Source organism: Pleurodeles waltl, chromosome 4_1, assembly GCF_031143425.1.
Source record: "Pleurodeles waltl isolate 20211129_DDA chromosome 4_1, aPleWal1.hap1.20221129, whole genome shotgun sequence".
NCBI lineage: Eukaryota > Metazoa > Chordata > Amphibia > Caudata > Salamandridae > Pleurodeles > Pleurodeles waltl.
The window spans coordinates 544,850,356-544,994,534 of record NC_090442.1 but is presented as its reverse complement, the minus strand read 5'-3'; the positions used below and the strand labels follow the sequence as shown (position 1 = coordinate 544,994,534).

Sequence of the window (144,179 nt, the reverse complement as noted above, 5' to 3'; positions counted from 1 at the left end):
TTACTTGGTGTGTTGTTACAAATACTTTAAACATTGCCTTTGAGATAAGCCTGACTGTTTGTGCTGAGCTACCAAGGGGGTGAGCAGAGTTGTCTTAGGAGTGCAACTCCCTTTCCCTGACTAGAGTGAGGGTCCCTGCTTGAACGGAGTGCAAACTGGCTGCTTATGCTTTTGATGTCCCATTTCAGAAGAAACCCTATGAGATTAGGAAATTAATTTCCTGTTAAACAGACCACATTAAATACTGTAAAAAGTGTCCCTGCCACAAAAGATATATTAGTAGTACAATCTTTCAAATAAAAAACATATCCTAGAACATCTGCAGTCCATTGGAAATAATGATGTGAAATACCCAGATGCACGACATTCACGAAAAACACAAGCGAGATTGAACAGTAATGAAATACTATGGTCTGGACAAGGTTGAGAAACATCAGAGAGTGGGTGACCAGAGCTTAAGGTTACATAGATTGGAATCCGAATATATCGTTAACCTAGAAACTATAGAAACAGGTCTCATCATGATTGACGAATTGGCAGTACACCTAGATGTTTAATAAAAAATAAAAAAATCTGGATTTTAATCAGTGCTTCCTTTCTGAATAGTCTCTGAGTCACTGATGATGAGAAATGTTTTTTGTTGAAACAAATCTGTTCTTTTTTATTAAATAAATTACCAAACAATAAAATATAAAAAATGAAGAAAAAAATATATATACTTACAAAAAACATTATAACATTTTAGAAACAAATAAAATTATAAACAAATAATAAAAAAAAAATATATAAACAAATATTAATAATAAATATATTAGCCAATAATGGGAAAGGTATTGAAGTCTGAGAATAATTGATATACTATTCTGACTCTAGTTAATGCAACAGTCGTGAAAATGTTGACTTTGTAGGGGTTAAGTTTATTATTCCCACTGTAAACAGTGCAATAGTAGGGAAAGTGATAGACTGTGGAGGGGTAATATTTACTATTCCCACTCCAGTATGCACAACCGAAGGGGAAACATTGGACTCAGGAGGGGTGAGATTTACTAGTCCCACTCCAGTCTGTGCAATAGTAGGGAAAGCATGGGCTTCATAATGGTAAGATTTACTATTCCTACTTCAGTCTGTGAAACAGAAGGGAAGGGTTTGGACTTCAGAGGGGTATGATTTACTAGTCCCACTCCAGTCTATGAAACAGTAGGCAAAGGGTTGGACTTCAGAGAAGTTTAATTTACTATTCCTACTCCAATCTAAACAACAGTAGGGAAAGCATTAGATTTTGGAAAGGTTACATTTACTATTTACACTTTAGTCAGTGCAACAATAGGGAAAGTATTGGACTTCGGAGGGGTAAGATTTACTATTCCCACTCCAGTCTGTGCAAGAATAGGGAAAGCTAAGATTCCAGAAGGGTTACATTTATTATTACTGCTCTAGTCTGTGCAACAATAGGGAAAGTGTTAGACTTGGGAGGGATAAGATATACTTTTCCCACAACAGTTTGTGCAACAGTATGGAAAGCACTGGACTCTGGAAGGGTAAGATTTACTATTCCCACTCTAAGCTGTGAAACAGTAGGGATATCATTGGCCTTCAAAGAGGTTACATTTACCATTTGCACTCCAGTTTGTGCAACATTAGAGAAATCGTTGGACTTCCGAGGGGTTTCTTAGTTTTCGTTTTCCGTTAATTCACACATGCCATACAAACCAAGCAGCCTGCACCTAAAATATAAGTATAATATGTGAATATTACGTAATTTACGTAATCATTAATCAATTCAATAATTAATTATATATTAATAATTACTATTATTTATCACCTAATTAACTTCCCTCTCTACACCCCTACAAATTTAGCAACTCACAACTGAAATATAACTAAAGTAAATCAGTATTGCTTTGAGTAAATTATTATTCAATTAAATAATTTAATATTATTCAATTAAATAATTAATAATAACTTAATAATTGATTATTACTTAATTAACTACCCACTCTACACCCCTACAATCCCAGCAGTCTGCACCTGAAATATTACTAAAATATATGATTATTATACAATTCACATAATTAATTGTCTTAAAAATTAAATAATCAATAATTAATTATTACTTAATTAACTTCCCAACCTATCCCCTTACAAACCTAGCAACTAGCTACAATACTATAAATTACTATTCGCAATTAAATTAAAAATTTAAATGACAAACCATATTAAAAAATAATATTTACACAAACAATAGTAACGCAGATTAATAGATGAACAAATGCACACTAAAGTACTCAAAAAACATTATTTTTTATGACCATATTATTGAAAACAGTATTAACAACAATGATATTCTTAAAAACATTACTACTTACCTGAAAGAAAATGATATTCTTGACAACGGTGTTTCTGTGTCACAATATTTTTGTGTCACAATATTTTTAATTTCTATCTCCTGAAATTTACAACTTGATATGTTTTCCAAACACCATAATATGGGTTGCTTCATCATTGGACATCTTATTCTACCTAGGTCAGATAGTACTACCGAGGCAAACTCGACCATAATAAGTGAGGGAGTTTTTGAGATACATTAATCACTTGGAAAAGGAAGGGATCCAGTTCATGTTAGAAATGCCTTAAAGGAAACCACAGGCAAATCCTTCATTGGTTGTACCTTAGGTGTGGTTAAAAAAGATCAAAAGATAGATGTTTTAAGGTACAATGGCTTCACCATCATTAAAATGTGCTAGCATGTTTCTGTCCACACAAGTAATATGTAGCTGGTCAGGGACATTCCTCAGTGTTATCAAGGGATATAATCACAGGCAAGACAGGACTTTATTACTCTCCCTGGTCACCTTATAACCTAGGGAAAACCACAAACATTATTGCTGGTACCAGTCATCATGCTCTATTGGTAGCTATCTGGGATGTAAAGAATGTGTTTAGTCAGCACACGTAATGAGGTGGTGCCACTACAAATCACACAATCACACAACATGCATTTCTTGTAATAAATCATTATAAGTTCATGCATGCAATCACACATTGCTTACCCTGTTTGAATGTTTAATCCAATCTTCCCTCCTCTATTCATAGGTCTAACCTGAGTCTAAAGTATTATGGACCATTTATCATAACTAGTATCATAAATCCAGACGTTTTTAGATTGAGGCTACCTTTATCTTGGACAAAAGGCAAGAAAATACCTTTCTTAGAGGGAAATTACAATCCTTTATTGATTGGCAAGGATATAGTCTTTATGATCTTTCTTGGGAATCTGATGAATCTATACATTCCCATTGTCTAAATAAATAATTGTAATAGAAACCCTAGTAAATCTGGAGCTCATAAGAGAAGGCAGAGTTTTACCTTGAGACAGAGTTTGGCATTTCCAAACCTATTGAAGGTGCCATTGTTTTGTTTTTTGCATTGTGTTGCCTTATAGTGTATTTCTGGTTTAGGGCTGTGTGGCTTTCCGCTGTGTATGCCCTGGGTGAGTTTGCTTCCTGGCTGCAGTATTTCAGTAAAATCGTACTCCATAAGGTTGTTTTTGCTGCAGCATCTTTGTAATGCTGCAGGCAGGAAAGATTAGGGCTTAATTGTTTAAGATCTGATCTTACAAATATCTGGTTTTTGAACTTCCCAAAGTAAAATGGTGGTTTATCATTTCTTGTTTCTTTTCACAGGTGTACTTCCAATGTTGGGTTATGCAAAGACCAGACTACTCCCAACTCTTCCAGCAATTATGCTTGTTTACCTGTTGTTTGGTCATTTGACTCTCTAGTTTTCCCTCCTACCGTGCTTATTCCTTCAATTTTCTTTCCTTTGCTCATCCTATTGATTGTCCTGACTTGGTGGAATTTTTTTTACTACAATCTAGTTTTTTTTGTTTTTTCCTTCCACCAGACTTCACTTATAGTTGCATCCCTTGAATTTCCTTGACAAGTCTGAAGTCAGTGGTTGCCTCGGGATGGCGGAAGCAGTGAGAACCCACAGTCACACACTACCACACCACAACACATCACAAAAACAACACATCCTCACCAACTGTAATCACTTGGCAGGGGCACACAGGGGACACTACCCAGGGACACATAACACAGCCTTCACAATGTCACACCAACACGCAAAACACACATACAAATACACAATCAAACTACTTATCGATAGGCCTACAAAGACTTCCGTGTCCAATATTTCATACACATAATGCTCACACACTCAATGCACACAAAGCCACACAACACACCAACAAACACATTAGCACACCAACAACACACAATACCAACACAACTAATCCCTTCAACACACAAATGTCCATGATACAACACATACCCAACCACATACATACGCACAAATAGTGTCAGCCAGGAACAACACCATACTAGGAAAAGAAATGCATGACAAAGATGTAACCAGGAAACCAACCACTGGTTGGTTCAAGTAACTATTTAAAAAGAAAAATATATCCACAACAAAGGTCATAGACCAGTCCACAATGCAGACATGCTGCATGCACACAGTGCACAGATGTGTGCCCCAAATGTAACTCCTGACTGTCATGTAACCTCCACAGTAAGAGGCATCAATGGGGCAGGCAGGCACCTCAGGGGTCATCTGGGGGAAGGTGGGAGGGGGTTGGGTTTTGCAGGGGGCCTTTGAGATCAGACTTGGCGGGGGGGGTTGGGCCTGGATGTGGGTTTAGGTTAGGGCTGGCTTTTAGGTGAAGGGGTGGACTTCTTGGTGGCGGGCATGGGAACTTGCAGGGGGGCTGGCTTTGGGGTGGAAAGGCCAGACTTGGGGAGAGAAGCAACACGTTTAGGGGTATTACGCGGGGTGGGAGAGGAGTAGGGAAAAGGGCAAACTCTGAAAGGAAAGCTTTCTTAGACACACGGGAATGCTCATAGCAAAAGGGTTTGGGTCTGCTGGGAAAGGGAGTGGTTCTAAGAGGTGCTGGTGTGGACGTCTTGGGTGCATGTTTGTGCAAGGTATGCTTGTGGGTGGTGGTTGTTTATTGGGAGGGGATGTGTGGGTGTTTATGTGTCTTGGGAGGAGAGAGGGAGGAGGTGCTGGGAGATGCTGTGGTGGGTGGGTGAGTGTCTGTTGCGTGGTGACTGCAGGTATGGTAGATGTGGTGCATGTAGGCATATCTATGGTCATGGTGTCTGCAGATGTGGTGACTGGGATGGATGTCTGATGGTCTGCTGTTGTGCTGTCTGTGAATGTTGGTGTGGTATCTGCAGGTGTGTCAGGTGTTGTGTCTATGATGCTACGGGTGGTTGGGGTGTCAGGGAAGGTTGTGACTGCTGATATGTGTGCAGGTGTATGTTGCTTGTGTGCATGCCGGATGTGTTTCTTTTGGTGCTTGTATTTGTCTGAGGTACCCTTGGATGTTGAGGTGGATGCTTGCTTGTCTGATGGTGTGCTTTGGCCGGGTCAGGAAAGAGGGGTTTGGGATTGGGAAGAGGAAGGTAGTGGGGGGGATGAAAGACAAAAGGTGACTGGCTGCCATCAGTATGGAGGCCAGAGCCTGAAAGGATATCTGTAGGCCAGGCAGTGCACCGTGAATGCCACCAAGGAACACATTACTGGGTTGTATCTGAGTTGCCAGTCCCTGGATGGCATTCACAATGGTCGACTGGCCCACAGAGATCGACCTCAGGAGGTCAATAGCCTCCTTACTGAGGGCAGCAGGGCTGACAGGGGCAAGGTCAGAGGTGCCTGTGGCAAAGGAAATGCCCACCCTCTTGGGAGAGGGGGCAGGGCCAACTGGGTGGGGAGCTACAGGGAGGGTAGCGGTAGTAAGGGGGGTGGCAGACAGAGTTGGTGCTGAGGTGGTCCCAGATGGGTCCACCACTGCCAGGGAGTGTCCACTGGAAAAGGATTCCAGTGATTAAGACGTGGATCCTGTCTCACCCGTGGCACTTCCCTCGCCCTCTGGGCCACTGGGTGTCTCGGTGTTGGTGGTTTCAGCACTCCGAGTCCCGCTGCCAGCAGCTTTCCAGCTCGGCTGTGCTCAGTCTCCTTCACCTGATGCACAGGTCAGTATCAATTTATTGTTCAGTTGATTAAAACCATTACAAAAAAGCACAGTGGATAATATTTGTATTAAAATTTGGTAACATTTAAAAAGAAAGGAAGGAAGAAAGGGAAAAGGAAAACAAAAAACCTGTTAAGAATGAATTAGTATTGCTCTCCGTTTTCAGCAAGAGGCGCTTAGGTTTCCTTTGGCCCCACATTCACCATGCTGACCACCCCCACTGACTGAGCTAGCAGCCACCTGAGAATTGCCACGTATTTTGCACATCTAGCCAAGGCCCAAGCAGCCAAATGTGAAAAACAGAGACTAGGTGTCTCCATGCAAGTCTCCACCCCCAGAGCCAAAGCTACTGGAATTTTTAACTGTCTCCTGTCGGCTGCTAATATAGAACAGCAGCACAGAAGGTGTAGCCAACTTTCATGATGGTAGGAGCAGAGGCTCTTTAGTATCTATGTGCAAGACAGGAAGGATTAAAGTCCTTGATTGGCAGGGCTAATGTTCACTTATACAAAATCTGGTGCCGTGTTCCTGCGTTTATTGCTTCTTGAAGGAATGGTTGAGGGGCTCTGATCAAATAAGAATCATTTAATGTTGGCACTCTTGATGGTGATTTGGCTGACAGTAGATTGTGCTCCCTTGAGATTTCCTTCGCTCTTCTGTTGATTGATTTTTTTCCAAGCACTGAATGTCAAAGTGTCTGCCAGCTAAGTGGAGTCACCCGTTTCAAAGGTCTTCAGTGCTTTATTTAGCTGCGTGAACCACTGGTTGCCAGGAGTTTCAAAAATAGTTCTCAAGTGGTGTTTTAATGTGAGTGAATTGGCCTTCCTGAGCCTGATGTAATATTTCAGGATGGCAGCTTGACAATCTATCTGCTGTGACACTAGTCACATTTACAATCTGAGCCTGGAGCGACAGGTGTACTTCGGTTGTTAGAAGATTTTTAAATATGCTCTAAAGTGAGTTTGTTCTGTGATGGGTTCTAAAGATCCTGGAAATGCCAGGTAACCGTATTGCAGAGCTGGAAGTAGAGTCGCCTTTATTACCCTGAGTATTGGGGCTGCCGAAGCGCTTCTTAGTTGGTTACTCATTTGGAAGGTTCCATATGAGATGGCAGCAGCTTTTTGTCTGATCGCTCTTTTCTGTATCCCTTCCACATTATTTTCTGTGAACCACACCCCGAGGTAATTATGTTCCCTGGCTGTGCTAATCAGCTTTTTGTCTGATCGCGCTTTTCTGTATCCCTGCCACATTATTTTCTGTGAACCACACCCGAGGTAATTATATTCCTTGGCTGAGCTAATGGTCTTGCTTCCCAGCTGCCAGGTTATGGTCCTTTTATTCTTGTACCTTCCAAATATGAGGACTTTTTTTTTCCCCTGGTTATCTTGAAGATGATTAGCTATGTTGAAAGTGTTCAGGGTGTTCAGGCCTCGCTGTAGGCCAATTTGTGTGCAGTTCTTTATCACAATGTCATTGGCATATTGGATGAGTCAGAGTTTTGTGGGGCCATTCTTTGGTAGAACCAGGCTGCTAGCCTTCAGATATTTCTCTAAGTCTATGGTGTACAACTTAAACAGCAGTGGGGCCAAAATGCAGCCCTGCTTAAGGCCTCTGTTTTCTGTGATAATGTTCCTGGGCCTGTTAAAACACAGACCCAAGTGTTAATGTACAGTGAGGGGATGGCTCTTAGGAGTTGTGTGGGAATGTCCCATGCTGACAGCTTCCTCCATTGGGTTTCACGGTCTACCCTGTCAAAGGCCACACTATAATCAACGAAGCAGCAGAATAGTGGCCAGTGATTGGTGTTAGCTGCTTAATGCTGCAAGTATGAAAGTGCCACGATATTGTCCACTGTTGAGACCCCGGGTCTGAAGCCAGATTGGAAGAACGGCTGCATTTGACACTCCTGAACCTAGGCTTCCAGTTGGCCCAACAACAGTTGAGTGTAAATTTTTGCCTCTACGTCCAGGGGAGCTATTAGTCGGTAGTTTGAAGCTCCTGACCGGTCCCCCTTTTTGTAGATTGGGAAGAGTATAGACCCTCTCCCGGAGTCCGGGACAGTGGTGCAATTGGCTGATCTACTTCGCTCTCTAGGTGTTCTTAAACCATTGAGGGGGGGTCTTGCACTGTGAGGGGGGATGGATGATGAATCTTGTCAAGCCTGTTGGTGGCTGAATCTGGTTCTGATTCAGAGTTTGTGTACAAGAGTTTAACGTGAGAGACCCATGCAGTCTCTGCTACACCATTCTCCCTTGACTTGTGGACGTTCCTTAGCTTTGTTTACATGTTCTCAGAAACGGGCATGATTTGGGTCCTTTAGGGGCTGGAATATGGTTTCCTATTCTTTACGGTCTTTCGCCACCTTGCGTTCCCATATTTGTTTCTTGATTTTTGTTATCTGAGCCACTGTGTCATGTGTGGGCTTGTGTTTATGCATAAGTAGGACTCTACTAAGTGCCCGCCTTGTCTTGAGAAAATTTTTGTTCAGTTGTAATGACATACTTCTCCGGGCGATGTGAGTAAGCACCTGTTGGCTTACCATGCAGTAGAATGATTAGGTCATCCACTGACTTCGCCCACCATTCGAGGTTCTGGTTAGGCTCCCGCGGCTGAGTTTTTAACCATAAGGCTATTTTAGATGAATGCTGTGGTCTCCATTTAATTTTTCTCGCCAAGTGTACCTTCTCTGTGCCCATTGAGACCCCTACCATGGTGTACTGCTCTGCTGCCTGAGCTTGTAGGTCAGTGATGCATTTCAGAGGATTATGATTGCTCTCTACCCTCTCAGTGACTTCAAAGTGGCTAAGTCTCTGTGTGAGCTTTTCTGAGAGGTACACGTAATCAATAGTTGAGCCTCCCTTAAAGGCTGGGGGGAAGGGGCAACCTTTCAGATTTTTCATGTACTCCTGTCGGGTTGAAGATAATCTGAAAGTTGTAAGAAACTTTTGTAGTAGTTGACGGACTCTGTCCTGGGGGTAGTCCTATGGTTGTGCATCTAGCCTGCTTACGTTAAAGTCTCTCAGCATGACTATTTTGTGACCAGGGTGACTGAAGATGACACTTTCCAGGTTCTCCAGAGGTTAGAGGATTGTCTCTACCTTTGATTTCCTTGGAGCGTTTATGTAGCAGTTAATTAGTATGATATCAATGTCCACATCGCTAATGGTGATTACTTTCGGCCGTTTTGCTGTTGATGGTCAGCTCTGTGCTTGATGAAGGTGGATAAGCCACCAGAGGGCCGCCCAAAAATACTTGGGTGAGTGGCTGGCTGGAAGATCTTGTAATAGCCTGGCAAGTGAGATGCAGCACATTCCCAAGTTTCTTGCATACAGATGATGTCATTAGAGTTTAAATAGGACATTGCCTCGCTGGATCTGCTGATGCTCCTGAGGCCTGCCACATTCCATTGCAAAATTAATGGGAATTTGGATGAGCACAAAAGGTTGTGCTCTGCGCTCCACTTAGTGATAGGATCTATAATTTGGTTCTACCAAGTACCTCTGCTTGCTTTGTGGGAATGATTGTGTGACCGTGTGGACCTCTCTTCCGTTTTGTGGGCAGATTATGTTATAGTCGGCGGGGCCTCTGTTGTAGGGGTCCAGAGATTCCTCCCCCCACATGAGCCTCTTAAGACAGTTTTTGACCTGTCTCTAGGGACAGTGTTTAAAAGGATAAACGGGTATTTGTCAGGCAGGGGGATGTATAGTTCAGTGCCCCGGTCTGTAAAGGTTTCTCTTGTTTTCCAAACTGCAGCCCTCTGTGCTGTGCTTTTATAGTTTTTTTTGTAACCTCTCTTCTTGCATTTAGGAAGGGTGGCTCAAACCTGACCCAGTCCATGTCTTTCAAGGTGATGTGCCGAGAACTGGCACCAGAGTGAATAAACGCAATAGGTTCCTTCTGATTAAAATGTCTGTAAGTCCTTTTGAGGTGTAGTGAGGGATGAAAATGAGTTCCAGAGAGTCCTGTTCTACTGGTTCTGATGTATCGTGTCGAGCTGGCAGCGGGCCCAGTCTGACCCCCTGCTGAATACTTGACACTCTAGCCAAATGAGAGGCATTGGTGCCAGTAGGGGCATGATGAGTTATGTTTGCCACTAAATAGTGGGCCAGCTCTGTGCTGCTTGCATAGCTGGTTGTTTCCGCTGACTCTATGAGCTGTGGTTGTTGTGCACTCCTTGTGCCAGTTTGCGGATCGTGATAATTTTCCTGAGTGCTCTGTGAGCTAGTGTACATTCCAGCTAGACATTGCTGGAGCAGGCTGTTGTCATACTTACTGGGATTGTTTTTGGACAAGCCCTTACATCTTGGATTCTGTGATCGAGAGAGTTTTTCTGAGCCCCCTGGCTCCTTGGTATATCTGCTGGACCTCTTTTTACGTTATCTGGTGGTGGACTTGGCCCAGTGGCTTCTGCTGCGTCATGGTTCCTAGGAGGAACTGACTTTGTCGCTGCTGGTTGTTCTTGCAGTTGAGTCGGTTGTGATGACCTGAGTATGCCAAATGTTGGTGTTTGTGCTTTGAATGTGGTTTCCCCTTCCCTACGTAAGGAGGCTGGCAGCAATTCTGCTGCTTGTTCTTGTTGCAGGGCTTTTTGTGTTGTGCGTGCCTGAAAAATTGGAAACAGCTTTGCTGTGCCATTGACTTCCGGCACTTAGGGGCGGTATTTGTTTTGTGCCTTTTGTCCAATCTCATTTGGCTTCGTTGTTTCTGGGCTTGCTTTTTAAGTTTCTTCTTCACTCTCCTTGTAAGGCCAATAGTTAAAACTTGAGTGGACTTTGAGGGGAAGTTGCATGATAGTGTTGAGTCACCATGATAAGTGGTGACAACTTCAACATTTGTTTCCGGTTTTTCATACTTGCATACTTGCAGGGCTTTATATCCCTACTTGGGGAAGGAGGGTACCTGAGGTTGAGCTATTTGCACCAGGAGATGTTTGGGAAGGGCTACCTGGAGTTGCCGTTGATTCTGCCGTATGTGGACCTTGGCCTTGGGCTGGTTGGACTGGTTGGCACATTTAGGGGGAGATGTTGCCTCTGTGGTTTGTTTCTTCTTGTTGTCGCCTTCACTACTCCGACTAGATCACTCAGTATATTGGGTAGGGAGCTTAGCTTGTCGATGATTGGGAAGCAGGAACATTGAGCTCCCTTCTTTGTTGCTGTGAAGTGCTCCATGTCCGTTCACCTTTGCTCTAATATCGAGTAGGTGTGTAGCCAGGGACTGAAACAAATCAAGTTGCAGCTCCATCTTGTTTGACTGCCAGAGAAGCACCCTACCATAGTGTCCTACAAGGCTCTGATTGACACAATCTCTTGTGCATCTGTGGGGCATCCAGAAGTTGATTCACCCCATTCCCTCCCGAGTGCATCTTTGCTGCTGTAGTGCGGCTAAGTGTTCTGTCAATCTGCTCCTCAATGTTGTTGAGGAACTGTTCAGACAGTGCCCCGAGCTCCTGGTCTGTGAGACTCACCCTGTCCTGGTTGGCGGTCAAGGCTTTTGTTTCTTCCTCGAGTATATGAGCTGTCTCTAAGGAGTTAGATGCTGCCACTGACTTCTCTTGTACTGGAGACCACTCAAGTTCGCAGACTACTTTGGCGATGGTCGTCATCTTGTCCATTTGATATCCAACCCCCAAATTGGGGGTGGTGCAGGCCACGGGTGGATTTAAACACTGCGCAGCTTTGTCTTAAGTTATAGTGAAATCTCTTCTCAGAGGTGGTGACGATACAGTTCCTGCTTGACAGGGAGAATCGCAGAAGGTGTGGGGCTCGTGATGACCAACGTGGGGCATGAGACTGATCTATGCACATTCAGCCCCCCTGTAAGTGTCTCTGCTGAGGCAGTGCCGCATGTGGGACTCAGCCCCAAGTTGTTTGGTTGGATGACTGATACCTTTGTTGCGTGTGGCCCTTAAAGAGCTTTACCCCACTCTGGACTCTCTGCTGCTGGTTTGCAGAGGAATAGTGTTATGGAGTCTTCTTCTTCAGGTCAGACCTGTCTTACTATGTGGTCTGGGGGGTCTCTGCTGCTTCCGTCAAGCGCCGTAGCAGCCAGTAGGGGTGAGGTGGTTCCCTCGTGCGTTTGGGTTGCGGGGTTGAGCGGTCTCCCATATCTTGCCGGCACCTATTATACTTTCTTTTTGGCATTGCCAGCTGGGACTGCGAGGGCCAGCAAGGGAGCTTGGTGCGTCTCTTCTATCACACTGTGAGCGTCTAAGTTGCGCCTCTGCACCTGCTGCTCCTGTTGTTCCCGTCTGGTCTGTAGTTTGTGCTCTGGGTGTCGGGTTCTAGGCTCTGTCTCCAGCCAATTCAGAGCACCACCACACCTCCAGGCCAGCTGGCCTACAGCTTGCGCTGATAGAATGGTGAAGGAGCACGTGGCCAAGCATGGCCTGGAGTGTGGATGTGTTGTTATTGAAATTCGGGACATCTGGAAGTCTGGCAGGCTAGAGGTGTGGCAGTCCTTAGGAGTGTTGGCGTGTTGAGGACTGGTTGAGGGATGGGTCGTGGGCTCAGGTGCCTCTTGCATAGGCACGTCTTTGTACTGGAGCTGGGGCTAGGGCTGCGCTGCCTCACCTCTCCCTGATGTCCCTCTTTGGTTGGGAGGGGCACGAGAACGCAACTTGTACTGAGTTCTGATGGGGGTGCATCACCTCACCTCCCTCGGGGGCCCCTGGTGACCAGGAGGGGCATGACCACACAGTTTGTGCTGAGTTCTGATGGATGTGCTGAGGTCGATGGGTGGTTGGTGGACATCGGCTTGGGAGCTTGTAATCTTAGGATTGTTGGATTAATGCAACTTATCTGCGTTTGGGTGAGATCTTGGAAGGGTCTTGATCGTTTAGTCAACTTAGTGCGGCTGGGTGTGTGAGAGAAGCAAGTGTAGGGCCTCAGACCACAGACCATGGGCTGCAGATCACAGGCTGGTGGGGGCCAGTGTGACTTATTTGCTCCCCTTCAGCCCCTGCTTCTGTCCTGCTGCTCCCTGTTCCTCCCAGGCTCTGTGAGCCACTGTGTGCATCTGCTTGCCCCCCGGGGCCTGTGCTCGCCCAGCCGGAGTCCCCTAACTGGACTCTCTTCTGCTGTCCCACCCGTGACCACCTGCAACCCCCTTGGCCACCTGCCCCACTCACCGCTCACTGTGTCTATGTTTGTGGCTCCCGAGGCCACTGTTGACTTGCAGCAGCGGAGCAGCTGGGGTAGCAACCCCTAGTGACCTGCAGCTCTGTGACTATCACGGCTTTCTTGAGGAGGCCACTCAGGAGGCCACGTGGAGTGCGTGACTCATGTGCGAAGGTGACGAGGGCAGTAGCCGTGAAGTTGATGGTCCAGCTAGGAGAGGGAGAGGAGCAGTGGGAATCATAGGAGTGGGGAGATGACAGAGTCTGGGAGGGACACAAGACTGTGCCCAGGAAACTGTGCCCCCAAAACTCTGGGCACGGCCCGTTGCCGCCATGTACATTCAGCCGCTGTGGACAGGCTGGTCGGACCGGGTCCCAGCTTCCATGGAATCTTCGGCACCTTAAGCGCCCTGTCGACCCATCGTCCTGTCGTACTCAGCATGCGCCTCCACAGAAGATGCACAGAAAGAGAGTGAGAGAGAGGGTCATCACATTCTTAAGACACACATACAACAGTAACAACACATCTATGTCAAATAAATCTCAGGTTAGAAACCATTCAGAGCCTACGTCATGTCACAACAAGGTACTTTCAATATTCTCATATAACCACAGTCTTACCCACAACATAAGCCAACCACCTGACCACTACATCACCATCCCATCAATTCAGCTGTAACTCGGAAGCATCATGCACAAGATGGATTGGCTACATCTAAATTCTATCCCCATACAGATCATCACTGTCCACCATCAAATCAGTCTAAGCAAATGCAATTAAGTGACAACACAATATCATGCCTCCCCCAACTCCACACCTGCCCAATCCATCACCAGTAGTCATGTTCCATGTAAGTAAACTCATCTCATTTCAAATATGACACAGCATGTTGCTTTCCAATCACATGCCTAACTTATCATTCTGTACACAACATAAACAGTGGCAAACACCTCAGATGAAAACACGACAAATGCCATACCCTTTCAGTATGCATCACAAAATGACAGCGCATGTCATTGAAACGTCTATCTAAATGCTAGGAAAATATTTATTAGGAGTATCTGGAACCACTTATCTAATTCACTGACACATAGACAACAATTCTGTGTACTGTAATAGGAGCCTACTTAGCACACAGGATACACCCACAGACAACCACAGGGAGCATAGTAACACCTCCAATACAATGGTCACCAAACAATGTGCATGAAGGGCTCATAGCCTTCCACCATACATGCTGAATGGAAACCTTTACATGACAACATCTGAACACCTACATCACTAACAACTGTCCAGGTAAGTCAGGCAAAGAAGAGGTTTCAACATCAAATCAGGCATGACATATCAATTGACACATTATGTAGGCAGAAAATAGCATATGTTGCACTCATATAGGTATGGTATTCCCCTATGTAGCATGGACAGTATACATGGGCTAAGAGATCAGCAGCCTAGCCACGTACCTTCTCAACACCAAATACATTAGGATAAAAGGTATTTGTACACATGTCAATGTAATGTCATGAAATGTCAATGTATTATTGTCACCATGAATATGACATTGTAGGATGTCCACTCGGATCAAACTTCTCATTTCCCAGTGTATGAATCTGACATGACAATGGGGACACCTCCTCAAACCTCATAAGGAGTGTAGTAAGTTGCCCATACCAAAAGCATGATTGAGATGACAGCCGCACATGAAGTGTCCAACTATTTCAGGACACAGGATGACTTGGGCCTGTTACTCATCTGTCAGACCCAGTGTTGCACATAGAGCAGATTAAGTAGAATAGGAGTGGTCAGAGACCAAAGAGCTGTACTACTTTTCCTTTGGGTCAATGGACTTGGGAACACTAGGTGGGAAGGATGACACTGCAGATTACAAATCTGTATGGCTGAGTAGAGTCACATATATGACACAATCACATGTGCATCTCCACATGCAGTCATACTATTTGGAAGACAAAGGTGATTAACATGTTCCCATGCACAATACAATGGCCACATCTGTATTAGTATGTTGGCAACTATAGTACCATGTCTTCCTAGTAGTCACCATACCTGTTGCACTTACTACATCATCACAGCTGCAATACTTAAACATCATACACTAAACTTTCAGAGGCAAGTATATGGGCTCTGTCAGTACTTACCCCCTTGTGGCTGCTGTGCTTCCCTCAAACGCTCAGCCACCTCAGGGTAGGCCACCACCAAAATGCAGGCCATTAGGAGGGTCAAGGTCTGACAAGCACCCCTCCCTTGTTTGGAGGACATCTCCAGCTGGGCCTCTGCAGTCTTCCAGACCCAGAATCTCAGGTCCTCCCACCAATTCCTACAGTGGGTGCTCCACCAGCTGTGGACCCCTAGGGTCTGCATTTGCTTGGCGATGGCATGCCAAATTCCTCTCTTCTTCTGATGGGCATTTACCTGCATGGATGACACAGACAAAAGGAAAAAATGATGTCCACATGCACCATACCAATAGTAGTGCACAGTACACTTCAATGACAGCAAGTAGGGAAACATTCCCATCCTCTCAACTCACACTCATTTACAAATTTTCATCTGCATGCATCAACATCTTCAATACTTTACATTTCAGGTACACCATCATACACCACACCTATCTCACATTGTTATTGCATTGGACTCACCTGCTCCTCTGGTGCACCATATAGCTGGTCATACAGGGATAGGACCTCCTCCACTAGCTTATCCTGCTCTTCAGGGGTGAAGGCTGGGGCCCTATCACCTGTAGGACGTGGCATGATACCTCCCAGAGGCAGTACACAGAAGCTCAGGCAGTGGAGGTCTTGCTGGCAGCAGTGTCAGGAGTCAAGTGAGCAATACTGCAGAAGATGGCGGTCACGTCCTCCACGTACATGACTGTCACCGCCGGCGAACATCGCCATTGGCCCTAGTTCGCCAAAGGCAGCAGTGTTTTCCAATGGCAATTTCCACCGCTGTTGTGATCGCCTACCGCCATGACGACTTCCACCGGAGGACTTAGGTCACTTCCATATGTCCAGTACAGTAGATCAGACGGCTACCATTGTAAGCACATTTCATGTATGGAAGAGTTTCACAATCTGCATCATTAACTATAACCCCATATCGTAAAGTACAACTGTAAGTACTGCCTTCATGTTTAGTTTTCAATTTGTGCATCCGTGCAATCAATCAAGGATTTATAGAGCGCACTAATCACCTGTTAGGGTCTCAAGGCGCTGGGGGGGGCTACTGGTCATACAGCCATGTCTTGAGGCGTTTCCTGAATGTCAAGAGGTCTTGGGTCTGGTGAAGGTGGAGCGGTAGGGAGTTCCAGGTCTTGGCGGCTAGGTGAGAGAAGGATCTTCCTCCGGCGGTGGTGTGGCGGATGCGGGGGATGGAGGCGAGGGCGAGGCTGGCGGAGCGAAGATTGCGGGTGGGGTTGTGGAAGGTGAGTCTGTCGTTGAGGTAGGCTGGGCCTGTGTCATGGAGGGCCTTGTGTGCGTGGATGAGGAGTTTGAAGGTGATCCTCTTTGATACTGGTAGCCAGTGAAGGTCTCTGAGGTGGGAGGAAATGTGGTCGTGGCGTGGGATGTCCAGAATGAGGCGTTCTGGATTCTTTGCAGCTTTGTTAGGAGTTTGGTTGTTATTCCTGCATATAGGGCGTTTCCGTAGTCCAAACGGCTGCTGACCAGGGCGTGGGTGACAGTTTTCCTGGTTTCGACTGGAATCCACTTGAAGATTTTGCAGAGCATGCGGAGAGTGTTGTAGCAGGAAGAGGAGATGGCATTGACCTGCTGAGTCATGCTGAGTGTGGAGTCCAAGATGAAGCCTAGGTTGCATGCGTGGGTGGTGGGTGAGGGCGCGATTCCTAGGGAGGTGGGCCATCAGGAGTCATTCCAAGTTGAGGGGTTGGTGCCAAAGATGAGGATTTCTGTCTTGTCTGTGTGTAACTTGAGGTGGCTTGATTCCATCCAGCTGGCGATGGCGTGAAGTCCGTTGTGGAGGTTTTTCTTTGCAGTTGTAGGGTCTTTCGTGAGGGAGAGGATGAGCTGAGTGTCGTCTGCGTAGGAAACTATGTTGATGTGGTGGGTTTGTGCGATGTTGGCGCGGGGGGGCATGTAAACTTTGAAGAGCGTGGGGCTGAGCGAAGATCTTTGGGGAACGCCACAGATGATTCTGGAGGCTTCTGACAGGAACGGTGGGAGGCGGACTCTCTGGGTTCTGCCTGAGAGAAATGACAATATCCAGTCGAGTGCCTTGTCGCGGATTCCAGCGTTGTGGAGGCGTGTGCGGAGAGTGTGATGACATACAGTGTCGAAAGCTGCAGAGAGGTCCAGGAGGATGAGTGCTGCTGTTTCTCCTTCGTTGAGCATGGTCCTAATGTCGTCTGTGGCAGCAATGAGTGCAGTCTCGCAGTAAATGCTGTGTTACTGGAGGACATGTGGTGATAGCAATGTACACCTACTCGGATGTTCCTATGTGCTTTGAAAATGTAGATAATGTGCAACAATATGTTAAGACATGTCAAATCAGTGGGTCTTACAACCATGTACAGTAACAGCTGAATCTGTATGTGTAGTTCATTAGTTATTTGGGGGAATGTCCACCAAGGAGGGTGTCATCAGGTTCATACCTTTGTGCTGTTCTGTAGATATCAGAGTTTGTAACCGACCTCAACAGCAGATATGTGTGAGTTATTTATCTGACTTTATAAGATGTCTGCATGATGCATATTACATACTATGTTTAAATTTTTTCACATAGTTATCCTTCCCTGAGGAGAGGACGACAACCACCAGTGTACCGTCCACTAGTAGACCTGAACACCATGAAGGAGAGACATTGTATCCAGACATATCGATTGAATTGTCATACTATCACTGATCTTTGTGATAAAATGGAGCCAGATCCTATGCCTGCCATTCGCAACCCCTATAGCATACCTCCCATCGTTCAAGTCTTGAAAGTGCTACACTTCCTGGCCACTGGGTCCTTTCAGAATACAGTGGCCCTAACTGCTGGAATCTCTCAGCCCAAGTTCAGTCTGGTTTTGAGGGATGTACTGTGTGCATTATTGAAACACCTGGACAGCTACATCAGGTTTCCCCAACATGTGGATTTGGCCTATGTGAAGGTGGACTTTTATGCTATGGGACACATTCCACATGTGGTTGGAGCCATAGAGGGCACCCATGTAGCCTTGGTTCCCCCAGTGCCAATGAACAATGACCCTCGGGTAGGTCGCTTCCCCGCCGCTGCCGCTCCACCTGCCCAGGCCCCTGCCACTGGTTTGTAGGTCCTAGGTTTTTCCTTTGCGCTCTGCCTCTGATTTCTCCATTTCTCTTCTGTTGTGCTTCTGTATTTCCCATATCTCTCCTGTTGTCTTCTGATTTCTCCATTTTCTCTCCTGTTGTCTTCTGATTTCTCCATTTTCTCTCCTGTTGTCTTCTGATTTCTCCATTTCCCTCCTGTTCCGCGTACCCACTCTCCCCCCTCCCGCTCTCCCGCCTCCCGCTTTCCTGCTTTCCCGCTGCTGCCTCCCGTGCGGCCCCGCCCCCCCGCTCCCATTCGTTGCCCTCCCTCCCACCTCCTGCCTCCCAGCTGACTCCTCCTCCCCCCTTCCCTCTTATGGCGGCCGCTGCGCAGCAGGGACAGCGACCCTTAACCCTCGGGTAGGTCGCTTCCCTGCCGCTGCTGCTCCACCTGCCCAGGCCCCTGCCACTGGTTTGTAGGTCCTAGGTTTTTCCTTTGCGCTCTGCCTCTGATTTCTCCATTTCTCTCCTGTTGTGCTTCTGTATTTCCCATATCTCTCCTGTTGTCTTCTGATTTCTCCATTTCTCTCCTGTTGTGCTTCTGTATTTCCCATATCTCTCCTGTTGTCTTCTGATTTCTCCATTTTCTCTCCTGTTGTCTTCTGATTTCTCCATTTCCCTCCTGTTCCGCTTTCCCGCTCTCCCCCCTCCAGCTCTCCCGCCTCCCGCTTTCCCGCCGCTGCCTCCCGTGCAGCCCCGCCCCCCCTGCTCCCATTCGTTGCCCTCCCTCCCGCCTCCCAGCTGACCCCTCCTCCCCCCCTTCTCTCTTATGGCGGCCGCTGCACGGCAGAGACAGCGACCCTTGACCCTCGGGTAGGTCGCTGCCCCGCCGCTGCAGCACCACCTGCCCAGGCCCCTGCCACTGGTTTGTAGGTCCTAGGTTTTTCCTTTGCGCGCTGCCTCTGATTTCTCCATTTCTCTCCTGTTGTGCTTCTGTATTTCCCATATCTCTCCTGTTGTCTTCTGATTTCTCCATTTTCTCTCCTGTTGTCTTCTGATTTCTCCATTTCCCTCCTGTTCCACTTTCCCGCTCTCCCCCCTCCCGCTCTCCCGCCTCCCGCTTTCCCGCTTTCCCGCCGCTGCCTCCCGTGCGGCCCCACCCCCCCTGCTCCCATTTGTTGCCCTCCCTCCCGCCTCCTGCCTCCCAGATGACCCCTCCTCCCCCCCCTTCCTTCTTATGGTGGCCGCTGCACGGCCGCGCTGCTGGCGCGCCAAAGGCAAGCCCGTCTGCACCCGTCCACGCCTGGACCGCGCCCAGCACCAGAACCCCTGGCCCCCACCGCATTCAAAACCCCCGTCTTAGATACGACGCCGCCTCCCTCAACGCACTCAACCCCGGACGAACAGCCACATGCTACCAAGCCAGCCCTAAACGAACTCATGGACCCTTCGCCTGTCAAGCCTGCAAGTATACCTTCCACCGTGCCTGGAGACCTTCCACCGGCCCTCACACCAACAACCATCTCAAGTGCATCCTCCTCAACACACGCTCCGTCCACAAGCATGCCATCAAATTTTGGGACCACCTGGACACAACAGCACCTGACGTCGCTTTCATCACAGAGACCTGGATGAACGCCTCCTCGGCTCCTGACATCGCCTTAGCCCTCCCCGACGGCTACAAGATCGCCCGAAAGGACTGCGTCAACCAAATCGGGGGAGGAATCGCCATCATCTACAAGAACTCCATCAACATCACGACCACCACCGAAGACATCCCCCTCGCCGACGAACACATACACTTCCAGATCCACACCGACCACAGAACCACCCTCAGAGGAACTCTTGTCTACAGGCCCCCGGGCCCACGCGCCCGATTCAGTGAAACCATCACTGACTTCATCAGCCCGCACGCCCTAGCCTCACCAGACTACATCCTCCTCGGGGACCTGAACTTCCACCTGGAGAAAAACAATGACAACAACACCGCCACCCTGCTCGACAACCTCGCCAACCTCGGACTCAAGCAACTGGTGAACACCCCCACCCACACCGCTGGCCACACGCTCGACCCCATCTTTTCCGCCAGCAACCACATATCCTTCAGCCACTCCTCTGAACTACACGGGACCGACCACAGATGCGTCCACTTCACCTTCGAACGGGAGACCCACCACCATCGCACACAACAAATCCCCCGCAGACCCTGGAGCAAAATCTCCACAGAGCAGCTCCTCTCAACTCTGAACCAAAACCCACCAGCCATCACCACTGATGCCAACAACGCAGCCCTCAGCCTCACACAATGGATCTCCAACTGTGCCGAAAACCTCGCCCCACTTAAAAGCCACCCAAGAGGGACCAACATCAGGAAACCCCCATGGTTCACGGACGCCCTCAAGGAATCCAAGAAATCCTGCCGTACCCTCGAAAAAACCTGGCGCAGAGATCACACCGCAGAAAACATGTCAGCCCTCAAGATCGCCACCCGTGAACACAACCAGCTGATCCGCTCTACCAAAAGGGCATCATTCAAAGAGAGACTTGACAACAACACCCACAACAGCAAAGAACTCTTCAACATCGTCAAAGAGCTCTCCAACCCCAGCGCCAGCTCCAACACCATCACGCCCTCACAGGAATTCTGCAACTTCCTCGCTACTTTCTTCCATCGAAAGATCGCTGACCTACACGACAGCTTCGGACCCCAGACCCTGCCGCCCACCACTGAACCAACAGCCCCCGCCACTACCCTCAACGCCTGGACCCCATCAGCTCCAAAGAGACCAGAATCACCATGAACACCATCCACTTCGGCTCCCCCTCGGACCCGTGCCCCCATCACATCTTCAACAAAGCCAACTCCATCATCGCCCCCTATCTCCAGAGCATCATCAACAGCTCGTTCACATCTGCCACCTTCCCTGAGAGCTGGAAACACGCGGAGGTCAGCGCTCTCCTGAAAAAACCCACGGCTGACCCCAACGACCTGAAGAACTTCCGCCCCATCTCTCTTCTCCCCTTCCCGGCCAAGGTCATCGAGAAGTCCGTCAACAAGCAACTGACCAACTTTCTTGAAGCTAACAAACTGCTCGACCCTTCCCAATCAGGTTTTCGAGCCAACCACAGCACGGAAACCGCCCTCATCGCAGTCACCGACGACATCAGAACCCTGATGGACAATGGAGAAACAACCGCCCTCATCCTCCTGGACCTCTCGGCTGCCTTCAACACCGTGTGCCATCGCACCCTAATAACCCACCTCCCTCCACTGGAATCCTAGGACAGGCCCTGGACTGGATCATCTCGTTCCTCTCGGACCGAACCCAAAGAGTCTACCTCCCGCCCTTCCGCTCAGAACCCACTGAGATCATCTGCGGCGTACCGCAAGGCTCATCGCTCAGCCCAACCCTCTTCAATATATACATGAGCCCCCTCGCCGACATCGCTCACAAACACAACATCAACATCATCTCCTATGCCGACGACACCCAGCTTATACTCTCCGTCACCAAAGACCCAACCACCGCCAAAACTAACCTACAGGAAGGAATGAAAGACGTCACGGAATGGATGAAGCTCACCCGCCTGAAGCTGAACTCAGACAAGACGGAGGTCCTCATCCTCGGACACTTCCCGTCTGCCTGGGACGACGCCTGGTGGCCCACGGCTCTGGGCACCGCACCAACCCCAACAGACCACGCATGCAACCTCAGATTCATCCTGGACACCCTCCTCACCATGACCAAGCAAGTCAACGCCGTCTCGTCTTCTTGCTTCCACACCCTTCGCATGCTCAAAAAAATCTGCCGATGGATCCCCGCCGATACTAGAAAAACAGTTACCCACGCCCTAGTCACATGCCGCCTGGACTACGGAAACACCCTATACGCAGGAACCACCGCAAAGCTACAGAAACATCTTCAACGCATACAGAACGTGTCCGCATGCCTCATCCTCGACATACCGCGCCACAGCCACATATCCGCCCACCTGAAACACCTGCACTGGCTGCCCGTCACAAAAGGATCACCTTCAGGCTCCTCACCCACGCACACAAAGCCCTCCACAACAAGGGCCCCGAATACCTCAACGGACGCCTCGCTTTCTACACGCCCAGCCGTCAGCTTCGCTCAGCCAGCCTCACCCTCGTCCCACGTATCCGCAGAACCACCGTTGGAGGTAAATCATTCTCCTACCTGGCAGCCAAAACATGGAACTCCCTCCCCGACCACCTAAGAACCACCCAGGACCATCTCGCCTTCAGGAAGCGCCTCAAGACATGGCTTTTTGAGCAGCAGTAACCCTCCCCCCCCTAGTGCCTCGAGACCCTTGCGGGTGAGTAGCGCGCTCTATAAATGCATTTTTTGATTGAGTGATCGACTTTTATGCTATGGGACACATTCCACATGTTGTTGGAGCCATAGAGGGCACCCATGTAGCCTTGGTTCCCCCAGTGCCAATGAACAGGGGCATAGGAACAGGAAAAACTACTACTTCATAAACGTTTAGGTGGTGTGTCTGGCAGATCAGTACATTTCACAAGTCAGTGCTAAATATCCAGGATCAGTCCATGATTTCTTCATCATGTGGAACAGCAATGTCCCACTGTTGATGACACGACTCCACACAGAGAGAGCCTGGCTGGTTGGTAAGTTACAACTGTTTGCAATGTATGACTCCTGCATCACAAAGTAGCATGTCTCACATATATGTGTGTGTTGTTCTACCAATTTTTTCACAGGTGGCTCAGACTATCCAAACCGTCCTTGGTTGTTGACACCAGTGAGATACCCAACCGTGCATGGGGAAGTTCACTACAATGAGGCCCATGGGAGGACGCTGTATGTCGTTGAGCTGACTTTTGGGTTCCTGAAGGCAAGATTTAGGTGCTTAGACAGATCACGAGAAGCCCTCCTCTACTCACCCAACAAGGTATGTCAAATAATAGAATAAGCCTGCTGCATGCTCCACAATCTTGCCCTGAGACGACAGATACCATTTATACCAGATGAGAGGGAGCCAGCAGAACCTGCAGGTGGAAATGTAGATTTGCCAAGTGAAGAAAAACCAGAGGAAGATGAAGCAGGAGATACTAGGGTAGATCTCATCAACCAGTACTTCAACTGAATAAAAGCTGCATGAAGTCGACGTAATGTTGTGGCTCCAATTTTCAACCTGAAGTAGATGGATAGCATGTCACCTCCTTTCTTGCATCATCTGTGGAGTTGTAGATGGCCCCAATGGTTATGAATGAGTTGTGAATGCAAACTGAAAATATTTATTGTGTACAGAACAGAGTGGTCTACAGTATCATGTATTGTTAAAGCAGATGCAAAGTTACACTTGTGGACATGACTTCTCTGATTTGAGGAGTATATTATGCTATGTCCCATCCCTCTTCTCTTACAATCACAGATTTGCCTAGATCCTGTTTGGCTCATCAACCTTGGCATACGCCAGACAGTGTCAGAAGCAGATGGGAATTGCAGACAGACATGAGAAGTGGACATGGCTGATATCAGGTACTATGCGTCTTGATTATGTGGAGTGTGACTAACATTGCTAGACTGTTAGGACACTGGGGTGGAAAAGTGTTTTTCCATCAATGTCACTTGTAGGGTATAGGAGGTTGTCAAATGCTGTCATTTGTGTCTGGCTCGTGTGTTTATATAGGACCATGACCTCTCCCATCACAATGGTAACAGTTGTATGTATTCTACCTTGAATGTAGCTGTCAGTGTGTTCCTACTTTGCAGACCAATGTGCATGTCACTGTGGATTGACATAGGTGAGTGACACACCTACAGGTAGGTGACCAATGTGAGGGAGATTTTCCAGGAATAGGTACATCAGTGCTGATCTCTGTCTTTACTATAGGATATGTATATTTGGAAGGTATGGTATGGGCATGTGATAAGGCTTTACCAGGTGATACAAAGAACTAATCTGTGTGTCTTCTACCTTGTTGGTAGAGTTATATGACCCTAACTTCTGTATTGTATAGTTTAGCATTGTGTTACACCTTAGCAGACATTCTGATGCTGCTCTCAGTCATGATCTTTGTGCTGTTAGCATATCTATCACTGATTGTGTGTTTTTTGTACTTTACTGCCTATTTGGAATCTGTCCTGTTACAGTCCTATTGTAATGAGTCTCCTGATGATGGAGTCCACGTATGAGGTCCGTAACATTGGGCATACAATACAGAGGGACATGATCAGACCAGAGTTGGCATGCATAACTATTGTACATGGATGATAAATGAGACATACACAGGACCTTTGTTTAAGTGTGATTTATTGTGGAAATACAAAAAACATATGTGACTATTAATGTAAAACACACAGTAAAATATAGTGATAGGTTTAGTCATGGTGGATGACATCAGGGTAGCTGCTACACCATTTGTGAATACAGGTCCAATGTCTTTGCACCATAAGAGAATGGAGATTGGTAACAGAACAGTCAACAGGTCAACAGGGTGTATCTGTGGCACACAAGGGGAACAGTTCAGGAGAGGTTTACTGTCTAGCAGTGGGTTTTGTCTTGGCATCTGCTCCTGCTGGATATCTGGGTGGGCATCCACATTTGGGGGGGGGGTTCTTCAGCTACAGCTGGTGAGGTGTCTGAGGCATGTCCTTCCCCTGGCAGGGCCTCCATTCCACTAGAAGCTGCAGATGTAGAAGGGCCTGATGTTTCCTTGCTAGTGGAATGGGCCAGATGTTGGGTACAAAACCTACTCAGTTTGGTTTTCATGTCTCTCAGCACCCTGCAATGGAAGCCAATTGGACATTGTGTGCCTGCCACTGCTGCATTACTTCCTGGTGGTTGTCCCTCTGCAGCTTTTGAATTTTCTCCAACATGGTGAAAACTTGGCCCATCAAGCCTTGGGAACTTTGGTAGACTCCCAAGATTTGGGACATGGTTTCCTGGTCACAGTATCCCTTTGAGACCCCATCCTCTGGCCCACGGCATCCCTCCCACACACCCTGCCCCCACATGCCTGTGCCCCTGGCACAGTGTGCCCACTCCAAGTGGTGGCAGGTCCATCATTGTCAGGGGTGGCAAGGTGAGACTCTTGTCCCTGTACTGTGGGGCACACAATGGATGTGACAGTCCTTGGGACACAGGTTAGGGGGAAATGGTTGCCTGTGATGTTGATGCAACAGGGCTGGGAGGAGTTGATGTGGGCAGCGTGAGGCTGACAGTTGTTGGCTGACCACGTGTCTGAGATGGGCCTGGCTCTTCGTCAGTGTCCAGACATCCAGGGGTATTGTCCTCACTGAGGCCTTCCTCCAGAGGGGTAGTGACAGTCTCTGATATCCTCTCCATTGTGCCAATGGCATGGTTACCTGTGGGGGGCGTGGAGCACAGAGTTTAGTTTACAGTGGGTGTATTGTAGAGGTTGTGTGAGATGCAGTGTCTTAACATGATCCCAGGCAATCACATTGACAGCTGCTGCACTATGAAACTTGGTACAACATGAAACTCTGTAACTTCAATTCCATACACCATGTTTTATACTGGTAAACTATGATGGTAGTGATTGTACTGCTGATGGCATCTGGTATTGTCTTATAATTGACATGGCTCTTCTCCTCTATTACCTAGTGAACTGTCTGGCATGATAGCTGGCACAAATGAGAGCTGTACAATGCACATTGGTATCCTTCTAGGAATACAGTATATGTGTTAACAATGGACATTGACCTGTATCTGGATGTACTGTATGTGCATCCTCTCAGCCATCTGACTTTCGAAACCAGGTGAGTATATTTCTAGCTTGGGATCTTTGATCTGTGGCCATTATATATGGACACTCAACTATAGCTGTGTTCTGCTTGGGATGTTAATGTGAGTGAGCCATTGTATTGCTGTCATTGCCATGAACTGTTCCACACTAGAACAATCAAGATGAGTTACATTGGATATTGGTTTAACATGCATGACAAGTAAGATTTGGGGCAGTGTACTGGTGTTGTAAATGTTGGGATATTGCATTCTGGGAGTTGTAGAGCTATGTTTTGTACTTCATGTGCCATTTCCAAGGGCTGTGGGGCTAGATGAGTTTAGTGGGCATACACCATGCCAGGGAAGGGTGTAAGGTGATTAGGAGAGGGTTGAGGTGGGTGGTGTGTAAACTGTGGTGGGTATAGGTGGTGTGGGAGCATGCAAGACAAGACAATTGTGTGACATGAATGTTATAGGTATTTACGAGACTCCACTCCCCCAGGTATTCCTGTCAGGCCCTCAGGATGCAAGATGTTCAAGACCTTCTCCTCCCTAGATGTGAACGTAGGGGGAGGAGGTGGGGGCCCACCGCCAGTCTTCAGTATGGCTAGCTGGTGCCTGGATGGCATGGAACGTACCTTCCCCCTGAGGTAATTTTACCTCTTCCTGATGTCCTCCCTTGTGCATGGATAACTGCCTACAGAATTGACTCTGTCAACTACTCTTTGCCACAACTCCATTTTCCTGGCAATAGGTGTTTCTTAGACCTGTGCTCTGAACAAGTGTGGCTCTTCCCTTATAATTTCATCCACCATGACCCTCAACTCCTCAACAATGAAATGTGGGTGTTTTTGTGGGGACATGGTAGTGGTTGTGAAGTCGGTGTGGTTGTGTTCAAAGTGAATGGATGCAGAGTTAGGTAAATGGTGAGGTATAGGTGCTGTGATGTGAATGGGTGATGGGTGGTGTGGATAGTGTGTGGTACTAATGTGTGTGTTGTGTATGTTGTGCAGGTGGGTGATGTGTGCATAGTTGTAGGAAAGTACCATCTTGCCTGGCATGTTACCCCCATATTTCACTGTATATATGTTGTTTTAGTCTATGTGTCACTGGGACCCTGCCAGGCAGGGCCCCAGTGCTCATAAGTATGTGCCCTGTATGTGTTCCCTGTGTGATGACTAACTGTCTCACTGAGGCTCTGCTAACCAGAACCTCAGTGGTTATGCTCTCTCTGCTTTCCAAATTGTCACTAACAGGCTAGTGACCAATTTCACCAATTCACATTGGCATACTGAAACACCCTTATAATTCCCTAGTATATGGTATTGAGGGACCCAGGGTATTGGGGTTCCAGAAGATCCCTATGGGCTGCAGCATTTCTTTTGCCACCCATAGGGAGATCTGACAAATCTTACACAGGCCTGCCAATGCAGCCTGAGTGAAATAACGTCCACGTTATTTCACAGCCATTTACCACTGCACTTAAGTAACTTATAAGTCACGTATATGTCTAACCTTCACCTGCTGAAGGTTGGGTGCAAAGTTACTTAGTGTGTGGGCACCCTGGCACTAGCCAAGGTGCCCCCACATCGTTCAGGGCAAATTCCCCCGACTTTGTGAGTGCGGGGACACCATTACACGTGTGCACTATACATAGGTCACTACCTATGTATAGCGTCACAATGGTAACTCCGAACATGGCCATGTAACATGTCTAAGATCATGGAATTCCATGATCCCCCGGGTCTCTAGCACAGAACCTGGGTACTGCCAAACTGCCTTTCCGGGGTCTCCACTGCAGCTGCTGCTGCTGCCAACCCCTCAGACAGGTTTCTTCCCTCCTGGGGTCCAGGCAGCCCTGGCCCAGGAAGGCAGAACAAAGGATTTCCTCTGAGAGAGGGTGTGACACCCTCTCCCTTTGGAAATAGGTGTGATGGCTGGGGAGGAGTAGCCTCCCCCAGCCTCTGGAAATGCTTTGATGGGCACAGATGCTGCCCATCTCTGCATAAGCCAGTCTACACCGGTTTAGGGATCCCCCAGCCCTGCTCTGGCGCAAAACTGGACAAAGGAAAGGGGAGTGACCACTCCCCTGACCTGCACCTCCCAGGGGAGGTGCCCAGAGCTCCTCCAGTGTGCCCCAGACCACTGCCATCTTGGAAACAGAGGTGTTGCTGACACACTGGACTGTTCTGAGTGGCCAGTGCCAGCAGGTGACGTCAGAGACTCCTTCTGATAGGCTCTTACCTCTCTTAGTAGCCAATCCTCCTTCCTAGGTAGCCAAACCTCCTTTTTTGGCTATTTAGGGTCTCTGCTTTGGGGAATTCTTCAGATAATGAATGCAAGAGCTCACCAGAGTTCCTCTGCATCTCCCTCTTCACCTTCTGCCAAAGGATCGACTGCTGACTGCTCAGGACGCCTGCAAAACTTCAACAAAGTAGCCAGACGATTACTAGCAACCTTGTATCGCTTCATCCTGCCGGCTTTCTCGACTGTTTCCAGGTGGTGCATGCTCTGGGGGTAGCCTGCCTCCTTCTTGCACCAGGAGCTCTGAAGAAATCTCCCGTGGGTCGACGGAATCTTCCCCCTGCAACCGCAGGCAACAAAAGACTGCATCACCAGTCCTCTGGGTCCCCTCTCAGCACGACGAGCGTGGTCCCTGGAACTCAGCAACTCTGTCCAAGTGACTCTCACAGTCCAGTGACTCTTCAGTCCAAGTTTGGTGGAGGTAAGTCCTTGCCTCCCCACGCTAGACTGCATTGCTGGGTACCGCGTGATTTGCAGCTGCTCCGGCTCCTGTGCACTCTTCCAGGATTTCCTTCATGCACAGCCAAGCCTGGGTCCCCGACACTCTAACCTGCAGTGCACAACCTTCTGAGTTGTCCTCTGGCATTGTGGGACTCCCTTTTGTGACTTCGGGTGGACTCCGGTTCACTCCTCTTCTAAGTGCCTGTTCCGGTACTTCTGTGGGTGCTGCCTGCTTCTGTGAGGGCTCCCTGACTTGCTGGGTACCCCTTCTGTCTCCTCATCCAAGTGGCAACATCCTGGTTCCTCCTGGGCCACAGCAGCATCTAAAAACCCTAATCGTGATCCTTGCAGCTAGCAAGGCTTGTTTGCTATCTTTCTGCGTGGGAACACCTCTGCAAGCTTCTTCACGATGTGGGACATCCATCTTCCAAAGGGGAAGTTCCTAGTCCTCTTCGTTCTTGCAAAACACCAAGCTTCTTCCATCTGGTGTCAGCTTCCTTGCACCCTCAGCTGGCATTTCCTGGGCTCCTGCCCACTCTCGACACTGTCGCGACTCTTGGACTTGGCCCCCTTGTCTTACAGGTACTCAGGTCCGGAAATCCACTGTTGTTGCATTGCTGGTGTTGGTTTTCCTTGCAGAATCCCCCATCACGACTTCTGTGCTTTCTGGGGGTTGTAGGTGCACTTTATACCTACCTTTCAGGGTCTTGGGGTGGGCTATTTTTCTAACCCTCAATGTTTTCTTACAGTCCCAGCGACCCTCTACAAGCTCACATAGGTTTGGGGTCCATTCGTGGTTCGCATTCCACTTTTGGAGTATATGGTTTGTGTTGCCCCTATACCTATGTGCTCCTATTTCAATCTATTGTAACTTTACACTGCTTGCATTACTTCATTTTGCTATTACTTGCATAATTTTGGTTATGGTACATATACCTTGTGTATTTTTGGCATCCTCATACTGAGGGTACTCACTGAGATACTTTTGGCATATTGTCATAAAAATAAAGTACCTTTGTTTTTAGTATATCTGTGTATTGTGTTTTCTCATGATATTGTTCATATGACACCAGTGGTATAGTAGGAGCTTTGCATGTCTCCTAGTTCAGCCTAAGCTGCTCTGTTATAGCTACCTTCTATCAGCCTAAGCTGCTAGAAACACCTCTTCTATACTAATAAGGGATAACTGGACCTGGCACAAGGTGTAAGTACCTCTGGTACCCACTACAAGCCAGGCCAGCCTCCTACAATAGTGAAGTGTAAATGGGTACCTATTCTTGCTAAATTGAACTCTCTGGGATGTTGGTTGTCTGTGGTTGTGAGTGGTGTTTTGATTGCAAAGGATTGTGGGTTGTGTTAGGGTGTGTTATATAGTGCAGTGAGTAGGTGTATCGGGTGTATGGATGTGTATCAGGTGTGGGGTATTCAAACTATCCAATGTGGTGTGGTGTTCTGACAGAAGTGAGTTGAGACCGCCACGGTTCGCACTGCCAATGGTTTTCGGCCACAGAAGAACCAATGTTGTGATTTGTGGATAGTAATCTGTTGGGAGGTTTTTTGGTGGGCTGGCGGTGCTGGTAGTGGGACCGCCTCTTTTCTGTCCTCCAGTGACCAGGCGGTTTCAGAAATGTGGCTGTTTTTTGGCAGACTTCACAGTGTGACTCCTAATACAGCAATCGGATTGCCGCCAACATGGTGGTCTTTTGGAAGCCGCCATCGCTACAGTCCTGCTAAAAGACCACCAAACTCATAATGAGGCTCTTAATGTTTTGTGTTTGAGATACCATCTCTCATGCCATATTTATTACACATTCCATTATTTGCACTAGTGGTGCAAATTCATTCAGATTCTCTTTACATATTGTGCATGAATTTACATTCAAGGTGATAGAATTTGAGAGTGCTATACATCGGAATCACCTAACCAACATTGTTGGAGTCATGTTTGACCACCTTGTGGGCCCTTTTGATCACTCGCTAATTGATTTGGAACCCACCTTAGTTCTACAAAGTGCCCTGGGGTTATAACTGGCATGTGCTCCCACTTTGCACGCCCCCGGAGCACTTTGATATTAAAGAAAGGGCCACAGGTGCTTTTGTGGCCCTTCCTGTAATACATATAGTGCCGGCACTATCACCAGAGGGTGTTCCCTCATTTGCATGGCGGCATGGCCACATGCAAATGAGGAAATCCCTTTGCCCCTGTGCCATATTATAGATGCAGGCACAGAGCAAAGAAGCGGTTAGGAGGCGCATTGACAGTGTGCCACCTAAAAGGTGGCGCACTGCCCATCCTCTCCCTGATGGCAGCCCTCTGGAGGAGGGAAAGGGAATCCTGTGGACCCCCCAGACATCCCCTTGCAGGAGGGTAAAATCACTCATTGTAACTGCCCGCAAGGGAATTTCTAATCCCCCTTAAAAGTGCAGGTGGGTTGCCTCCTGCACAGTGAAACATGGAGCAGCTGCTTCAAGGTCGCTTCGTTTTTCACTCGAATGCGCTACCCCCGGGGCAGCATGAGTTTGTGGCTGTCCTGCGGGCAGCACATTTAATGTAATAGGGCACACTTTCTCTGTTTGTACCCGGGGTCCTGTTTTAAGTTGCGCCATGGCGCAATCAGCAAAGTATGGCCTATGTGTAATAGGCCTCAAGATGTAATCTTTACAAGACAAACTCACCTGCTCCTTCACAGTAAAAGAAGCCAGGGTTGGCATGATAGCTAAGCCCTTAACCAACTATGCCAGTGCCAACCCAAAGAGGGATCCCCCGCCAGCGTCTGGGAGATGGGTCTGGGAAATCTGGGCATGCCTTGACCCCCTGGCACAAGCACCAATTCCCAACAATCCCAGGGCAGCTCCCTAGATAACTGTGGATGTCAAAGGACAAAAGCTGTAGTGCACATCCCTGGCCTTGCCCTACAGATTTTAGTACCACTGCCGAGACTTAAGCTAAGGTTTAAAGCCAAATGTATCCAGAATTTGTCAGCATTTGTTCTTGATCCCAAAGTGTCTATCTGCTTTGCGGCTAAACATGACTGCCCACGCAACTAAATATAACAAGAAGGAAAGCATAAACCTAAAAAAGGAGAAGCTGTAGAAAACAAACCACACAGGGAACAATCATATGCATATCATCTTCCTTCATTAAAATTATGGACAGGAGTGTGGGAAAAAGAAGCTTGAGTCCGGGTGCAGCAGGGGCTCTTTGACAGGTGGCAAAGGCACAGCAAACCTGGAAGTGATGTGGGGTCAGGAGGACTCCTGTTTAAGTGCCCCTTTTGGTGCCCCTGCTGCCCATCCAGGCGACCTCTGCACAGCAGCCATTCAGCGTGACCGCTCTGTTCCAGTATCCCCAGAAAGCATGCAGATTTTAAATAGAAATACCAGGGTGGCGAATGCTGTTGGTAAACCCCTCCCACTGGCTAGGTACAGGCCCCACGTATGGTCGAGGGTCCACTATTGTGTTTAAAAGAGCTCTCTCGACCAGTTTACGTTCTGTAACTCTGCATTTGTCTCTTATGAATCACTCAGCAACAAACTTGAGACTGTAAAACTACTGAGAGTGGGACAACAGGTGGGAGCTCTCACCTGTCCTCACTATTCATCTGCTCAACCAATTCTTCTTTGATGCCGCGTTGTTAAAGGAATAAAATGCAAACGAAAGGCAAAATCTTGCAAGAACATGAGACGTGGCATTACATCACAGCGCCAGGAGTGGTACAGATAAGGGATCAGGTGTTCCCCCAACAAAAGCATGCTCTGGCACCTGTATTCCTCCCCTCTAGAATGTGGTGTGGCTTTTTACTACGGATTTACCTAGACCACCTAGACCCCTTGTCCACCTGGTTTCATGTAGCACTGATGAAATAAGTAGAGCGTACGGGGCCTTTGCATAAGAGATGGCATTCTATGCATTTTAAAATTATGCTTGTGCATATCTGGCAATACCGAATTAGGCAACACTTGCACATTATTTAGATGTTATTACGCATGATGAAGCTACATTGGACATATGTATTTAAAAATGAGCCAATGAGTCAATGAGTTTATGGCAATAAGTGCCATAAAATGCTTTGGGGCTGGCATTTGGAGCTGTGCCTAATCAACCGATGTCTGGGCCTTGAAATTTGATTCTGTGCCTCGGCATATAATTTGTGCCTTGGTAACAGATGTTTTCTGCTAACCATATGATGGTTGTTACCACTCATATAGTAACTAAGCCGCTGCGATTATGCCGGTGGTGCAGCTATGAAATGATGGGCGCACGGTCATTACAGACAGAGCAGTTTTGTCATCCTATGACAGATTCAGCTTCATGCACCCACATGACAATCTGATATGCCCAATTACAGCTTGACTCTCAGGAGCAGATTAAACTGCCAAATTTGCATGTTAAGGGGCAGATTTAAGGAAAGTGGCGCTGCACTGAGTGCAGCGCTACTTTCCTTGCGCCCCTTAGCGTCCCCATTCCGCCACCATGTGTGCACCTTATTTAAAATACGGCACACCATGGCACAGGGTAGGGGGCAATAGCATAATTTGTTACGCTATTGATGTACTCTGCAGGAGTAGAACCAAAAGTCTGGCGCTACTACTGCCGAGTGCATAAGGGCCCATTGTAAATAATGGTATGCCCCCTTTTAATGTGGCTCTGAGCAGGTGTTAAAAGTGCTGAAAAAATTGCGCAAGGAAATCCTTTAGATTTCCTTATGCAATATTTTTGCCCTCCCCCAACGGGGAAACGCCCCCTTACATATATTATGCCTGGTGCAGGCATAACGTGGTGCAAGGATTTGCAAAGTGGCGCAAAGCATGCATTGTGCCACTATGAAAATATGGTGTGGGGAAAATGCCACATTAGCGCTGCCTTAGCATCAATAAAATGGCACTATGGCGGTGCTAAGGGGGCTCTAGGGGCTCTTAAGTATGCCACTAAATGCAGAGACCAAGCCATAAACTAAAATGCACAAATCATTGATTCAAAGGCACAGACATAGTCGGCATAGGCACAGATGCAGACTAAAATGCAATAGAGACATTTGTGAGACCAGGCATGACTTTTAATGCCCATGAACAATCACTCGAGGCCAAGGCATGGTTTCAACTATCCAGGTGTAATCCATAAAACAGACGCAATCTCAAATGCCCAATTAGACAAGCACGTATTAAGTATTAAGTGACCAAAGCACGTATTAAGTATTAAGTGACCAAATTCAGCACAGTATCAAATCAAAAGCAGGGTATTAATTGGTTACATACAGCCTCAAATGCCCAGGCACACCCATCATATGTCCAGGCACAATCACTAATACGCAGGCACAGCATTAAATTAATTCTAAACATACCATCAAATAACTGTGACACGTTAAGCTCCCTGCACAGCCATGATATCTTAAGAGAAAACCTAAATAATGACCAGATACAGCTGCCTAAAATGACATAATACAGTTATTGTGTGCCCAGGCATAACCACCATATTTGCAGGAACTAAGTGGATGTATCATTCTTTCCAGTAGCAATTGCTAAATTGCAATTTTTTGTGAATCGCAATTAAGTAATCGCAATTGGAATGTATGAAACTCCAGGAGTTTCATACAGCGATTCGCAAGGGCTTGCAAATAGACCTACCTCATTAATAATCATGAGGTAGGTCGCAATTTGCAACCCATTGCGAATGGCTACAATCACTGGGATGGTGGCCTGCTGGGCTCAGCAGACCACCATGTCTCTGATTGCTTTTAAATAAAGGTTTTTCAGAGCAGGCAGTGGTCCCACGGACCACAGCCTCCTCAGAAAATATTAAAATAAAAGTTTCCATTTTTATTTTTGGAATGTGTCCTGTTTTCATTTCAGGAAAATGCGCTGCATTTTTTAAAAAATGCAACCATTGGAAAAGCCAATAGGTATCACATATACAAGAGCTATTAGCTTTAACAGTGTGTTTTGCTACATTGTACACAAGTGTGGCTTCTGTTCAACATGGCTAAAAGTTGGTGGCCTGGAGGGTCAGAGTGGAGTGGGCGAGGGGAGAAGAGTGTTTTAGAGTGGATTTGTTGGAATGTTGTAGAGTGGAGTAGGAGGAGTAGAGTGTCATAGAGTTGACTAGAGGGGGTAGAGTTCAGTGGTTCAGTGGCAGAGAGTGTTGTAGAGTGGTGTAAAGTGGAGCAGAATAGGGTGGAGAGAGTTGTAGTGGATTGAGGTAGTGAGTTGGAGTGGATTGAGATCGCGGGGTGTATTGGATTGGACTTGGATTGAGTGGAGTTGAGTGGGTTGGAGTAGGGTGGATTGAAATGAGGTGATGTGTGTGGATGGATTAGATTGGGTTAGGGAAGGTGGTTTGGATTGGAGTGATAGGTTTGGGTGCAGTAGACAGGGTATGGGTGGGGTAGGTGGATTGGATTGGAGTGAGGTGGATTAGATTGGACTGGAGTGGGGTGGACTGGACTGGACTAAAGTGGGTGGATTGGACTGGAGTGGGGTGGATTGGACTGTACTGAAGTGAAATGAGTTGGGATGAGGTGGGGTGGATTGAACTGGAGTGAGGTGGATTGGATTGGTGTGGAGTGGATTGTATTGGTGTTGGGTGGACAGGATTGGAGTGGGATGGATTGGAGTGGGGTGAATTGCGATGGAGTGGGGTGGATTGGACTGGGGAGAGGTAAGGTGGATCGGACTGGACTGGGGCAGACTGTTTTGGATTGCAGTGGGCTCTTTGGGATTGGAGTGGGGGCAGTTGTTTTGGATTAAAGTGAGGCAGATTGGAGTGGGGGCTGACTGAAATGGATTGGAGTGGGGCAGTTTGTTCGGGATTGGAGTGGGACAGATTGGAGTGGGGCAGATCGTTTTTGATTGACGTGGGGCAGGCTGGAGTGGGGAATATTGGACTGGATTGGAGCAGATTGGAATAGGGCAGATTGTTTTGGATTGGAATGGGGCAGATTGGAGTGGGGCGGATTTGGGTCTGGGAGATGGTTTGGGACTGGAGTGGGCAGATTGTGTTGGATTGGAGTGGGGCAGGCTGGAGTGGGACATATTGGACTGGACTGAAGCAAATTGGAATGGGGCAGATTGTTTTGGATTGGAATATTGCAGATTGTAGTTGGGCAGATTTGGGTATGGGAGATGGTTTGGGATTGGAGTGGGGCAGAACGTTTTGGATTGGAGTGGGGCAGATTTTACTAGGGTGAATTGGAGTGGGGTGAATTGGGTTGGTGTGGGTGGATTGGATGGGAGAGGGGTGGATTGGATGGGATTGGGGTGAATAGGGTGGAGTGAATTGAGATGGAGTGGAGTGGATTGTCTTGAGGTGAAGTGAGGTGGGACGTATTGTTTTGGATTAAAGTGGAGCAGATTGGAGTGGGGTGGATTGGAATGAGACAGGTTGTTTTGGATTGAAGTAGGGCAGACTAGAGTGGGCCGGATTGGAGTGGGGTAGATTGTTTTGGATTGGAGTGAGGCATATTTGAGTGGGGTGGATTTGAGTGGGACAGATTGTTTAGGATTGAAGTGGGGCAGATGGAAGTGTGGAGGACTGGTGTAGGGCAGATTATTTTGGATTAAAGTGGGGCAGATTGGAGTGAGGTGGACTGAGTGGGGCAGATTGTTTGGATTGAAGTGCAGCAGATTGCAGTGGGGCAGATTGCTCTGAATTGGGGTAGATTGGAGTGGGACAGATTGTTTTGAATTGGAGTGGGGCAGTTTGTTTTGGATTGGAGTGGAGCATATTGTTTTGGATTGGAGTGAGGCAGATTGGAATGGGGCAGATTGTTTGTGATTGGAGTGGGGCAGATTGTTTTGGAGTGGTGTAGATTGTTTTTGATTAGAGTGAGGTGAATTTGAGTGGGCCGATTAGATTGGATTAGTTTGGGAGGATTGGAGTGGGGTGAGTTGGAGTGGATTGGGTTGAGTGGTTTGGATTGGAGTGGGGTGGATTGGTGTGGGGTAAAGTGGTGTGGATTGGAGTGGGGTGAAGTGGCATGGATTGTAGTGGCGTGGATTGAAGTGGGTGGAAATTACACATAATAAGGAAAAAATGTGGCTTGAACAAGTTGTCATCTTTTGAAAAGAGCGCCCAGGAGCAAAAAACTGAAGAAAACAGGAGTGGAAAGTAAGAAAAGACGACTTGGCAAAATAAAAGAAAGTTTGCTTTTAAAAATAAAACTTTTCAAATCTGTATGTTGGGCATGATTTTGCCAGTCACAAGACAACTGTTTGCAGGGCACTAGAAGCTATAAAGAACAAAACAGAAACTTGAGCACGTCGGAAGAGTGGACTAATTTAGTCGAATTAAACAGCGCTTGATCCCTGCTCCACATCGAGGAACGGAAATGATTCCAGGCGCGCCTGGATGAACTACGACCCTCTAAAGAAGAGTGCCACGCAAACCATCAAATGGTGAGCTACAGGTGTGTTTAAAGCCCTTAACTGTACACAACAGAGTCTTGCAAGCAAGGCGCATGCACTAGTGCATGAACTCACAGGCTCAACCCTAAAAACTGCTTTATTGGAAAGCAGTCACAGACATAGTGGTCTGCTGACCCCAGCAGGCCACCATCCCTGTGAGTGTGCCATTCCTCAATGGGTTGCAAATTGCAAACTGCCTCATGAATATTAATGAGGCAGGTCGCTTGCAACCCATTTAGGAATTGCAAACAATGTGGTTAACGCTGTTGTACATTTTGTTTTGCACCTTGCAATTTGCGATTTGCAAACAGATCACAAATTTGGAGTCGCAAAACTAAAGTCGGACATCTGACCCCAAGTTCTCAAGTGACAAAAATGTGTCTGAAAGGGCAAAACCCATGGTGTGCAATATAAAACCAATGAACAGCAGTGAGTATGGGGCCATGTGCTGGCATCAGGAAATCAGAGTGAGGGGGTGTTCGGCTGTGTACTCCAAGCATCTACAGAAGAATCAGCCTGTTTCAGGAAGAGAAGGCTGCACTGCTCAAGGTAAACTAAGGAGAGGGCCTTCACGCTTGAGGTGGAATGTGGGGTGCCAAAGATGGCCAGGGCTTTCCATGGGAGTGTGAGGTGACTGTGGCATGGGGCGTAACAGGGGCCCCCGCAGCTCCTGTGTTAGGTGGTTATGCTTACCCATACTGGAGGGGCCACCTCAGCCTCTACTGATGTGAGTGGGGGGGCCACCTTCAGCACACCTGGCAAGGGGAGGGGGGGTCACGTTTTGTTACGTCAGTGACTGTGGCAGGAGCCATTGTTGTGTTGATGGGCAAGGGAAAGGAAGTGGCTGATGAGGAAGCAAAGGCTCTTCACTTATAGGGATTGCGTAGGACAGTGGTTCCCAACCTGTGGTCCAGGGACCCTGGGGGTCCGCAAAGCCTTCTCAGGGGGTGCGCGACTGCTTAGAAAATAAAAAAATATTAATAAATATTGACAAATTAGATCCCAAACTTCCAGTTATTATTCAGTGGGGGGGGGTCTACGGATTCCAATGATGATTCAGTGGGGGTCCCTGGGTTTAATTAATGATAAAGTGGGGCTCCACTGAAGGTAAAAACGGTTGGGAACCACTGGTGTGGGACACATTTACAGAAGGACGGAAGATATGGAGTGGGACACAGATGGCTCCTTCCAAGGCATGTTCTCCGTTTTGAGAGTGTTTACAATGAATTTGAGCGATTTCTGATTTTCAGTTTATTTATAGTAAAAAACTGTGGTGCTGAGCCGATGGTTATTAGTGAACATGGTGTCTGCTTTATGGAGGGCGGGGCGGGTGGCTCCCAGGCTGGAATTCGAGACGCTCCCTGTGATCTGGGTGCAAATCGGATTAACTCCCGATGTCGCACTCCTCTCTTCAGCTGCACTTTGAGAGAATATGTAAAAGGAGAGACCTCACAAGAAGCCCAATTTTATTAACTTGTCCTGGCTCTGACCATCCCAGGATGATGGTAATCGTGGTGTTACACGAAGCAGACGTTCAGGGTTGTGAACGGTGTAGAAGCGATCTCACACATTGACAGGATTTTGCAACAAGGTCAAAATGTCGATGATACGTCGTGGCGGAACGTCATCCTATAGAAAAGTTCAGTCTCAAAATATTAAACTAATTCACACATGGGATGCAGTCGGATTTGTTGGGAATTTAAAACCTTCACAAATATGTACCAAATGCGTATTAACACTGCAGCAATAAAACAACAAATGTTGAGTTTACTGCACGCAGGGGCGTAATTTTCACTGGTGCAGCGGGTGCAGTGGCACCGGGACTCTTAACACTGATCATCGCTGTGCTTGACAGATCAAACAGCAGTGGGGGAGGACATGTTCTTTCTTGCATTACGTCCCACGAAACAGTGTCTACGCCAATCTACTGCACGTGAATCCTTTGGGGGGGGGGCGAGATCTGCAGTGCAGACATTAAGAGCCTCCACTCGAGCTTCCACTCCACTGCCATCCTCTATTTTTGTTGCTTCTTTGGGTTCGGGGTGTGCCTCTGTCGAGCGCCCTTTGTCATCCATCCAAAAGAAGACGAGGACAAACATTGGAATGTGTCCAAAAACAATCTTGCCTCGGGACACCTCCTCTCTCTCTCTGCGCTCTCCACAATGCTCTACCTTCCTTTCCCAGATCACTTAAATTAGTCGTCCCTGCCCTGCTGGAGGCTCAGGCACAGCTCCCTGCAGCGCCTGGTACAGCATGTCTGGTGGCAAATACGTGGAATCCGAGGTAGGGGCCCGCTCTCGCCTGCCGCGCCCGGTGCGTGTGTTGGGTCTTCACTGTGGCATCGCTGTGATCTAAGCCAGTGCAGCCCAGGTATGTGCTGGCTGGCACACGCTGCACCTAGCACCGCCAGGCTGCTCTGCTTGTCTCTGGGAGGAGCACGGCGTGCACGGACGCAGCCCCCGGTGGCTCGGTTCCCTCCTCGCTGGCTCGGGTCGGGGAATGTGAGATGTGGGTATGTCTTCACGGCCATGGTATCCACGTGTTGTGGGCTTTACCGACTGGCCTTGTGACATGGTTACATAGGTGTGAAAGTGTGTGTTGGGGAGGGGGGGCAGAGGGGGCCCGCGGGATGTTGTTGCCACTCGGAGCTTGTACTTTCCATTAGCAACTGCAGCTCCCCAAAAGTTCCAGGTCCGTATTCCTCTTTTTAGCAGCGCTCGTTTGAAAGGGGAAGTACCAATTTCGACCCCCTTCCACACACACGCGCGCGCTAGGTTTTCCCACGTGGGACACATGCTCGGTGTGTCTCCCCTCGTTTAGGAACTTCCTAAACGAGTGGGGAAGCTTGTTTTGCGTGCGTTGGTGAGTGTACCAGTGTACTGGGTGAGGTGGTGGGTGTGTGCGCTTGCTCGAGTATGTGCGTGTGCATGTGCATGGTATGGCAACGTCTATTGGGATGTTAGGCTATTGTGTGTTTGGCTGTCGGTGCACGTGTTTACTTTAACGATCTTTATGCTGTTACGTGTGGGTGAGCTTTGGGGCATTGTGAGTGTGTGTGTTCGTTTTTGTACCTGCGTGCGTGTGTAGGGCGGTGGTGTTGGTTTGTTTCAATGTGTTCTGAATTTGTGTGCTTTACTGGTTCTATGGGCGAGGTTCTCTTGGGGGGGGGGGGGCGTGTTTGGGGTGTTCTCTCCCAATGCTGTGTTCGTGTGCCGATGTTCTGTGGGTATTCTTGGCTTGCTTGGCTCTGGTGCTCTCAGTGTGTGGTGCTCTTAGACCAGGTAATGCGCTATTGATGGGGTGCTCCTAGGGCACTGGTGATGAAGTGTCTACGGCACGAGGTGTCCCTCTGAGCTAGTGGCTTGTGGGACCGGGGTCAACTGTGGAGAAAGATCTGGTGCGAAGCGGCGTTTTGTTGGTGATGTTCTAGTAGGGCTTGAGGCAGCTTCTTTGTGTGGGGGGGGGGGGTGCTTATATGACGCAGCCGTTTGTGGAGAAGTTGCTCTTAACAATGGGCTAATATGTGGGGAAAGTGATTGGGAGTCTTGGTCCTCTAGGCAGTAGGTGTTTGGACGGGGTCCATGTGAACGGAGCCTTCTGAGGGTCAGGGGGTTGGTTGTGGGGCGGGGCTCTGTGTGCGAGGTGTTCGTGGGCAGTGGTGCTCTCTGACTATGACTGTAGGTCGGTGTTCTTTGGTGTTCTCTACAGGTAAGGTGCTTGTGGGGGCATTGGTCCACAGTGGATGAGGTATTCGTGGGATAGTGGTGCTGTGTGGGTAAGATGAATGTGGGGACGGAGTTCTCTACCGGTGAGGTACTTGTGGGACATTGATCCTCTGTGGGTGAGGCGTTTGTGGGCGGGGATGTTCTGTACACAAGGTGCCCCTACCTTGGCCTTCAGTGGGTGATTAGCCGGTGGGACGGTGGTGCTCTGTGGGTGAGGTGTTCCTGGGGCAGTGGTGCTCTGTAAGGTGATTGTAGGATTGGAGTTCTATACGGGTGAGGTAGTCCTTGGATTTTAGTCCTCTGTGGGTGAGGCGTTTGTGGGCGGGGTTGCTCTGTGCACTAAGCTCTCGTAGGACCACCTTAGTCCACGGTGGGTGAGGTGGCGGTGGGGCAGGGGTCTTTTGTGGGTAGAGCTGCTTTGAGTAGAGGAGTTGTGCGGAGTTGGTCGTCTGTGGGCGTGTTGCCACTGGAGCCGGGGTCTTCTGTTGGTGAGTTGCTCGTGGGGTGGGCGCCCTCGGTGGGAAAGGCGGAGGAGGGAATCCCCTGGAATGTGGAGTCTCCCTCTCTGCAGTGAAAGCTCCGCTATCCGCTGACCCCTGGTGGTGCGAGCCTGTGCTCTGGTACCGAGGGGTGTGGTGTGTCTTCATTTTGTCGTTTAAAAGGCAGCCCACTGCGCTCCCTCCCAAACGGACAGTCCTGCCTCCTTCACTCCTGCTCCTTGCACTGTGGTGAGGCTCCTCTTCTAAAGTTGCTTTTCTTCCCTTCTTCCCGACCACGCGCCACGCAGGGGCTCCTGTACTCGTCGCCCATCAGAGAGCAGGGGAACATCTACAAGCCCAACAATAAAGTCATGGCTGACGAGTGTATGCACGAGAAGCCCTGCCGCGACGCCCACACCAAGGAGATCGACCTGGTGGACAGGGACCCCAAACATCTCAACGACGACGTGGTGAAGGTAAGGGATGCACTGCGGTGTGGGTGCGTTGTGTGTGTGTGGAGGGGTTCCCATCTGGATAGCGAGAAGCAAGGTAAAAGGAGGGAATTGTTGGTCTCGCCTTTGTGCACAGTAAAGCAGCCTGAAGCAAGAGCAGACCGATCTGCCAACTCTTCACTAACAGTTTTACAATATTTGTGAGTGAGCTTTTCGCTGCAATCTCCACTTTATATCAACCACACATGGCATCGTGTTCAACAAATGGTGCACGTAACTCCACGTGCAGCATGGTGTTACGAGTTCAGACTTATCACAGCTGTATTTTATTTGACTGAAACTTCAGAGTTACCTTTGGGAAGCTACATGGGTTGGGCAGGAGCCAGTCACATTTGCACGATGGTCCTTCTTTTTTCAACCGGTGCAGAGACAACGACGGAAAGGTCCGAGCTACTTTGTAACTTCACGATGAGCAAATCTCGGTTCGCTGCTGCGCGTGCCCTACCTAAAATCTCTAAATTTTGCAGGAAAGGCTGCGCGTAAGCAGCCCCAAACATGGCAAGTATCCCTTCAAGTCCTATAAACATAGGACGTGTGTGCGCGCGCGCGGCTGTCAAAGCAGCAATGGAAAAAGTTAGGCACGGACAGCCATTTGCAGGTCTGTGAGTGCGAAGTGCCCCCAGTGGATACTTTGTTTAATTATGTTTAAACGACCATTTTTAATTTCCATTCTGATGTTCTTCACCATTTAATTAATTTTAAATTATGAACTGTGATCATAGAAAAGTGAAAAGTTATTTACGTCTGCGGTAAGTGCTTTGCACAGCATGCAAAGTAGACAGTAATATCTGCTCGTGTCCAATGTGTTATGGCCTAAACGCCAGTTTTATTTTTTATTTTTTAAGTCGTTTGGCAAACAGTTGAACCTGTTTGTTTTTTCCACCCTCTCACCCACCCCGGACAACTGACAGACCGTTCAAAGAAAATCCACTCGTAGTGTCTGTGCTACAACCCCGGGAACTCTAGTTTTTCCATGTCAGTAGGTTTGGAGACTGCTGCACAGTCACACACGTCAGTCTCGAAGCTCCGTCTCTAGATTCAAGGAGAACAGTTTTTTTTTTTTCCACTGGAAAGATGCTTCCATGGTCTGAGGCCACTACAACCGCGAAAAGTAGGTATGTTTTGCGTAGCGTTCTGCCTTCCGCATGAGAGGCTGTGTTAAGGACTGTCTTGTATCCTACCTATTGTTACCAACTCTTTACAATTTACATTTCATCTCACTTTTTCCATCTCAGCATTCTATTGGCAGTTGGGTCTATCACTCCGCCTCCCACGGAGTGTGTACACGAGGGAATATTTTACAACTCAAAGTACCGCGAGTCGTCCTACATTAAATGGTTTTCTAATTTTTGTTTGGTACACAGAGAGCAACCTTCTTTATCCTTTTTATTTTGATTGTTTCATTCCGTAGGCGTTTTTAAACGTTTTAGTCCGGACTCAATATGCAAGCCAGGCATATTTCCACAAGTATTAAGTTATCAGGGCTCAGTGTGCCTCTGAGGCCGCTTAGCCTCGGCGCCACTGCACCTGCTGCGCCAATGGAACCTCTGTAAAGGTTCCCAGGACCTCCTTCACAGTGTGCACCTAGCACTGAAGATGCACTAGGTGTCCGCTTGTACCAGACCTCAATGCGCAACCAGCCCTTGGCTCATTGTCTGTGGGAGACGATGGGCCCGTCGTATTTAAAAACAAATTTAACTCGATGTGAAACAAAATCGCAAACGAGCAGACGGGACACGTGGAATCTGCTCTGTTAGCAACTCTATACAATGCTTAATTGTTAGAGCAAAACCGCGCTGGAAGTAGCACATAATTCTCGCCTTTGTGCAAGGCAGAGGGCGCTGGCCTGTGTGCCACAACAGACCTGGCTGCACGCTGGTTTTCTGTATACTTTAAATGGAGCGAGAACAGATCGAGTTGCGTCTCGAGAAGTAGTTGCTCACCGGAGAGAATAGCGCACAGAAGCCACTTGAGAGGTGGTTACTTGGGTTATGAGTCAATTAAAGTAGAACAAGTGATTTCTGAATTTCATATTAACCGATGTTTGAGAATCATGCTTCGAATACAAGTAACTAACCGCAGGAATCACAATCCCGCTGAACTGTAACTTGTCACTGCAGGCAACGGTTTCCAATGCCGCCGCCCAGCCACGCCCTTCGGGGGAAAGTCGTTTGTTTAGAATGCAGCAGAGACGGACGGACACACAGACGGACGGACACATTCTAGTCTCACCGCCTTACTGCTCTGTTTTTTGTTGTTTAATGTGCATCATTTTAACCTCTTAAAAGGCGCCTCACCGTATCCCTGTTTTATAAAACATTTGGGTGACTTTTCCGGAGCCGCACCCTTGCGTCCAGTGACTCAAGAGGATTCAGTTTACTCTAAGCACACGTGATTCACTGTAAGCATGTGGCAGTCAAATGCTGGAAAGTGCCACACGTACTACAAATACCACCTACACCCCCTTATTAACCTTCTCCTGTTAACTGACGTTTTTAAATATTTTATATCATATATCAAATGGATGATGTTTTTTGCTATTATATCATCTACGAACGTATTACCAAGGAAAATAATTTGTGTCTGAATATAATTTTGATTGCAGCTATCAGTTTCACCTATGAGAAGACGCTTGAAGTTTCGCTAGCAACGTCACTTCCCCTGCTGCATTATTTGGACATTAGGGTTCAGGACGTAAAAGCACACTTTCTTGTTCCCTAACCTTCATAAACCAAAGGTCGACGTTAGAAATGGGGTCTCTAGTTGGCAGTGGTTTGCACTCTGTCCAAGTAGGGACCCTCATTCTAGTTAGGGTAAGGGAGCCACGCAGCCAAAATAACCCCTGCTCACACCATTGGTAGCTTGGCATGACCAGTCAGGCTTATCTCAGAGGCAACGTGTAAAGTATTTGTTCGCGCACACACAGCAGACCAAAACAGCAAAAATCCAACATCCCCAAGCAAAGATACACATTTTTGTAGATTAAATCTCAGTAAAGCGCTTAGGAACACTATAGCTCCAACTAAGGCTATCAAAATGTCTTGATGGAGTCATTCCCAACAGTCCATGGAATGCGGGCCGGTCATGTAGTCACACTGACCCCCAGGTACAGTACCTTTGGAAAATGAGGAAACAAAGACATTGCACATCAGAGACGTGAAATGTCACTGGAGCCAGTGCGGCATTGGTTACTTACTGCTACTGGGGAGGTGAGGTGTTGTTTCCTTACTGCTAGGCAGTGGCAGATGAGGCATCGGTTCCTTATGATCTGGTGGCGTCGATGAATCCAGCAGGTCAAGATGTGAGGTGTCGACTTTGCGGTGTCGAGATCACATTACAGGGCCACAGGTGCTGTTGGGCGTCACGGACATCAGTGACACGGCACTCAGGATTTATGCTATGGCGGGATTTTGGTGGTGCTGCAGAAGCATCCGGCATGCGGATCAGTCATGATCACTGCACTCAGCGGGGACCATGGCTCCGGTGCAGGCAACGGTGCCAGTTCTGAAGTTGCTCTGGAGTCAATGTACTAAGTTTCTTCTTGTTTGCACCAGAACTCACTCCCAAGGGCCCAAGAACTGGATTTGGCACCACTTGGCAAGTCAGGACTCTCAGCAAGAGAGCCCAGGCACTAGTAGGTGAAGTCTTTGATGTCCTGGAGACTTCTAACAGGAGGCAAGCTCAGACCAAGCCCTTGGAGAAGCTTTGGAAGCATGATGTAGAAAGCAAAGTCCAGTACTTTACCTCCCAGGACAGAAGCAGCATGCCAGTTCAACCAAGCAACAAGCAAAGTGTCAGTCCCTCCTACAGCATTTAGCTCTTCTTCCTGGCAGAATGTCCTCAGTCCAGAAGGATTCTAAAGTTGTGGTCTCAGCGGTCCAATACTTATACTCATTTCTGCCTTTGAAGTAGGTAATCTTCAAAGGAAAGATTTTGCAATGCACAAGACCCTGCTGTTCCTGTCCTGGACCCAGACACACTTGAGGGCATTGGAGACTGCTTTGCGTAAAGACAGGTGCAGCCTTAATCAGGTGCAATTGTCAGCTCCTCCCGCCACTCTATCCCAGGAAGACCCTTCAGGAGATGCAGGGCACATCTCAGCTCCCTTTGTGTGACTGTCTAGAATTAATTCACAAGCAGCCCAACAGTCATTCTGACCCAGATGTGTATTCCACAGACAGGCAGAGGCACAGAATAGTTAAGCAAGAAAATGGCCACTTTCTAAAAGTGGCATTTTTAAACTTACAATATAAAAAACAACTTCATCAAAAGATGTATTTTTAAATTGTGAGTTCAGAGACTCCAAACTTCACATCTCCATCTGCTCCCAATGAGAAATTACACTTGAAAGATATTTCAAGGCAATCCCCATGTCAACTGATGGGAGAGATAGGCCTTGCAATAGTGAAAACCAAATTTAGCAGCATTTCACTATCAGGACATGTTGAACACACCAGTACTTGTCCTACAGTTTAAATACACTGCACCCTGCCTGTGGGGCAGCCTTGGACCTACCCTAGGGGTGACTTAAATGTAGAAAAAGGGAAGGTTTGGGCCTAGTAAGTGGGTGCACTTGCCAGGTCAACATGGCAGTTTAAAGTTTCCCATACAGGCAATGTAGTGGCAGGACTGAGACGTGTTTACGGGGCTCCTCATGTGGGTGGCACAATCAGTGCTGCAGGCCCACCAGTAACATTTGATTTACAGGCTCTTGGCACACATAGTGCTCTTTACTAGGGACTTACAAGTAAATCAAAATATGTCAATCATGGATAAACCAATCATCAACTAATTTTAGACAGAGAGCAAATGCACTTTAGCACTAGCTGGCAGTGATAAAGTGCCCAGAGTCCTAAAGCCAACAAAACAGGTCCGAAAAAATAAGAGGAAGAAGGCAAACATTTTGGGGCTAACCCTGCAAAAAGTGCCAGGTCCAACAGTGGTCAATCCAGGATAAAGGAAAATAAAATTTAAAAAAACAACAAGTTGAGCAGTCAGCGATCCAGAATACAGGGAGTGCAGAATTATTAGGCAAATGAGTATTTTGACCACATCATCCTCTTTATGCATGTTGTCTTACTCCAAGCTGTATAGGCTCGAAAGCCTACTACCAATTAAGCATATTAGGTGATGTGCATCTCTGTAATGAGAAGGGGTGTGGTCTAATGACATCAACACCCTATATCAGGTGTGCATAATTATTAGGCAACTTCCTTTCCTTTGGCAAAATGGGTCAAAAGAAGGACTTGACAGGCTCAGAAAAGTCAAAAATAGTGAGATATCTTGCAGAGGGATGCAGCACTCTTAAAATTGCAAAGCTTCTGAAGTGTGATCATCGAACAATCAAGCGTTTCATTCAAAATAGTCAACAGGGTCGCAAGAAGCGTGTGGAAAAACCAAGGCGCAAAATAACTGCCCATGAACTGAGAAAAGTCAAGCGTACAGCTGCCACGATGCCACTTGCCACCAGTTTGGCCATATTTCAGAGCTGCAACATCACTGGAGTGCCCAAAAGCACAAGGTGTGCAATACTCATAGACATGGCCAAGGTAAGAAAGGCTGAAAGACGACCACCACTGAACAAGACACACAAGCTGAAACGTCAAGACTGGGCCAAGAAATATCTCAAGACTGATTTTTCTAAGGTTTTATGGACTGATGAAATGAGAGTGAGTCTTGATGGGCCAGATGGATGGGCCCGTGGCTGGATTGGTAAAGGGCAGACAGCTCCAGTCCGACTCAGACGCCAGCAAGGTGGAGGTGGAGTACTGGTTTGGGCTGGTATCATCAAAGATGAGCTTGGGGGGCCTTTTCGGGTTGAGGATGGAGTCAAGCTCAACTCCCAGTCCTACTGCCAGTTCCTGGAAGACACCTTCTTCAAGCAGTGGTACAGGAAGAAGTCTGCATCCTTCAAGAAAAACATGATTTTCATGCAGGACAATGCTCCATCACACGCGTCCAAGTACTCCACAGCGTGGCTGGCAAGAAAGGGTATAAAAGAAGGAAATCTAATGACATGGCCTCCTTGTTCACCTGATCTGAACCCCATTGAGAACCTGTGGTCCATCATCAAATGTGAGATTTACAAGGAGGGAAAACAGTACACCTCTCTGAACAGTGTCTGGGAGGCTGTGGTTGCTGCTGCACGCAATGTTGATGGTGAACAGATCAAAACACTGACAGAATCCATGGATGGTAGGCTTTTGAGTGTCCTTGCAAAGAAAGGTGGCTATATTGGTCATTGATTTGTTTTTGTTTTGTTTTTGAATGTCAGAAATGTATATTTGTGAATGTTGAGATGTTATATTGGTTTCACTAGTAATAATAAATAATTGAAATGGGTATATATTTTTTTTTGTTAAGTTGCCTAATAATTATGCACAGTAATAGTCACCTGCACACACAGATATCCCCCTAATATAGCTAAAACTAAAAACAAACTAAAAACTACTTCCAAAAATATTCAGCTTTGATATTAATGAGTTTTTTGGGTTCATTGAGAACATGGTTGTTGTTCAATAATAAAATTAATCCTCAAAAATACAACTTGCCTAATAATTCTGCACTCCCTGTAGAGAAGTTGCTAAAGAAGCAGGTTACCCCTAGCCCATCAGAAAGTTTGACCTGGCCCAAAAACAATAAGGAACTACTCTTGGCTTCTACATCTAAATAGTAAAATACATTTATTAAGGTTTTTAATTTCTTTCAATTTTGGTAAAATGTAATGCAAAATAGTAGGGCATTTGGGGCAAGGCAAAACATTTTGTCTCCTGGGCGAGTTATACGCTCACTATGCTATACCGTTTTGCTTAACTATTGACCAACTCTGTGACCTCTTCCTGTTATGCCCAGAATGTATAATAATAAACATTCAAACATTACAAATCACTTAGAAGAAACTTCATGACCATTCAATTGTATCTCCCTTTTCATCCTTCATCCGTTAAAGAATGAGGAGGTAAGTAGCAAGCATGTAAAATTAAAACTTCACACTGCCTGGTGGAACCCATCGTACATTAGGGAACTCTTCAATGAACATCCTCCAACATTGCATTCACAACCAAGGGGATATCACCACTAGTTATTGCTTTTCTGGAGATGCCAAAGGTAGATGCTCAAGCTCTAGCCAGTCAGAGGCTTCATTTTGTAAGTTCTTTATCACAGCATAACTCTTGAAAGTGAGCCACAAGACAACAAAAGTTACTTCACAACTGCCAGTTATGACTGAGGCTTCTGAGCAGGATGGAGATGATGGCTGCCAAAATCACAGCTTTCCTGTCCGTTGTCTCTGATGCAGTTCACCAAGCAGCATGGATTCATCTGCACCTTTCTGCAGCCTATGATGAGGTAGACAACAGCATCCTACTTACAAGAATGCAAGAGTGGACTGCAAGCCAAGGCACCACCCTGGACTGACTACTACTGTTATGATTGGCAGTGGTGACAGTGATGCCTTTTAATCTTCCACCTTTTGGAGAGTTTGGTTTCTGTGATGCATTAAGTAGGACGACAGAAGGTCAATTTACACACCACTCCCATGCCTATAAGAAATGTGATCGAAATGTAGGATAATGTGTGAAGAAAAATGTGGAGGACATGTATCTTCCGATGAGGTACCTAACCTTATACTAGGCCGAAAAGAGATAACTGTTTTTCATAATCCTAGTGGATTGCAGAACATTTAGTGACATACCTACCAAGTCCTGAAGACTTTGAAAAATGTCAGATTCTTCCATCATAAGGATACGTTTTGAATTTGCGGAATGACTGTTAGGGGAAGATTAAAGTGATTGGTGCATTGCTACATAAACAATTTTAATTATCAGGTAGCACTTTTTATGAACCATTGTTAGGATAGCTCACAATTAGATGGATATAAAAAGTTGGAATAGACTAGGGCCTTGAAGTCAAGGGTAGCAACAAAAGTGAGGATTCACAAAATGGACAGTGGTTGAGGCAGATGCATACAGGACGTGACATCTAGTGTGTTATCTATAATTGGTTATAAAAACTTTTACCTCAAAGAGGAAGGTACCATTAAAGGCAGACTGCAGAGTCTGACCACAAAAAGTCGGTGATACCTGTGTGGGCTCATGATAGACCTCATTTATTTTTGAGAGATTAAGTCCTTTGGTCTACTTTTTGAGAGGGTTGCCCTCTGACAAAGTTTGTAAAGGTTCATGTCATTGTCATGTAAGTAATAGTAGTAGTTGGTGCATACCAAATATCAATGAATAGCACCTTGCATGATATATAAAGTATTGATATACACCCACTTTTGCCAAACATGGTTTCTTGAAGTATACACTTAGTGCTACGAGTGAACTAAGGGGAATAATGTCCATCAAGTCCACCAGTTTGGAAGAATCATTTGGGGTAACCCAGGGTCATTCTTTTCACCAATAGTCTTCAACATATGTTTAAGCCCATTGGCTGAAATAATCAAAGAAAACAACCTATGCTTCTAGATGCAGGTATATACAGTAAAACCCACAAGTGAAATAATAACATATATAACACCACCAAGTGATTAAGCCACATCTAACACTATTTGAGAAGACATGTTGTATACCTCAATGGAGCCAAAACCTAAATTAGTTTATTTGGCAGAAATGAAACAATGCATTTTTAATCCTGTAACATCCAGTTATAGGAACAATAAAATTCCTTCCAAAATATAAAGACCATAAGCTACCTTGCTGAACCATACCTACATAAACATACTTTTAGAAGGAGTCCTCATCTACAAATCAGTCCTTTGCACAGTTCTACCACTCCATCAAACAGGCATTCTAGTTGAGGTAACAAGAGTAATCATCGCCTTGCCCAGCTCCTGCAACATATTCCAACGCAGGTGTTTCCAAAATGCTGATGACAAGCCTCAAAAAATGCAACACCAGGCAGCAAGATGGGATCTCAAGTGTAAGACTCTAAAGTACACTAAACCTATGTTAAAAGTAACTGAGTGGATCTCAGTGGAAGCAAGAGTCAAGCTCAAAGCGGCATGCACCGTACAGAAAGTTTTCTGAAACAAGAAATAAGACAACTTGCACAACAAACCATAAACCATATACCTCTCAGAAACCACTTTCCAGCTGGTGTAGAGACCATGAGCCTGTTAAAATTCAAGGACTAAGACAGAAATGCAGTTCATTCCTCGAGAGTACAGGACATAAAGTTATGAATACTCTTTGTCCACCTTTAAATGCAGAGCGGAACTACTTACCCTTCAGAGCGGGTCAGACAATCATATGAGTAAGTACAGAGAACCTCAGACACAGTTATTAATAATGACAGGTTCCAGCTGTGTTCTCTCGATTGCTGTGTACCCTCCAACTGCCTGATGCTCCTTCCTACTTTCTATTACCAAAATCTAATACCTGAGCTTCTATGCAATTGTTGGTGGGTTTACCTGACTAAACAACACTCATATAGCAAAGAGCCACTCATTTATACTCACTATATTGTTATTCATCTGTAGCTGTTCTAAAATGCCTGAAAAACAGGCTATTAGTATGATAGAAAACATTGAAAAAAATAAAATACCTAGAGTACTGGGGCCTTGGAGCATGAAGACTTTGTTAGGCTCAACAAGGTTTACCAGTGTCCTGCTTGCTTGTAGAATTATGGTGGTCCAGAGGTATAATCTGTATCATTAGCTCCAGCAGCACTGATTCCAATCAGGTTCCCACTGGGAGGACCATACCTCCTCTCGCGTTAACGGAATAACTGCCTTTTATTACACTGCCACTGGTGAAGTGTAGGATGCTGCCATTGTTATTTAAAGGATGGTGGCAGGTTCAGTAGGGGGTGGGAGTTGTTGGATACCATGCGTGGGTGGAGTATTTAATCCAAGTATCACTCAGTACATGCAGATTTATTTACTAGACATTACAGGACGTAATTTTGATTAATGTTCTAGTACTTATAAGGCATTCTCTTTCTTCAGGCTTTGTCATGCTAATTGTTCAGCATCTATGTTAGACATCTTCACCATTGGTTTGGGTGAGAACATTCTTTCTGTGAAATAATATAACATGGAAGTCTAATAGATAACTTTGCTCAATAAAATCATCAAAATATTAAGGTATCAACAAGATTAGCACGTTTCAGTACTCACACAGGAGGAAAGAACACCAGTACTACCTGGCAGACACATATAAGAACTGTTGCTTTTCTACTGATGGTTTTACTATTACTCACACATAAGTTTCTCTCCTACGGCATAGTATGGGCCTTACAACTTCGCTTTAATGTAATAATCTTGCAGTGGACCCCAGAATCAAGGTCCAAAGTTTGCTTTCAGCATCTAAAGGGCATTACTTCACACAATTTGTCCACATTTGTCCACAAGCCTAAAATTCCCTCATAAGTCCAATTACACAGACATGTGTGACACAATTAAAAAGTGTAATTACGTGTGAGCTAATACCATAACACTTGACATTCTAAATGAAACCATTTACTTAAAGTAATGGCTCATGAAGTGTTATATGCCCTGTGGTCATGGTTGCTGGACAACATTCAAACGGGTGCAGTCTATCACATTGAAAAGACTTTCCCTTAGTTTTTTTTACTAGTCTTGCAGAGTTGGGATGAACAGCCATGTCGGTTATTGAAACTCATCTGCTAGTTAGAAAACTTTGTCAAATATTTTCACAAGACGTGACTCACAGAACCACTAACCCCAGATATATGGGTCCCCTAGGAAGCCTCCATTGTTTACACCAGATTCTAAATCTGGTAACTTGTTTGTAAATGTCCTTGCGCTACATTAGCTTCCAATATAGGGGAGATCGAAGGTAAAAACTGTAAACCAAAGCACAAGAAACTCTGTACTCCTTGGTACCTTGCAATGAACTTCCAGTCCTACCACCGCACCCACAGTTTTCAGAATCAAACACACTGTGAAATTCACTGTCTGTCTGTAATCACTAACAAATAATTTGATGCAAGGAATGTGTTCGAACTATGTTAAAAATTTAGGAATGCTCTACCAGCACACCTTAGACTCATACAATGCCTGCTGAAATTCTGGGGCAGACCGAAGGCCACAATATTACACCTGAAATAAGCAGGCATCCTCTGACTAGCATCCCATTTTTCGTTTCTAACATCTGGCTAGGGCCACCTTTACTGTCTGCTAACCAGCAGACACTTTCTGTCTCCATCCAGCAATAGAGAAGAGCTGATCAGGTTGCACCTGAAGCCCCAGATGAGTCCAACTACCAAGACAGACAGAGCACCTTCATCATCCTTCTCTGGTTTTCTGTGCCCAAGGGGGCTCTTAATAAGCTGCCCCATTATAATAAGTTCTGTCCCGTACCATAGTGATAAAACCGCTCTGGGGAGGTACAAGTTCACTCTAGCACATGTGATTTTTGGCATTACAAGGCATCACAATCAATCATTACAATTGCATGGCAAGTCTAGTGGAAGTGGATGTTGCCTGAAAAATGGTAAATATTTACTATTCTATGATAAAGTGGTGGGAGATAGAGTGGATGCAATTTTTGGCTCAATAGTGACAACCTCGAGATAGTGACATAAAATCTCTCAGAGACATTAAATCAAGTGACAGGCTGCGAGTGTAGGAGATTTGGGGGCAGGAGGAAGCCGTGAAGGGGTGGTCTTCCTAAGCAGGGGAAGGGGAGTGAGATGAGCATGTGTTTTGAGATGCGGGGTCCATGAACCTCAAGGCAGTGGACAACGGTGCACTAGTCGGCTAAATCTTACCCTAAAATCATGTACACTTTAAAACGTACTTAGGAACAACCTAATTAATGACTGTCATAATATTATTTTACCCTAACTTTAATAACACATGTGGGTAGATGAGTTTCACGTGCCAAGAATGTCAGGTTGTGGAGAGTTATCTAAGGAATGTAACATTATCGCTGGACACCCCCGTAACAAGCAGGTGTAGAATGTTAATGTAAACATTCAAATACCAGCCCGTGACTGCGAAGCAAAGAAGATGGAAGCCGCTGGCAATGTCTGATATTTGTGTGCTACGACTCCTGTGGAGTTAGCATGCCATAACTAAATATTTGTCATTGTGACAGCATAAATATGAAAATATCTAGAGCAATAAGATGTTTGAAATGGCGTTTCTAAATGTATTTGTTTTGCTCGAATTTTTATTAGGATTCAATAATATTTGCTCTCTGCTTCTGAGATAGCTTTTCTACTTCCTTTGATGTATATGCGGATTTTCCACTTTGATGAACTGTGCCATCACTGTACTATCATTACAGCGCCATTTGTAAAGTCTGAAAGTTGAAGATCTTGGAGGTATATCACATGGGAAGTGAGATGTATACAACGATTTAACATTTCTTCTATGCTGTGCCTAATATCAGATTGTACATTTTGGAGGACTTTTTTCAGTTCTAAAACAATCTTAAAACGAATGTAGGGTTTTTAGAAACAATATTTTAATCAATATTTAAAAATGCGTTTGCAGGTTTTGGGTCCACTATCGTTAACTCTGCTTTTCACCCTTTGATGGGGCATACATTAAGTAGTATAGTTTATAAATTAGCAACTCATAAAGCTAGTTTACAGTGTCATTTCTTCCTCGGTGGCGCAGAACACTACGGTGCAGTTAAACTTTCCACACTGCCATAGATGTCAATGGTTTCTACTTCTACTACCTAGATCTTACATTGATGCTCGAGTGATCACCATGTCGTGAACTAAAAACTTATAGAAGCCCTTTGGTGTGAACACTTTTTAAAGTAACAGCATATGTCCTGTAACCTCGAATATGGAAATCCTAGTTTCTTCCCTTCAGCAGCGGCAGCTGGTCAGCACCCACCATCTTTGCTAAATTACAATATTTCAACTTCCTTTAAAAATATTTGGGAACTTTTTAACTTCCCCAAAATGTTCTAGGGCTCTGGTTAAGATAATAAGTTACCATCCTGGATTGTTGTTTTGGGAACTCAACACCTTCCCCAGATATTATGGGACTGGTGTTAGAATAGTAAAAAAGCCTTCCCAGCATCACACAAATCTTAACTAATCTATTGGATGTTGATTACCTCTGCAAGGAGTGATTCTGTACTCAATGTTATTCGGAAAATAGAATTAAAGTGACAGAACAGTTTTAATAGTTTTTATGTTCGATTTTATGTATTATAGAAGCAAAGTGCATTACAAACTGGCCCAATTTGCTTCAAAGTCCTCCTGTAACCATTGCTTGCATGGCTTCAGTCATGTTTGGCTATTCTTGCCACTGCTTAAAACACTTGCAGTGTGTCATCATTAGAACGATAAAATGTATCTTTCAACACACATGGACAATAATGTTAGCTACTCTTGGCCCAGTTTTAGCACCTCCATACTTAAGAGGCAAGATGGCACACAATGGATTCTTGGTGATACCTTATACAGGTGCAATAAACGAGGAAAAAACATTTTAGTTGTCTATGTTGTATTTGGAAGCATCCAGTGGCATGTGCCATCTACATAGCAATGCAACTCAAAGACGTCTGCCTGTTAGCTACAGTAACAAAATGTTGTTTCAAGAAAACACTACTATTTGTAGGGAAAATAAATGCATTTTCGTAATTTTTAAGGTCTAGGGAAATGTAGTTTTTCATGGAAAATCTTATTCAGTGTCACATGGGGAGAAAGAGCTGAATAAAGGGTTTTTTCAGTGGCGTTTCTATTCAGAAATATGGAATCAGATCATCAATTATCGACATTTTCTCAAGACCCATGTGAAAACTTTGAAATTTATGCAAATGATAACCTGCGTTTGTAAGTGTCTGATGATATTAGAGACAAGCAATTCAAACCTGCATCCTAAACATAAATGTGCACAGTGTATGCAATTGTGTGCAGAAATTAGGACAATTGCACATCTGGAACATTCACAAATACTTTTCTTTTTATAATTTTTCCTATCAGAGTAGATTATATTGGTGCACTTCCTACATTTATCATAAACAACCTGAACAGGTTAGTCTTATTTACTGCTGTGTGTGTACTGCTTATGCTTGGTTAGCATACGTGTAAAAAGGTGCGCAGATCAATGAGCTAAAGATCTGCATAGCTGCTTGTGAATACTCTCAAAGTTAGCACATTCTGAGTGTTCATCTATTGTGCATTACAGGTCTGTGGATCTCCTGAGACAGTTTCCGGTTTGAGCCCTGCCTTTACACTTTCATGTGGAACTCGCAAGTTTGTAATGTAGGCAAGCCTTTGGTATATTAAGTATTCGCAAATTACACATCCTCATTTGCAATGCTTCTGTGAATTGCAGCGGCGTGGCATCTGTGTAATTGGAGTGTATTTCAAATCTAAAGACACACTTACACATGTAAAAAGCTTTGTGAATTAGTCTGTAATAGCCCAATGGTTTCATTTATATTTGACTTTCGATATTATAGAGGAAGCTTCTTATCCAGTCTTGAGGTGTTGTTTAGTTCCTTCTAGGTACCATCTATGGGAGACTATTTTGCACTTAATGTGACCTATCACTTAGTGGGCCTGAAGTTGTGAAGTTGAGTGTCCTTGAACTTTGGATATTTTTCTTTTATCCTTGGGAGTTTTACAAAGTGCAAAGCTCAGAAAGTTTTATTTGTCTGTCAGCACAATAGTATTTAATTTGTAAAAGAATAAGTGGCTAGGCCCAAAGTATTTCTCGGAGGCATTCCTCCAGCACTATTGAGATCCAAGGTTGTCTAGACTTAATTGCACCTCGTTCCCCTTTTATCCACGCTTTACACTTCTTGCCCCTTTATCTCACTCTTATAGATCCCTTTTCACCCCCACGTTCTCCCTTTGTCACTACTTTTCCATCTTTCTCTTCCTCCTTCTGTCCCCCTTTTCTGCCATTCCCTCTATTTCTGGGTCAAAGTCTGATGCTGAAAAATAACTACTAAAAAGAACAGATGATTGACGGAATGCTGAACAATGCAAACATTCACCACCAGTCACAAAGATCTGGGTTTAATCCATCATTTGTCTGCTCATCACACCACCCAGTTCGAATACAGCCTTATGCAAATCAGCCTTGACCCTGTGCCCCATGGAAACAGTCCAGATCTGGCATCCCCAGGATGCTTGTTTCTTATCCAGGGGGGACCTGGCCTGGCAGTTTGGGCTGGACTGTTCCCATGGGGAACAGGGTCAAGGCTGATTTGCATATGGCTGGGTCCAAACTGGAATGGCATGGCAAGCAAAAAACTGATGCATTAAACCCAGATCTGTGACTTGGTGTGAATGTTTGATTTGCTCTGCATTCTGTCCATCATCTGTTGTTTTTACATTTGTCACCCCAAGTGGGAAGGGTATGCCCAGACATGTGTTCTGTGCTTGCTATCCCACCAGATTCAAGCTAGCCTGGCTGATGAAAGGTGATATCCTGAAACCGGTCACAGGATGCTTGTTTCTAGTCCAAGGAGGACCTAGCTTGGCAGTTTGGGCTGGACTGTTACCATGGGGAACAGGGTCAGGACTGATTTGCATATTGCTGGCTCCAAACTGGAATGGCATGGCAAGCAAAAAAAACGGAGGAATTAAACCCAGATCTGTGACTGGGGTGAATGTTTGATTTGCTCTGCATTCTATCCATCATCTGTTGTTTTTTGCATTTGTTGCCCCAAGTGGAAGGGGTATGCCCAGACGTGGGTCCCATACTTGCTATGCCACCAGATTCAAGCTAGCCTAGCTGATGAAGGGTAATACCTTGAAATGGGTCCCAGGATGCTTATTTCTGGTCCAGGGAGGACCTGGCCTTGCAATTCGGGCTGGACTGTTCCCATGGGGAACTGGGTCAAGACTAATTTGCATGTGGCTGGTTCCAAACTAGAATGGAACGGCAGGCAAAAAAAACTGATGGATTAAACCCAGATCTGTGACTGAGGGTGAATGTTTGATTTGCTCTGCATTCCGTCCATCATCTGTTGTTTTTGCATTTGTCGCCCCAAGTCGGAAGGGTATGCCCAGACGTGGGTCCCGTGCTTGCTAATCAACCAGATTCAAGCTAGCCTTGCTGATGAAGGGTGATACCCTGAAACCGGTCCCAGGATGCTTATTTCTGGTCCAGGGAGGACCTGGCCTGGAAGTTCCAGCTGGACTGTTCCCATGGGAACAGTGTCAAGACTGATTTGCATATGCTGGGTCCAAACTGGAATGGCATGGCAAGCAAAAAAACAGATGGATTAAACCCAGATCTGTGACTGGGGGTGAATGTTTGATTTGCTCTGCATTACGTCCATCATCTGTTGTTTTTCCCCACCTGCAATCACCGGCTCAAACTAAGCACTTATGGGAAACCGTTCTTGATGCAAGGAAGAGCATCTTAGGATTTAGAAGGGACTGATGCAGATGATGGCCGCCTCTAGCCCCTTTTCAGTTTCCCAAACTCAGGCCAAAGCCTTGAGTGCCAGCATCCAACCCCAGTGCAGTCTCTGCCTGGTTCTCTACACCTTTGTCCTCACAAGTGATCTGCCCGTTTGCTGCCATGTGACTCTACTCACCCCTGCTTCATGTTGTATGTAAATCCCATAGCTGAGCTGACACGTGTTGCCTCATGGCACTTCTTGTCTATCCCTCTCAGCACCCCTACTGTCCTCTGCTGCCCGAGAACACCCATGCCCCAAGCACCCACACATTCCGCTACTCTATCTGTAACCTGCACCTCATACCTGCACTGCAAAGGGTTCCTGCCGGCCACCTTGGACTGCCTGGTACAAGATATACTGCCCATGTGGCATATTGCACCAGGAAATCCAGCCTCCAACGTGGCTAGCCTAGGTTAATTTCTCCTCAGGCAAAGTTGAGCAAAGTCGGTAAAATTCACCTCACTTTACCAAAGATTATGTTCCTGACTTCACACAACTGCAGCACTGAAAAGACTTTAGACTTAGGCTGTTCTGTTGATTGATTCTTTGAATGATGCTTTTCTGTGTACGTTTACACATTTTTTTCATTTTTTGCTCCAACAATTTGTAATTTTGCTCTGTTCTTGGTAGTAAAGACGGTGATCATTTATTTCTGACAGGTTTTAGAGTTCGTTGGTTGTTTCTAGGCTGTGGCAGGTGTGAGTAGAGACATCTAAGCCAGCATCTCCTTTTACTTACTGGCCTAAGAGAAATGTATGTCATTTCCATTGTAGAAATAACATGAAGTGCCCCACAAATATGTGAATTTGCACATTATTTCTCTAATTGTGCTATTCAGAAGCGGTGAAACATGTTGCGCTAAAAATGGCGGAAAATCCCTCATGAAGCAAGCAACAGGTGCTCGCATTTTTTATTAGTGTTGTTCCTGTGCCCCCCCCCCCTTAGAATATTTACCCAAATGAATATCAGTTACGTGACATGGCATAGTGGTCTAATCTTGAGCATTTTACATAACAAAAATATTACCAAATTTCAGAAACTACACAAGCTTGCACCGGCATACACAAGATTTACCTTGGGCCTAAATAATTACTGACCTAAGATGTTTTATTTCGTATGCCATAGTCAAAACTTATTCCCTCATTCTCAAAGAATTTATGTATTGAAAGAAACCTGCATTTTACTTTCTATTGACTGGTGACCCGTGCTCTCCTCTTAATCCAACACCATTAATTCTCAACTTTGTGCAGTTCTCGGGTTGCCAAAGAAATGGGTTTCTCTGCCTGGATCATCTTACTCAATGCTGTGGCTGTCGTGGGGCAGCTTCAGGGAATTTATCCAAGAACCAAAGACAGTGACCATTCTGTATTGAAATCCTGTCCTCACCAGAGAAATTGAACAGGAAATAAATCCCTGGAAAAATCTAAATCTAATATTCCTGCTACATGTGACTGTTAAAGGATGGGGCCAGGAAAATAGAGCAGTTTATTGTTGTGATGTCAAGAAAATGTGAATTATGTAGTGCGAAAAGAGAAGCCATTTATTCTCTACCTACAAAGCCTTGCAAAGAGAATGAGACTTTATCTGTGTGGCGTGCGTTTTCCAAACATCTACTTTAATACCAAAATACGGGGTATCTATCTGTTAATTGGTATGCCACAAGCACTGTTCATGTGTATGTTTGCTGTCCTCTTATTGTAATTAACGTACATAACTTCACTAGTAATTTGAAGTATATTATTCATACTTAAGGTCTGGATTAGATATGGTGGAGGGGGTTACTCCGTCAGAAACGTGACGGATATCTAGGGATTCCACAATAGCCTATGGAGATCGTAATAAGGCACGTGTGATATCCGTCACGTTTGGACAGAGTAACCCCTCTGTCTAGCTCTAAATCACGCCCCTAGTGTTTCTAAAAGAGCATTAACATAACTTTGCATTGGCTGCAAATCGGACGTGGATTTCATCTATTCATATATGTGGGAGAGGTAATGCTCAAAGCACTGCTTTAAACACTTTCATAATTTGGTATTTTTTAATCTTTTCTACATCTTTTGCACCTGTGAGCAAACCTAATGCTATGCCTGTGGCGCTCAATGACACAATTTGTTATTAATTATTTATTTCCAGCAATCTCATGTTAGAATTCTCTGTGGTGGAGCGGATTTCTTGTGGCATGTGCGTGAGGGAGGATAGAGAGAGGCTAAAATGGTATTGCTTTGCATGTTTTCCTCATCAGTCACACTAGGGACATCTGGAATAGTTACATACAACATGCTGACTCGTCTATTAAGTATTGCTGGGAAGTTTCCATCTGGCAGCAGCCAAAGAGTGACATCAGACCAAAACCGCCAACTACATTCTTGCACCTGCAGTATTCCAATTCCAAAATACTGAATGATGAGTTGGAACTCAAATCCATAAATACAAAGGCCAGTGTGTTTCTCGGATTCTTATTTGTACCTTATAAAACGCGCAGCTCCCCACGTGGATTTCCCGGTGCTGACCATATAAAGTGAGGCGCCCCTACCCTAAACCCACTACAATCGTAAGGTTTTTAAGTCCTTGTGAAATGCCGTTAAAGACAAACTATTCCGCAAGGTCTCTGGCAGACCGTTGCACAACATGGGGCCTAGGTAAGCTAACGAACGGCTTCCCAAACGTGCTCCGTGAATTCTTGGCACTTGGCATAGTGACTGCGACGCGGCTTGAAGCAAGTGGGAAGGCTAGACTGGTGTCACTTGGTCTTGTAAATATTGCGGTGCAGAGCCAGGCCTGGACCTGCACATTTAACATAAGGCTTTACACTGCATGCGCTTGTCTATGGGCAGCCAGCAACGTCCCTGAAACAAATGCGACGCAGATGCATGTTTTGGTAACTGAAAGAGTAGCCTGGCTGCGTGTTCTGTACTATTCGCAAGAGTAGCAGTTCGTGTTTCCTGTGGTCACTCATGCATGTATTGTCCCGCATGCCTCCCCTCCATACTATCTCTGTGCCCTACTGGGATGTTAGGGTCCTCGGGCCTTGAAATGTCCCGTTTTCTGAACCCATTTCAAGGAAGACATAACAGTGGATGCTCACTTCATTTTATTATTTAAGTACGCCAGCGATTTGGGGTGCTGTAGCAACTACCTGGGTGCAAGTGAAGAGAATCAATCTGCTCTATTAAAAAAACATATAACAGATAAAATAGGTCAACGAGACAAAATATTTACATGTACGTGGGTAATTAATCTTCAGATCGAATTGACTGTTATTTTCCGTGCTGTGTTTTGAAAGAAACACTACGTAGGACATAGTACTGAACAGGTGGCCAGTGGTGACTAGACATTCACACCCGTCAAGGAAAACATTTATCTGCCATTAGACATGTTGTCAAAAAGTACAAATTTGTCTGATAGTGACAATTAAAGCACACGAGAATCCGTAACACACGCTATTTATTTAATATTTTGACAGCCAGGGGTGTGAGTATTCCCAAGCCTGCTAATGTTCAAAGTCTCGTAAAAGGACATAGGGGGTGATTCGCCGCCCGCCTCGCGGGAACCGCCATATGGCCGCTCCGCGGTCGAAAGACCGCGGAGGCCATTCAGGCTTTCCCGCTGGGCTGGCGGGCGACCGCCAGGAGGCCGCCCGCCAGCCCAGCGGGAAACCCCAACCCACGAGGAAGCCGGCTCCGAATGGAGCCGGCGGAGTGGGTATGTGCGACGGGTGCAGTTTGCACCCGTCGCGTATTTCAGTGTCTGCATTGCAGACACTGAAATACACAATGGGGCCCTCTTACGGGGGCCCCGCGGCACCCCCTACCGCCATCCTGTTCCTGGCGGGAGACCCGCCAGGAACAGGATGGCGGTAGGGGGTGTCAGAATCCCCATGGCGGCGGAGCGCGCTCCGCCGCCATGGAGGATTCTCCCGAGCAGCGGAAAGTCGGCGGGAGACCGGCGACTTTCCGCTTCTGACCGCGGCTGAACCGCCACGGTCAGAATGCTCGTGGGAGCACCGCCAGCCTGTTGGCGGTGCTCCCGTGGTCGGTGTCCCTGGCGGCCACCGGCCGCCAGGGTCAGAATGACCCCCATAGTGTAGACTCAGTTTTCAAGGGTAAAGGCTCCTACAACACCGGGTGCCGTCCTAAATTGCAGTCCGAGATAGCTGTTTTACCCTTCATACCTGTATCCTGTGTCCCAACAATTATGGCTCCAAGATGTCTGAAGGCAGATATCTGTTAATCTTTAAGGCATCAATGCTTGTATCCTCCTTGGGACACTGAGATCCATTTTCCCAGTGTGGGTTTCATTTTAGAGTCTCTCTTTCTCCTATGTCACACACATATTCACAAATGGGTTTGGATAATCAAGCTGCCATATTTGACAAAGGGCCAGGGCAATGGAAATTGGTTAATTGCTACTTGTACAGAGCACAAGCTCCCATCAATATGTCATATCTTTGCACTAGAATTCCTACCACTGGATATTCATCACATGTATCTTAAATTGCCAAACTTTGTTTAATTGTCAGATCCATTCTTTTCTCTCTTCCTCTAAATCTGAAACTAGTTTTCAATTCATTAGGGCAATCATCTATAGATAGTGCCTTATCTATTATTATTGTTTGCATATATACTACTGACTTTTTAAAGGTAGCCTAACTATTTGATCTGTGTGAAGCACAAGATCTATCCTCTAGGGAGTCTTCACTGTTCCACATAAAACAAGCAGTAACAGCCTAAACTATTACCTTCTTCATGTCATCTGTCTACCTTCTCATTAGACCACAGTAGGCAATTTTAAGTGCTAACTTTAATAATGTATTTATCAGTATGTAAACTAGGTTGAAGTTGAGGACCTTGTACAGTGAATAAAGAGCAAACAGGTACAGAGAAATTTGCTTGGGCCTGATGGACCACATTCTCATGTCAAACGGATTAATTCTGCCTCTTTGCCGGGTGAGAGATTTACATGTGTGTCATATTGTGTATACTATCTTCCTTACTAATGGAAGAGTAATGCGATATTTGTTACTGTATGATTGTTTTGTAAATGATTGCTGGTTTTCAGTTGGGAGAGACTAAAAAATGTAGGCTGTAAGAGGTAACCAACTGCCCCCTCCCCCCAAGTGAATGGTCATCAGGTTTGAAAATAGGATACCACACAGGTGAGATGTGTGGAATTTGGGGAAACGCTCAAAGAAGTTCAATGAAATGGAAGCGGAATTCTCCTTTCCGCCACATAAGCTTGCAGCTGCATAAGGCAAACAATTTAAGTTACTACAACTATTTTAACAGCCTGTGGAGGCCGCCATTTTTGTCTGCAGAATACACATTGTTGGAGCAAATATTACTGCCGGAAAGCCCCGTAACACAGTGCTAAATATTCGTTAAAAAACAGTGCTTCGGGCAGCTGGAAGCTACACTTTATGGCTTTCGAGTGATTTACATCGTGGTTGACGGAGAAGGTGCTTTGCATCACACGATGATCAGGAAGGAATGTAAGTCAAAGAATGACATAGTCAGCGACACCCCTGCCGGTCACGTGCCAGAGATTGATGCAGACAGCTGTGACTAGAGCAGCGGGGTCGACCTTCGATGCAGGCACACCTGGTCTTTCATTTTACGTCAGGCTATGGCGGGCTGAAGGGTCTTCATGCCAGAGTTTTCCACTCTCACCTGGGAAACCTCCAGTCCGCCTAAGTCACTGCTTATTTCTAAGCATTATCTACGCGCTGAATCGCAAACACCAGGATATGATAGGGTTAACTGGAAGCATATAATGAGTAGCACAGCCCAAATAAAGATTATGCAGTTAATCGGTCATCAAGAGCCATAATCAATTGTAAATAACTAGGTCCTTCTTAGAGCAAAACCACCTCACATCTTCCCAAAATACATTCGCATATTATACCATTAGCTTAAAAAGTGTAAGTCTTGAGCATTGGTTGCAGAGGGTCCCTATTATACACGACTTGTTTCACTCTTGAAAGTTCAGGTGAAAGTGTGTAGATGCGAACCGCGAAGCAAAATAAACGAAAGCAAAGAACAGTAACGTGGTTTCAAGGAGCAGCTTTTACAAAACAAAAGCAGAATACTTACAGCATTTAATTCCTTCTGTTTCTGGGTAGGGAATGGAAGAGAGGCTGGGAGGGTGGGAGATAGGTTGTGTTTGCAGAGAGACAGTGGTTTCTGTTTCAGTTGTCCGGTAGAGCAACATGTTGGAGTTTCAAGTACAAGAAGATTCTTATAGCTTACTTGAAATACAATGTCAATGTTTACAATGTAGTAGATAATGTCTAGTCAATGTCTACAATGTAGTAGACAACAAATTTAACAGTCTCATGGTAACTTATCTGTGCTTTACCTTAATTCGACGCCGCATCGTCAGGGGTAGTAAGCGCTATATAAGGAAAATATCAGGAGAAAATACCTTTTTTGACCTTAGATATATTAAGAAGTACAAAGCGTGGCTGCTGAAAATAACTGCCAAGGACGTTTAGTTTGTTGCATCAGAATAGCCACAGCTCCACCATGATTTAATATGGAAATTCTCAGTTGCCTAATGTAGGTGATTATGATTCTGTGAACATTGAAGTATATTAGAGCATGATTTCCTGGGCTAATAACATTGATTCGTTTCAATGCCCTTTCTATATAGCATTGTAGCTCACTGTAGAGGCCTGTTCTGGTCGTTAAAGCAAGCATTCCCAAGTTAAAGGCCCAAACAGCAAGCAAGATCCACAGATGAAGGAAAGGGTATTTAATGACTTGTGTTACCCAAATCATACAGGCTAACCCGCTATCATTCTGCACTGTCAAAGGCAGCAAGGGAGGGCCGGAGGAGGTGCAATGCCACCAGCAGAGGTGAATTGTTGGAGCACAATGAAGGAAAAAAGCTCATCAGCCTTGTGGCTCCCCGTCCCGTCTTCAATTAAGGTCTGCAGCATATATAATGTCTGTCTCCATCTCTTCTTTTTCTGATGAAGAATTGAAGCCCAAGTTGCTCGTGCCCAGAGCAGTAAAAGGAGGCAAACAAAAAGCCACTTTCCATTAATTACTTTCCCTTTGCCAATCCATTGTTTCAGTGGAGTTCACTAAACCCAATGCACATTACAGTGTGGTGAACTGTCAAATATGTCTCAATCAATGGGAAGACTATGCAGCACATTCTTAGTGAATACGCTTTTTTCATGATGTGGCCTTCGGGTCTTGCTACCAAGGCGTTTTGCTGATCTGTAGTATAATCATGCATGCAAATGTGGGAGCTCCATTGGTATCCCTGAACTTTGTAGGCACCCACAAACTACTTCTCCACCCCATTTCGCACCACAGTGCTATAATTTAGCATTGGGCATTTGCTAGTTCTTATCCATTTTCTGTAACCATAATGGCAATAATGGCACGTCATGCTTGCCATATGGTGTAATTTAACATTTCGTCAACCCAAATCAATAAGTCACACAAGAATGGACAGCAGCAAATTATATGGATTCAGTACATGACACTTCACAACCATCTGGTCTTGGGTTTTCTTTGGCATTCTCTACCTCATTTTACAAATGATAAGTTCTCAATTGAATTCTGGAATGGAGGGTTTGCGTAACAATAAGTTTCAGAATAGGTAATTTCACAATAGTCTGCGCTGTGTTACATTAGGTACAAACCATCTCTATTACAAAGCAGGCAAAATCTAGTTTTTGCAAAAAAATTGCTTTATCAAATGTGGATAATAGTTTAATGTAGTGTTTTGCTGAACATTTGTGTTTATCCATATATTAAGACTTTATTATTTTATTTGCTAACACTCATTGAAGTTATGGAGTAAAAACACTGTTATTTATTTAAAAAGTTGTGTGTATTTTGCTCTGCAACCCATTGTCATGTATTTTTTACCACCTGTCAAGTGTAATAGTTCTGCTTAAGACTTAGGGGGTGATTCTCATTGAGGCGGGCGGCGGTAGCCGCCCGCCTCGCGGGAACCGACCGCGGAGGCCATTCTGGCTTTCCCGCTGGGGTGGCGGGCGACCGCCAGGAGGCCGCCCGCCAGCCCAGCGGGAAACCCCAACCCACGAGGAAGCCGGCTCCGAATGGAGCCGGCGGAGTGGGTATGTGCGATGGGTGCAGTTTGCACCCATCGCGTATTTCAGTGTCTGCATTGCAGACACTGAAATACACAGTGGGGCCCTCTTACGGGGGCCCCTGCAGTGCCCATGCCATTGGCATGGGCACTGCAGGGGCCCCCAGGGGCCCCGCGGCACCCCCTACCGCCATCCTGTTCCTGGCGGGAGACCCGCCAGGACCAGGATGGCGGTAGGGGGTGTCAGAATCCCCATGGCGGCGGAGCGCGCTCCGCCGCCATGGAGGATTCCCCCGAGCAGCGGAAAGTCGGCGGGAGACCGCCGACTTTCCGCTTCTGACCGCGGCTGAACCGCCACGGTCAGAATGCTCGTGGGAGCACCGCCAGCCTGTTGGCGGTGCTCCCGTGGTCGGTGGCCCTGGCGGCCACCGGCCGCCAGGGTCAGAATGACCCCCTTAGGGTCTGATTAAGACTTCGACGGACGGGGTACTCTATCATAACGGTGACGGATATCCCATCCGCCGAAATATAAATCCCATAGGAAATAATGGGATTTATATTTTGACGGACAACCGATCCATCACTGTTGTGTTGGAGTAACCCGTCCGCTGAAATCTAACTCAGGCCCTAAATTTGCTTTGACTAGGATTCTTAGAGAATGTAGTAGAGTTTTTGGGTTGCAGGGAAAATATGAATGGTTCAGTTGCTGTATAATGGCCATCATGTAAATCATGGCCAAATGTTAATCTTTTCAAACAATTTTTGCCAAGAGGTGTCTGTCGATATATTATGGGTTTGCAAAGGCAATTGAGGTGGATGTCAGACTTGCCAGTAGCAAAAGTGCAAGCAGAATTGGAAACAGAATTTGTTGTAGTTTATTCTATACAGACAAAGATCTGTTTTTACCTGTCTTTCGTGAAATGCTAAATCACACCAGTTGTTTATATCATTAGCATCAAAACTACCTAAAGTGTTTTTGAAGTGACCTTTTGCTGTTCTATAACAAATGCGCAAGTAAGCTGCCCATACCCAACATAGATTATACAATGTTTTTGAGAATTGAGGTTTAAGGTGAAAGTAACAAAAACAGATAATGCCCCTGGATAACATGGTAGACATTAACCCAGCAGCTTTGTAAAATATTTAACTAATGTAATAACATAGGTCTTTATACCATTAACTAAAAGTTTAAGTAAAGGTTGAGGATTACTACATGTTATTATATAACAATACAATCAATTAAATGTTTATACTAAAAATATTGTAGAAGTATGCATTATTAAGAAGTCTATTGCATCTTATAATCATGTGTACCTAAGTGCTCTTTGCATGATTCCAAAGAAAATGTTTACAGAGTTAAACATGGCATTATAATATTTATATGAATAGGAAAAACTAATTGTTAGCTTTAACTACTTTGCTAGAGGAAGCGATACAAAATTGGCTAAAGTTATTGTATCTAGATTGTACTGTCTAACGTTGCTAGGCATTTGACACAAGTGGTCCTCATTCCCTTTCCACATCTTATATGTATCTATATTGAGGAAACATGATCACAAAAAATGAGTATGAAACAGTTGATTTAAGAAACGTGCCACTAATTAAACACTAGTCATTTATCCACTAAAGAAATGTGTAAAATAGGCTGGTGTAAAATTAAAGTAGTTTCTTGTTATAAGTACGATTGCAATATGACCTTTAAATAGTACCTAACTTCAAAGCTCAGTGTGTTCAGACCATCTTGAAATATTAACATCTCAAAATGCATACGACAATCGCATAGATAGGACAATCCATCACCAAAAATGTATACATCTTTCAGTAATGGTTCAACCAAGCTACACAACAGTGAAATGTATACGTTTTGTTGACAATAAAGCAGGTGTAGTCATATTCATGTGTAGTAATACTGTGTAACTTAACCCCTTAGCTGCTGGGCCTTTTCCCCCCCAGTGCTGAGCCCTTTTTTGGCTATTTGGGGTAGTTCGCGCTTAGGGCTTCATAACTTTTTGTCCACATAAGCTAACCACGCCAAATTTGCGTCCTTTTTTTCCAACATCCTAGGGATTCTAATGGTACCCAGAGTTTGTGGTTTCCCCTGGAGGAGACCAAGAAAATAGCCAAAATACAGTGAAAATTTTGTTTTTTCCAAAAAAATGGGAAAAAAGGGCTGCCGAAGAAGGCTTGTGGTTTTTTCCCTGAAAATGCCATCAACAAAGGGTTTCTGGTGCTGAAATCACTAGCTTCCCACCTTTCAGGAACGGGCAGACTTGAATCAGAAAACCACATTTTTCAACACAAATTTGGCATTTTACTGGAACATACCCCATTTTTACTATATTTGGTGCTTTCAGCCTCCTTCCAGTTAGTGACAGGAATGGGTGTGAAACCAATGCTGGATCCCGGAATGCTAAACATTTCTGAAAACTAGACAAAATTCTGAATTCAGCAAGGGGTCATTTGTGTAGATCCTACAAGGTTTTCCTACAGAAAATAACAGCTGAAATAAAAAAATATTGAAATTGAGCTGAAAACAACAACCATTTTTCTTTATGTTTTACTCTGTAACTTTTTCCTGCGATGTCAGATTTCTGAAAGCAATATACCGTTTTGTCTGCTGGACTCTTCTGGTTGCGGGGATATAAAGGGCTTGTAGGTTCATCAAGAACCCTAGGTACCCAGAGCCAATAAATGAGCTGCACCCTGTAGTTGGTTTTCATTCTATACTGGGTATACAGCAATTCATTTGTTGAAATATGAAGAGTGAAAAAGAGGTATCAAGAAAACCTTTGCATTTCCAAAATGGGATCAAGATAAGGTTTTGAGGAGCAGTGGTTATTTGCACATCGCTGAATTCCGAGGTGCCCATACTAGCATGTGAATTGCAGGGCATTTCTCAAATAGACGTCTTTTTTACACACTCTCTTATATTTGGAAGGAAAAAACGTAGAGAAAGATAAGGTGCAATAACACTTGTTTTACTATTCTATGTTCCCCCAAGTCTCCCGATAAAAATGATACCTCACTTGTGTGGGTAGGCCTAGTGCCCGCGACAGGAAATGCCTCAAAACACAACATGGACACATCCTATTTTTTTTTATAGAAAACAGAGCTGTTTTTTTCAAAGTGCCTACCTGTAGATTTTGGCCTCTAGCTCAGCCGGCACCTAGGGAAACCTACCAAACCTGTGCATTTCTGAAAACTAGAGACCTAGGGGAATCCAAGGAGGGGTGACTTGTGGGGCTCGGACCAGGTTCTGTTACCCAGAATCCTTTGCAAACCTCAAAATTTGGCTAAAAAAACACATGTTCCTCACATTTCGGTGGCAGAAAGTTCTGGAATCTGAGAGAAGCCACAAATTTCCTTCCACCCAGCGTTCCCCCAAGTCTCCCGATAAAAATGATACCTCACTTGTGTGGGTAGGCATAGCGCCCGCGACAGGAAACGCCCCAAAGCGCAACGTGGACACACACAAATTTTTGGAAGAAAACAGAGGTGTTTTTTGCGAAGTGCCTACCTGTAGATTTTGGCCTCTAGCTCAGCCGGCACCTAGGGAAACCAACCAAACCTGTGCATTTCTGAAAACTAGAGACCTAGGGGAATCCAAGGAGGGGTGACTTGCGGGGCTCGGACCAGGTTCTGTTACCCAGAATCCTTTGCAAACCTCAAAAAGTGGCTAAAAAAACAAGTTTTCCTCACATTTCGGTGACAGAAAGTTCTGGAATCTGAGAGGAGCCACAAATTTCCTTCCACCCAGCGTTCCCCCAAGTCTCCCGATAAAAATGATACCTCACTTGTGTGGGTAGGCCTAGCGCTCGCGACAGGAAACGCCCCAAAGCGCAACGTGGACACATACAAATTTTTTGAAGAAAACAGAGGTGTTTTTTGCAAAGTGCCTACCTGTAGATTTTGGCCTCTAGCTCAGCCGGCACCTAGGGAAACCTACCAAACCTGTGCATTTCTGAAAACTAGAGACCTAGGGGATTCCAAGGAGGGGTGACTTGCGGGACTCGGACCAGGTTCTGTTACCCAGAATCCTTTGCAAACCTCGAAAAGTGGCTAAAAAAACAAGTTTTCCTCACATTTCGGTGACAGAAAGTTCTGGAATCTGAGAGGAGCCACAAATTTCCTTCCACCCAGCGTTCCCCCAAGTCTCCCGATAAAAATGATACCTCACTTGTGTGGGTAGGCCTAGCGCCCGCGACAGGAAACGCCCCAAAGCGCAACGTGGACACACACAAATTTTTGGAAGAAAACAGAGGTGTTTTTTGCGAAGTGCCTACCTGTAGATTTTGGCCTCTAGCTCAGCTGGCACCTAGGGAAACCTACCAAACCTGTGCATTTCTGAAAACTAGAGACCTAGGGGAATCCAAGGAGGGGTAACTTGCGGTGCTCGGACCATTTTCTGTTACCCAGAATCCTTTGCAAACCTCAAAAAGAGGCTAAAAAAACAAGTTTTCCTCATATTTCGGTGACAGAAAGTTCTGGAATCTGAGAGGAGCCACAAACTTCCTTCCACCCAGCGTTCCCCCAAGTCTCCCGATAAAAATGATACCTCACTTGTGTGGGTAGGCCTAGCGCCCGCGACAGGAAACGCCCTAAAGCTCAACGTGGACACATACAAATTTTTGGAAGAAAACAGAGGTGTTTTTTGCGAAGTGCCTACCTGTAGATTTTGGCCTCTAGCTCAGCCGGCACCTAGGGAAACCTACCAAACCTGTGCATTTCTGAAAACTAGAGACCTAGGGGATTCCAAGGAGGGGTGACTTGCGGGGCTCGGACCAGGTTCTGTTACCCAGAATCCTTTGCAAACCTCAAAAAGTGGCTAAAAAAACAAGTTTTCCTCACATTTCGGTGACAGAAAGTTCTGGAATCTGAGAGGAGCCACAAATTTCCTTCCACGCAGCGTTCCCCCAAGTCTCCCGATAAAAATGATACCTCGCTTGTGTGGGTAGGCCTAGCGCTCGTGACAGGAAACGCCCCAAAGCGCAACGTGGACACATCCAAATTTTTGGAAGAAAACAGAGGTGTTTTTTGCAAAGTGCCTACCTGTAGATTTTGGCCTCTAGCTCAGCCGGCACCTAGGGAAACCTACCAAACCTGTGCATTTCTGAAAACTAGAGACCTAGGGGATTCCAAGGAGGGGTGACTTGCGGGGCTCGGACCAGGTTCTGTTACCCAGAATCCTTTGCAAACCTCAAAAAGAGGCTAAAAAAACAAGTTTTCCTCACATTTCGGTGACAGAAAGTTCTGGAATCTGAGAGGAGCCACAAACTTCCTTCCACTCAGCGTTCCCCCAAGTCTCCCGATAAAAATGATACCTCACTTGTGTGGGTAGGCCTAGCGCCCGCGACAGGAAACGCCCCAAAGCGCAACGTGGACACATACAAATTTTTGGAAGAAAACAGAGGTGTTTTTTGCGAAGTGCCTACCTGTAGATTTTGGCCTCTAGCTCAGCCGGCACCTAGGGAAACCTACCAAACCTGTGCATTTCTGAAAACTAGAGACCTAGGGGATTCCAAGGAGGGGTGACTTGCGGGGCTCGGACCAGGTTCTGTTACCCAGAATCCTTTGCAAACCTCAAAAAGTGGCTAAAAAAACAAGTTTTCCTCTCATTTCGGTGACAGAAAGTTCTGGAATCTGAGAGGAGCCACAAATTTCCTTCCACCCAGCGTTCCCCCAAGTCTCCCGATAAAAATGATACCTCACTTGTGTGGGTAGGCCTAGCGCCCGCGACAGGAAACGCCCCAAAGCGCAACGTGGACACATACAAATTTTTGGAAGAAAACAGAGGTGTTTTTTGCGAAGTGCCTACCTGTAGATTTTGGCCTCTAGCTCAGCCGGCACCTAGGGAAACCTACCAAACCTGTGCATTTCTGAAAACTAGAGACCTAGGGGATTCCAAGGAGGGGTGACTTGTGGGGCTCGGACCAGGTTCTGTTACCCAGAATCCTTTGCAAACCTCAAAAAGTGGCTAAAAAAACAAGTTTTCCTCACATTTCGGTGACAGAAAGTTCTGGAATCTGAGAGGAGCCACAAATTTCCTTCCACCCAGCGTTCCCCCAAGTCTCCCGATACAAATGATACCTCACTTGTGTGGGTAGGCCTAGCGCCCGCGACAGGAATGGATCACACAAGGGTCAATGGTAGTCATTGCTTGAGGTCTACTGTTAACCCTGGAGTGATTCATTCCTGAAGCATGCACTAGGCGCAGGCACACAAGCGGGGTTGTGTTTTTATCAGGACAAGTGGGGAAACACTGGGTGGTAGGAATTTTGAGGATCCCTGCAGATCCCTGGACTTCTGCTCATTGAAATGCAAGGAAATGTGTTTTTTAAGCACATAATGTAATTTCAAGGGGATTCTGGGTGAAGGAAAACTGGTGAGAGCCATGCAAGTCCTGCACCCTTGGACTCCCCTGGTACTAGTTTGTTAAAGTTAACCCACCACTCACACTGGTTGGTTTTAGCACCACCAGAAATTATGGTTTCAAAGCATGATTACTTATCAAAGTATCTGAATATTGAAACCAAGCCTTCTGAAGGTGGGCCATAAAGCCGCGTCCAAGCACCAACCTCTTTATGGTCCATTCACACGCCATTCACGCACAACAAACAACCCTTTCATATCGCCAGCCACGGCCCAATCCAATCAATCACTCCACTCACATTAACTTACCGCTGCCAGACAAGGGCCCATCACATTCACACGCCACAGAACGGAATATGTTTGACTACATTTTACCACCTGTCAAGTAACTGCCTCCTTCTTCCTTAACATTAAAAAGAATGCATGCGTAACAAACCTTTACTAATGACTCCTGTGACAGCCACCTGAGGCTCAGGAAGACATGTTTTTCATGCGCCTTTAACGCAATCTCTGCGCTAAATCCAACTCCTTCCAGTTTGTGGATGCAAGTTGGGGGTGTCCGAGTATGCCGTACAAAGCGATTCCTCGAACTGAGTGTGCATATCTACCTTTGAAACTAAGGGAGACATGCTGGGGATTTCTCATGCTGTTACCTAAAGAGAAGGTCATAGGCTACCTGCCTCCTTCTTCCTTAACATTACCAAATGCATGCGTAACAAACCTTTACTAATGACTCCTGTGACAGCCACCTGAGGCTCAGGAAGACATGTTTTTCATGCGCCTTTAACGCACTCTCTGTGCTAAATCCAACTCCTTCCAGTTTGTGGATGCAAGTTGGGGGTGTCCGAGTATGCCGTACAAAGCGATTCCTCGAACTGAGTGAGCATATCTACCTTTGAAACTAAGGGAGACATGCTGGGGATTTCTCATGATGTTCCCTAAAGAGAAGGTCATAGGCTATGGAAAAGGGTAGTGTTTGGTACATAGGGGAGTCCATGAGAACGTAGCATATGTCCCAGCCAACATTATGTGCAGTGATGTGACTATAATGCACTTATACAGCAAACTGAACATCTACTAAGTTCTGATGGAGGATGAACATGAAAAGCAGGTCAAACACTGACCTATACAAGTCATTCTCCTTCACTGCTGGGATGGCACCAATGGGTTTGAATCCATAGGTGTAGATGATGTACATCTGTACTACCTTTACTATCTGCCTTCTACCTGTGCAATAACCCTGTGAAGGCACTCCTACCATAAGCTTTCCTTACCCATCCATGTCTCTGTTCTCATCAGAGTCCTGGCTAATCCTGTATAATAGCCAAGTGAACCTATACTAGTTTGTGGAAGCTAGTTGGGGGCTTCCAAGTATGCCCTACAAAGTGATTCCTCGAACTGAGAGAGCATATCTACTGTTGAAAGTAAGGTAGACATGCAGGTGAAGAAAGGGTACTCCATGGCAATGTGGCATATGTTCTGTCCACTAGTATATGCAGTAGGGAGAAGAAAATGCATGTTAATTGAACAGAACACCGACCACGCCAAAAGGAAGTCCATGATGAAGTAAAATTCTGTGGCTCCTTGCCTAACGAAGCAGTGGCCCATGGACGTTCGGTATCCATGCACTGCCACTGAAAGGATTACCCAACAGCAGCTCAACCTCAGTCGATTTCCCAGAACTTTGCTTTAGTATGATACAACGTAAAGCAAGTAGGGATACAGAGGCCTGGTTGTGATGGACACTGGGGACAGTAATACCGACTCTCCTGCCGCTTTCCATGCTTTGAGCACACTTTACAGCGACGACATGGACGATCCTTTTTGGGTGTTTTAGGTATGCGATCAGCAAAGTGTCGCTCCTGCAGCCTTGCCACATCCTCCAGAACATATGAGGTGGAGGCTGCTGCTTCTTCTGTAACAGCAGTGAGGCTTTCAATTACAGACAACTGGAAGTCAAGGAAAGTCATAAGTCTTCCTGTTGTTGTCTGACGGTAAACAACATACGCATTATATGTTGCCATCTGAATCAGGTGGGTAAACAGTTTCTTGTACCAAGTGCGAGTTTTACGACACGCATTGTATGGTTGAAGAACCTGGTCGTTCTTGTCCACTCCACCCATGTACTTATTGTAATCGAGTATACAGATGGGCTTGTGGACTTCGGCCATCTGACCCCAAACCGTGATGGGAGAAGTGCTCTCATCATGAATTGTAGTGAGCACGTATACATCACGTCTATCTAGGAACTTGACTGCGAGCAGTTCGTTAGAACGCAATGCAGTACTCTGTGATTTCTGGAGCTTCTTGCAAACAAGCTCCCGCGGGAATCCTTTGCGGTTACAACGAACTGTACCGCAGGCCACAGTGCCAGCTTTGTAGAGCTCACTGAACAGCTCTACTCCTGTATAGAAATTGTCCACATAAAGGTTATAACCTTTGTGAAGAAGTGGCTGGACAAGTTCCCATACAATCTTACCTGTGACCCCTAACACAGGAGGGCAACCTACAGGGTTTAGGGTAGAATCCTTCCCTGCATACACTCTCAGGCTGTACACATAGCCAGTAGAGCTCTCACACAGCATGTACAGCTTTATGCCATAGCGAGCTCTTTTGCTCGCAATGTACTGTCTGAAAAGCAGCCGTCCTTTGTACAGGATCAAGGACTCATCGACTGCTATATTCTTTCCAGGAGTATATATCTCTGGAAACCTGGCAGACAAATGTTCCACGACAGGCCGAATTTTGAACAACCTGTCATGATCTGGATGGTCCCGGGGCAATGCAGCAGAATTGTCATTGAAATGCAGCATGCGCTGCAGTAGCAAAAAACGATCTCTGCTTATGTATGGTGCGAAGATGGGAGTTACCCAAACCGTGCGAGTCGTCCAGTAGGACTGCAAGGTGGGTTTCTATACTAACCCCATTTTGAGCGTAAGGCCCAAAAATATCTTCAACTCCGCCAGCGAAGTGGGAGTCCACTGGCGTGCCCTAGAACGGGGCCCTAGAGTGCCTCCGCGCTCCCTCAGAAATTGGTCTGCACGCAAATTTGTTTGCTGCACAACTTTCTGAAGAAAGTCAACATCCAAAAACAGATAGATGTAGTTGACTGGCAAAAAGTTAGCTGTATCGACTTTACATCCAGCGTCACCAGTAAAAGGTGGAATTTGGGGCTGAACCAAACAGGGGGGCTGCCAAGAGAGCACTCTCTCTGTGCTTGCGGCAGCAAGCACGTGCTCTCTGGGTTCGGCTAACCCAATGTGGTCCCGCTGCCCTGAATGTGCTTGCGAAGGGACAGCACGGATGTCGTCATTGTCTCCTTCAGACTCACTGGAAGAGGTGTCGTCAGATGGGACTCCGCCGACTGAAAAATCACTCCCAGAATCTGCCCCATTGTCCTCTCCCTCAGATGCTGTCTCAGTGTCTGCTGTCTCAGTCTCTGAGCCTACATCAGAACTGTCCTCCATAACCCGAGCTAGGGCTTGATCAGCAGTCATCCAACGAGACGCCATCTCTGCAACAGGCTAAACTGTCCCTCTAAATTACTAGCCTACGTAGAAGGCAGATAGTCACAAAATTGCGTGTGGGTATGTTTGTTGTGTACAACAGGAAATGTTGTCACCTTACCTTCGCTTCTTCTCCAATTCTGCAGATTTTCTGAAAACACTGAAAAAAACAAAAAAAGAATGTATTACTTCACATTACCACACACCCTGTGCAACAGTCATTTTTGGTGCTCTGCCTCCCATTACCTCCTCTTCTAATTCCCTCAGTACTACCCAGCAAAAGTGCCACTCATATCTCCATAGTCCCCCTGGCATTACATTAGTTTTAAAGCGCAGGTAACGCTTGCCTTTACTAATCCACTCAGCTACTTTATGGCAACTGCCACTACAGAAAAGACATGCATGCATGCATATATATATATATATGTATATATATATATATATATATATATATATATATATATATATATATATATTGTGTGAACAAGATTCTCACCCCACTACACGAGGTTCAAATTGACATCTTTTATTGCAAGCAACAGCCACGTACGCGTTTCGACTCTCAAGGATTCTTGATCTCAGTAAATGAGTCCCTCTTTTCTTTCATTGTTTATACTTGCGATAAAACATGTCAATTTGAACCTCGTGGAGTGCGGTGAGATTCTTGTTCACAAAATATTTTCGAGGTTGCTCTCCTCCATCACTGAGCACCGGCAGTGGAGTGCACTGCGCAACAGTCTTTTTAACCAATTTGTGTTGCATATATATATGTTTAGAAACAAAGTGGTTGAACGGTTGCTGGGCGGCACACTCCACTGCCGGTGCCCAGTGACAGAGAAGACCAATCTAGAAATTATCTAATGCCGAAAAATGTCACCGCACTCCACGAAGTACAAATAAAAGTGTATTTTATTGCTGTCAATAACCACCAACGTGTTTCAACTCACCAAGGAGTCTTGATCACGGTCCTCGTGGAGTGCGGTGAAATTGTTCACCATTATAAAACAACACACACAAGAATAACAAGCATTTACAATGTAATGGGTCTCGCATCTGCTCGAGTTAGAGCTATTAGCGTTATAAACTCCTAACCCAACTTTTCTTGCCACATAAATTGATAATTGAAAGTTAAACTCTTTCACATAAGAGAGCTGATTCACAGCGCCACGGCCACCATGAGCATCATGTGAAGAGTTACACAAAAGGAAAAGAAGTTCGCTCGCAGTTAAACGTAACTGCAAAAGTGCACTTAGCCTTGTACCAGGGGCGATGGCCAAGGCGGTAACAAAACCTCCCCAAGGAGGGACAAAGGTAAATCATTTTCCAATGCCATCAAAGGATTTTTGAAGGGCAAGCCCACGAACGAGTGGTAGTGATGGGCGTGAGGTGGGCGTTGTTAGAAGCCCAGATACACACCAAGTCAGAAAAGCAGCACATGGACGCTGCAATGCTTGTCCTGAAAAAAAAAAAAAAACATATATATATATATATATATATATATATATATATATATATATATATATATGTGTGTATATATATATATCTATATATATCTATATATATATGTGTATACATATATACACATATATATGAGAGAGAGAGAGAGAGAAAGAAAACACGACACTCATGTCACAAACCTTTTTTTTATACATGTGTGCTTGCCCTTGCCAAAGCACACATGTATAAAAAAAAATTGGCCCCATTGATGGTCACCCTAAGGGCTGACCAACAAAATGTATTTTTTTTTTTCTTTTTTACCCTGGGGGGGCGATTGGCCCCCCCAGGCAAAACTACATGTTTTTTTTTCCCCCCCTGGGGTCGGCCCGTGTTCCAAGGGGCGACCCCGCCATTTTTTTTTATTTCGTTTTTTTTTTAATTGTGGGGGGCGCGATCGCCCCCCAAAACTGTGTACATTATTAATTATTGCCCCCGGGGGGGGGCTGCCCGTTTACGAGGGGGCCGACCCCCCCAAAGAAGATCCCTGGTGCCTAGGGGCGTTTCCTGGCCGTGGATCGCAGCCGCGCTGCGATCCACGGCCAGGAAACGGTGCCAGGGAGGCATCGATGGAAAGGGGAGAGCCTCCCCTTTCCATCGATGCCTCCCTGGCATCTGGGGAGGCCGTTTTGGCCTTTTTTTCCCCACCGGAAAAAGAGAGAACGCTTACCTGCTTCTCTCCTTCTCCGGTGGGGAAAAACTGTGACGCGGCGCGCTGACGTCATAAGTGGGTGGGAGGGGGGTGGGATGGAGACGCGGAAGCTCTTCCGCGTCTCCTAACGTAAAAAAAAAAAAAAAAAGAAATCCTCCGGTGCATTGCACCGGAGGATTTTTAACCCCCTCCCTGGTGTCGGCCACTGGTCGTGACCCGCACCAGGGAGGGTGTGTGGGCGTCGGCCAGTGGCCGCCGCCCGCACCAAAGGGGTTAATGTAGTTTAAAATGTATGCCCTGTACTTTCATACGATTAAATGTATGCACACTTGTTTGCTATCTGCACCAATCTCAAAATATTTAGGAAAATACTATCCCACCATTTTTTGTACTCATTACTGATGAATAATTGGATAAATTAAAGAAGTTGTTGGAAAACTTAAATTTAGACACTTCTGGCTGAAAGGTTCCCACCTCTGCAATTTTATATGTCTGGGGCTACAATTTGTATGTGATCTTAGGATCACAGCTATGAAACTCACAAGTCAATTCAGCCTCTCATCCACTTGATGAAGATTAATTGAATGCCATTGCATGAGTACCATTGATTTGGTTAATAGGGACACATTTTATTACAGCTCTGAAGGGCTTTTGTGCTGTAAAAACCCAGGTTGTTATTTTTAAATCAGAGAAAATTAACTCTAACCCAAACATGCTCTATTCTAAAAAGAGGTATTTCTATGGAGGCCCGTCTGAAGTATTTTTGGTGGCAATATGTGTTCCTGCTTGAAAATCTAGTCACTCTGGAGCTGAAAAGAAGTATTCATGGAGGTGCATGATCAAATCAAATTAATCAGATCAAAGCAAAGCTAACTTGAAACTAGGACTAACACAGAAAATGGAAATCAGCTGGCTTAAAATGACATACACAAGGTTGCCATAGCTCTGCATTCTCATTCCAAGAAATTGAAGAAAACAGTAGCTCTACTTTATTGTGTGGAGTGTAAACAGTGTGGTGTGAGAAAATACCCCTTTTTGCGCAACCAACCTCAATTTTTGAAGAATGTTATTGCTGGCTTTTAGACTGCCTACTGAGGCACTACTGTCAAGTGCCGAATGTCTGTCTCCTAAAACATGTAGAAATTGTCTAATCCTTGATTGGCTTATTTAACTTTCATATGAGGCAATACTATATGGTGCAGAACCTACACATATGGCATAGCAAGTTAAAATGTCACTAGTCAGGTGCAATACTTACTGTGCTATTCACCAGTGTGACACAGAAATATATGGCTTCAGGCCTAACTGCTGCAGGTCAAAACCCTGCAGTCTGATCTATTAAAATATTCCTTTTAACAGGTGAACACTTCTCTTTTAAATGTTATTAGGTAGCCAACAAGGTTGGGTACGTGGTGTTTAAAAGTGAGACATGTAGAAAAGTAATGTTAGCATGTCTCTACAATGAGATGGCCCTACAAGCTATTTGCACTGTGGCAGCTCTAGCTGTCCAATGGAGAAAACCAGAATGCAGTCTCAGGAATGGAACAGCAGAATAACAATTACACCTCTATTTTAATTGTTATTGAGAATGCAATTCAATTTTGAAGCCAGATTTCTAATAAATAGACCCTTTACCTGCTTGAGCTGCCAGAAGGCTTACTGGCATTAGCCTCGGCCAACTCCAAGCATGTGCTCAGTTTGGGAAGAAGTTTAAAAAGGATCTGATACGCCTCCCAGGGGTACACAATAGGCTTACCTGATTATGAAGGAATATCTTCTTTGTCCTTAATAGAATGTGCAGGGTGGGGGTGTGGGCATTCTTTTAAAACCACAGTGCCAAGTCCTGCCTGCCAGGTCTATTGAGCCACATGTAACACTTTGGCTTACATGAAAGGGAGAGAAGAGGTTTCCAGGGCAATTCTTGTGTATCCCCTGTCTGTTTTTTAAAGGACACTGCATTTGCCCTACCAGACTTCTGTCTCTGGGTTTGCTGTGGATACAGAGCCTACTCCAAACTGGATTTTAGTGTTAGATGTGGTAGGCCACTAGGATTACCATTGTACACTCCCCATTCACACCTCCAGCCTCAAAGCCAAGTTTAGTGTGACCGAAGACCTTTGTCATCTTGAATTTCCCTGAAGCAGTTCATTTTTGGTCTGCAAAGGTGCAAACGTGGGAATGTCAGGGCTTGGAAGCATTCATTCAATCAGTCAAAAAGGAAATAGGAGTGTCTTAGGGTGCCCTGCATCCACAGGTTGGTGAACCCTACAAAGTTGAATCCTCACCTAGCCTTCCTCAGAACACTGCTGAATTTGCGAAAGGATATCAGACAGACTGAACTCACTGCACTTGCCATCTGTGACTTGCGAGAAAGATCTAAGGAGGAGGGGCACCCTTCAACTTGAAATTCAAAGGCAGAAAGAGTTCCAAGGAACATACAGCTTATCCCCTGGATCTCTACAGGAACATAAAAATATGTCAAAGAGAACATTCCTGTGAAGAATTTCAGATGAACAGTGGCAGTTGGGCCTGGTCTAGACTTTGCTTTTGTCCTCTGCATGACACCCTGGAAGTCTCTAAGTGCACCTGAGGTCCTGTAAGCCTTAAAACAGTACTCCTTTGGTTATTTGAGCGCCTAAAGAAGTCTGGGATTTTTTTCAAAACGTTTGCTCCAGAACTTCATAGACTCAACAGGACTGACTTAAAAAAGTATCCGACTGGCAGTTCTTGTCATTACATTGAATGATAGGCTGGTCCCACACGGAGAAGAAATTTTCCTCAGAAAATGGCAAAATCCATTTTTAGATTGAGATTTTGAAACTTTTTTGAGTTTCCATACCTCCACGCCCGAGTGAAACCAATCTACTTGATGTATCAAACATGTGTTCTATTATGGTCGGCTTCAATCCGTGCCTATGTCCTAGTCTACCATAAAAAGTTGCTTACCTTTCTGCTGTGAGCGGTATTTTCACTTGAATCTTTAAAAATTCATATCACTGTTTCCCATGATTGGAGTTTTGTCATTCTGGTGTTAGTTTGCCTGATAAAAGGTTCTCTATTTTTATATATTGGAGTGCGATTTTTATGGTGTTGTGCTTTTTACTTTTTAACTGTTTTGGTACTTCTAACTGCTACACACAGTTTCGTTAAATTAAGCTGGTCTGCTCTGTGCCACATCTAGCAAAGGCTGAACTTCAGGTTTAAATTATTGAAATCTTTAACTGGACCTAAGAGGATAGAGACATTATTATTACTTATTGTGGACACCAATTCATCCCAACTAATGGGCCACTTTCTCTCATAAACATAGAGTTTCTATTGAATTTTTAACATTGTCAGTCCTTTTTAGTGATTCCCCGCTTATCAGTGCACTTATTTGCTTGGAACAGAAGGCAAAGGGCTCCATAAAATCCATACTTTCACATAAAATAATGTTATACCTTGGGCAACTACAGCATGGACAGAACATTATTATCTATATATTTCTTAAAAGAAGAGAAGTAGCTTGTAATTTTGTAAATTAGGTTTGATTTACCTATTGAGAACAAAGATTGCCCTAGACCACCTCGATAAGAAACAAACAGGCATGCAATTTCACAGAGAACTCACTGTGTGCAACAATACAGTTTGCAGCATGCATAGCTTTCAATTTTGAATGTTTGCACAATTGATTTTGTGAAGTTAACATAACTGCATTTACCATTATTTTACAGACAAGCTAATTTGAAATGCTTTGCTTCAAGTCTCTCTGCTTTTTGGCACTCATGGCAACATTACTACCTTTAATGTTGAGGATGCCATTTTCAAGGTATTTTAAATTGGGCAAAGCACAAGTATGATGTTACAGCACTAGTTACATAAACATTCATTTGGTAAAGGTACTCACTCCATGCAAGGATTATAATGGACCATAGGGGAAAATAGAGGGGATCTGTTGGGCATCCATGAATTAGCACTCTCAACTCACAAGTCTCCTATACCTCTGTACTAAAGCACAAAGGTAATTTATATTCAGCTCATCAATATAGTATGGAAACGAAATACAAGTCTTCCTCGGAATGTTTCATAATAATGTTATATGCTCACTTGTTTCAAAGCCATGCAATAAGGTGCACTAGTAGGAAAACCTTTGTGAAAAAGCAGTGCCACCATTGCAGTGTAGTTTTTGCTGGCTTTAGGACTCTGGGTACTCTACCACTGCTGACTAGTGCTAGAGTGCAAGTGCTCTCTGTCTAAATTGTACTGGTGATTGATTAATCCATGATTTGCATATCAGATCTAATAGTAAGTCCCTAGTATAGTCCACCATGTGTGCCAAGGGCCTGTAAACCGAATGCTACTAGTGGACTTGCAGCACTGATTGTGCCACCCACATGAGTAGCTCTGTAAACAAATCTCAGACCTGCCACTGCAGTGTCTGTGTGGGTAGTTTTCAACTGCCAATTTGACCTTGCAAGTGCACCTACTTGTCCATCCCAAACCTCTTCTTTTACTGCATGTAAGTCACCCTTAAAGTAGGCCCAAGGCAGCCCTAAAGGAGGCCCAAGGCAGCCCAATGGGCATGGTGCAGTGTATGTAAAAGGAAGGACATGTACTAGTGTGTTGTACCTGTCCTGACAGTGAAATTCTACTAAAGTTTGTTTTCATTATTGCAAGACAAGACCTGTCTCTCTCATAGGGTAACATGGAGATTGCCTTGAAAAACCTCTTAAGTGTAATTTCCCATTGGGAGCAGATAGAGATCTGGAGGTTGGGGTCTCTGAACTCACAATTTAAAAACACATCTTTTGGCGAAGTTAGTTTTTGAATTTTAGGTTTGAAAATGCCTCTTTTAGAAAGTGGAAATTTTCGTGCTTAACCATTCTGTGCCTCTGCCTGTCTGTGGAATACACGTCTGGGTCTGGATGACAGTTGGGCTCTTTTTGCATTCACTCTAGACACTCATACAAAGGGAGCTGAGGTATGCCCTGTATATCCTGATGGCCCATCACCAGGCCTATGGGTCTTCCTGAGCTAGAGTGGTGGGGGGAGCTGACACTTGCATCTCAATAGGACTATGCCTGTCCTTACACAAAACATCCTCCAACCCCCTGGAGTGTGTCTGGGGCCATGGCACAGGAAGGCATAGTCTTGTGCACTGCAAAGACTTCTCTTTGAAATTTGACTACTTCAAAGACAGAAATGGTTACTGGCCCTCTGACACCACATAGTTAGAATCATTCTGGACTGAGGACATTCTGCTCAGATGCTGTAAGAGGGACTGCCACTCTGCCTGATGCTTTGCTGTGCTGGCCTGCTACTTGCTGTTTCTGTTGTGGAATTGAAAGGACTCGACTTTGCTTTCTACATCCTGCTTCCAAATGTTCTCCAAGGGCTTGAACTGGGCTTGCCTCCTGTTAAGAAGTCTCAGGGATATCAAAGACTTCACCTGCCAGCACCTGGGCTCTCTTGCTGAGAGTTCTGACTTGCCAAGTGGTGCCAAGTCCAGTTCCTGGTCTCTTGGGAGTGAGTTTTGGTGCAACAAGGAAGAAACTAGTGCATCAGCGTCCAGAATGACTTCAGAACCAACACCACTCTCTGACTCCGTGCAGCTGCTGACACCGGAGCTGTGATCCCCACTGAGTATAATGACTGCAACCTTCAAACTGTGCCTCCAAAGTCCCGCCAAAGCGTGAGACCCGAGTGCTGTGTCACAACATCCCTGACACTCAACTCAAACTCCGCCACAGTACCTGTGGCCCAGTGTGTGATTTCAACACCGCAAATTGGATGCCTCACACCTTGACCTGATGAATTCATCGATCCGCCTTGTCACAAGGAACCAACACCTTGCACCCAATGCCGCATCACCTCCCCTGTAATTGAAGGAACTGATGCCTTCTCTCCCCTGCCCAGCAGTAAGGAACTGATGCCACACCTCCCCGGTAGCAGTAAGGAACTGATGCCTCACCTCCCCGGTAGCAGTAAAGAACCAATGCCGCACCAGCTGAAGCGAAGCATCACCTCTCCAGTTCCATGCAACGTCTTCTTTTTCTCATCGTTTTCCAAGATACTGTACCTGGGGTGCATGTGACTCCATGACCCACCCACATTCCCTAAAGAGTGGCATCAGACTGTTGGAATTGACTCTGTCAAGATGCTGTGATAGCTGCAGTTGGAGCTACTGTTTCTAAGCGCTATACTAAGGTATTAATCTTTGAAAAGTTGTATCTTGTGTATGTTGGATTTTGGTCTTTTTGGTCTTGTTTTACTCAGATAAATATTGGCTATTTCTCTACGCTGGTGTACTTTGTGGTGTTTTCACTGTGTTACTGTGTTTATGTACAAATACTTTACACTTTTCCTCTGAGATAAGCCAGAATGCTTTTGCTAAGCTACCAAGGGGGAGAGCAGGGGTTATCTTGTCTATGTGACCCTTTACCCTGACTAGAGTGGGGGTCCCTACTTGGAAAGGGTGCAAACCAACACCAACTAAAGACCCCATTTCTAACAAAAATATAGACCACTGCTATATTTCGTGGTTCACAGTTTCTGTTTATTCAAATACAATTGAAGCTAAAATCCTGGAAGACATGAGCTACATAACAGTAACAAGGTTGTAGCTCAGTAACCATTGTTTGCCTTTGGGTTACCTAGTATTGTCATCTAGACTAGGCATGGTAAACTGATGATCGATGTGGCAATGTGAGGTGTGCAGGGATTTTCATTAAGTTGGAGGGGATCTTCTTACTCTAGTTCTGTAAAGACAGCAGACAGGTCCTTGGTAAACCCTCATACCACCACAGACATCATCCCACTTTCATGAAGCACTCAAAATTGAGGCTTAGCATCTTATTCTGTTATGTTTAACTTAATAATAGCCAAAGCTTTCAAAACAATGGTGTCAACTGAACAAATGGGGGTGCACAATCAGTTGGCTTCATTTTGTCCCTTCTCTGCATGATTGGCCCACAAGGACTAAAACCCATTGTTTGCCAAAGTCCACCTGTTCTATTGCTTAGTACAGTTACAGCTGAACATACACTTGAAGATTTGTGAAGGTTTCCAACCAACAATTCATCATTAATGACCAGGGCAGTGCAGGAAACGGGGAAGGAAGTTAGTCATTCAATTCCTTTGAGGAATATACCTTCATTGTCCTGAATCTAAAAAGAGAAATGCGACGTAGTACTGGTTCTGAATTCCGCCTTTTCAAACAATAGCTTTCATTTCTGCCTGATATAAAACTCCATGATTAATGCTGGCCTTTTTCCCCAAAAAACTTGAGAATGTGAAGTTTGCTCATGTGATCAGCTGCACTGGCTCAGTGCAGAGCGGCACCTGTTGTTTTGAGGGGTCCAAAGTTCATACATATTCAAAATTCAGAAAAAGAGGAAGGCAATTCCTGCTCACTGTTTCCATCTTGGGCCATCTGCATTTCATGCATATAGTCGGAAAAATTCAAAGTGATCGGTATTAACTTTAGACACCTCAAATGCAAAATAAATGCAGGCGCTGATCTCTGTGATGAACCTGTGCAACTCTTCATGATACCCCCCTCGCCCCCCCCGAGCTGTATCACCATGGGAGCCCATGCTTCAGCACAGAGCCCATTGAATGTTTTTTCTCAACTGCATTACATAAAATCACTTCATTTAGCCCGATATTTCTTTGAATTAGAGAATCATTTTCTGACAGCACAGATCATACACAGTGAATAAAGTTCACCTTCTTTTTCTGAGCTTTGCTGTTTAGGATAAGCACTAACTCCGATAAATATTGGATTCAATGAAATGCCTTTATACTCTTCATGCACCTAGAAGCAGGCTCTCTGCTCGCTGTGCCAGCAGAGCCCATCATCATATGACCCGATAACTTTATTTCTGACTGACAGAAGTGTTTGTTAAACATTTCTAAAGCATTAGACTCTGCCCTCTCACTGTGATCATGCAGTACATTTCTGAAAACAATGTAACAGCTAACTCAGGAAGTGTGCCTCCCACAGAACAGTATTTGGTCTAGTTTAAAAGCCTTGGATCAAAAGCATGGGATGTAAACAGAGCGACAGTAATTGGGGTGCTGCTGAAAGCGTGTTTCCTCTTCCCATGCCTCTGCTCTGAACAACAGTTTGAAGTTTCTTTTGTGCTGCAGACACTACACCACTCCTAAGAGAAACACCCTTAGAGCGAGTGTAAATAAGCTAGATAATAATGAATTTAGTAAATCCATCTCAAGGTCTAGTTGACTAATTATAAAATGCACTTTGTAGACCAGAAAACATGCTGCCTATGGGTGAATATTAAATAATACTTCCATTACCAATGGTCCAGCCATTTCCAACTTCACCAGAAACCAGATATAGGGCCTGATTCTAACTCTGGAGGACGGTGTTAAACCGTCCCAAAAGTGGCGGATATACCACCTACCGTATTACGAGTTCCATAGGATATAATGGACTCGTAATACGGTAGGTGGTATATCCGCCACTTTTGGGACGGTTTAACACCATCCTCCAAAGTTAGAATCAGGCCCATAATCTTCTATGCTCCTTATTACAAGAAGCATGATAGTATCCAGTACCAAGGTTTTCATAATTTATTGGATGCAATAATTGTCACCTATTATGAGTTTTTCCCTGAAATGGGACTTAACATGAACATTTTGGCCCTTTTAAAATAAGCATGTTCCAGTAGTTATTTGACATTTTTGTTCCTTTAAATTTGCATTGGTTTGACCTCTTGAAATTTAACAAAGAATGATTTTTTTTTATCACAGCCAATATGCAGAGTTAGGTAATAGATGTGTATTTGGTATGATGCTGTCCCTTGTAGAAGTCAGCATTGTGTATGGAATGTTTCTAATGAAATTACCCATGAGTCCCTAATCTGACAATATAATGCAATATCCTAGTACTAATGTTTAGTCCTGCATTACTATCCATATACAGAACATAAAAAAGCAATGAAAGCAGTTACTCAATTATCCTGCAATCACACCCTTTTCTTGTGCTACAACTATTTTCATTAACTTGGTGGCCAGTGACTGCCTACCTGTTAGCACCATTTTTACCATTCCTTTTTAAACCCACTACCAAATTGCATCCCCTGTAACAATCACACTATAATTCTAGATCCACAGGCTGGGTTGCTCTAGAATTGAGTCCTCCTTAATTTGCATATCATATTTACTCTACCATTCTGTTATTATAGGGGAGATCACTTCAATATTGATCAATTACGCAAAAATCTCAAAATTAAAGCATTTCACCACATTACGAAATTGTGCTCCACTTGATATGAAGGTTTACCACAAGCATGGCAGTATACCGCAAATGCCCAGAATCGGAGTAGCAGTTGCTCACGCCACATGTATTTTCCGTTCTACGTTTTTACAGCTTCATGAATCCTCATGTCTAAAATTGATACAGGGATGGATTTTGTGCTAAAATGTAGTGCTAAATGACAAATTAGCAGCAGCTAATTAGGCAGCTGTAGTACCTTTATTTCAACTGTGTTCTCAGCTGTCGGTTTTCTACCAATCTAAAACAGAACATGTTTATAAACATTTTCCTTGACCTCATCACCCACTTCATTTGAATTCTTCATTGAACATGACTTTATTACCATTCTCACTAAATAGAGATACTTTAACATCTTTCACTCTTGTCTTTGATGACACCATTCTCTCCCTCTGAGATACATAGCAATGACAAAAAAACTCTTGGTACTTCTATAGTTGTTTTCCTTGCCATTCTGTGCAAACCCTCCTTTGCTACAGGTGTTGTAGACAATGCAGAGAAAAAGCATTTTGAGCACATGTTTTGAAAATGCCCTATGCATATCCTAACATCATGGCCAACAAAAGACCAATTTCATTCTTACCTCTTCCAGCCAAAATAGCAGAAAGCATAGTGAACCAGCAGCGTTCTTCATTTGTCGAAACGCATAACATTCTTAACCCTCAAGAATAAGGGGTTGTTCCCTTAGTTTAGCATGTGAACCAACATTTTACTTATTATGAGACATCTAGGACGCTTCCCTGTAGCTCTTCCTTTTCCCTAAAAGTTCCCAGAATTGGACAAACCCATCTAGATAGCTATTCCTTTTCGGTCATCCCTTCCATTGATGGAACGCACTCCCTCGTAGACTTCAGACTACTAGATCTCTTGCTAAAGTTTGTAAACTAATACTGGAAACACATCTTTTGTCATTCTGATGCAGCTTTTTAAAAGTCTGGCCTAGAGATAGCTTTAGCTGTATCTCCAACGTCATGTACTCATAAATATTCATACAAATGTGTGAATACATCAACTCTCTTTATCCACTGGCCTGTGCAGCTTTCAATCACATTTGCTTCTATGTACCACAGAATACAGCATGGGACAATGGGTTAGCCTACTTCAGCCATTGGTCTCTTGCAGTATGAGTGACCGCTGTTTGCCTGATCACATATACATATCCTTCTAAAAGAAGTGCTTTTCAGTGCCAGGATTGGTGGGCCAAACTTTTACTTTGCCAATGCTTTTTCTTGCCATTATTTACATATTTTTCAATTGTTTTTCATCTTTATGTGTTTGAACAATGTCTTCATGTTACAGTAGTGTAAAGTCAATCTTATCTTTCTTTCCACAAAAGAGGCAGCTGCTGTGGTGTGTATTAAAAATAAAAAAAAGGGTTTCCATGCCTACTTCAAGTACTGTCGACTGGTAGGAAGCCCCGATTTTGTTAAAATTGTTAGCAATGGGTACTTTCATTTTATTTAAAATTTGAGCAGAAGCTTACGGGCACAACGTTTAGTCAGCAACATGTGTTTTTTTCTTCTTTTAATTTTGTGGCATAGACTTCAAATAAAAACAAAAATTGCACCTGCTTTTTGAAAATACTTGTTATTTCATCCGATTAGTGCCAGGACACCCTCTTGCTGGGTATTTGCATGCTTAATACAATTCCTAGCCCACCAATCAATTATGCAATCATCAGTCTTAGATTTAACATTCTCTCCAAAATGCAGGAAGATACAATTCAACGATTCGAGTATTAAAATGAGATGATGGTGATGATGCACTGTCCTTCATACCAGAGGCTAACATTTTCAAAACAAATTAGCTCCTTCTCCTTTATGAAAGATTGTTTCATTCCCGAGAGCACATCTGGGAGAAAAAACAGTGTGACATCCAAACGTATAAAGGGCACAGTAAATGTTTATTTTCTCTTCGCCCGTCCATCCTCCTGTGATTAATGGAAGCTTCCGAGGCGCAGACCATTCCAGACCCCTTTCATCCTATCCAACTTCTGCTGGCATGTCTACAAAGGAGGTGAAGTTGTTTCCATTAAATCTCTTCCTAGACTTTTAATTGCACTTCAAGACTAGATTGTGAAGCAGTGTATGACAGTCCAACTGTTAAATAGCCCAGCGTGACCACCATTAGGATTGTGAGTGATACCGTCCAAGTTAAACCTCTTTTGGAATCGGATACATCATCTCTTATGATGAAAGATTAATACTCATTCTTGCCAGTCCGCGACCTACAAATAGACTCGTGTTAATCGGTGTTGGTTTACAGCTGAGATTAATAAATCTGGTATTTCCTACCCGCTTTAATTAAAAAATGAATTTCCACGATGCAATGTACTAACAAGTTCATATTCACAAGGTACATTATCTGAGGCATTATTACTTTTTCAAAGTCCTTCTTATACCTCAATCAAGTCTCTCAGCAGAATGAAGTCCAATTATTGTGTAGGATCAAAGTTACTTTTTTGGATAAAGATCTGAAGCAGGCAAGCCTGGAGCTTATAAATCGGAGGCTGCACACTACAAACCTTATGTTACTGTTTCTGTTTTGCTGTAGCTGGATAAAATCATAAAAATGATAGAATCCACCTTTCCCAAATAAAGCACACCCTCAACCAGTGCAGATTGAAAGTAAAAGGCCGCATTTCTGTAAAAACGGGTCAAAAAGCTAGGTTGATTGCTGAATGCTTGGTACTAGCAGATGTATAAAACAAATACTGCCTGCAGAAGTGGCTCCTCCGTTAGGGCGGAGAAGCGTCGCCTCCTCCCCTCCCCCCACCAGCTGCAGCAGGAGCTGCAAACATTTAGAAACCAAATGACAATAAACGCTGTTTATTGTCATTTTATTTCTAAAGGGGCAGGGCCATGGAGGTGACGAGCAGTGAGGGGAGTGCACAGAGCACTCCCCTCATTGTGCATGTATGTCTGGTTGGCCGTCCTGGGCCGGCCAAACACACATGACCACAAGAGGTCTCTCCAACCCGGCACTGTGCAGCTGAGTTGGAGAGAGCCAGCCAAGCTCCCATTCTGTGTTGGAGCGCCCAGCCAGAGTGCTCTAGCCAATCATAACACTGCTCTGAGCATTGTCATGATTGGCGCAGGGCAGGCTGCGAGCCTGTGCCTGGTGTGCGGGGATGGCGACGTGGCAGCAGTGCGGCGACTAGGTAAGTTGAATTTATAAATATATATATATGAATATATATATATATATATATATATATATATATATATATATATATATATATATTATTTATTTTTATTTTTATTTTGGTTTTGCTTCACTCTGCCCCCGCCCAGCCACTTTGCTGAGTCACCAGCCACGACTGACTGCCTGTAAACTAACCATCAATGTCTTACAAATAATTGATAAACCGTAAGTCAAGTCAACCCTTGTCTTCTTGCAAACAGCTACACTCAAAGCTGTTAATTATTTGTATCATTGTTTTAATTCTGTTGTAGAAGGTGTAGCTTTCGTTTTTGGTCCAGCAGTGGTCAGTACCTTTGTTGATGGATCACGGGCACATCTTGCTCACCTCATTATCAGTTAGCTTAATACGTCTGCAAACCTCTTTGATAAAAGGCTCTCAACGGAACTGTCAGTAATCACATTTTGCTGTCTTACAAAAAAAAGTTGTTTTCTCTTAGCATCTGTTGGCATCTTTTATTGCCGCAGTGTCAAGGCCCCATCAATGACCCCTGCAAATGTTAGGGGCTCTCAGACCTAAGGTACGATTTCCAATAACAGTGTGGTCCTGTTGATGGCCTTAATATTGACAATAGTGATGTGGTATATCAAAAAGATCTGCTTACCCCCAACTAGGCGTTTGGGGATGTGTACACCTCACACACAAGCGGAGGCTTTGAAGGCCCCAGCAGCTACATGGCGTGAGAGTTTCCAATGTCAGGATCTGTGAGGAGGCGACTCTGCCACGTCACTGCCTAGCAATGTGTGTGAGACAAAGGGGGGGGGGATACTCCTGCTGAAGTAGGTGTAGCACTGGCATTGCTTGGGAGGGCAGCATTATACGTGTACATAGCTGGAATGGGCACATTTTAGCACAAGAAGCGTTGAATTCCTTTAAACATCTCACCTCTACTGCCTACTAACTATACTGTTGTGGCCACCATAGTACAGTTTAGAGTTTTTTATGATATGCCCCAGAAATCTAATAACCAGGTGTCTTGGTGCTCTCATAGTCATTCAGTTTCAGGGGATCACGCATCTGATCACTTTGGAAGCTTGTAACCTTAAACAGTAATATGCTGCATTTAGCAGAGGGCGTTGATGGGAATAGTTACTGGGTATATTTTCAGGAGTGAGGGTGCAGCACTAAATGTTGGGGGAAGATGAATATTACCTCAATGTTCACGTCCTGATGGAAGGCTATGAATTTGTATATATTGCTTTTCATGTTACGAATTTTAGACAATTTATGAACATGTAACTGATAGTGTTTTGCACCTGAGTGGACCAAAACCTTGAGTTTCTAATATAAACGGCAATCCCAGACAGAAAACTTCACATGCCCAGTGTCTCATTTAAACCAGTCACTGATTTAAGAGTATGACTTCATTACAACTTAGTGGGGGGTGGATTGTTCCCATGCTGCTGACCTTTCACACATTTGAAAAGTTTTTTCTCAGAGGATGTACTCCTGTACCTGACATCTGTTGGACTGTTTTATTAGTGTAGTGATTTAGTGTTTTTTTACTTAAGGGTGTATCAAATTAATGTAAAGGTTTGCTTCTCGTGCAGCCAATGTTGACACTGTTCTTTTGCTTTGATTTCGGTGTGCCCATATGTGAAAAGATTGCAGCTGCTAGCAATGGTGGACCTGCAAAGTCAGCAAGTTTAGGTCATCAGCTAGAAATGACATCTAAAAGCAGTGTGGTGAGATGATCCTTTGTCAGTGTGATGTCAGTCTCAATCTGGCTTAGTGAGACACTTCTGCCCAAGAGCTGGGCCTGATGGAATGAAGAATAGGTGGAGCCGTTCACAGGTACATCAGCAAGACCGCCAGTTCTGCACTTGTTGCCTCAATGGGCATTGGAGAGTCTAGCTGCTGAAGCATCAGTTACCATTCAGTTGGTGAACTGTGGTTCATTGCCTGGTGGGAATCAGCCCATAGTCATACCCTTGCACTCCAGTCAGATCCATCTTTAAGGGGATCACATTTGTCTGCCTTCATTTTCAAGCACCATTTTCATCCCTCCCAAAAGAACTCTGTCAGAAACCTCAGACTGGATTGAATACCACATTGTACTGTTTTGTAGGAAAATGTAGATTTGTGTCCGCTTCATCTTAACACAGAGTACCTATAAATTATGTATATTGTATCCCATGTTAGGAAAACATTTATGATAAATGTGAGTGAAAGCAATTGCTACCCTGAGCCACTCTATGAAGGACAGAAGCCCAAGTGGAGCCACTGGGCATATGACACAGTCTGATCTTGATTGAGATGCCCTGCATCAAAGCAACACCCCAGCGTCTCGGTATTCTCACACAGCCCAAGTGACCCACCACCAAAAAAAACATGCGATAGCCATTCCACTCCAAATCAGAACTTCAGTAGTTCGAAAACAAACTGACTGTTGTTCCTGAATATGTGAAGGTCATCAACAAAACAAGTGAATGATAGTTCTGGTCCAGCTAAGAGAGGCACATGAATGCCAAAGTAGCAAACAACATACAGCAATTTTGCTCTTTGTTGAATTTACTTTTTTAATGCGTGATTCTCTGTCTTTCAACTGCAACTTTTTTTAAAGGACACTCATAATTATGTCTCACCTTTTTGTGACCGTACATGACACTGGGACAATACACTTCTATACACTTGTTCTCAAAAGTCAAAATCAAAACGCCACATTTCTCTGAGGCCAGCACTTAAGATAGATTCAATAGTGTGCTATTATCATACTCTGCTGTGTCACAGAGGATGCTTGGGTTTGAAAGCCATGTTAAGACTTGCGTTCATTTCTGTTTACTCTTTGCATTTGGTAGCCACCAGAGGAAGTCTATGGACCCTAGCTGCACACTGCACCACCAGAGCATCATTTTTGTAAACGCTCCGGTGGCAGTGTGTCATCCCATATTTACAAGGCCATGCAGAGCCACCTTGCGTGTAAATATGAACCCTTTCACGCATAAAACTCTGTGAAAGGGATATTCCATGGGTGTTTGTTCGAGTGTTCCCATGCGGGACCCATGGAACCGGATGGAATCTGACACATTCCCCTATTTAGAACTCTGGTAAAGCGTCAGATTCTGACGCAACCTCAGGGGTTGCAGAGAATGATCCAACGGGGAGCAATATCTTTATTTTTCCCCATTTGTTCCTCTTTCTATGTGTGATGCAGAATACAACACACATGGAAAGAAGTAAACACCTCTTGTGATTGCTTTTGTGCTGGAAGTTTTCCTTCCTGCACAAAAACCAATCATCCCCACAAAGCAGCCATCCTTCCACCACAGTGCAAAGGTGTCTGTGTTGGTGATAGGCAGCAATTTGTACACCAGGACATGCGGAGAGGACAGAAATATGCTGTATCTTGTAGATATGTTGCATTTCTGCTCTTTCCTCGTGGCACAGGGTGGCACTGCAAGGCACTTTACCCAGGGAGCAGAGATTAAAGTTGCCTATAAATCAAAGGTCAAGTGGATCAGTTGCAGTAGCGAGGCTCGAACTGAGGCTTTAAATACAACTTGAACCTTTCCCGTGTTAATTTTTAACCCACAAACTTTCTGGAGGTATTGCAAGACTTGTAAGCTCTTCTAGTGAGCCTCTTTAGGCTAAAAAAGATTGGCTTGTGATTCTCAGTACTAGAACTGAACAGAATTTGAACAGAAATTTGTGGAGATGGCTTTCATTCAGGCGGGACAAGAGACCTGTCCTATCCAATGAGGTTACATCTTTTTTGGAAATTGGTCCCGATGTCTCCTCAGTACTCTTTTGGAAATCCACATAAGGTAACCATTTGCAGCTGGTGGTAAATATAGTATCCAGTGGTGTTGAATGAATAGAAAAAATATCTCCTTGTTGCTTTCAGTTCTTAAAGACTGGCTGCAACAAACACATTTAACTTACTCGGACCCTCAGCTCTACCACCAGAAACTATAGCCCTGGCCCCAAACCTCTACAAGTATTCCAGGCAGGTGAGCAAAGAACTTCTTCCCAGTGGGCTGCGTTTCCTCTCACCAACTTCCTCCTAGCATCTCTCTAGCTTGACGGCACATCCAGCTCAGAAGTCAGGGTGCTCAAAGAATACAGACCGAAGGCTCTCCTGTCTATGGGAGTCCACCAGTCGATTAATGAGCTCTGATTTCAGGTGTGAGAGGTTTTGCCCAATAACTGTGAATCATCAGAAGCCTATATTGATTGGTGCTTCCAGCTTGGATTAAATCATTACTGGACAATCTTCTGAGGACAGGTTTGACTGAAGTAATGACCTCACAGCTCCATAAGTGGCATGAAAGTCCACATGGAATATTGTTGGCTGGGACAGGACATGTTAGGTATTCTGTAGCCACATAATGTGTACTCCGATTGTCAAAGTAGTGTGTACTGTCAGTAATAACAGACACTTCCTAGAGTGAACTTAGTGTTCCTGCCTAGTGCACTTTTTTAAGAGGGGCTGAGATTGGAATGTGTATACTGGGTAGTACTCTTTATTAACATGCATACAATGACAGATGCCTGGTCAACAGACATCAGACCACATCGCAATTCAAAGACATTTAGGGGGTCATTCTGACCCTGGCGGTCATGGACCGCCAGGGCCAACGACCGCGGGAGCACCGCCAACAGGCTGGCGGTGCTCCCATGGCATTCTGACCGTGGCGGTACAGCCGCGGTCAGATACGGGAAACCGGCGGTGTACCGCCGGTTTCCCGCTGCCCAAGGGAATCCTCCATGGTGGCGCTGCAAGCAGCGCCGCCATGGGGATTCCGACCCCCTTACCGCCAGCCTTGTTCTGGCGGTTTCGACCGCCAGAACCTGGCTGGCGGTAACGGTGTCGTGGGGCCCCTGGGGGCCCCTTCAGTGCCCATGCCATTGGCCCCCTAACAGGGCCCCACCAAGATTTTCAGTGTCTGCCACGCAGACACTGAAAATCGCGACGGGTGCAACTGCACCCGTCGCACCCCTTCCACTCCGCCGGCTCCATTCGGAGCCGGCATCCTCATGGAAGGGGGTTTCCCGCTAGGCTGGCGGGCAGCCTTCTGGCGGTCGCCCGCCAGCCCAGCGGGAAACTCAGAATTACCGCAATGGTCTTTTGACCGCGCAGCGGTATTCTGCCGGCAGAACTTTGGCGGTCAGAATGACCCCCTAAATGCCCAAGAGCAAAAACTCTTACAACTCATTAGCCAGATTGGTTTCTATATAAATTAAAATAGAAACCACGTATTAAATTGGTTCATGACAAATCCTAAATCTGCAGGCATCTTTGCGGAAATTAATAACCTAGATGCACTTCAATTCAGCTACCAGATGGTGATTCACATTAGTCGAGCAGCGATTTGTGGAAAACACCACACCTGGAAACTTCGAAGCACACCTATGATTTCTGTGCTTGAGTATGGTCCTGCAGCTAATACCTTCTGTGGAGGAAACAAACAGAACAGAGCAAGCAGAGGTAAATGTGTTTCCTGTCCCAAGGGAGCATGAAGAAATGGGCATAATTGTCTCAAGGTGTTACCAACTCTTCTGTTTCTGTGTGGAAGCTGGGAAGTTTGACTTTTGTAGAAAGTGGATTTATCTGCCATTCTTTCATTCAGGCATTCAAAAGCCCAGAGCACTTTATGTGACATGTTCAGTTTGATTCTGTGACTGCACTCATTGCCCTTCATGATATATACAGCGTTAGTACAACTCTGTTCTAACGGAGGCTGAACACCGAGGAGCAAATTTAGCATTTTGTTCTCACTGTCCTTTAAACAGTGTCTGCTTATATTCCCGGTGCAGTGCTAGCTTAAAACATTCCATAAAACACGTGTCCTAATTTGGCAATGTTCTGCTATGCCTGGATCTCAAGGAGTGTGAAGTAAAACTATGAGCCCTCGGTCTATATCCGGCACTAAAGCTGACATGTTCCTTAGACAAGATGTTTTATTAATTATACAGACCTACATCTTGGACACAATCACTCACCATTTTTAAAATAACAGATTGCACGACTTAGAAGTCTAAATGAATTTGCTATTTTTTGTATCCTCTTATGATTAGTTATTTGACATCTGAAAGGAAATTAATTTTCTGATGCAGAAGCATACTAAGAATGTGGATGATTAAAACCTTTGCAAACTATAATTATTTTGCTGAATAGTTAGAAGTGACTGAAGTTGAAAGGAAGGGTGGATGGATGTTTGGCTGAGTGGACGGTCAGTTCAAGGTAATAGCAATATCTGTCATGGATTTCAAAATGAGTTATGGTTCATTATTGCCAGAAGTACATTGGAGAGGACAACCTCATGCATTTCCGTACTGGTTTTCAAATGCGAACAATACAAATTTGATCACCAGGTGATGAAATATGTGCAAAATGGACAATCAGATGCAGAATGCATTGGCCATGCATTAATATTGTTTGAATTAAAAACAGTAAAAAATGTAATGGTTTATTTAGGGAAAAGTGTTTTCAACAATGTCAGATTATCAAATTATTGTCCTGTATACAACAGTGAGTAAATGATGGAATAGGTTAGTGAACAAGCGAGTGAGTGGATGAGCGAGTGAGTGAGTGAATCAGTGAGTGAAAGAACGAGTGAGTGATTGAAAGAACAAGTGGCATAGCGAGTAAATGTGAGTGAATAAGTGAGTGAAACTATTATCAGACTTTGCAATGTAAAGTAAGGTAGGACAGTTTGTCCTATCTAGTGAAGTAATATGGAGAAAGATTGCTACTACGCACACATATTAATTTTGAGAGCATTCATGAGGCTGCTGCGTTGTTTGATATCCCCAAAATAACATAATTCATATCCAACATGACCGGAATGCTTGATGCACAGTAGGAAGGTTTGAGAGTTTGTTCAATAATAATATTTATTTCATTTTTGATGTTAACCGTCCAAAGTAGTAGGCAAAACAAAGACGCATTACAATTTATTGCAAAGCATAACAGGGAGCATCAAGGCTTTCATTCAGTAAAATCAGAATTAAAATATTGACAGCAATAAGTGATAGCAAATTAAAATTAGATTAAAAATGTAAACATTATGTGATGATCTATTATCATAATTGATGCAAATATAAAGCATGGGCCAGCATTAACATGCAGTAGTCCATTTCATAAGAACATATTTCTAATAAAGCAAAGGCTCCTTTGTTTAATTTATGGACATAAAGGGACATGTGACATACCCTGCAATAAGCATGAACATTGAGGGCACTAGCGACCATATTCTTTTAAGTCAGATATTATTTCTAAATTAACTCGTCGAGGTGAGTCATTACTGAGAGATTTAAGAGGAATTGGTGTATGGAAGAGTCTGAAGATTTGCCACATACAATTGAGTTTGACTTAGAATAGCAGAATTTGCTAATAATGCAATGGCTTTTATGTCAATCAAAACGTAACTCTTTTGTGCCCAGTCTTATAGATCATTTAACTTTATTTAAGCTTATGTTGTACACGTCTAAAACGATAGAAAGGCCTGTCAGATTGTCCAAGCATGAAAACTGCACACAGAATGCCAAATGCTCAGTTGGCTAGATGTTGTGCTTTTTTAAACACATTGCCAGTGATATCTAGATGTGGAATCTGCCAGACGTTTCTGGGTCGCTTTTAGGACATTTTTGTGCAGTGGAGCCAATATGCCCCTCCCTTCTAGAAATGGAGACACGTCCTGATAGTATATATTATTTTTAGAGTGGGGACAGAATTGTTCACCAGCTTTTGGCATCACTTTTAACTACTGCCATGTGTATTTCTACAGGTCCATGCCCACCTGGCTTTCTCATTGATCCAATTAGCCCTGCAATCCTGAGTGAATCCAGGAACTCGTCAGAAATGATGAATCTAAGTTTAGGTCTTCAAAATGTAATGCAATGATTGACAATATTGACATTATTTGCTATGTATAGTAGTTTGAGACCATTAATCTAAAGTATTTCTGGAATTGACATGTGTGACTTTTGTACCAATTTCATTGGCAACAAGATGCCAGAAAATATGTCAAGGCCCCCTGCATGAATGCCTAACATTTCAATCTTCCAACTGCCTAGAACCTTGTCCATAAGTAGTAAGGCCTTTTTATGCAAATGAAATTACGTTATATTAGATGGTTTGTAGAGTTATAATATTAGAAATTAAAGAGCGTATTTAAAATAAATAGTAATCTCTTCTCCGCTGTTTATCTTCTAGTTGGCTGTGGGGATTAATACACTTCTGATGAGTAAACAAACATTTGATTTCAAATATGTTCTAAGGACTGCTTTACATTTCCTAGGGCTTGATTATATCTCAGTTTAAACTATTTTTAAAATTGTATTGCTTGAAAAAAATAATAGATAGAACAGCCAGTCTTTGGGGCAACGAATAGGCTACCATCCTTCAAAAAAACATTGTTGAAGCTAAGCGGTGCAGGTTAGATGTGCAATGCGTGCAGCGGCACCTTAGAGGGAGACATTTGTGAGTTGGCCAGGAGTATTACAGTGCATACAAAGTGAAGATGGGCTCACCTAACCGGTTATATTTCATGTACTAGGTATGAAAAGACAGACACATGCAATACGTTCTATTCAATTGCATTTTGGTAGCAAAATCAGTTACTTTCAAGACCTATGTATTTTTAATAATTGCAAATGATTTTCTAGTTTGAAAGTCCTTTAAAACTGTGCACGGTAAAATGTATGAAAACAAAATTAATTATTCTTAAATTTAAAGGTGGGGATTTGATGTCACATAGCTGGAAAACCTATCCAATGACTTCATAAATATAGCAGCTTGCACGTTTTTGCACAAGTTTGCATAAAGTCATAAACTGTCTTTGATTGCTGCACTATTCACAGCAGAGTTTATCCCTGAACTATGGTATGTATATTACCTTTTCTCTGAAGTTTGTGCTAAAATGTAGTGGTATGTAGGAACAGAAATCCAACACCTAATTTGTTCCTGTACTTGACTAATCACGACTATGTTTTAAGATTACAGGCATGTGTCCATCCAGGTTCTTTTAAACTATCTAGTGTAGCTTTCTTACTACCCAGTTTGCAGGGTCTACAACCTTTCTTGATCAATGGGATTTGCAGTAGATTGCTAGATCAAACCAAAGGCATATACAACGTACACACAACAATTAAATAAAGGTACAATGGAAACAAATAAGAAAAACAGCCCTCTTAATCTATGTGTAGGTGTTTTTTTGTTTTTACAGAAGTTGTTTTCTATGCTGAAGCCCAACTCTTCCAACAACTGTAGGAGCAAAGTTACAAACTGAAAGCTTCAAGCTGTCATTTTAGAGCCCTCACCTTACTCACTCTGTGTGTTCAAGTGACCATGATGTGGCACTGTGACTGCTTGAAGTGAAAGTTCCTTGTGTCCATCTACAAATGTTTTCTGCTGGATCTTGTGGAATGTTTCTTTCCTGGACAGATGTGACCCAGACACCAAATCCCACCTTTTGCCCCATCCAGTACAAACCCTTTGTAGCTAACTGTTTGACTGTTCATCAGAGCTATCTTGCGCATGCAAATAAACCAGAGAAGAGTTAGTCAATGGTGGCCACTCTACCTTCCTCTCGCTACCTGCATTCTTCTCTCTTATTCATGCTACACCAGACCACGGCACACTTGAGCTTCATGTCCTGTCTTTGCACGCAGGCTCTTGGACATTTAGGGTACATTTTGTTTGTTTCGTTTGTCTTTGTCTTGGCGATGGTGCTTCTCCCGACTCTATCTCTGTGTGAGACAAGCTGGCACAGCTCGAGCCAATTAGCAGCAGGCACTGAAACTCCAAATAAAGATGTTTTCTTATAACATCAAGTATCTTGTAATCTGCAAACGCTTTGTAGACATAGGCCCTCATTCTGACCTTGGCGGGCGGCGGAGGCCGACCGCCAAAGTCCCGCCGTCAAGTTACCGTTCCGCGGTCGAAAGACCGCGGCGGTAATTCTGACTTTCCCGCTGGGCTGGCTGGCGGTCGCCTTCAGACCGCCAGCCAGCCCAGCGGGAAAGAGGCTTCCACGATGAAGCCGGCTCGGAATCGAGCCGGCGGAGTGGAAGCTGTGCGACGGGTGCAGTTGCACCCGTCGCGTATTTCACTGTCTGCGCAGCAGACAGTGAAATACATTTAGGGGCCCTCTTACGGGGGCCCCTGCAATGCCCATGCCAGTGGCATGGGCACTGCAGGGGCCCCCAGGGGCCCCGCGACCCCCCCTACCGCCATCCGGATCTCGGCGGTCCGACCGCCGGGATCTGGATGGCGGTAGGGGGGGTCAGAATCCCCGCGGCGGTGCAGCAAGCTGCGCCGCCGCGGAGGATTCAATGGGGCCGCGGTACACTGGCGGGACCCCGCCAGTGGTGCCGGTCCGACCGCGGCTTTACCGCCGCGGTCGGAATCCCCATTGAAGCACCGCCGGCTTGTCGGCGGTGCTCCCGCGGTCCTCCGCCCTGGCGGTCAAAGACCGCCAGGGTCAGAATGAGGGCCATAATGTGTACCTGATTACAGTCGATAGTCACATGACCTATAATGGTGGAAAGGATGAAAGCCTGTGAAAAAATACCAGAAATGTAATTCAGCAACTCAGTGATTAAGCATAGGCAGAGACTATATGGGCAGGCGTGTAGATAAGGGATCCTCTGTCGGATAGAGGTCTCTCTCCGCCCACAGACGTTGGTTTTGGAGGGTTCTTTGTGTTCAGAGCCCTGACTCATGCAATAAACATGCCTACCAGCTGCCAGCTCCTCAGAAGAACACAGGCTTGTGACTGCTTCTAAATCTTAATCTAAAGGCACTCTGCCTGCTTTAATTCCAGATAAACTCAAAGAATGCCTTTCAAAATGTGTAATAAAGAAGTAAATGAGAGCTGTGCTACATTACACTTTTATTATTGAAAACATGTAACATATAATGTTTACAAGTTTCACAAACGCAAATTTGCTCGGAACTCACCAATGTGTTTTGTTGAAACTTTTTGCTATTTTGATGCTATGCTGTGCATGGCAGACTACATTTAATTGCACTGCCTCCGTTTGAAATCAGGCATTGGCAAAACTAAAAAGTCTGGTGTTGGTTACCACCCTTTTGGCTTGCCCAATGCTTGTTTTATTTTGTCATAGGTTTTGTACAACGTTATGATTGGGCAAGTTGTTGGTTCATCAGTATTATTAAAATATAAAAAAATTATCTGAAAACCAAAATATTTTTGATCCCAAAAAGCACACATTTCCATATTAGTCCCCTGCACAGGGAACTTCTTTGAGTCTATTTGTGCACCTTGTGAAAGATTGAATGTGAAAGGTAAATTGAGCTGAGCCATTGCCCCATGCCGCACGCTGTACTGAGCAGAAAAACTTGTAATTTACACAACAACAGACCAATGGTTGATGAGGACTGGCTGAAAGCCCCTTTAAATAAGTACTTTGTATTTTTGATATTAGTAAAATCAAAACCCTTGGCTAGCATCAAACCTAAAAATTACAAAGGGGTGTGCTGATGATTTGTCCCCACTAGGTTTGTAGCAAAGTGTAGTAGATATAATAATAGGTGTGCACCCTGAATATCAGCCCCAGAATTTCAGTGGAACACAATATCAAAGTATTGAAAAAACAATATTATCAGGTAAGTCTGGATTGTCTATACGTAGCTCCACATATATGTAAATATGTAGTACATAGATCTTCATAGTATGTGGATGTGGAATTGGGAATAGTAAGTCTAGATTTCTCTATACGTATGATCTTACCTGTCAACATTTTGTTCCTCTTTAGTCTTGTATCACAATATCCTGGACGGTCGATATTCAATAGTACAATCGCAGCATAAAAAATGGATTCGAACATGCTTCTCTGTTTGAAATGTTAAGCATTCAGTAGATATTTCAAGATAGAGCAAATACTCCAAGAGGAATCAAGGGAGAAGAAAGGACACATTTGGCAGTTACTTATATTGTTACACAGGTAACATCAGCACCAAAGCTCCTACCTTTGAAGTGACAGTGTACTGTGTGCTACGCATCTCAGTTTGATTTTTAATACAAACTTATAGATCTGCAACCTGAGTGTCATGACTGAGTGACAACTGTCTTTCACCTGACGGTATCCAAACCCCAATCCAATGTGGGCCAGCTCCGCTGCCTTCTGCACTCTTCACATCTGCCATTGTGTGGAATGTCAGTTCGATACTACAACAGAGACTGGGGCCAGTAACATTGCTGACTTTGAACCAGAATGAGTCCTGCAGTTTACTTCTTGGCCAGAGAAGCCCCTGTGGTGCCATCTCTGATATTGCTGAAAAGGAAAAAATGAAGCCTTGCAAGTGGGTCAAAGTGAACACCACTTGTGTCATGCCACTAGTTCCTGCAGATGACCTGTTTGGAGGAACACAGTAACTAGGAGACGGAAACAAGTGATCTACCAGCAAGCAGGTCAACATACAGACTCCAGAGGTACCCGTCCGCTGTTCAATTAAGGACAAAGACGTTATACTTTTCTATCCGATGTGTGCCGCACTGCTTCGGACCAGTGCCTGTGACCAGCGTTTCATCATCTGCAAAGCAGGCGGCGACCGGCCAGGAACCGCTCTGGTTTTCCATTCACATCTGTTTCCCGCTGGATGCAGTACTGAAACTGTTCTGCTGCGTGACAGCTACGCCTGAGCAGGCTGAACGATGGGAGCCCATACATTGCCCGTGTCTCTTAATAAAGGCTTTCGTGTCATTTGTTGCAGCTGTAAATGGAAATGTTTCCAACGTTGAGGTGGCGTTTGGAAAAAAGTCTTCATGGATTGTGACGTGAATGGAAATGTCTACATTTGTGGACATAATAACTCTGCTTGCTGTCAGAAATATGTTTCCTTTTCTGTGCCATCTGTACGCCCAAGAGTGGGTCCTGTGTTTATGAGCATGCACACATTCTTACCACATGAATTTTACGAAGACACATGGGCAGTTTCGATTTACCCCAGGGAAAAGGAAGTTCCCACTGATTTCCATAGACATATTTATGGAAAACTTGCAGTCCTCAAAGTGCAATACCAGCATGCAGGTCATTAGTGATTAAAGGTTTTGGCGGCAGTATGAAAACTGTCAAAAACTGCTAACAAGAGACTTTTTCCACACAGTTCACTCTGCTGCACGCAATACTTTAGATAATTATAATTGCTGGCCTGTGCTTGCATGATTTAAATCCCAAGAAAAACCTCTACTATCGAGCCAAAAAATGCAAGGTTGCGACGCTCATTTTATAATTACATTCATTGTTTTTTTTGCAGTTTTATATTGCCTAAATTCGGCTCGAAGGTGCTGGAGTGCTTTGCATGAGCACAATTTAATTTACACAAGAACACTTTCATTTTTTTGTTTTTGTTTTTTAGGCACAGTGAGATTAGGTGATTTGCCCGGAATCACAAGATGTTAAACCAACGCCAAGAATGGAACCTTGCAGCAGATTTACTAACACGTCATGCAACACAGCAAGACAACTTGCTGCACGGTTTTGCGTGACAGGTAGAGGGCAGGAATGATTCATATCTAGCACGATTGGAACATTCCAGCCCTCTCCCTGCGCTCACCCATGGAGTGCTGCCTATCACCAATGCAGGCACCCGTACGCAAGGGTGGCTGTGTTACAGCCAGGATTGTTTTGTGCAGGAAGGAACACATTCCCGCACAAGACAATCCTTAAAGGCTTTTTCATTGTTCTATGTGTGCTGCAAAATTCAGCACAATATAAAGTGGACAAATTAGGAGAAATAAAAATATTTCACCTTGTTACTCCTCACCTGGGAAGGCGTAGCAGTTTAACACATTCCTAGGTCTACTAGTCTCCGTAAATCTGGTAATGCACCAAAATAATTGTGCGGATGCATGGGATCACATACTCGCCACAAATCAAATACCTTCCCAGGGCGGAGTAGCGCAAGGCAGCGACTTGCTCTGCCTTGCATTGCTCCAGATTCACTAACCCATGCAACGTGGCTTTGCATGGTTTAGTAAATCTCACTGAAGTCCTTGTGTTTCATTGTGCCGCCTTGCGTGACGCAATAGCAATGTAAGGGTTTAGTACATTTGGACCCCGGTTCCCTAGTTCCAAAGTCGGCAGCTCTGGCCTTATGCCACATCCTCTCCCATTCACTAAAGATGACCAGATAAAAATGTGCTCTAAGTCTGAACACAGAACATTGACGTTTCAGGACTAGTAAAAAAATCTATGGAAACAAAGAGAAATAAATCAGGCTAGACTTCCCTTTGATGTCGTTCCCAACATTTGGGACTTATTCCTTCCAGAGCTGAAATGTGTTTGAAATAGTGCAGTTGTTAAAATCCAGACCATTTTCACTAAAGTATGTTCCTCGTCAGCCACAGGACAGCGCGTTATTTAAAACTCTGTTATCTGTCATCACCTGGCCAACTACTTTCTAGCCAGCCTTAAGGACACCTGCACCAAACAGGAAACCCCGCCCTGCTATGTCTGATTGCCTAAGAATGGTTCTCATGTCCTGTATAGATAGACAAACAGATGCATCCACATTTTTGACAGTGCCCACAAAACTCACAGACAAGTTCCTGGCCCTTTCCCCATTGCACATTCATTGCTTTTGCTCGCATATTGTCAGTTAACAAATGCCATGTTGACAGCTAGTAGGCATAACTACATTCTTACGGTGCTATTTTCCCTCCGATAATTCCTACAGAGCAGCAACGCTGCAGTCTACAGAGAGAGGAAGTTATGGTACTAGTCACCACAAGTCCCTAAATTTTCATTCAGTGTATCATTTTACATGAGTTCAGACATGATTATATTCAGTGTAGTTAAGGCCTGAAGGTAGTACTGGCAATTTATATTTATAGTGCATTTATTTATTTAGGAGCTTTACATAGCTCTGAATACTGCCTCGTGGGTGCTCCACGGTGATATGCAGTTCAGAGCATAAGATCATGATATTGTGTATCGGGAGTCCAACCAAATGTGGGGTATGCATGGCCCCCATTTAACATTCCTCGCTTATTATCCCCAAGTTTATTGTTGAAGGTCGGTCGTAGGCTGGTGGGAATTCATTAGCCAAAACCTTAATAATCCGCATTACATGGTAGATGTTATTGGAGCATGTTCTATTTATTAATTGTGTAATGGATGGGGTAGTTACTTAATAATACATCTATACATTTGTATCACCTGTGTGAAATTACTTATTGTCAGCTTGCAGGACTTGACCTCACATCCATCCTCCCTATCGCTCTTTGCCCCCTCCCTATCTGTACATGTGCACAGGTGGATCAACAAGAGCTCTCAGTTCGACATCATTCATGAGGTGACCGCCGAAATCAAAAGAGTCAGTGACATACACCTTTAAATGTACACTTAGGCAAATAAGCATACGGCATGCCCTTTGTCCAGGGCCTGTATGCCAGGAGGCGTGCCACAAATCCAAGATGTTGGAATTTTCCTTGAACTGGGTATTTGAGGAGAGCTAGACATGGGCTTCTAGGCTGGTGCATGTACCCCTGTATTTCCGCATTGTAAACATTTTGTCATAGCCTGATACATCTGGCCATGGAATCTTACAGTGAGGCAGTATCTAATTGATGAAGAGTCCTGAATTCAAAAGAACACCTTCTCTGTGTAGATGTTCACTGAGGTCAATCCTTTATTTTTCCTTCCAGCAAAGGTTTATTAATACAGTTGTGTTCTTAAACCATACACATGGACATTGTCTGCCCCTAAGTACTTGCAGAAGACCCAATAGATGATATCGGATAATACCAAATCCCTACTTCACGTACAATGCAATGATAAATATGGCTAGATTACATTGATCTAAGGAGGCAACTCTGTGCCTCTCTGCCCTCTAGGAGTAATCCACAACTATGTAACGCTTTTAACAGCCCTTAAAATTGAGAATGAACAACTCTATTTCAGGAAAGCACCATATAAGCTTTTAGAAAAGGTATACATTTTATTATCTTTTTCTTCTGAATGCTGCTTTCCATGGGTTCAAGAATACCTAGGTAAATTCTATCAGCTGCCTGCGCAGAAGGTGGTACAAGTTACCTATTCAAGGTGCTATCCACTGAAGTGAGTGACAGGCTGACACAGACTAACAGAAAACACAGAAGGACAGCAGCTGCATGCCATACTCTCAAATGGTGGGTGCTTCTCACCCCATAGCTGGACATTCCTACAGGATGGTCCCTTGCACCGGTCTTTCCCTTGGAGCCTCAAGAATAGAATGAAGGCAGGAGGCCCCACATCTGAACCAAAACTTTAGCGGCTATGCCTGTCTTTCAGTCTTGCTCTCTACCACCCTTTCCAGGTTCAAATCTGCTAACAATTGCTTTTGGTGCATTGGTTCACGGGGCAATTCCCACTGCTACTCGAGCTGGCAAGAAACCTAGCTATTGTAAGACCAATGGCAGGCTTGCACCACTACTGAGCAGTTGGAAGCCATCACCTTCTCTGCACAAATTCTTATTGGAGTCGTCACCCTTTAACCTACTTCAGCAACATTTTAGGTGCAATACAAATTTCTCCCCACTGGCCTACGTGCAGTCACTCACTTTCTCATATCTTAAACTTGATAAAGAGGAGTTGCATGTGTAGAACACTGGTCGGACCCCTTCTATGTTCTTTTGTATCTGAGTCATTATTGATACACCGTACTCTAGACTACTTTCTGAGTGATGACCCCCCTTCTACAATATTTAAGTGCGCATGGTGAGGAGGGATTTAGTGTTATGATAGTAACTTCCCTGTTAAATATCACGTCTTTTAAGGGTTTGTGTTGCACTCCATGTTAACATTCTGTCAACATTACCTTCCGTTTAACATTCTTTTTTTGTTGGGAATTTGTTTTCAGTCACCGCTGAGGTAGGCCCCCCTCTAGCACAGGGGGCAGGGTGCACTGTGCCATGAGTGCTGGCATCTAAAACACGATGCCAGCCCAAGTAACCAGCAGCCCACTGGATAACATGAACTGGCATCTGGCCACTGCTCAGATGTCCAGCTCTGCAATGGCCAGTCCGAATCCTGTCATGTTTGGTATCAAACACTGTTCTTTTTAACCCTTAACATGCTGCATATGTTTAGGATTAAAAAGCGTTTATCCAGGTGGCACCCTTGGAGGGTGACCACCAAGTTACCCAGTCCTGTACTGTTTTCGTGGGCTCCCCTAAGTCGCTGCTGCAACAGACAGAAGTCTAACCTGCTGCCAGTGGTGCTATCACCCTGGCAGGACGTAAGTCAAATGGCCTGAGCAGGAAGGAGGTCACACCTCCTCTCTCCCTGGCTGGCTAGTGAGACTAGCATCAGGGTGGTAAGCCTCAAAGGCTTCCCCCTCCTTTGATGTGCCGAGAGTTGTCCCCTCAGAGTAGGTCAAAAACCTCCTCTCCCACCTGGTCAGAGAGGCAGGACATTAGCTATGCAGGAGGCGTGCACCTCCCTTAAACTAGCCATACCTTTGAGGTGGGCTAGGAGGTCTGCACAGCCAAGGACTGGTTCTGCCATCTTGGCAGACATTTGGAATAGAGGGTTCTGGGTAGAAAGTGACATACTCCCCACAGGAAGTTGTCACTGCAGGGGGGAACTAACCACAGGGACAGTAGCCCATTCGCCACTGTCCCTTACACCCTTAAACGCCTCCTAAACCAAGATTCAAGGGGCTTCCCTGGCACCAGAACTTAGGTCTTACCTGGTCAAGAAGAAAGAAGCACAAAGATACGTCTTCACCAACCAAAGGACCCGGACTCCAGCGCAAAGAAAAGAACACAGAGTGACCTAAGGAGACCAGTACGGGAACCGCGTGTGCCCGAAGTGTGCTAGAGGTGAAAACTCATTGGTCCCAACTAGAGGTATCCCCTTGGACACCAAAACCATAAGGAAGACTCCCCAAAGGTGCCACCAGTCCCCTGTAAATTGCAGGAGTAAAGAAGTTCTGAGATCGAAGATCTGCGACCCAATGGGCTCTGAGTGCCTGAGCCCAAAGAAACTCAGTGTCTAGCATTGAAGGAGTGGGAGTGAGGCCTGTGCCAAGTTTCAGGCCTCTACTCCCCGCCAAACAACCTCCAGCCGCCTGAAAGCTCGTGGACCACCCTTGCAGCTACCACGGCTTGTCTGTTGCCTGCACGGAAACCAGCGGCCACACGAGTTCACTGACTACAGTGCACCCCCCAGTATATGGGTCAATGTCACCAGCAACCCCCCTTTTGTGGGTTTGCAGCCTGAAGGAACTGGAGGAAGTGACTTCGACTGGAGCAGCAAAGCAGCTTTGGCACGACCAGCCCAGTGGAACTACCGGATGAGGTGGTGAAGACCTAAACATCAAATCCTGGTCCTGGCCTCCCCAAAGACCTCTACATCCGAAGGGTAGAGTGTGAGGCCACCCCATGTCCAGTTTTGCAACAGGATTGCAAAGCCCATCAGCCACTGCAGACTGTTCAGCACCAAGGACAGCTGAGTCACCTCTGCAATTGGACTCTCTGGGCAAGGTAAGGTCACTACAGCACCTTAAGTTCCTGTGGGTACACTGGAACTCACCCTTGAAGTGCCTTAGTGAACACTGCTATTTCCCCATTGATTTCAATGGAAGCCTTTTAAATCGGCAAAGTACTGTATTTTCCAAAGACTTAAAAATTCACAACTCCGGTTGTACAAAAGCTACAAAGTTCATTTTGGTGTCTAGATTAAGATTAAAATAGAATCTATTTTTCTAAATTGGTGTCGGATTTCTGTTGAGTCGTGTCATTTACTTATCGGCCACGTTGGTAATGTAAAATGCTTTACACATGTTCCTCTAAGTAGCCAGACTGCTCGTTGCCACACTACCATGACTGAGCTAGGGTTTGCTGAGAGTGAATCCGAGGTCCACTACTGGGTATTGTGTTGGTATTCCATGGTAAAACTACTCAGTCATACCATATAATACCTTCACCTTGCTACGTTCGTAATCAAAAATAAATCCTCCTCTACCACTGTGTTCTTAATGAAATAGTACAAGTCAAGTCAATGTTCTCAAGGTTTTCACCATTCCATCATGTGAGATCTAATCATTTTCTCCTAATGTATTTTCCCCTTTCTTGCCTCTATTCTCCTTTGTGTGTGCACTTCTCTGCTTACACAGTTATCTCCTACCTATTGAGGAAGAAAAATGGGAGTAAACAGGGCACATGAGATGGACAGAGAGGCAAAGAGAACAGTTTAGTGAAAGAAGTGAGGTGAGAGAGAAAAGAGAGGTAGAGACAGAAAAAAGGTAGAATGATAAAAGAGAAAGATGAGGTAGAAGGAACAAGTCACAGAAGTGAAAAGAGAAAGAGATAGATGGAAAAAGGGAGGTAGAGAGATAGATATTAGGTTTTAGAGAGAAGTAGATATTTAGAGAGAGTTAGAGTTAGGCAGGATGAAGGGGGGAGAGGGAGAGAAAAGGGTACAGTAAAAGGTGTGGTAAAGAAAGAATAAGGTAGAAAGAGAAGTGAATTAGAAAGAGGTAGATGAAAAAAGGGAGGTAGAGGGATAGGTTTTAGGTTTTAGAGTGAAGTAGATTTAAAGTGAGAGTTAGGCAGGAGGAAGGGGAGTGAGAGAGGGAGAGAAAAGGGTACAATAAGAGGTGTGGTAGGAAAAAAATAAGGTAGAAAGAGAAGTGAGTTAGAAAGAGGTAAGGGTAGACAGAGGCAGAGGTAGACAGAGTGATGTGACAGTGAGGAAGAGGTGAGAAGAGATGGGTGAGGTAAAAGAGATGAGGACAAGTGAGGTGAGAGACGACACAGAAAGATTATTATTTAGTTAATTGCCACCAATCGTCTAGAAGTGTAAGGGTTAAGCTGCAGCTGGTAAGGAATGCACACTAATATTCTATTAAGCATGTCCCACTGTCAAATTAAAATAGAATCTCTTCTTCTGCACAGTACTACTAGAGAAATTTACTGACCCAAACACTTTACCAGGGAACCCATCAGTAATTACCCAAATGGGATTTGCTGTAGAATCAAGTGTCAAATATGACTCTAAAATATGTAATTTCCATCATCAGTTTTGCCATTAAAAGCAAGACCATGAACAGCAACCTCAGATAATCACAAACAATCGCCTCAAACCGTAATGGTCCCAGCTATGTGAATTTATGAGGCTGTGGTTAACCAAGGGTGGAAACATCTTGGCTCTGCTTGCATCCTCTGAAAAACTCTGTTATAACATTTTATTGAGGACACTTTATCACTTTGTCACAATTACTGTCCAATTTTATAGTGGAAATATTTCTCTTGAACTCAACCTTAAAAGAAGATGTTCCCAGTGTCTCGCCTGGCTGACTGTTGTGTCAGCCACTGAGAAAATGAGAATAATGTGTTTACTTTGTTATAATGCAGAATTTAATGAAGTTCGTACTACTGGTGCTCACGGCTTCAACCACATTTAATGAAATGTGGCCAAGAGACAGTGGGGTCATGGCATAATTTCCCAACAACTACCACAGGGTGTTAATCAGGGGAGTAACCGGCATTGCTGGAGAGTGAAAGGAGCAAGCTACATAAGATGTCCTGGTGATGTTGCACACATGAGTGGTTTGAGTGCCCAATGGGCACAATCAGATAGTTGGTTCAAATAGTGACAAACAGCTTATATGTAAGCAATGTAAGTTGGTCAAAACACGGAGGACTATAACAGTTTATTTACAGCGGGTTGCACACTTTAGTGGAATTAGGCCAATAGCACAAAAATGTCACTTAACATTGGGTTTTAGCAGTACATAATGTGAGCCAGTGGTTGCAGTGGGGCCCACCGGCACTCATTTTTGGGGACTGTGGGCGTGTCCAGCCTTATATTTCTTTTGATAATTTATTTATAAGGTGACACGTAAAGGGTAAACATAAATTAACCTTAGGGGTCAACACAAATCTTTTGACTCAGATAGGAGTGAGATACCATTCTAACAGTCAACATCAATAAGCTCAAATAAATAAACATCACTTTCAATATTGGAGTCAGTAATTTCTATGAACCATGACCTATGTGGCCATTAATCACCAAACCAGTTTAATAAAGTTCAAACATTTATTGCCCTTTAGATTAACAATGCTAAGATCATGTAAATCAAATGCAAGACCAAATGATATAAATACAAGAATAACACAGGCTGACCAAATCTTTGAAAGAATCTTAGCCTAGACAGAATATTTATCATTTAACATTCAAGAACCACCATGCAGAATAGCAACAATAACAGATGAATGATAGACACAGAGTACATTTAGTTATCGCAGATACATTGTTTATAATCAATTTATATGAAATAGTTGAATTTAGAATTTGACATCCCTAACTATTACTTTAATTCGATAAGCATTTTTGGGCTTCATGCAAAAAGAAAAGAAGACAACAATGAATTTGGAAAACAGCTGACTATAGCGCTAACCAAAAAATAGCGGTTGGGTTTTCTAAGGATAGAAAACATAAAAATCTGAAAGAAAGACAAATGCACATTTAGTTATACCTCTCCTAAATGGATCAGCAAACAGCAATGTTTTCATCAGTAGAGCATCTTCTGGTCTTCTTCATTTGGCAATGACATAATAGGGAACAGTTTAGTAATGTTTGTCCCTAATGCATCTGGACAGACAGAATCACAGGCAAAGAGCTACGAAACAGGAACACATCATTTTACTAGCAGGGTAAAAGAATAACTGCCCTGACATCATCTAAACATTGTTATATTAATGTCCTAGAAAACAACAAGCTAAGCTTCTATTGGTCGGTCGATGAGGCGGTTTAGGTCAGAGCCAATTGAATTAACTCCACGTTCTCAGAAGTATCTTTTCTTCATTTTCTCCATTCACAATTGGTTCATCCTCTCTTACTGCTGTCACCAGTTTCCACAGTAGAATACAATTGTTGCAGGTTATACATGAACACTGAAGACTATTGTTCCTGTGTACACATTATCTCATCCCAGGAAGACAGACATGTTACAACATTAAAACACAACTTTTCCACAGTGAGCAAGTCATACAGGATGCTTAGAGAAATGTTAATTTGCAGCGTTAACACTTTTAAAACATTGCCTCTGGAAAATTACTAAAACAATTGGCCTTTTTAAAACCAATTCTAAAATAAGAAGAATAAAACATTTTATAATATTTAAACTATTAATCCTTTTAGAACATATTCAAATTAATTTCCAGTACATTTAATTATGAATAAACAAAATACATTTTTATTAGACAGTTATTTATTATTATTATGTCGAACCACATTTTGGCTGAAACCAGGGTGATCATGTTTTCCAAAACACACGTTTTTCAGTTTAACCTTTTAATACATGTTATTTGATTATGTTTTAGTGTTACCATTTTTATTAATAATGTTTGCACTCCTACAGGACCAGCACTTATTTTTCCTTATCAGAGAGAAAGTAGGAATTATCAAGAGTGAAATAAAGGATCAGGAAATGTCTGGTGGATGCATGAGGTGAACAGCCTTGATATCAGACACAGCAACATATAGTAAGGACCGCTGTGGGCTTCTGAGCAAAACTTTGGGCCCTGGCACTTATTCTTTTACAAACTAAGCACAGATCTTGAGTGTTCCTTAAGCATTTTATTAGAATATGAGACACATTGAACAACCTACATACAAAGATCTGGTTCCTTTCAAAGAATAGAATACCAGAATTGGCTTGAATTAAGAATGTGTACCATGCCATAACTTCTCTTTATGAAAATTTCCTGCATGTGTGTGCTGCAAATCTGTCCTTACTAACAGTTCTGTCACAATAGATGCACACAGAATATTTTTTTATTGTCATGACAGCTTTTTTTCGATTATCGACATTGATGTACCAACACTGCTCCATCAGAGCTATCGACTGGGAAACGTTGCCTGGGTGTAAGTACCTGAAAATATTCTGTGTGAACAAGCAATCTTCAGACTGTTTCATTACAAACTGAGAGCCAAGCACATTTCGGCCCTAGAGTGTTATTAAGGGAATCAGGATATTTCAATAATCTCAGACTTGTCAACAGCAAGGAGCTGGCTAGCCACTTGCTTTCTAAAATAATCTGGCCAAAGAGCATTCTGTAGTTGGACACTTGAGTCTACCTTTAATGAGAGAGATCAAACTATAATATACAGATCACCTTACCTCACCACAATCACTGCAAGGAACATAACTGTTCCAGGCAAAACAGTAGTTTGCTGCTGGAGTGCTACTCCTCAACAAAAACATATTTGTGGGCGTTTTCTTGAAATTTGATCCCACTTTGTTGCCACCATAAGGCAGTAATCTTGCTAAGATTTACGGATGTGTCGGACTTAGACCTGGCATCATAAGCAACAGGAAATTCAAATATTATTCTGTTGCATTATTTAGATTTATCCATTACTTAGTTTTATTCAGCTAGCAGCTACCCTTTAAGTCCCCTCTTTCCATTTTTATGTGTTTGGTCTCATGTTCAAGATGAATTACATTTACATTCAAACAATGTAATTGTTCAACATTACCACTTTTTTCAGTTGCGAGGAGCAATAAAACAGGGCACAAAATGACAGCTGTAGGAAAAAAAAGCTTGAGAGAGGCTGTAAGAATACAATGCACAAACCTCAATCTAGGTCCCTTTCTTCCACAAACACTGCAATTCCTGCTGCATTAGTACATCTGTTCTGGACAAATATAGACATTGCCCTGACTAGTAAGATCCCACAAGCATGGCAAAGCACAGCTCACAAAACAAGCAGATACATCTCCAGGTGTGAAGTATGGCAGCAGATAAGATGCTTCAATGACGAGCCAAGTACGAGGTCAGTTAAGCACACAGTCATGGATTTTTTGTCAATTGCATATGTGCATTCCAGGACTTTCTATTTCTCTTTTAATATTGTAAGTACAGACTAAAATCAATATAGCCTATAAAGTGTTGTGGTTAGAAAAGTGTTAATGACGGAGCGAAAATGTTACTTATGGAAGGTGATTACTTGGCCTATAAACCATTATGAGTCTATGTCTATCTTCTTCTGTCAGGTCATGACCATTTGCATTGAGAAAGCTGCAGCTCGAGTAGAAAACCTACTTGAGCGGCAGCAAGAGGCAGCACCCTCGGGCGCACTTCATAGTGCCAATTGCACTGATTTCAAAGAGTATAGCCAGCTCCTGGTGCTAGAAATTAACTCAAAGAGTGTGACGTGCCCCAATTCCGTCCACTCGTGGAACTACACTGAATCTCACAGATTTCTTATGTAACTCAATGGAATTTCATGGAGTGAAACTCCGCCAGTTCCTCCCACCCTTAGCTAAAATAACATTAGTTTTAGCTAAAGGATATGGAGCCTTTCACCTAAATTAGAAATGGTTGCATGCATTAACCATATCAAATTAAGCACCAGAAAAAACATGAAAGTGAGAATATGTGTAGTTAGATTATGAAAATAAGATGTGGTACGAATATAGGCATGGGCCATTTCTATAGCCCAAACATGCCAAATGCTGTATAGGGTTAAAGGCAAGCATAAAGTCAACAAGTGATAGGAGAGGTAGCTGGGGTGATAGAAAAGGCCTGCTGTCTTATTCCTTTTTCCACTTTTTAGTCTGCAGTTTGATGGTGTCCTGTGACTGTGAGTGTGCCAAGAACCACCAGAGATGGTGAGGACCCTGGTCATTTTGAACAGCAGTTCTGATATCACTTTCTGGAAGAAACTTTTTCACTTTCTTTGAAAGAGATAGATGGTACCAGGCTTTTTTTGTTTTTCTGGCAGTGTGTTCCTTATGTGTGAGGTTGCTATTAAGGGTGATTCCAAGTGTCTTGGCGTTCGATGAAAGTTGGGGTTCAAAGCCATCTAGATTTATTTCATTGGCACAGATTTTACTGTTTCTTTTTTGTTGTACTTTGCAAATAAAAGGAAGTCTGTCTTGGTTGGGTTGAGTTTCAGGTAGGTGCTGGACATTAATGTCTGGATGATGTGCCAGCATGGTTTGAGGCATTAGATGTCTCAAGAAGAGGAGACCCTTAAGTAGAGTTTTGTACCTTCAGCATATTAATGAATATGGATGCTGTTTTCTGTGAGTAAAGTACCAAGCTGCTTTAGGTTGTAGATGGAAAGATGAATAGTAGAACCCTGGGGGACTCTGCAGGTGATAGGGAACTTTTGTGACCTTGTGATGCATTGAGTATCAAATTGAAATACATAAATAATTTAAAGATGCAGCCTCTGTGATTTCACTAAAATGTTCCTCTGCTAAAAGATGATATGACGTATTATCAAACTCAGAGAACTGTGCATATGAAGGAAAATCAAAAATACGGCTCATAGAAGAGCTTCCAGACAGCATGGTTTACACAGTTTTGTACATTGGCAATAGAAATGAAAGACCCTAGGATTCGGCTGAAGCCAGCTCATACATAAACTATTTGTTATTTCATGGATTGTTTGACAGCAAAGACCCAGGCCTGGAGAAAGAAACGTTTATGTTTTTAACCTCCCACTGCTCTTCCAAATGTGCAAAGGAACCACAGATCTTGGTGCCTCAGAGCCACTGGCACAGGAAAAACTATCCTGCTGCCCTCCTAGTAAAGATGCTGCTTCAGACACCTCAGTTGGTCCTTGAACACCAATAGTCACCCCTCCCCCAACCAGCTATTAGTTGCTTCCAGATTGGGATTTTCATGATTAACCAGTTTTACATTCAAGCAATTACCTCTTTATTCAATAACAAGAAACAATATAACAGGGCGCAAATTGACTTATGCAGAAGAATCAGCACAAGAGAGACTGGAAGAATACAATTCACAGGCCTACATCTATCTTTCTTACCCCCAAAACACCTCAGAGATTGTCATCTCACCCCCAGAGGCCCTAAACTGTAATGCGTAACTTGTTTCTCAATTTCTCATGGCATTTAGCCATAAACTCTAATAGTTCCCTGAGGCCTTTTAGGATGCCTCATAGACTCTTTGACAGCATTTAGATATGCCTACCTGTTAGAGCTGTCAGCGTTAGGGTGGTCTTCCCCCAAACGTTTTGCCTTCCTTCTCCGTTTTCACTGATCTCGTTTTTGCTGGCCTTAGGACTCTGTGCACTTTGCCACTGTTAACCAGAGCGAAACTGCATGTGATCACTCCTCAAAACATGGCAACATTGGCTTATTCCCAATTGGCATATTTAATTTACTTGTAAGTCCCTAGTAAATTAATACTATGTGTACCCAAGACCTGCAAATTAAATTCTATTAGTGGGCGTGCAGTACTTATTGTGCCACCCACATTAGTAGCCCTTTAGACATGTCTGAGGCCTGCCAGTGCAGCGTGTGTGTGTAGTTTTGAATTGCCATTTAGACATGGAAAAACCTTTTGGCATGCCCAAACTTTCCTTTTTAATACATATGTCACTCCTAAAGTAGTCCCAGGACATCCCAGAGAGCAGGGTGTATTGTATTGAAAAAGTTGGACATGTCCTGATAGTGAAAACACTTGTAACTTCTTTCCTCACTACTGCAAGGCCTACCTTTCCCATGGAATAACATTGGAGTTATCTTATTAGATGTATTAAGCTGTAACATCCAAATGGAAAGAAGTAAACAGTTCATGATTGCTGTCTTTGGAAGTGTAATGAAACATCCTCTCTTATGATGAAGTGAGATTTTTGGTTACAATTTTGGAAATGCTGTTTTTAGAAGGTTGGCATTTACCTGCCTTAGCCATTTAGTGCCTGTAACCTGTCTCTCTGGGTCACATAACTGGGTGTAGCTGACAGTTGGGCTTTGTGTATTCGTCCTAGTCAGTCACACACAAAAGAGAACTCAGAGGTGCCTGGATCCGCCATCACCGGCAGGATGGAAGGGCTAGTTGGGCACAATCTTATTTACATTTGAATAGGCTGTGTCTTGCCTCCACACAAAGGGCTGCTGATCCCCTGTTGTTAGCCCTGTGCCAGGGCAAGGGAGGCAGGAAAACTGTGAACTTCAAAGGGAAACCAATTCACAGGAGGCACCTGGTATAAATATTGAAAATTAGACTCCAACTCCTCAGTACATTTCTGAACCTGTGGAGACTCTATCAGGAAGAAGGACTGCTGTACTGCTGAAAGGGCTGCCACGTTGCTGGACTGCCACTCTGCTGCCCTACTGGACTACTGCCTTGCTGGACTGCTGCCTTGCTAGATTGCTGCCCTGCAGCCCTGCTTTCCTCCTGCCTGAATCAAAGGCAATTCAACCTTCACTTAAACCCTGGGCACCCAGAATGACTCCAAGGGCTAGTCTGCTGACCTCCTGTTTAGACACAGGGGCATAACAGGCTCCCAAGTACCTGAACTAGCACCCACAACCAGCTGGAGCATGCCTTTGACCCCCAAGTGGTGCCCAACTGGCTCTGGACCCTTGATGTGGCGTCAGAGAAGCTGAATTGAAGTTTTGGGACTCTTCGTGACAATGAGCAGGCTTGTTGGTGCTGAAACCTTGTCACCCACACAGCTGGCTAATGCAAAGTTCCAGCTTCTCGAAACTTCACACTCCACCATCGACCACTTGCAGGGAGAGCCACCGGGAGCACTGGCCCAACTGTTCGCAACAACAACAGGATCTTCATGCTACAGCGATGCCCGTCTGTGATGTCAGGCCTGCTCTTTGCACTACATTGACAACATCTATGATGCTTTCCTGCTCCTTGTGGCCCCCTGAACCTAGAAAGGGACTCTTTGCGCTGGAAAGAGAAGGTGACTTACCAGTGGGCTTAACCTAGTCCCTGTATTGGACCCACACTTCACCGTGGTTGGCTTGAACTTGTGACTTTCTCGCCGTCTTGCACGACCAGATACCCACAAGTGACACTTTTGGCATTTTTTTTTAGCTGCTTACACTGAAATCATTGAAATTGCATATATCTAGTTCTACTGATTGGACTTTTGGCATTTTGGTCTTGATTCATTTATTGAAGTATGCCCTATTTATCTAAATTGGTGTGACATTTATCTTGTGTGGTGTTTTCACTTTATTGCTGTTTGAAGTGCTGCATAAGTACTTTACACGTTACCTCTAAGTTAAGCCCGACTGCTCTGTGCCGAGCTGCCAGAGAGTTGAGCACAGGTTAATTTAGAGCTTGCTTGTGACTTCACCCTAACAAGGTTTGTGGTTGCTGCTTGAGTAGGGTTTCACTTCCATCAACCAGCTACCTGGTTTCTCACACTACCTCAAACACATCCGGGCCACAACCAGACATTTTGAAACAGTTCTTAAAAATTCTCGGTGTGACCAGTATAACCTCAAAGACCCTAAGCCTCAGTCAGATTTCAAACCCAACTGAACAGCTCAGTCAACACTCAACCTACATTCAAATTGCCTCAGTTTGTCACCACCAGATGTTTCTCTGAAACTCTTAGCATATATATTCAGACACTGTTAGTAGGCTCTCACAGACCCTGAGTCAGCATTATGACAACCATATAAATCAGTTTATACTTTGACTTGGCCCTCATTGTCCATTAACTAGATGGTCTTTAGACAATACCAGAGTTCTTCAGTCTACATTCAGATACCACCAACTGGTCTGGTGACACCACTCAGCGACTGCTGGTCTACCTTTGGACACTTGAGCATATTCTTAGCGAGCCTAAGTTTCAACCTTAAGACCCTTGGCCTACATTTAGATATTCCCAACTTTCTTTTGACCATCCCTCGTTGACCCTTTACACATCATCAGAAACCCTCTTCTTGATCTCAGTAATCACTCCCTGGTCTACCTCCAGAGACTTTTTTTGGGTCACACAAAACATTTAGCATGCACTCAGAAAAAAACAGCATGCCATAAAACACCCTCAGTCAACCTCTGCTGGATGTTATTCTCAAAAGCTGGCCCTGAGTGTTCCTCCATTGGTGTGTAGATACCTCTAGCATGGCCTTGAAATCCTCAAAATATCTCAGAGTCTCTTGGTTGGTCTTCTGGGAATCCCTACCATGATCCAGCAATCCTCACCTCACTCCAGTCTCTAAACAGCCACAGATGGTCTATAGACACCCTTAGTCTGCCTTCAAAGAGATTCAAAGTCTCTCATATAACCCTCCTATCACCTGCAAAACGTCCTTCGAGAATACCATCTTACCCTGTGCGGCCTACAGCTATCTAGGAGAAATTCAAAGTGGTCTTTGAACAGCACCAAATGCCTTGAGAGACCCTTGCCAATGCCCTCTGGCAATGCCAGCAGGCCCTCATAGACCATCAACCAAGCGGTAAAAATCTATTATCTGTCTTCAGACACCCTAGCCCACTCTTAAATACTCTTAAACACCTCTTTCCCCAATTTCTCTGAAATGGCTATTATTCATCCTCTGTGTACTTCCAAATCCTTAAGTTAAACTATTCTCTAAACACTATTTTTGAAATTAGCTACCTGAAAATGCACCTGGTCTACCTTCACACACCTCCTGCTAGTCATTTCATTTCACCAGATGAATCTGAGACTCTCAGCCCGCCTTCAAACATTGACAGCAGTCCTCCAGAGATCCTCAGCTAGCCACTAGACACCCTCACCCTCCCTTAAGATATCCACAGAGCTGTCTCAAAACCATTGTCCAGCCCTTGGAGACCTCTAGGATGCTCTAAGCCTGAACCCTAGACACCACTAAATAACATTTAGACATTTCCAGTAGTCCCTCAGCTTACCTTCAGATACCACCATCTGGAATTTAAACAACCCAGGTGAGCTCCCAAAGACACTTGGAGTACCCTCAGATATATCCAGCATGCCATTAAAGAGTCCACACAGAGATCTCACACTGTTCATGCTCATGTCCGCAGCCGGTCATGACACGCTCCCAGATCCCCGTCACAAACAAATTGAGGGTGCTTGACTACATTGAGTATACTGTCAAGGGGCCTGGGCATCACTCAACCTTCAGACTCCCAGAATTGGGATATACACCAGTTCAGCTGATCTGGTTTTCAACTGACCAAAAATGTCGTGGACTTCAGCAACTGGGAGGAAATGTTGCTCCACTGGTGCTAATGAGATCGTTTGAGATTAACATTCTGTACATGGAGTCTTAAACGGGAAATGGGAACAAAATAGCCATGTTCATTAAACAGGTAACACCAAATTAGGTAATTTTAAAAAATAAACACTCATGTCAGTGGGAATGGCCAATCGCCTGATTTTGTTACCAGGGAAACCTTACCCTACGGTTAGATTTGCCTTTTGTGCTATAGTTTAAATTAGGTACATGGAACTTAGTGGTCTATTGAAGGCTTAAATCAGCTATTACCATGGGTGTTTCAGTACAGTTGACATGCTGTGGCTATCGATTGTTGTTGAGTTGATTATAATGTGATTCAATAGAAAAGTGTAAAAAGAATATATATCCCTAGGAGGAGGAATTAGAAACATGGCTAAGAAGGCTATTTTTGATAGTGTGTTGCTTCTTGTAGTCAGTCAGAAAAGGAGCAGTAGGAATTTAAGAGTGTAAATTTGCATGACTCTACAGCCATGTGCCATTCTTAGTCACTGGACTTCACACTCCGACAACAATCAACTGTTTGGCAACAAACCACTTCAGATCCCATTCTTGTGCCATCATCTCCTTCCATGATTTACTGCTTCCCCTTCTCCCAGGCTACATCCTGATGATGCTAAACCCTGCCAGCATGGGGACGTATTACTTGTGTCTCCCAAACATAATAATCAGTCAGTGAGGTTTATTCCCTGGTACCTTCTTCTCGATGGTATTCTTGGGTCCCAAGACTTTGAATCCAAGTGACACACTGTTTCACTCTTTTCCTCCAGACTCTTCAGGAGTGTAAGAGGACAGTGATACTGAAGATGACTGCTGTAATGCTTCAGGCAGGCTTGATGAACCCAATCAAAGAAGAGCAGTTTTCTGATGATCAAAGTTCCTTCCACAAATTTATAGTGACACCAAAACAAACAAGCATTTCCAATGCAACGGGTTTCGCTTTTCGTAGAGTTAGAGCTATTAGTGTTGTAAACTCCTAACCGGACTTTTCTTGCCACATTAATTGGAAAATAAACAAGCGCGATCGTGCTGCGAAAGACAGAGAAAAAGTAGTCCAGAAACCATACGGAAACCATGGATCCTTGTATGTTTTCAGTAGTTGGTCGGTGTGCTCGAGGAGGGCTAAACACCAGAAAAGGTTAGATGGATGCACGCCTTCCACTAATGAAAGCAAGTGGATTTTAAAAGGCAAGCCCATGAACCAATGAAAGTGGCGGACATAACATGGGCATGGTTAGAAACCCAAAGAGAGATTACAGCAGGGACTGAGCACCTTGCGCTCAACCCTAAATTTACATAGTTATTGAAACACTGTCTCAGATTTCGAAACAGCCACTGCCTGCACAAGAATGTTTTTCTGCCACATGAAACAAACCAAAGACATAAAGCAGACGTATTCAAGTCTTGACTCTGGTCACCTCAGGGGTTCCAAAAGCCTACTTTAAAAGATGAGGAAGTTCGATCCCAAAAAATGATTTAGATGTCAAAGAGGTATGGCTCAAAAACACATACCTAAAGACAAGCCAACTTCCAGTGGCAATTCAGAACCAAGGCCCTCATTATGAGTGTGGCAGTCTCAAGACCGCCACACTCGTGATGGCTGATGGACCGCGGCAGACAGGGCTGTCCGACTGCCCTCTTATGACCGTGGCAGATGGGCCATGGTCTGACTGCTGGCACTGCCAGGTTGCTGCCTGACAACAGTCTGGTGGTCTCAGCAGGAGCAATCCACCAGGGCAGTGCTGCCCTGGGGATTACGAGTCCCCATTCCACCAGCCTTTGCATGGCAGTCTCACCGCCATGCAAAGGTTGGCAGAAATGGGGCATTGGGGGCCCCATGGGGGCCCCTGTGCTACCCATGCACTTGGCATCGGTAGTGCAGGGGCCCCCGTGGACAGCCCGACGCACATTACAGTGCCCAAATTACGGGCAGTGAAATGCGCGACGGATGCTGGCACACCCGACGCACCACAACAATGCCGCTGGCTCGATTACCAGTCAGCGTCAGTGTTGTGGTGAGTTTTCCGCTGGGTCAGCAGCCCGCTGGCCCAGCGGAAAACTCATAATATGGTGGGCAACAGACCTCCATCACTGGCGGGTTTTTGCCTGCCGCGCTTCGGCGATCCTATTAAAGGACCACCAAAGTCGTCATGAAGCCCTGAGTGATCATCAGCCTCAAAAGGAGCCTCAATGCTGAAACGAGTTGCCTAAACTTAATGAAGACCTGATGACAGAAGCAGTGATTCGTGAACATCTTCATAGGAATACACAGTAGATAGGATTCGAAACAAAACCCATTTACACAATCCCCTGGAAAGTCCACATGAAAGCAATACCTCAGAAGGGCTTTTAGCCTCAGGACTTGGCCATGTCAGCCAGTTATTCATCACACAGTGTACCACTTTCAAGCAAGACAGTGTGCTCAGTATATTTTGTGTTTCACAGAAGCAAACTTCCAAATCAAAGGTTTGCATTTATTAAACAAAAATTCAAACTTTTTGACTCAGTGGGAGTTTTTTCCAGGGCTTGGGGTTCAATGCAAGCTTTTCCTCCCAATGCCTGCTTTGCGATACATTGCAGGCCTTGGCGGGAAAATGAATGTAGGAAATACCACCCCAAATAGAAAGGGCCTTCTCAAGAAATAAAGCCAATGGGCTTGGGGTTAGCCAGCTAAGAGGTTACCACAGAGGGGCCAGCTTAGCTCCTGCCTTTGGAAATCCAGCATATCACCACATTTAAATGACACTGGGGAACTGTGACTAGGGCAAACGTCTGACAGTTTAGGGCAGCTGTTCGCATCTGCCATCCTCTAAATGCCCTCCTTTTAGTGCTAGTGGTTAACAATTGACTGTGAACCCTTAGAAACACTTGTAAATGTGCATAACTTTCCTCAAATGGCAGTTAAAGAAACCTAATTCATCACTGCATAATTGAGTTCCTGATTACATTTTCCCTTCGGTTATCAGTACAATTCTAATTATATTAATATCGTTTTGTTGGTCGGAGCAACAGATTTCTGATGTTTTTGTTTTAATAATGAACTGTTTGAATGTGTATACCTATGGAACGTGGTGGTATAGTTGGACAGTCATTTAGTTAAATGCAACACTTGTCTTCCTCAGACCCAATACTTTCTCTCCAGTTAACCCTTAACTGCACCATTTGCAAGGTGTGTGGAGTGAAACAGGATGAATAGTTATAGTAAATGAAACAAGAAGGATGTTATATCTTGAAAATGAAAAGGTGTACATGGTTGCCTTCTTACCAATAATATTTGAGAAACATTTCAGAAAATATTGAGGTGTATAATCAGTTAGGTGTTGAGGAGGTGAGATGAATAGATCAGAAAAGTCATGAAAGTGTACCTTTCCCTATTGCAAGGCGGGGTCTTAGATCCTGGAAGATTTTCCTATTGATAGCTGGGTCTAAAGGTTGATTTAGAAGAAGGCCAGCAAACGTAGGCCCAGATTTATACTTTTTGACACAAAACTGCGCTAATGCAGTTTTGCATCAAAAAGTATAGCACCAGATATAGGAGGCTGTGTGACAGAAAATTATGGTAACCAGCCTACCCTCATTTCCTGATGCACAGCAACCCAAAAAATGACTCCATCTTAGTAAAGACAGGAGTCAATCCCACCACACCAGTGGACAGCACAGGAGACCAGTGTCCTCTAGGGCATGGCCATTACACCCAGTGCCAGGCAGGGGGCACCAGGTAAGGGCCCAAAGGGTACTTTAATGAACTTTCAAAAATACTTACTTTACCTGGGATGGGGTCCCTGTCCTCTGGTGTCCCTCTGAAGGGTGTTCTGGGGTTTGGGGTGGGCACCTGTGGGCCCATTCCATGGTGTTTGGCCATGGAAATGGGTCCACAGGTCCCCTAACACCTGGTCTGACCCAGGCGTTAAAGAATGGCGCTAAGTAGGCTTAGCGCCATTATTTAGGTCCGCCCCCCACCCGTGCGCTATTTTTGCACAGGAGGATAAATATGGTGTCATGGGCTTAGAGTCATTTTTTTAACGGGAATGTCTACCTTGCATCTCATTAATGCAAGGTGGGCTCACTCATTCAAAAATTGGCACTTACTCCAATATTTTGACGCTAGGCGTATCTAGCATCAAAATATAAATATGGAGTAAGTTGGCAAGGTTTTGCATAAAAAATTGACACTAAAACGGCACACACAGGGTATAAATATGCCCCGTAATGTCCCAGATCCACTGACAGTGAGGTAACATGAGGGGAACACATATAGATAAAAGGGAGCCTTGATTATCATGTCTGCAGATGATTTACAGTGAGGATATGACTTTGGGTGAAGTGGGTTGGTGAGGATTTATACAGAAATAGTTTAGTGTGCGATTTTGTGAGGGCAAGGTATGTTGACCAGAACCTTTTGTACACCTCTGTTATGGATAGAGAGTCGGTTGTCTGATGTGTGAACGAAAGGTAAGGGGAGAATCAAGTGAGGTGGACTATTATCCCAGTAGCAAAACTGATAATTTAGTCTAAAATGAAAAAGAGTACTGAGTGAAAATTAATGAGAGTCCGATTAAACTCAATGTGTGTATTAACCAGGGATTTTTGCAAAATGGAAAGTTTTCTGGGGTCAAGACCACAGGATATTTAGCAGGTAGCACAGCGTGGTGAGGATCCTTGGTGTGAAAGGTGCACAGACTTGGGTGGCTGCCACTGTTAACTATTGCAAAGAGGGAACGGAAAGGAAGGATAAAGAAGTGAAGATGGCACAGGTACTGCGGGATGTAAAATTGGTTTTTCACTGAAGACGCTCAACACTAGGCACTCTAGAACCATCCAGTGGTAGGTACATATCTGTGAGGTAGAAAGTGAGATGATCCGGAAGATTGAACATAAAAATAGGCATGGACAAAAATATAATGTATTATTGGCAGATATATGTGCATTTTTGAATCCCTGCCCTATAACGGTGTACATTCATCAGAACAGGAGTCTAAGAATGGATATTTGAGGGAATCCCACCGGCAGGGAGAAGGGAGAAAAATTGCAAAACAAGCTGAGTGAGTATGTAGATGTGAAATCTGCAAGTATATGCTACATGATTAATTACCTCATGAATCATGTGTAGAAGATGTTTAAATAATCACTCTCCAGATGCTCTACAGTTAATTCTGATTGAGCATCAAGTGATAGATTTGCAAAACATCAATCAAATCAATTTATTTTCAGTATAGCCTCTTCTGGAATGACTCCTCTGAAAAAATCGGATTAACATTCAAAAGCCTATGGGCAATAAACCTATGAGCACCCTCAATCTTAATCTCAAACATCCCTTTGTGACACACATACAGCCACTGATACTGGTTTTCCACATCAGCTTCACAATTTAATTAAGTTTAGGATTCAGTCAACAAACTGTGATTGTGCCACTATTATTGTGATTTACTGAGACAATCTCAGAGCTCCAAAATGAATATTAACAATGCTTATCTTATCCATTGAAATGTTCAAAGTTGGCTTACTGATCTTATTGCTCATAACTACTCTGGTAGGACCTCATCTGAAAAACTCTCCCAACAGACAATTGACTGGTAGGGGGGCAAATAGACTAAAGGAATGACCGCTAGACCTGAGTGGAGTTCTGCTACTCCGACCTCCGTGAAGTGCCAGAAAAACTCTGCTGTACTCTGCGGAATTCCGCAAGCAGCGGAGTGCAGTAAGTCAGTCTGCTTGTACTGATTGTTAGCGCAGGGAGTTTATCCCGAGTTGTAAAATCAGCACAAACGGCACAATGTGCAGTGCAAGAGGGTGCTGCTTCTTTCTGCCACTCGAGTAGATTTTCTACTCGAGCAGCAGCTTCTTCAACATGAGTGGCAGGTTTCTCAATGCAAACAGTAGTGACCTGCCACGACTGCCTGCATTCAGAAATCCCTCCGGGAGGTGGTCTAGCGTGCGATTTTTGTCGATTGCACTTGCCAACTTAATGTTGGTGAGCTGCAAGAGAGGAAAAACTCCACTCCGCAGCACTCCACTGAGTTTTTCGGAACTCAGCGCGGAGTGGGCAAAACTCTGCCAACTCAGCCAGTGGAGCAGAATTCATCGCTCGCCCCAGGGAGAGCACAAAGACTTTCCATGTGCTGATAGCAACATTGACTGTGGAACCTGTCAATAATGGAATATGTTATCCTTGCTCACTCTATGTGTCTCAAACTCCGACCCATAAGACAGACGAGTATCAATAACTCGATTTATAGATTGCTATCAATAATGGGAGCATGTCAAACAGTACCTGCAATATTTTTGACTGCAGCACCGTCGTTCATGGAGCCGTTGGTGTTCTGCAGAATAATGGTGAACGAGATGGTATTCCTATGTGGCCAAACCATGATCATGCCTTGAATGGATGTGAGAGAAGTTGTGGTCATGTAATCCACAACATTTTGCCGTTTTCTTAAACTTGCTAAGCGTGAAGCTTGCCAAGACTTAAAAACAGGGAGGCAGCATTATCAGTTCTGTGTGATGGGCACCGTTTAGTCAAAGTGTGTCTCTTGTGTTTTTGGTATTTGATATTTATCTGTCTTGATTCTACAAATGCATTTTTTTCATCGCTTGTAAAGTGTGCTTGTTTTGTGCCAATGTAGTAAATGATCAATCACATTTTTAAATCTTATTTGTAGTTGAACGAGTTCTCTACAAGTTCTGTTATTTTTCTTTTGGAAATGTTATGACAATTGTAACATAAGCTGAATATTTTTCAGACATTTACAATATTTTACATCATCCGGTGTGTCTAGCGATGTGACAAAATGTTAACACGAGAGAAGTTTTTCATTTACATAGAACCCTTCTAAAGTTAGCTACTCTGAAAATAGGAAGGAGATATAAATGTTTATGTTGTAAGTCATATTTTCCCTATTTCAGCACCACCTGAGAAGCTATCCCTTGCTAGAGACGCACCAATGCATTTATTGGAGCAATCTGGGAAATCGGAGTGCAATTATGTTTAGTTTGTACTTCCGAATCTAACTTTTCCTATCCAAGGCCCATCGACTTGAGATGAATAGGGTGAAGCATTTCGAGTCACAGCTCTTCTCAAGCCGTTAGTTATGATAACACGTCTTAGGGGGGTCAGCTATGAACACCTCTACTGTAGATGAGAGTTGTGTTCAGTCCTCGCTGCGAGCTTGTGCGAGATGTCTCCAGATTCCCATGCTATAAGAGTTTAACGACAAGGCCGAATTTGCTTGCTAGTACCTCCGGACAACCAAATATCTCAGTGGAGCCAAAGGTAGAATAAGTACTGTCCAACTTTCATGATGACACGCATATCGATTGTACTGATCTGTGCAGTCCAGTAGGCAGGTCCTCCTCCCTCAGGAAATCTCTGGCTACTTTCCCACCTTGTACAGGTCTATGGTGCGGGTAGGGGGGGTCATACAGTATGAGGGGCAGGGTGATGAGAGAAGGCAGTGGGGCAGCCATGTCCGACTCTAATGTGGAGTTTGGGGCTGAACAATGACAGCCGTTGTTAGCCCTGGTGTGGGAGGAGCTTACGGTTTTCAGATTCGGCAGACAGCTGACACACTTGTTTTGGTTCCTTCCACCTGAAATAGCCTTCCACGTATTTTATGAGCCGCTTGGATAGCTTCTTACAGCTTTGCAAACATCTAAAAACCTGGCTGTTTTTAAGATCTTTTAAAAGCAGAAATTATGGCGTATAGCATTTAGCTTTTCTGTCCCTTGCAATTTTGTTTGGACTTAATCTACACACTAGGGCCAGCATCATTTTTTATTTCAGAGTGGTTTAGGAAAGAAAGAAATAACATATTCTGTAGCTACAAGCTAACATTCAAGTTAATAATAACGACGAACCTCTTACATAACCCCTCCTTCATACATCTATCACTCATCCACCTCCAGCCTGAAGCGACACAGCCTGCCACTATCCTCACTCTTGGAAAAGCCCTTAGGTCATGATGTTTGTATGTAAAGGTCCATGACTTTACTTTCGGGTTTAGAGCAAATACCCTTAAACTCTTCTGGTGTTTTTTCAAAAGGGTGTTTCAAAAAGAAGATTACGCAAAAACGGCACAATTACCCAGTAGTTATCCAAACGTTTTCACTTTAGATTCTAATTTAAAAATGTTGAGAGTGACAGAATGGAAGCATGCCAGGAAACACATCCCTTTCACTTTCTGTAGTGATAGTGATTGCACATGGAGACATGTATTCTAGTGACCTTGTTATAGGGTCAGATGTGGAGCGACTTGCATTCATAGCCGGCTTCCACCATGAGCTAAGTTATGTTATCTAGGAAGACCAGGGTCCTCAGTTACCTCATCTGACAAAACTGGTGTAAGAGAACCTGTGAGTCATACACTTCACAAATTTATGCCATTTTGCTTAAACATTACAAGCTTTACCAAGTGTAAAGCTTGTAGAGATGTAAAAATATGGAGGTGGCATTAGCATTCCTGTATGATTGCAGGGGAAACCGCAGCTGTTCAGCATCTATGCACTGTTTCCCAGGACCAAGAAATGAAATCACTAAGAGTCACTGAGAGCAATCGCCAGTGCTCAGCTGCTGAGTGACTACCCACTTATGACGATAGTTAAGGTAGACCTGACTGGTAGCTAGTGAATTGGCACCATTGGTGTGTCCTCTGTGAGTTTCTGTAGATGCATTCCTATTGATTGCATGCATGCAAATGTACTGTTATTCTTAGGTGGGGCTTCTGGCTGCAGGATATCTTTACCTGTGATATCTTGATGGCCTAAATGTCACTGATTCCATAGGCAAGTTTACATTTTACCCACCCATACCCTTTACATGAAGCAAATGGTTGACATTCAACTAATTTTATATAATTTCACACAATTTTCTCAATTTATTTTGAGGATCTGCTGGTGCACGAGCATTGGAGAGAAATTAATGTTTATGCCTCCACCTTCTGTGGATCCAGGTCTAAACTCTTCTGTTTTTGTACTTTTTCTGTAGATTGACTTTGAAGATGTGATTGCTGAACCTGAAGGAACGCACAGTTTCGATGGGATTTGGAAGGCAAGCTTTACCACCTTCACTGTGACAAAATACTGGTTCTACCGCTTGCTTTCTACTATCCTGGGCATCCCACTGGCACTCATCTGGGGAATTTACTTCGCCATCTTATCATTCCTGCACATCTGGGCAGTGGTGCCCTGCATCAAGAGCTACCTAATCGAGATTCAGTGCATCAGTAGGGTCTTCTCTATCTGCATCCACACCTTTTGTGACCCATTATATGAGGCATGCGGCAAAATGTTCAGCAGCGTGCGGATCACACTCCATAAAGAAATATAAGAGACTTTGAAAAAGGAGCCTGTGGTCTGATCCTATTTTTACCCTTATTTCTGCTAGTATTCAGCATAAAGTTGCCTGCGAGGCAATTCATTTTTTTGATTTGAACACTGGCACTGAACAAAGAGCAGCTCACTTGGTTTCCAGCTCCACAAGTATCCTTAGCGGATTATCTTATCTTTCCCGTTTTGGCAGCCTGCAATTCTTATAGAACCTAACCTCGCTTCCATCTGCACAGACCGTCTTTGTTGGCTCAGAATGATGAAGTGTCATGAGTTACCCTCCATTCCATTCCAATTAAATTGACTTGGTTGCAAAGGAAAGCAGTAGTAAAGTGCCCACCACTGCAGCAACGCTGGCTGTTTTATTGCGATCAAAGCCTATTAACGCAATTGCTGCTGAATGAACATGTCTACTTGGAAGGCTTTAATGAAATGTTCATTTTCTATTGTATCAAAGTGGTCAATAGCAGTGCTTAGGTTTTGTCTGTATACCCAGTGGTGGTAAACCTACTACTGAGCTATTATCATGTGAGACATTACCTTTACTTAGGAGCTTTCACCTCCTCAGATATCATCTGCCTCAGTGTTCAACATTCCACAATACTTCCTTGCTGTTGCTCTCACACCCACTTCCAAGTCCTGGTGTTTACTGGACTTTAAACCAGTTCCAAGTGCAATGTGAATCAGATATCTACCCTGAAAACTATAACACTTATTTTGATTAACTCAGTGTGAGATAACTCTAGCAACCACTCTTCTTAACATTTTACAGCCAAGTGCAACTGACACAATAGAGAGTAGCTGCTGCTGAAATGACCCCCTCTCCAAACAGAGAATTAAGCTAATGTGCTGTCTGTTTTTTCCATGATTGCTGTCTTGGTGACCCAAAAATGCCCAGCACTCAACACTGCTTTGTGGCAGCCAAAACTGTGATCAGATCTTTTGTTAATGGAGATCTCCTAATAGTAGAAGATCATCATGGATGATACAGTTTTAACCTCTCAGGCTCCCATTCAGTGTTTCGTGCTAAATTATGAGATATTTATTGCAGTTGATAAAGTCCATCTCCATCAAGTCGGAATTTATTGGTGTGATAAAGACCTCCTAATTACAAGTTTTTAGGGAATAACATATAGATCATGGTGCTTATTGCACCAAATTCTGCATGTTCTGGTCAATAAAAGGGATTTTCATTGTGCCCGGAGCAGCAAAAAGGTGTTAGTAACGAAAAGCAGGTTATTCATGGGCTCCACACACTGTAAGGTTTCTTACATATGTATTGTCTTGTAAGTCAAATTTAACAGTGTATCTCATAATACTAAAAAGCTCACATCTGAAAATGGACCTGCATTCAGGCCCCATGTTGATGCAGTGAGAAGAGTATATTTTTCAGAGGAACGCTGAAAGTATTTTTTTCAAAGTAGCAAGATGCAGCTCCAAAATTATAACTGACCCTCCCTAAAAAGGCAGCCAGGAGTACGCAGAAGTATTTAGTTGCCCATATGTTTCACAATATACCTTCGCCTGCTTTCATCACACATTTTCATCTGTAAAGCAATGTACTGTGGATGGGTTCTTTATGTGTGGACACTATTAAGTGGGTGCACTGAACGACATGCATCCTCCAGGTCGACAGAAGCACCCATTCTTACAGATCTTGCCTCTTACAGGCATACTGGACAATGTTCTGGTAGTTATCAAAGTCTCACCTGCACCGATTGTTAAAAAATAGCATTTTAGCTAAATCATTCTCCTTTCTGCTAATTCATTCTTACTGTTGAATGGACCTGAGTGTGCACTCCCTGGCAAACCAGGTACAAACAAGGTAACTCTTCATTCCAAAAGCTAATGCATGTATGTTTACCACTCTCCCCGTGTCTTTTATACTTTGCATCAATTTTTAGATGAAATGTGCATTTTCGGTGGCACCAAGCAATTTAGGCACATAAGAAAAGAAACGAACGTGAAACTGATTACTGATTTTGTTTGCATTTACAATGAACACTGGCATGAATGAAGATTTACTTTTTTACGGTGTACATAAAATAACTTGTACTATTTTCAATATTTCTCAGTATTAAAGCACATCTTACCAAGGTTACAGGCATAAATATTATTTTCTATAAATGTTGAGAAAACAATCACCATAACATTAGCTTACTTGATTTGTCATATTAAACAGTGTATCTTAAAAGCTGCCTTTTTACATAGTCTTATTAGTCCCGATGTTTACTTTAATGTTGACCCAAGTTACTTACATAGGTATGTGCTTTTTGATTTATCGACACTATTTCTTTTGCATGAACAGTAAAGGCTACCATTATGCACAATAAAAAAGGATTTAACATTAATTTCAATCTAAAATATTATTTGAAGAGGCATTGGAGAAAGCAAGCAAGATCATATATCCGTGGGATTTGTCGCTTATTCAGGTCCTCTTCGGAGAAGAGAGACGCATTGTATGTATCCAATTGCAGCATAATTTAAATACATAATTAATTGCAACATCTTTTCAACCCTTATGTTTTTCTATAGCTGTTCAGAGACACATGCAAAAGGTACAAAGTGAGTGAGAGCAGTCAGAGGTACAGACATAGAAAGAGTAGCAAAGAAGGAGAGTAGACGGGGAAATACAAAGATGGGGGCAGGTTGGCGGGGCACAGAGATACACAGCAGATAAGAGAACAAATGTGATGAGGAGTTGAAAAAGTAAATGCAGACCTGAGAAGACAACTGGGAGAAGTGTTAGCGCGTCTGACCTTATTTGGCTTTTCTTCAATTAATTTATAGGGCATGTGTCAGGTGTGTTATGGACCTTTTGACTGCACTTACAGTAATTCCCATCACAAGACTCAATTACAATATCAATCAATAACAAGTCTCAGTTAATAGGATCAATAATCTTGAGAGTCAGTAATTTCCACACACCATGACCCCTTGGCCATGAATAACCACACCTTTATGTAAAAATTAGAATGTTTATTTCCCTATATTAGCATTGCTAATATCATGTAACTTAGTCTCAAAACCAGATGATAAACATACAGAAACAATACCGGTTGACCTAATCTTCTAAAGAATCTTAATTTAATCAGTGCATGGATCACTACACATTCTAGAGTCAGAGTACAAATCAGTAGCAAGAATAACTACACAATAGAAATATCATACATGTAGATTCAGCAAAGAAAAGACAGCTAATGTTTAGCATACATCTTCTGTGAGTCTCCTAACTAACCCTCTGATTAAAATAGTATGTTTGGTATTCATGCAAAACAATTTAGTTAACTCAAATTTGGGAAAACATCTAGTTATGGCTTTAACAAATCAGCGGGTGGTACCTAAAGGCAAAAAGCAAATAGACATGGCAATTGGTAACATAATCTTATTCCCTGCCTCAGTGTGGTTCAGCAAGCTGCGACTGTCTTCATCAATTGGACATCAGTTTGGTCAGCATCAGCTTCGGAACATAGTAATAAAATTCAAGGTAGAGATGTCTCAGGAACAGGGATAATCGGAATGACACTTCTGAGTAACAGACTTTGGAAAAAAGTGAGCTCTCCTCTCTCTGGTCACTAAAGTAGGCACATTTTCAAAGTTGTGTATTATTTCTCTATATTAATTAATTTTCTATGTAGAATTGACATTCAGAGTACATGAGAATTTTATTAGTACAATTCAGTGTTAACTGAAGTACATATACAGAGGCCATGAATTGGGAGCAAGCAGGGAAGGGCAGTGGGACATAAGGCAGTGCAAGAGGGGCTCAGGGAGAATGTGGTTTCCCAGGAAGTTCGTTTGTTGTCACTATGACTACCTTTCACAAAGCATTAATGTGGTGATGGATTTCCAACATAGTCATGCTTCAAGTTAGCCACATTAATATTACCATAACTGATGAAAAATATGTAAACCTTTTATGCCAACTTCAGTGTTCTAGGAAAAGAACATTTACTTCTTCTAAAACATCTCAAAGAATGTTATTAACACCCAGTGCATTAACCGAGTTCTTCTAATGCATCAATATGCTTAGATACCACAAAGAGTAGTGTGGCTTCCAAATCTAATTACCGTCCAACTATTTGGCTAGGAGTAAGGCTCTATACATTAGCACTTCGTACCTCCCTGTAGAATCCTTCAATGTTTTTGGTTATGTTTACTAGACAATTATTACTATGAAACACAGATACACAGGCTTCAGAAATTGTCTTGCCATCCCTGTGACACTCAAGCAGTAGTCCACGTTTATCTTTTACTGAAGCTAATATGACCCTAGACACAAAGGTAATTTCCATCATAAACGTAAGTCTATGGCTAAAAAGTATCTTATTACACCTTCCATAAAAGGGAAAAGGGTTGTGACAGATGAAAGTGTTTGTATTATTCTGGATTTTCCCATCACTTGTGTGGGGAAATCTACAGTAGAAAATCCGACTCAAGGCTGGGTAGTGCCGTTACAAGGCATGGGTAGCCTTGTAAGTTCGTTAACACCCATAAATATGTACATTTGTGGGCATTCCCAAATTCTTCGCTGACCCCTTTCCACCCTGGAAATGGTCAGAAATATACCAAAGATGAAAAGGAGTGCAGATTAGGCACAGGCTTTCTGGGGTGTAAGGGAAGAGGGAAAAATGTTTATGTCATGACAAAATAGTGAAAAAATGTGGATTTGCAAAGAAGGTTCAATTTTCCCTGTGCAGAAATATCTGCTGTTGAATACTCCGAGCAAGAGAAGCAGGAAACTTTAGGAAAAATCACATCACATTCCCAGAAGCCCACCTGGAACCTTAGATTGTCACAGCTTTCCAGATATCCATCTGGGAGTGTTTGTGAATAGAAAAACACCTCCTAAAAGTACATTCCGACAGAGATGCAAATCTCGGCTCATACTTTTCCGAGTTTTATTCATGAATAGGGCCCAATTTACTTATTTTAGAAATTTTCTACAAAAAAGGAGAAAAAGTGCATATTTTCCTAGTAAACTGATAATCTACTCTTCCCAGGAAGCTTGCATTTTTATGACTCCTCTGAACCAAGTTCTAATTATTACCATGCAATGTCCTCACCTAGACACTGAGATCATATCAACAACATGTTAATGATAGATAAGTTGAGGACCAGAGGAAAATTACGATATTATCTAAGGTTTGTTTAAGAAAAGCAATATAAAAAAGAATTAAAAAAAACATAAAACGATATTGTATTTTCAGTGCAGGATGAAGGCAAGATCAAATGAATATAGCAAATTTGGCATGTTGTGGCTAATCCGGAGTGACAAAAGGGAGTGACAACTGTATGTTTTGGAAGATTCAATCATTCACTAATTCAAGAATTTTACATTTGGTTTAAAATAAATAGTAATATCATGCCTTCTTTTCCAGAGGTATTGTATGAGCCTTCCTCCTACACCAAGATTGTCTTGATGTATTTTTCTCTGTCTGTCTGATTTACATTCGCACTGATCACTACGTCTGCACAAGGTTAAACAGCCTTCTTTTCAGCTAGTAGGAGTGGCCCAGTTTTCAAGCTGCTTTGCTATCTGGCCTACCCCTATACTCTTCTGGAACTCCACTAGGCTGCATAACCTCCATAAGCGGTCTGATTGGACAAGCTTCTTCAGAAACAACTATTGCAGTAGATGCAGCGGTATCGTTTTTAAATACTTTCCAGCTGCAAACCTCACTTTTTCACTTTTCTTATGTAAATACATTTTTGTCTATATATTTATTGCTTTATAATGCTATAAAGACACATTTCAACTTACCCAAAATGCTTAAAAAAGTAAAAGCTGGCAAGGTGTCATTTTCGTCTTGGTTCTGCCAGGACCGAGGAAGTTTCAGGAGGTCTTTTGACCGAACTTTAAAACATAAATTAAGGTGATATTGCCTACCATGGGCTGGGCCAGTAAATTGTCGCTAGCAAGAGGAAACAAATCTTACTTTACACATCCTCATCTGGCTGCTTACATCTTGTAAGAAATTGGGTTAGTGGTTGTGGGGGAGTGGGTGAAGCCCTATTCAAGCAGCAACCACAATCCTTGCCAGGGTGAAATAAATCACAAGCAACCCCCAAATTAACATGTGCTTTGCCCTCTGGTAGCTTGTCACGTCAAGCTTAACTTAGAGACAATATGTAAAGTATTTATGCAGCATTTCAAACAGTAATCATGTGAAAATACAAGACAGGAAGATTCCTACACCAAGTTAGAAAAATAGAGTAAAATGTAATAAACACATCAAGACCAAAACAACAAAAGTCTGATCAGTAGAACCAGAGATATGCGAGTGTAAAAATTCCACCAGTGAAAATAGAGTTAAAAGACATAAAGCACCAACTGTGGTTATCTGATAACTGGACTGGGACAGAGTCACAGCTCCAGGCCGGCTGTGATGGAGCACTGACTGGCTACATGCACTCACTTCTGTCTGTTGAATGCAGTACCTTAATCCTGATTGTGAAGAGATGGAAAGTCTCATGTCAAGTATGTGTTGTGCAGCAGAGGTGATGTGAAGTTCCGGCAAGGAGATGTGTCATGCAGCAGCGGTGTCCAGGGAGCTGCGGAGTGTGAGGCAATGTCATTGCATGGAGATGTGTCGCACACTGGCAGTTCCGATGGGTTGCATTGGGCAAGGTGATGTCCTTGCCTCAGGGAAGCTCATGCAGCAGAGGTGATGCACTTGTTCTGTGGGAGATGCGCAGTGGAGGAGATGCATCAGTTCTTCTTGATCCACAGATGGACTGGTAGAGCACCATCAGGCCCTCCTCCAAGGGGTCAGTAATGTAATAAGGTAACCCCAATGTTATCCTATGGAGTAGTGAAAAATTAATTTATGAGTTTTTCACTCTCAGGTTATGTTAAACTTAAAGGTTCATGTCCTACGTTTTTTAAGTACACTGCACCCTACCCTGTAGGCTGTTTAGGGCCTAACTTAGTGGTGTCTTATATGTACGAAATAGGAAGGTTTGGGCTTGGCAAGAGGTTTATTTTGCCAGGCCGAAATGGCAGTTTACAGATGCACACACACAGGCTGCAATAGCAGGCCTGAGACTTGAAGGGGCAACAAAGCACTGGCAAAGCCAATAGGTTTTAGTTTAATGCGTAATGGCATGTAACATTAGAGCAAACATGCGGAGGGAGCCAACAGGAGCAGACAAAGAAAGCTATAGTTGTATATTAGTCCTTCATGCGTTTTAATACAAGTGTTCAACTGGACATGGACGCATAACCTAAACAGCCAATAGCATTAGGTGAGTGATAAATACTAAACTGGAATGAGCCAAGAGGTGATTGACAAAGACTCAAGCCAACGGCTGAAAGAGGCTGGGTGAAGAACGCCAATGTGAGGAGCAGGTGCAAAACCCACTGTGTGTGTGTTTATTTTAAGCAATAGGCCTGTGAGACACCTGTGCCATCAAAATGTAGCCCTATAGAGCAGAATAATTTGACTATAGTCCAACCTGAATAATACGGCTTTAATGCATGATTGTTCACTATGAAATTAATAACTATAATGCTGAATAAGTTGAGCTGCTGGAGCGCCTGGACCCAGAGATCAAATATATTGAAGAAACCTATTTACTGATGCCATTAGATGAGAGGCATTACAATGAGACCTTTCACTATCATAACATGGCTGCCACCACCTTTTCATTCCAAAAATCAAGTAGTTGCAAAGCAACTAATTTAGTAGATGATATTACCATAGTGAGGGGTATATAAAGCAACAGCTTTGGCAAAGACAGACAATTTGATAGTTGTGTTCTCCGGAGGGGTCAGGCTCCCCTAAAATAAGTGTTTTCAGAATGTTTAGGTCATATGTTGTGAATTCCTTTGCCATACAGAGTTGTGCTCAGAATATTACAAGTTGTTCTACTTCAAAGTTGAGCTTTTGGTTTCAAAAGTGAGAGTGACTAGTGACCACACACCAGAAGCACACAATGAAGCTGCCTGTAGACTGAACTTTATATTGTTTTTCTCCATTATGAGGGCTGGACATACTTCAGATTGCCATTGCTATAGACTACAACATGATCTCAAAATGGTGGAAAGGAATGTTTCAACAAGGCAAGATGCAATTCTCTCTGACGGTGTGTCACTTAAAGTATAGGGAACATGTTGTTTGAGAATGACTATTGGCGAAAGGTCATGGAAAATAATTCTCATAAGGTTTGCCCCAACTCTTCCCCTACCTCAAAATGTATGTGGTCTGAACGACATCAGGTCTGCAGCTTATATTAGCTTCGAGATCAGAAAGAGGATAGCAGTTCCATTTTTAATGCCTTTCAAACCTTAAAGACAGTTCAATGGAATAAGTGGTGGGTGCATTACACCTATGGGGAAAGAAAGAACTTTACTGAGTCCACCTTAGAAGCATTTAGAACTGAGTTTCAGGACCCTGAATATGGGGAAGACATGGAGGATCTTGACTCATCAGACTTTATAGATGTCAACGTGGAGGAGATCAGACTTTCCTTACACACCATGAAGGCTCTGATTGCACAGATCAATGCTCTCCAGAACTTCCACCTTATCCTACATCACCCAGGACTATGGCTCCAACAAAGGAGGCGGCAAACCATGTCACACCACTGAATTAAACTACCAGGAGTGTTGGGCTCAACATGAGTTTTGACTCCAACAGAATGAACCACCTCAAAAGGAGGATCACAAACAAAAGTCTGACATGCCAACATCCCGCAGCTTCATAAACACATTTAAGTGGCCAAATGCTCACAAGTCTGAAAGGAAGTCTTTGGAACCAGAGACATCTAGCCTAAAAGGATACCGCAACACTGAAAAGAAACTTTTAATTCGAGCACCCCTTTAACAGAAAAATAAAGACAACACCAAACACAGGAGAAGACACATTCTCATGTAAAACCACAATACATCAAACAAAACAAGATACACATTGACTCTAATATAGGTCATACTGTGACAAAGGTCAGCTGAAAGATTACCGTTAGATAAGTCAGCAAAGAAACAGAAAGAATTGGTCAGTGGGGAAGCCAGATTGCAATAACCAAAAGTCTTTCTCAAACCCAAGAGAACTAGAACATCACATCTAGCACATACATCTATGTAATTGCCTCACAGAGACACATACTAAGAGGCCGCTGTAGCCTGCTATAATCAATTTCAGGAAATGGAGGAGCAGGATGATGTATTAAGCAGATACTACTTGAGGTTTGATTACAGGTTGCCCATTTAATATCAATCTCTGCTCACTCCTGTTTGAGCAGGGATTTTGGTTATAAGTTGTGAGATATTGGGATGTTGGTTGAAAGGGGTGCGAGTCCTGGACAAGCAGCAACCTGTGTCAGGGTGAGGTAGAAGCCAAACCACAATTAACATGTGGTCAACACTCTGGTAGCTTAGCACAGAACAGTCAGGCTTAATTTAGAGGCAATGTGTAAATGGTTTTTTCAAAACTTCAAAGACTAAAATCAAAACAAATAAATCAGTACAGCTGGAGCTATGCAATTATAAATGTTTTAGTGAAAATAGCTCCAAAAAGCACAAAGCACCAACTGTGTTTACCTGGGTATGCCGGACCGGGACAAAGTCACAAGTTCAGACCAGCTGCCATGGAGTGTGTCTTGGCTACAGGCACCCACTTAGGTCCGCTGAACACAGTACCTTAAATCCTGGTGCGCAGTCTGCGTGATATTGCTTTGTAAAACTTTTCATTATCCTGCATCATTTCCAATGAAGCAGTGGGCAAGGCTTTGCATTGCTTTGCGTCAGTCCCGGGGAGCTGATAGGTGTAGCTTGGTGGGCCTTGCTCCGCTTTGGTTCGGATGAAGCTGGCAGCTGTGCAGCAAGGGTTTGCAAGTCTTTTAATTGCTTTGCATTAGTTCTGATAAGGCTTTTAGCTGTGTGGAATGGCTTTGAGGGCTTCACATCAGTTGATGAGGCTGGCAACTGTGCAGTGACGATTTGCAGGGCTTTGCACCTGTTCCAATGTGGACTACAGCTGGGCTTGACAGAGCACCTTCAGGCCCACTTCCAAGAATCCAGGGCAGGGGTGGCACCACTTGGGAGGGCAGGACTCACTGATGGCAGAATCCAGGTGCTGGGTTCAAGGTTGTTGGAAGCCTTTTTATGTACATGAGGCTTCTGACCAGTAGGTCTTCCAACTAGCCCCCGGAGTCACTCTGGATGTTCAAGAGATGCAGGCACAGTTCTTTTTCACCCAGGCAAGAGGGCAGCAGGTCAGCAAGGCACCTGTCCAGCAAGGCAGTAGTCCAGCAAGGCACTTGTCCAGCAGAGTGGAATTCCTTCAGCAGCACAACAGTCCTTCTTCCTGACAATGTGTCCACCTGTCTGGAATTGTACTGAAGAGGTGACATCTGAGGTCCAATATTTATACCTAGAAGGAGGATAAGCTTCTTTAAATTCCTTTTGAAGTCCCTAGGCATCCTGCCTTCCCTGCCCCCAGGACACATCCTATTGAAGTGAAAGTAGAGCTGTATCCAGCTCCTCCCTCCTCATTCCTCTTTCTCATCCTGCCTTGATGGGCCATCCAGGTTCACCTAAGCTCTTTCTAAAACTTTCTAAAAATGGCACACATACATGTATTAAAAAGGAAGGTTGACAAACATGTATTAAAAAGGAAGATTGCTCCTGGCAAAAAAGTTTCGTTTGGCAGGTTGGAATGGAAGTTTAAAAACTGCACATACAGTCTGTACTGGCAGACCTGAGACATGTTTAAGTTGCTACTTCAGTGGGTGACACAATCTGTGCTGCAGGCACACTAGTAGCTTTTAATTCACTGGGCCTGGGCACAGGTAGTGCCACTGTACTAGGGACTTACAAGTAAACTAAATATGCCAATTGGGTACGTCAATTCTACCATGTTTAAAAAAGCAATCACAAGCACTGCACTGGTAAGCAGTGGTAAAGTACACAGAGTCCTACAGCCAAAAATTGAATTCAGCAAAAATATAGGAGTGAAGGTAAAAGTTCTGGAGATGACCCATCAGAAAGAGCCAAGTCCAACATAAGTGGTGTAATGTTTATTGCACCTGGTAATTATCAGGTGTGATAAAGTTTACATCTGTCATTAAATTTTGGCTAGTCAAATTTGCCTGAATTCACCACGGGAGAAGGCCTTACCGGGACCTGCGGATTCTGTAATGGGAAACACCAATATCACACTAAAGCCCCAAAATTATTGCCTCTAGTACATTCCAAAAACCGCAGTACCAGATTTAATCCAATGCAGTATTATCTGGCAGAAACTACTCATAATCAGGTCGATAGACTGCAGACAAGGAACAGATTAATGTATAACTTGTTAAGCCACTAGACGTTTTGCCTGAGATATTCAAGGCCAGTATCGTGGAGTGCTCTGAAGGCAATACATAGGGCTTTGAAGTCAATACGTTTCTTGATGGGGAGCCAGTGAAGGGCATTGAGCGAAGAAGAAACAGATTGATACTTGGGAACATCCAAAAGGAGGTGGGCTGCTGCGTTTTGTATAATCAGGATTTTTTATGGGCACTTTTTTGGGATGTTAATAAAAAAGGGCGTCGACTTTGGATAGCACCATGGCTGAGGTCACTGTTTTCTTCTTGGAATGAACAGGAACACTTTGCGAAGAAGTTTCAAGATGTAGAAGGTTAATGATGAGATGGAATGAATACATCCCCCAAATGAAAGATTCCTATCAAAGATGACCCCTAGGTTTTTTTACCTTGTGAACTGGTGATGAAAGGGAGGCGAGTCCCATAGTTAGCCACAAGGTTTCCTTTGTATCGAGTAATTACTAAGAAAGTCTTCACATGTGTCTGGGTTTTAGGAACCTTCCACTCCAACAAAGACTGGATCTTGGCATTCAGCAGGCAGATCACACAGTTGCCTATCTGATGCCCAAAGTAGACTATAGAGACTACCCCATCTGGTACTTGATGATTCTGCTCCCTCTGTGCTAACTAACACCTTTTCTAGGTGCTTCATGTAGCCCTCCCTTTAATTGCTCATATGGCAATATCATCTATTTAGCCAACTCAGCCCTGAGAGATTACAATTCAGCAGATGCTGCAAAATTGCAGAAGCATTCTTGAGTCAAAAAGGCACTACCCTCCATTGGTTTTATCTTTTATGTGTAAAAAATGCATTCTTCTACTTACCACAAGGTGCTAAAGCGATCTGCCAATAGCCACTGGTCGAGTGCTCAAAAAATGAACAGCACCCAGCCAGTCTACTAGCTTATCAGCTCTGGAAAGAATCATGTGCGTGTCTATCCTCAGCACCTCATTGAAGGCCCAGCAGTACACACAAAAGTGCAAGCCTGTGGATTATTGCTTGGGTACTAACACTGTTGGGCTTGTCCAAGGACTGCACAAATGCACAGTCACCATCAAGTCCATCATCTTGGTACCCTTTGCTTTGATGCCCACTTGGACCCCACACATGCATCTGGTAAGCCATGTTCTTCACTGGCAAGATTTCCACTGTATCTATGCCATGGACACAAACAGGTGTCAACCCTGGAGTCAGTTCTAAGAGAAGGGAAAATGGTCCTAGCTCCTCTCCACATGTCTCTTCTGCTGAGGTGTTGGCTGAGGGGCAAGCTATATCCCATCCACAAAGCCATCCTTCACGTCACCATGCAGCAGGCTAGGAAGTGGATCACTGTGTTTCTCAACATATTAATCCATGTTCACTGTGAAGTCTCTCTGGAGGTATGACTTAAGTCGGTAGACATGGAACACCATCTGTAGCTGCGTATTACACCTGTGTCCACCACATATTTGATCTAAAACCTTCGGCACTACCTTTTACGGCCCACACCAGATATCCTTCAAAGCTCGTGGACAAATATGCTTCAGCACCAATAGTTTCTGACCCTCCTGGTAAAACGTCAGCACCACTTTCTGATCATACCACATGTTTATCAACTCTTGACTTGTTTGGATGTTTTTGATTTTTTCTTTCCCTTTCTCATATACTGCACTATCAACTTCTTGAGGCCACTGAAATGTTCTTGGGAAACCTTGCCATCTCTGAATCATTTTGATGGCTTTGGGAAGAAGAGAGCAGACAGGGGTCCAGAGAACCACTACATGCTTTCACAATATGTTCACAGACAGGATATTTGTTCATTTGACTCAGTTTATTTCACTCTATTAACAATAGAACTACCTCGGTCTTCTCCTGACAGTACAGAAATCAATTGTAAGTCATTGCTTGGTAGCTGAGGATGGTGTGGTCTGAGACTCCAGCCTCTTAAACATGTGTTACCATGAGAATTAATTCTAGTACACTGCTGCAATAATTCCAACTACAGTGGTGTCTCTGTGGTATGAATTTTGAAACTGAAATAAAGAATTCAGGCTAGAACTAGGCTTATAAGTCTGCTAATAGAAAAGAGGCTGGGTTTAGAGATTACCTCCTATATGTGGATCTTTTTTGGTTTTCTCAAGGAATCTGTCAACATCTGGCATCAAGTGGTATTAAGTATCAAATAGCATATCTAGCAGATGGCTCTGTACTTTAGGACCTAAGCCTGAGATGCATATCTGTGAAACAACAATTTCTCATTAGCCTTTCTATTGACCATATATGCTGCATCTAAAACACATTGAATACTGGCACTGGAAATAGTCTTCTCCTCCTGTATAGTTTTTGAGCTAAATGTTTTGTTGCAGGCTTGATAGATATTTGCAAATCTGTTCCATTTTCTCACAGTGATATCTGTCATTGAGGTTTAACAACACACAAGAGTTGACAATATGCACATAATAGTTTCTCAAATCACAAACCTCTTGCCTGCTTCGTATATATATATATTATTTATTTGCCCTGTGAAGGGTAGACCAACTCCCATCTCCTCCGTAAAAGATCTAGTCCTAACAGCATGTACATTTAGCATATTAGTGTTTTCATGGCCCCTGATAAGACAGTAGTTCTTGGGTTGTCAGTTTAAATTTTCTATCTACCATAGGTGTGAAAACCATGGTGCAATTCTTCCCTTTGTATCAGTGCATAGTAGGACAGATAGTA

The 144,179-nt window shown here is 44.2% G+C and overlaps 1 protein-coding gene across 4 annotated transcripts; it reads left to right on the top strand.

The window, feature by feature from the left end:
* The first annotated feature begins 39,413 nt into the window (after positions 1–39,413).
* Positions 39,414–132,519, top strand: CAV1 (caveolin 1). 4 transcript variants are annotated; one of them, XM_069228923.1, is made up of 3 exons: positions 39,414–39,560; positions 41,790–41,957; positions 129,828–132,519. In XM_069228923.1, the coding sequence occupies exons 1-3, from the start codon at positions 39,531–39,533 to the stop codon at positions 130,167–130,169; spliced, it is 540 nt and encodes a 179-aa protein (XP_069085024.1). In that variant the 5' UTR covers positions 39,414–39,530; the 3' UTR covers positions 130,170–132,519. The 4 variants fall into 4 exon arrangements, with proteins under 4 accessions (XP_069085024.1, XP_069085028.1, XP_069085027.1 ...); XM_069228927.1 differs by lacking the exon at positions 39,414–39,560 and adding an exon at positions 39,629–39,647; XM_069228926.1 differs by lacking the exon at positions 39,414–39,560 and adding an exon at positions 40,855–40,985.
* The last annotated feature ends 11,660 nt before the right edge of the window (positions 132,520–144,179 follow it).

What these genes read in the sequence shown, in the direction of transcription:
- CAV1 (XM_069228923.1), top strand. Translation starts at nt 39,531, where the DNA reads ATGTCTGGTGGCAAATACGTGGAATCCGAG. An exon ending in GCAAATACGTGGAATCCGAG is followed by an intron (nt 39,561 to 41,789) that starts GTAGGGGCCCGC and finishes CGCGCCACGCAG; the next exon opens with GGGCTCCTGTACTCGTCGCC. An exon ending in TCAACGACGACGTGGTGAAG is followed by an intron (nt 41,958 to 129,827) that starts GTAAGGGATGCA and finishes CTTTTTCTGTAG; the next exon opens with ATTGACTTTGAAGATGTGAT.